Raw genomic sequence first — 108039 nt, forward strand, 5'->3', positions numbered from 1 at the left:
AAAGAATTTCAAAAATAATACTCTTAAGATAGGTTATTTAAAAACTGGACGTATAAAAAGTTTTTCATGATTGAACATCGAGTTTATAATTTTCTTTTATTTTATTTTTTTACTTTTATTGTAAATTTATTATATTCATTTACATTGATAGAGATCTTATTTACTTTTTTTTAATTAAAGTTTTAATACATTATCATATTTATTATATAAAAAGAAATTAAAATGTATTAACAAAGAAAAGGCAAGCTTCGAATCTGATTTGCAGATTAATCTTCCAATTCCTTTGTCTCTAGCTATCTTCAAACCATGATAGATGGCGCCAATTCCCAAGATTATCCCTTATGATTCCGCCAAATCCTGCTTGTCCCGGGTTTCCAAAAGCTTCCCAAGACTAATGGTATAGTTTAACAAGACCTGTATCCTTTACATATTTACTAATGTTTTTGGGTAAAATATTGAATGCTAGTATTATTTTTAAATAATAATAAATTATGTGATAACCTAATCATTAATTAAAGTTAAAATATCAAACTGTTTAAAAAGAAACACAATTTTATGCGCACATGCAATACTTGTTCTGTTGAGAAAGACACTGTCTCGTTTACACAAATATTAGAGTGTCATAAATACAAGTGAAAATATGTCAGACTCCTGTATGAGCGTAAGTGCGTAACTCTTCAATAAAAATGTTAAGAATTTTCAAAACTAAATTATTTAATTGGATAAGTCAAATTTAAGTTTCTAAAGATTTTATAGGAATTTGATGAAATAACTTTCTAGTGAATTACTCTGTCTATAAGTAATTTTATACATTTAATTAAATTTTAACGAAATAATTTTGTAAGTTAAGAAGTTATATTAGACTTTTAAAAAGATTAAAGCATAGGTTTACAGTTTTTTTACCAAATAATAAATAAAATTCTAACTTTATGTTTGAAAATTAAAGTAACTCTATTTAAAACAAACTGACCTCTTGCAATATGACTTTGTGGCAGTAAATTTGGAATTGAAAGTTTGCTTAATTGTTAGTTTGATTTAAAGTTAGAAACTAATTATTTTTAATAAAGAATAATATTTAATAAAATTATGTGTATCATATTAATTTAATTTTTTAAAAATAATTAAAATTAATTTTATCAAAATTAATTATACCAAATTTTAAACTAAACAAGTACTAAAACTTGAAAACTAGTACTATATTTATACATGTACGACTATTTGTATTTTTTTAAAAGAAAAGAAAAAATAAATATAAGGACATCTTTTTCAATTCATTTTAAAAAAATAAAATAAAAAAATTGCTCCCTAATTTTCAGATAGGGGCACATGTTAGTTAATTAGGTTCGCGTTGTCTTTATCACTGCTCGCTTCTATATTCTTAAATTAGATGTAATGACTAACTGCTAAAGCCTAAAGGTATGACGTGCCATTCCATTTCTAAAGGTGGGTGATATGGAAATAGCCAAATAGGTGTTGAAATTTCAAGCTATAATAAAGTTAATATTAATAAAGAATGGACTAAGGATTTGTTTAGTGTTAAAAATAAAATTAATGAAGTTTAATCTTACTTTTGTGATTTTCAACTATAACTTAAAAAATTGTTTTTATTTAGTTATTATTTTAAAAGTTTAAGATATATTATTGTTATTTTTTAATTGGGCACAGACACATGTGATAATAATTTTAAAATAAAATTTATTAAAAAGAAAGTATTATATAAAAATACAAAAAAAAATGTTCAACATTTTTTTAAAAAATATTCAACATTATTTATGTTGAAGTAATTTAAATAATTTAACAAGATAAATTTAAATCTCTTTAATTATAAAATCTTTGTTAGTTAATATCATAACCAGCCTAACCTCTATAGAGGCCTTGCTTATATTTTGAGCGTGGGTTTTTCTGGTGTAAATATATTTGTCAATAAATAAATAAATAGTTCTTAATAGAAATCACACATTAAGTATATATTAAAAATCATATTAGGAGCATATTAATAATATTTTTTTAATGATTTTTCTTATTTTTAATTCTTTAACCAAGATTCTATTAGAACTTCCTGAACTACAAATTGATTTACTTTTCTATAAATGTATACTTTAATTTTATTTCTTACACTGTTTAGATGAGGAGTTTTGTCCTGACATTGTGTAATAATTAATAAGTCTTTATCCTTTAAAAAAAACTAATAAGCCTTTATAAACAATATATTTTTTCTTATAGATTCATCGAATGGAATCTCACATATGTATTGAATCACCTAACTAATCCTTTTATTATGATCCACAAGCATAGTCCAAAAATGCTCGAAAATCACTCTTAATTAACAATTGTGAAGCACTGAACATGACTCGATGACATCTTAATAATTGTTGTGAATGTGATACAATGATAATTATTCAAGTCTTTTCTCAAACGGATCACATACCTTTGATTCATTCGTTATAAAGTACATTCTATTCAAAACTTCAAATAGTAACAATTGCCTTATTTGATGATATACTAAGAGAAAAATGATCTTGTATTTATAAACTAAAAGCATTGCTTCCAATTTTGTATGCAAATTACCAAATCAAGGTTCTATGTGGTGTTATAATCTAAATTAATAGTTTTATATGTGGTCACTATATTTAATTATACAGGAACAATCTATTGGCCTTGACATTTGATTTTTTGTTTTATTTGTATTATTTTTATAATTGGACACATCTTGTGATCCATCTATATTTTGTTAATAATATTGTGTTTGTTCCGTAAAAAAAATAAGTTTGAAGGAGATGTCAAGTAAAAAAAATGATAAATTTGTTTTTTTTTTTAACCATCTCAATTGCTTTATTAAAAAAATTAATTGGATGATTTCAAATGGAATGTAAATTATATGTGTGTAAGTTTCAATTTCTCAAAAATATGATTGATCACTTTTTTATTTTGGTATGTTAAAATTTAGGTGAATTACATTTTGAGAATTTATTAAGATGAAATCATGTCATACTCAAGATTGAATGAATATTCATATATTAATCACCAATAAAAATTTTACATCAGTGGTGAGAGATTGAGAGTCAAATTCATTATAATAAATTTAATAATATTTAAAATAAGACTCGATACTCTCTCCTCTTCCTTGTAACAAGACTTCTATGACACTTTGAAATAGAAAATAACAAATTTGTATATAATGAATTTTTAATGGTAAGTTTCTAAAATAAAATAAAAAGTAATAATTCATGTTATAGACAAGACATTGCATTGGGCCCAAAATATTGATAGCCCTTCATATGAAAACCAAAGTGCCTGGCTTTTATTTTTTTTATTTTATTTTTGGTGTGAACGGTGAACCGCAATGATTGGTCTACCAATAAGAAGAGATGTCCTTTTATTTGACAGTTATAGTGGAGAATGTTGTTCAGCAATAAAAAAAAAGGGGTCCCTTAATTGTTCCTCGATAGTCCAGAATAAAGTTAGTGATTGTGCTGTTTAAAAACATTATATATTATAGACTTTGAATCACACTAGAAAACAACCAACAGAAGCATTATAATAAGAGGTACTCATGTAAGAATTTAATCTAAATTCATTATTATAGACTAAAATACTTAACGCGTTAAAGTATCACTTGAAGCTTAGAGTTTAAGGTGAAGTAATTATTGATTTGAAAAAAATTGTATATAATTATTTAGACTAAATATTTTGACATTTTTTTTATAACTTTAAAAATTTAACTTTTCGTACATTTATATTTGTTTAAAAAGTAAGCCTGTTGTTTATTCTCTCTGGTTACCCAAAAAGAGCAAGCACGGACCTACTACATGTTAGCTGAGGGGAAAAGTGAAGAATACCCTCCCTCCTATTCTTCTTTTGATCATTATTGACGAGGAAATTTATTTCATCAAAAAGACAAAATCTAAGTATACTAATATAAATAATATTGAGAGTGTTTTTTAATTAAAGTAAAAATTTATTTTAATAAGATATATTAACCTCTAATAGTATTTTTTATTAGAGAAAATAAGTGATACAATTATAGTGTAAATCAATTTTATACTTCTATTTAATTACAAATTATCATGTATAATAAATTTATTAATTTTTACAATAATTATTTTTAAAGTCACATCAACAATAATTTATGATTAATTAACAAAAACGTATGATCATTAAATTCTTTTTATTACATAATTTGCTAAGTAAAACTTTTTTATGAGTATTCACGTGAAACTTTAATTTTGATATCATAAAACCTTATGCTTGAATTTTGTATTTTGATAAATCTAAAAGATGTGATAATATATCTATTTTTTATAATCATATTATTGATACGAAGTATTATTAACTTTATTAATGATTAATTTTTATTAAAAAATCTGACTGATTATTTTTAGTAGATCTTTTCTTTTAATCATATTTTTTTTTATCTATAAGCTCGAATCCAAAATTTTATTTAAGAAGATCGAATCTAATACCACTTTGACCCTAATATATATGGTAATAACATATTTAATCTGCAGATAAAAAGTACTCAAAATATCATGTATTTATTATATCATTTTATTAAAGACAAAAAAAATATAATATTGTTCATCATTACTCTTATAGAAGTATTCCGAATTCAAACAAACTCACTCGAATAACTAATTATTTGATTAATTTGTTCTACCAAGATGTTGATCCTTAAATTAGTTGTCAGTTGACATTCAATTCCTGAAATTGTACAACAATCATTATCACAAACATAAGCGCCGTGCATGAATCATACTCAATATAATTTGAAGATTGTCATCTAAATATACATGACAAAGTGATAAAAGAGTAATAAAATAGATTACCTAATTATCATAAATATTCATTGTAGCCTCATAATTCTCATAAATACTTAACTTAATCAAATGACTTTTTGGTAACAACATATTTAATCTATAGATAACAACTTAACAGGTACTCAAAGTATCATTTATTTATTTATCATATCATATTACCAAAGACAAAAAAAGATGACACTATGGATCATTCTTCTTATAGAAGTATTATAAATCCAAACAATTTCACTCAATAACCAAACACTTGATCAATTTATTCTACCAATATGTTGATCTTTAAATTAGTTGTCGTTTGACATTTAATTATTGAAATCGTACAACAACCATTACGACAAACATAAATGTCATGCATGAATTCAGGGACCGTTCCAAAAGACTATCAAAGTGAGGTTGGATTTTTTTGTTCATTAATTATTTAAATATTTAACTTATAACAAATAAATGTTTAATAAATAATATTTTATAAAATTATTTATTAGCTTTACACTTAAAACTAAAATAGTTTTATTTTAAATGATACAAGAAGAAAACACATGTATTAATTTGTTTCAAAAGATTGTTACTAAATATTTTATATATTATAACCCATATGCATCAATTTTTTGTTTCAAGTTTTTGAAAGATTTTTAAGTCTCACAAACACAATAATATCAAATAAGACTTACAATAATAGTATGACAATCAAGAAGAGGATTAAACTCACAAGGTATAATTATAATAACTAAAGTTATCAAATGTGTTAAAATAATTATATATAATATATACAAGAGTAAATTACACAGATCTCTCTTGAGGTTTACCCTTATTGCATTTGATATATTTTTTATTTATTTTTTTGCATTATTTGTAGCCCCTTACACAAATACTGTTAATTTTCTGTTAAAAAAATAAACGAAAAAAAAAATCAAATTTTTATGTTAGACCCGTTTTGTCCCTTTCTTCAACCTCCTATCTTCTTCAACAAAAACAAACTTAGAAAATCTCTACTCTCTTGTTGTCAAAGTTCAAATGCCCCAACCGCACTCGTCGAGGTCTACCGTCCGTCGCTCTACCAAGAATCACCACAACCAAGAACCGAAACCCAAAGATCTGAAATCACATTCAAGAATCACGACCTCCACCGCACTCATATCTAAAACCAGATCTCAAAAACTCATATCTGGTTTCAACTAGCGTTGCAACACTTACCGCTTCACCTCTGCCAACAACACCACCACATCATCGTCGTTGTGTGACACCTCTTCATTTTTCAATACCTCCGCCATACAATGACACTGCACAGAACGGGTACGTCTTTAGTGTGTTAGTGAAATTGAAACTTTATCCCCTGAACAACTTGCACATTCAAGTTGAAATTGAAACTTTTTATTTGTAAAATTATTATAATTGAGGATGATGAACAATTTCGATGTCTTAGACCGTGAACAACTTCCTAGCTTTTTGTTTTCTTTACACTAATATTTTAGTTTTTTTCTTTGTTTTTCATAAATTTGCATGCATTTGTTCATAATTGTTCAAATAAAATTTTAAGAATTTCTTAATTTAATTTTGATCTGTATGATTCTGGAATTTTTTTTCCTGCAAAGTTCATTTTTTCTACCAAGGAATCAAAGGATTGTTGAAGGAAGACAATTTTGTTAAAAAAAGGATATGAGGGCAGTTTTGTTAATTAAAACTCATGTGACCTTACTATGTTGACAAGTCTGACATCCAAAATGTCAAAGGGATTAGTGTAACCAACAAAAAAAAACAGAGGGTTTATGGTAGGGATTCAAAATGGAGGGATAATGGATGTAATAAAAGGGATCTAATTTACTCTTTATATAAATATGTTTATAATATAATGCTAATAATTATATATATGAATTGATAAATGAAGACATACAATAATACACAAACAGTTAGTTTAGGTAATAACAATTAATGAAAATTCATAGAGATTTTATTTTTATTAAATAATATTAATAATTAATTAGTATGTATATAGATAAATGAGGAGGATTAAATTAGACTAATGTAACTTAATCAATTATTACACTATCTTATAAAGCACAAAACAATACATTGAGCACTTAATGTAACTCCATGTAGAGCTTGCAGGCCTTCAATCTTCTTCATTAATGAAGTCATTTGCTTCTTGAAGATTAATGACAATAGAATGAAAAAAGAGAAAAGGTGATTAGAGACGGCACTCTAAGAAGAAGATGAGTCAAGAACAAACTCATCGCCATAAAAAGTCATGGATAAGAGTTTGAAAGTAGGAGAAGATGAGCGAAGCAAGAGAGAGGAATACAAAATTTTGAGAGAGAATAAGAAAAATAAGGTCTAAACTTTGATGTTTTCTCACTCTAGTTACTAACTTTCACGCCAAAATCCTAGCAATAAATCGATAGTAACATAAAAGTATTATAAGAAGTCTGATGGAAGGGGGCGCTAATGAAAGAGTTGTTGTCTAATTCTCTTAAATATCAATGTAAAACTGGATTATGTTTAGGTATTTAGGGGCATAAAGCCAATTTTTTTAATAATAAAATAAAATAATATTAATTATCAATTTTATATTAATTTTCTAAATTTTTAAGTTATAAAATTATTTATTAATATTTTATAATCATATTGTTCTAATATGTGCATATATGTGCGTGTGTCTTCATGTGTGTTTATTACAATCTATAATCCTACACCTTCTAATTTTACTTTTAATTACTCATTTCTTACAATAATTAATTATTAAAATATTAAAACATAACACAACTATTTTATTGGGACATACATTTATATTTACATTCTCAATAGGCCTAAAGCAAATGCCTTGATGACCTTGCTATATACATGCGCATGTTATAACCTCCATTAGGAGACACAATTCTTGTCTATCATAGTGTTATTTTGTCAAATATTAACTTAAATGTTAGAATTTCTTAAATATATTTTCTATATTCACACAGGAAAGATTTTATGTGTCGCAAAAGAAGATACTTATATTAGTTCATAATATTAACACTATGAAAAAAATTACATTATCATTTGCTATTACATTTCTTAAAAAAAATACCCAAAACATTATTATTTTTATTCAATTTCCTAATAAAGAGATACACACCCTAAACTAAAATCAGGAAAAAAAAAATATCTAGATCATTTTTAGTAAACTACCACTACTAATAATACTCCTATTATTACCACTGATGCAAAGAGCACATACATTGATGTTATGATGGAGTGAGTGAGATTCTACTCTACTGAGGTACTTTTTAAGTGGGAAGATTCCACAATCCAAATCCAATCCTAAACCGAAGGCCATTAATTCAATGTTGAGCAATACTAGCCACACAGAATCCCCACAAATGTTACCACTAGCATTTATAATTAGCAATGCAAAGTTGATTTAAAAAATATTAAAAGAAAAGAGAGTGAGTTGAGAGGTTACTGTAAGAATGATGCAAGGAGAGAAGGACGTGCAAACGGCAAGTCCCAGAGGACAAGGCAAACGACAAAGAGATCGCTGTGTCACATATTCGCAATTGGACAATCTGAGCTGAATCGAAACTCCAAAACTACTACTCGATTTCAGAGCCCACACCGTGGAATCATAATCAATTCATTCATTTCGGATGCTCACACTCACGGTCAGGTCCTGGGGATTTTGATTTTACCATTCTGCCCCTGCCGGACCGAACCACCTCGTTCTGTGGGGGAGCGCTGTTGTTGTTGTCCGCGAAGGCTATCTATCTATGCTTAGCAAGATTACGACGCTGTGGATCCTGTGTTCGGGGCTGGTCCTGGGTGCGGGATAAGGTGAGTGAGAGAGATGCTGGTGCCGGGGATTTTAGGGTTTCATGGTCTAGTGTATGTGGTGTTGGCGTTGGGTTTCGCGGTGATTCGGCACGTGTGGAGGAATGTGGAGGCCAAGAGGGAGGAGGAGGGGATGATGATGATGATGAGGATGGTGGCGGATGCTGACGTGACGGAGACGGAGGTTGCTGAGACGGCGGAGGTGACGGTGGCGTCGGAGGTGGAGTATTCTTCTCCGGTTCCGGTGGATGGTTCTCGGTGGTTCCAATGTGCGGTGTGTTGTGCGCCTACCACCATGCGGTGTTCTCGGTGCAAGGCCGTTAGATATTGGTCTGTGCTCTTTCTCCCTGTTTATGTGTTTGAATTGCTATGCTGTGTTATTAATATTAATTAAGGTTAGAGGTAGAAGAAAAGGGTAGGAAGTAGGAACAATGGAGAGGGATTATAGGGTTGTTAGAAATGAGAAAGCTTTTTTTTTTGTTGCTCTTAGTTAGAAGTAGCCTTTGTTTGAAAGGGATTGGTGGTGGAAGGGTGATGAATTTAGTAATTGGGTGATTTGGTTTCAATTTTAGTGTGTTTCATGTTCAAGGGGCCTTGGGATTTCGTTTGGGGAGTTGAGTCCAATAGTCATGTTGGTTCACCTTGTATATTTTCTATTTATTTTGGCCTGTTTTCTCGCTTCTTCTGTTGAAGTGTGTGTTTGGATACCTGTTTAGAAGAGAGAAACCACCCCAATTCTACTTAAAGGTGTGAAAGCTATCTGCGTGTTTGGTAGCACGTTACTCAGCCATCGACTTGCATGAAGCTATTGTGAGCAATTTGACGTGAATTTATAAGAGAACACGGATCATCAAAACAGATCCAAACATGCACTAAAACTAATTGCTTATGACTTAATGTGGCAAACGAAATCCCCATTATGGGACCAAATATGCTATAAGGTGTTTGCATTGCCTCTATAGTTAGGAGATTTTGTTCTTTTCCTTTTGCTTGACGACAAAAAATAATGAATGTATTGAGGGGGATTCTTTTTAATGTTTTTCTCGTGTTTGAAATATGAATGTGTTTGTTTATTTAGAGCTTGATTTGTCATCTTTATAGTGTGTAGTTTTACTAATGATTTGGCGTAGCTTCATTTATGATTATCTGTAGTTTCTTTTGCCTGTCTTTTCTCTGTTCAGTGACATGTCTATCAAGCAATCATTTCAGCCTCTTATAATGTTACAATGGTTATTCATTCTCACAATTTCTTGTAGTTCGGGTAAGTGTCAAATTAGTCACTGGAGACTAGGTCACAAGGATGAATGTTGTCCTCCAACTACCACCATGGAGCTCAAAGACAAAAACCTTTCTAGCAGGGCATCGGTATCCAAAACTGAGTCTGGTCTTCATGGTAATGGTTTTGGTTACAAGTCACGTTATATTATTTCGTGCATATATGGTTTATAATTTACCTAGATTCGCTGCAGAAATTAATGGAACACATGCTGGTATTTCATCTTCGAATGACTCATATTCCAGCCCTGATCCTTTGGTTGCTGCAAGAAAATCATTTGATGATAACCATCACAGCAGATTTGCAAAACCTGTCTGCAATGATACTACTGATTATACAAGTGCTGCTTCTGCTCATAACAAAGAAACAGTTAACATGAAATGTTCCGAGAATATTGAAGTTAAGGATTCTAGTGCAAGTAAAAGAAGCAAGCCAAATCCTAGTAATGCTACTGATGAGACTCGATTTAAATCAAAATTTCCCAAAACTAAATCTGATGCATCTCATGATGAGGCAGCAAATTTGGGTAGCCATGAACGCAGAAGAAAAGCCGCAATAGTTGAAAAATCAGCAACAGATACTTCTAAATGCAAAACTGTGTCTCACTTGAGTGGTTCAAGTAAATATGCTGTAATTGATGATGTAGAAGAAGAATCTCATTTGCCCAAATACAGAGAAGCACGAAGATCATCATCTAGTTCTCGTGATCGACTATCCTCAGCTACTAAGGGGGATTTTTCTTCACAGTCCAAGTGTATGACAACTGACAATAATCACACCTTACCCACAAAAGTTAGTGCTATTCCAAATCTGCCACAAAATGTTCGTAGTGGTTTGAAAACATCAATGCAGAAAGTTGTCCAGCAGTTTAGAAGCTCAAAAGAGTCAAGATCCAATTCAATATCTGCCGAAAATGAGGTTGGAAATATATTTGACTTATTTCTTTAGAAAATAACTTATATTGTTAAACATAATGATTTTGTCTCTGTTGATTTTCAAATTGTATATTTTTGGCAGATGGGCTTTCCATATGAACTCTTTGTGGAACTTTACTGTTATGACAAGATGAAGCTATTCCCCTTTGGCCTTACAAACTGTGGGAACAGGTATTGTTGAGTCTATTGTGTTTCTTTTTTGCTTCCCATTGATCAGTATAATATGTTCTAGGCCATGTAACTGCTCTAGTGAGAGGAAGGGAGGAGGAAGGAAATAGTTAGGAGTCTGTTATTTTGTTTTGGAGCTTTATGTTTCTTCATTTTTTCTTTGAATACTCTTGTGGTCCTATAATTATGAGAATAGGGTGGGGTAATTGTGATTAAAGAAACTTTTGAGAGAACATCTGGCAAACATTCTAGTTGCTGGTTGGCTACTTTCATACTGGTATTCATTGCTTTTTTCTTTGTTGTGTTTCATGTCGTTCAAGGGAGACACATCCAGTGCTTGCTTGTGTAGCTTTTCTTTATTCAACATTATTTACCTTACTAATAAAATGCCTCTTCTGCAGCTGTTATGCTAATGCAGTTCTCCAGTGCTTGGCTTATACCCGGCCTCTGACTTCATATCTTTTTCAAGGGTTCCATTCAAAACGATGCAAGTTCCTCTTAATAATATCATCATGATTTAAGTTGTCCAACTATCAGGACCTTGCAATTAATTAAATCTTCACAATGTTTTCACTAGGTCAGAAAAAGGGATGGTGTTTTACATGTGAGTTTGAATATCTAATTCAGAAGGCGAAAGAAGGGATTTCTCCACTTTCACCAATTGGGATATTATCTAAGATACACAAGATTGGAAGCCATCTAGGGCGTGGGAGGGAAGAAGATGCTCATGAATTTTTGAGGTGAGGCAAATAGTTGCTTGAGTTGTGAAGCCATCTTGAATTTATATGTCAAGTGGTCTACATAATAAATTGCTCAACTGGCAGGTGCGTGGTTGATACAATGCAATCTATTTGCCTCAAGGAAGTTGGTGTTTCAAGTCCTTTGGCAGAAGAAACAACTCTAGTTAGTTACACCTTTGGAGGTTATCTTCGATCTAAGGTTCTTTCCCAGTCGAACAGTCTATTTTTTGTTAAGGTTCACATTTTCAACTTTTACAGAGTGGTAAGAAGATAGTTTCCTTATATATTGAAATTTATTTGGTGCAAATTGCAGATAAAGTGCTTAAGATGCCTGGGGAAATCTGAGAGGTACGAGAGAATGATGGATCTTACTGTTGAAATTGATGGGGATATTGGGACTTTGGAGGAAGCTCTTGGACAATTTACAGCACCTGAAATCTTGGATAAAGATAACAAGTATAATTGCAGCAGGTTTGTTATTTCCATTTCCATGTTTATTCCTATTCCAGTCTAGCCTATTATTTTTAACTTCTAATGCTCCCATATGCTTGGTTTTCTTTTTTTTCCTTTTCCCTAGCAAATATAATATATTGCTTGTATTATAGCCAAGATATGTGGCAATTTAATGTTGTTTCATTTTTTTTTAATGCTACATATCATTAATAATAAAATTTACTATGATTAAATAATTTGTTTTGCACTTAAAATCGCACACCTATACAGCTTCTCGTCAACTTAACCTTCCAACAGGTTTAGGACCTTTCCTTTATTACTTTTCAAGCTTCAAATTCTGAGTTTTTAACTAATGAGTTAAATTCCTAAACTGAATGAGCAATATCGAATTTGGTCCCTCTTGGTTGAAACTATAGTTCTAATGTACAATTCATTCATTGTGTACGAAGTGATAAACAAAGCTGTGTAGAGCTTCAAAAGTAATAAAGGAAAGGTCCTAAACCTGTTGGAAGGTTAAGTTGACGAGAAGCTGTAGAGGTGTGCGATTGTTTTTCTGACGTGAATCTATACAGTATTTTTAATCGCACCACATAATGGCCAGCCCCAAAAATGTTATAGGAAAGCCGCTATTCTGAGAAAACAGGGGCAGAGAGAAGCCAGATGCCGGAGAAGAGAAAACAGGCAGAGAAAGTGCTTCCATTTAGGAACATAGTAGGATTTATGTTCAGCTAATGTGATATCATTAAACTAAAGATGTAATCAGTCATAGTCAATGTTGTTAAACTCGAGATTCTACCTAGGATTGGGAGCGGTGAATGCTCATAACTCGAATCATAAGATCCTACTACCTAAAATGCAAAACTATACTAATATATACATATGCATAAAAAACTATGTAAACAAAATAACCTCTAAATCACAACATTAAACAAACTTAAGTTGAAAAAGCATAATCATAAGTCATAAGATCCATATATAATAAACTAATCTAAAATTATTAAGACAAAAAGAGAGCAGAAACTGAGAGTGAGCACTTTGTACAGCCAAAGGGCGACGCAGGATGGTGGTGGATGTGGGGCAGTTACGGTTGGTACCAGCAGAGAGAAGTTTGAGGGTTGCAGGTTGCAGATGAAGTGAGAACGGGAGAGTCCAAGAGTGAGTCGCAAACACAGAGAAAATGGAAATTAGGGATTTTAAAAACCGGGTCAAAGGATCTGACCCAGAATTTGGTTCTGCTTTGCCTCACTGGGGATCGATGATCCCATGAGTTCACAATGAAGATTGTGGTCCCACTCTGGTCCTGCTTGCCAATGATCCCTTGAACGATTCAATACTTCAGGGATTCATCAACCTCAACTTGTGAGATTGTACGATAAGAACTTATTAGATATTCAAAACTTTAGGTACTGATCACAATGCATAGTCTGTCATCTGGATTTTTGTGATTTTATATGGACATTTTTTATTCCGGTTTTATGCAATTGTAGTTCCACAAATGTCATGCGGTTTAGAGGGGAAAAATGGTATTATGAGGGTTACTTTTCCTTTCCTTTGTGGGACACAAACACAATATTAAATCATTGTATTTGTTTCTTTCTTGTTATCCAGATGTAAAACATATGTGAAAGCCAGGAAGAAGTTGACAGTGTTGGAGGCACCAAATATTCTTACAATTGTATTAAAACGATTTCAGGTACATCTCCAATATTAATTTTGAAGTTTTACTTGTTATCACTTTTTTCTATGACTTATTTTAGTTTTATATTATGTATCTCATGCATATTCTGCTGTCTACTTTGGCAGTCTGGTAACTTTGAGAAGTTGAATAAGTCAGTTCAGTTCCCTGAGGTTCTGAATATGGCTCCATATATGAGTGGAACAAAAGATAAATCTCCGTTATACAGCCTCTATGCAGTGGTTGTCCATTTGGATTTGGATATCATGAATGCTGCATTTTCAGGCCATTATGTCTGTTATGTGAAGAACATCCAAGGAGAATGGTTCAGGACTGATGACAGCAGGGTGAATTTTTTTTATCCTGATATACCTTTTCTGTGTCTGAATGTCTCCTCCCCTCACCCACATCCCCCCCAAAATTAATTATACAAATGATGCTGTCATTTCATACAAATACTTCTTTAAAAGCTTTTGTTGCCTTTTGTTTCTCAAATTTAAAGAAATACTAAAACCTTGAAAAATTGCTATGAAATACCATTGGAAGTTTATTTCTTAGACTTGTGTCATTAATTTTTAGGATACTCATTTTGTAAAAGTGATGACAATATCAATCTGCATAATTCATTTATGAAGTGAATTTCTGTATGTAAACTGAGGATGGAATTTATGCCTCTATTTAGGTAGAACCTGTTGAATTGTCGAGAGTCTTGTCAGAAAGGGCATACATGCTTCTTTATGCAAGGTAGTGGACCTGTGGATGTTGATGTATACTTTCTGGTTTGATATGTTTATTATTTCTGCAGAATGTCTCAGCACTAATAATAGCATTGTCTAATGCTAATTTTAAAAATCTTCAGGCACTCTCCAAAGCCACTGGGTTTAGTAAGTAGCAATGTAATCTCTTCTGCTGGAAAGTTCAAGAGGAGAAACCTGGAAGCCATTCCTGCTACTTCTAAGACAAGATCAAATTCCATGGCCACAAGCGGCTATTCTCCCTCTCCACAGCAGAAGCATGGCAAGTACCCTAACTGGAATGATGCCGATGATTCCTTAAGCAATGATTTTGCATATCCAGAAGAATGGAGATTCCAGTATGGGGTAAGAAATACAATGGTGGATTCTTCCAGTGAAAGTTCACTTTTCAGCTCTTCAGATGCAAGTTCTTGCAGTACTGCAAGTATCAAGGACTCTGCCAGTTCTGCTGATTTCTCGGATTACATATTTGGTGAGGTGGGACCCAATTGGTATAGCCACTATGGGCTTTCATCTAACATGGGGGCATCTTCCTCCTATGATAACTTGGATACAGATTTCTTAGTGGATAGTAATGGTGGTGCAAGTAGAAGGCTCCAGCAGGACTCAGAAGATAAAGCAGTTTTGTATGCTAACAAAAGCAAAAATCACAGTGGCAGTAGGGGAATTGACCTTAAAAGATATATCACTGCTAATCATTATGACAAAAAATCTGGTGTACATGTGAGAAGAACAAGCGGAGATGCATCAGCTCAAACGTTTTATTGAGTTTGAGTTGAGATATAAGCAATCATCTTGGATATTTTTTTGTGTAGTGAAGAAAATCAGTGTCTCGCTAATCCAAATAGAATGAGGATTCCTGTTCAACGTTCACCCTCTGTACTCGAATGATTTTATTTATTCAATAGTATATATAGAACAACTATCAACAAAATGAGAAAACGAATAAAGAAGAATAAATTGAGTGATAACTCACCTGTTATAATCAAGTTTGTGCAGTTAATATATATCATTTCATAAGAACCTTCCGTCGAGATTTGATTTAATTTTACGGAGCTATGTCTGTTGGTATGTAATCTTTTGTGATCTTTAGATCCACATTTCTCAGAGGATTTCTTTCCCTATTTTACAAATTACAACTCAGGTTATGGCAGCTAGTGATTATAGCATGGGGCTACTTACGGTTTACCAAACTAGTCTCATGGACAAACTACAAAAGTGATTACATGTTAATCTGTCACATTATTATGTACTCTAGTCGTAAAGTGATTACCATTTATCATTGTGTTTGGAAATCCCTCCTGCATTCAGTAAATCACATCCATTGAGAGAATACATTAATAACTGGAAGCTTCCATATCCATAATCAAACACACATTACATGTTAACCCGTCAAGTCATTATATTCTTTATATGTAGAGTCGAACATGATATTCATATACAAACTATAAAGTAAAAGCTAAATTTTGCTTGCAAAAGGAGATACAGTAATCCTAGAATGTGAGAAAGCCATGGGCTCTACAAAGCTCCTAAAGTCATCATTATTCTATAATCCTCAAAACTAGAAAAATCTTCTTGTCATTAGCCCTTATCGTTATAGCTCCTAACTGTGTCAACATTCCTCCATCATTAGAAGTCAGAATCAAGAACACTAAACAGTTACTGAAAAGAACGCGGCTTGTGCAATGCAGTCCTCAAATGGCTCTTGAGCATCCCCATACCATCATTTCCAAGACCTTGCACCCACAACACACTTCTGGTTCTCCCTCCCACACTCACTATCTCAGCCTTTACCAATTTTGTGTTGGCTGACCCTACTGCCTTTGATATTAATTGCATCAATTCTGGACGATCCTCACAACTCAATGTGGCCTTCACTAGGCCCTCCTCAATGTTACATCTTTCCAAACGCAACTTTTCTGCCCCACTAGGAAACTTAACAACATCCTTTGATGGATTAGTAGAACTATCTTGTTCCAGTTTTGACACCTTTTTCTTCAGCTCCTTCACTTGCTTTATAGTCTCTGCCAATACTGATGCCTTGTCCTTCTGTTAGTGGATAACAAAATCTAAATTCAGCTTGCTTGTCAAGAAAAATCAAAGGATTAGACATGTTTTTGGTCTGCCAAAATATTTCGAACCCTTTAAAATTTAATGTTTTAGACCCTTTATTCAAAACACATGTTTTTAGTCACAAATGAAAGACTAAAACCATGTGACTTTTGGTAAATGTAAGGTCTGAAAACCTATTAAAATTTTATAGGGACTAAAACTAATATTTTGATCTCTTTTTTAGGAATGATGAACATGTTTTACCCAAAAAATAAATGTAGGAATTTTCACTTTCACATGGTTTGTTTCATTTTTAGGAATGAACCCCAATAGAAATCCAAGGCATAATAAACTGTTTGATACTTGTGTCGGGCACTTACTTTGATTATGTTGGGGAGGATATTTCGGAGGGTTTCATATTGACCATTGATTCTCATTCTACGTCTCTTTTCTGCTTCACTGTGTTTCTTAGCAGCCAATACTTTGATCTCTGCCTTTGATTTTGGCTTCAAGAAACTGGTTTTGTATGTTCTAGAGATGAATGGCTGAGAAAAGCTACTTCTCATCATTTGAGCCTCCGAGTTGTAGTAATTTCGAACATGTTGCATGCCCTGTACTAACCGTTTTAGTAAAACACAAGAAAGAATACAGGTTTTAATTTAACTATAAACAGTTGAACTTGTAGTAACCTTATTACCTGTCGAAGCATAACCATGGAATTGAATTGATTTGCCTCCTATGGAAGATTGTATGCTAAAATAGGTAAGTAAAATGTAACCAACGCCGAAAAGGGGAAGATTGCTATTTGTTTTGCCTTTGGTCACAACTTTCTTTATAAGAAGAGAGTGGATCGATCTTCTCTAATGAATATAAATGAAGGGTGTAATGGCAAGTCTATAAACATATTTTTGCAATTTAATAAGATAAGGAAAATATTTCTTTCTAATAATGACAAATTAGAAGATAATCAAAACATTATCAGAATTTAAAAGAGGCTTGCTGTAGAATTTAATTTTAAGATCCTCATTATAAAGTCCTTGATTTGCTCTCATGTCATCTCCCACCAGAGAATCTACATATCTTTTTTAGATGTTTTTTTTACCACATATGTAATTTTTTCTTCTTCAAATGGTTGTAGAGCCCTATGGGCCCATGAGGCCTGGCAATGACACTGGTTTTGGGGGTTGCTATTGCAACTATCAATTTTGCTATTAGCACTACCAACTTTGCAAAATTCCTCTTTTGTTCACTCAATGGGTAGTGTCAATAGTCTTCCCTTCCCCTCATATTCCTCCCTTGTGCCACCCTGCCCTCTCCCCTTCCCTTACGACTTCCCCATCTCCTTCGTGTTGCACCACGACCAGCCACCCCAAGTCCCTAACCAAATCCAAGTTGTGGCCACCCACCCCCACCAAATCCAAGTTGTGATGCACTGCCTTGTTGAAATCGAACTAGCGCCGCGTAGCGCTGAGAGCATCATCAATGATGATCCAACCCCTCCTCCTCGACCCCTTCACTCCTTCCTCCCTCATTGACAACAATGTTCCTTTAATCCTATTTTTTGTTGTAGGTCTTGTTGAGGGGTTTTTAGGTTTGGGGTGATGTCAAATTTGTGTTATTGTTGTCAATATATTTGGAATGGTGGGTTTGGGATGTCACGGATGGTGAGCCAACAATAGAAATACGGTTTAGTTGTTGTGTAGTGTACAACAAAATCATGTTTTCATTGCACACATGGGGTGCAAAAAAAAATATGATAAAAGAAATACAATTTTGTTGTACAATTATACAACACGATTTTATTTCCGTTATTTTTTTTTGCACCCTAGTTCAACAATGGAAACATGATTTCGTCACCTATATGGGGAATAAAAAAAATTACAACAGAAATACCATTTTGTTGCACACTTGTACAACAGAATCATGTTCCATTACATTTTGCCTTTTTTTTTAATTCCATTTAGGTAATAAAAACACGTTTTCATTATGTTTCTGTCCAGGAACAATTTTAAAATATGTCTAAAAGACACTTACATGGATAGTATTGTTAACAAAAGAGGTAATACCAATAGCAACTCCCAATGGTCCCATGTGTGGGCCCATGAGCCCTATAATTATTATATTAATCTTTTATTTGGGGTATTAATTTGGTATATAGGGATTAGGATTTACTTCTACTGTATTGTTTTACGACAGAAGAAGTGAAGAACCTTATGATTGTAATTTTTTTTATATTGTTGATTGGGTTTCTTTTATGAAAAAAATTTATATATTTATTCAATGGCAACTTATTATATATAATAAATTTATTAATTTTTTAAAATAATTTATAAGATAATTTATGATTAAATGAGAACATGAAATTATTTTGTATTATCTTTAACGCGTGGTGTGAGTTGAAATACACCATGGTGCAACTTGACTATGATTCCTGCATGCAGTTGGGTCAGCAAGTCTTCTCTTGTTGTCTTTCCTTCTTTAAGTTTCTAATAGTGTTAACATCTGAAATCCCCAAATAACTCCTATAAGTTAAGTCAAATAAGCCAGAGTCTCCATTGTCTCTCGCTCTCTCTAATGGTTCACGCGCCAGTGCGCCACCATGGCCACTCCTCCAAATTCAGCGCCTCCGGTGACGCTGTCTCGCAGTTCCAGCCTCTGATCTGACACTGGTGTTCCGCGCCCCTTCATGTCGTGCATCTCCTCGTCCCTCCGCCACGTCTTTGCGCAGTGCCGCCCATGGTCGGAGCTCATCGACCTGAGCTCCATGTCCGGACCTGACGCACCACCCCACCAAATCCAAACACCGCCTAACGATGCTGCCATGAAATCCGACCAGATCTGACCTCGATTGTTGTTACTGAACATTGGTTGTGGTAGTCGGAGAGCAAGCGTGGCGGATCACTGCCACAATGGAGACAACGCGCCGCCGCACAGACCGCGACTCGCATACGCGCGACCCAAGCATGTCGCCATGGAGTTAGTGGCTTCAGATGAATCTTCTAGAAACTTCCCTGGAACAACAATAACCATAGAGGAAAAGCAAAACTGGGAGTATGTTTGGATTTTGATTCTCTGGTTTGATTCACTTGATAATTTTGGCAATTGATTTTTGACCAATAGGATTTTATTTGTGAGTAGATTGCTGGTGCTTAGATGGGTGACATTAGTTCTAAGCTTCATGGGTTGCGGTTGGACTTAAGAATGTTGAGGATTTTTTTTAATGGCTGGAATGTTTATATTTTTCTTTTTAGTGTGGGTGGTTAATAATCAAATGGTGTAATTGTTTTTTTTTTTTTTTATGACCATTTGTATTCGGTTATGGGTTTTTGTTGTAGTGAATTTATTTGGGATTCATGTTGAAGTGAGTTGTTGGTTATTGATTTATGGTGGCTGAATGGGAAATTAGGGCCTGTATTTGGAATTTTTCATCATTTCTATCGAAAATTGTTTATCTACCTATGTTGGTGTAGCTACATTCAGCGTCTGTTTCCTTGGATTTTGGTTCAGGTGGGTGTTAGATGGTGGCAGGCAGTGATTGATGCAGTGTGGTGATCCTGGAATTTGGGTGTATTCCTGGGTTTTGGGGTTTTAGTAATGTTCAGATGCACTTGTACGTTGAGGAAGACAAGAGCAATGAGGAAAAAGAAGACAATTTGGGTTTTTTTTTTTTTTTCATTAAACAGCATGTGCAACATGACTGTTTCAGGTTAACAGAAAAGAAGACTGTGACGGTGTAAGGGTGCGTGTGTAATGGAATAAAGAGGAGTTTTGAATGTAATAAATTCTAAACAAAGGGAGACCAGCATAATTTATTCTTTCTTTTTCATTTCAGAATCTTAGAAATCTTAAAATATTAGGAGAAACAGTATTAAAAATAAATAAATAAAAATTTTGAGATTTAAGTTTTTTATCCCATTAAGATTTAAGTTAAATCAATGACTAGGATGAATTGTTCATTAATCATTTAACAGCAAATTAATAAAGTGATTCGTCTGTTGTATCATTTTGGATTTAATATAATTTACATTTTTTTAAAAAAAAAATAAAGTGACCTATTTGAATAACACCCATAGTTTAAGAATCAATTAGGACCAACTCACTATTGTCTTCTTCTTCTTTTCCCTCTTGTTATTTCAAAATCATTTCTCATGTAAAAGGAGAATTGTCTCCTGTGAACAAATGCTGCAGGAGATAGTAGCAGTTGAGAAATGCTGGAATAAGACAAAATGTGCAAAAGCAGCAAGGTGGAGGAAAGGCTGTTTTTGTTCGGATTTGAAGTGGTGTGGTGCAGGAAACACCAGGAAAGTTGCCTTAGATGCATTCTGGAATTGGAGCCTTCATTTGCACGTCTATCTTTTCTTTTCTATCATATATTTTTTTTGTTGGTAGACAAGATAATATAAAAAAAATTACACTGAGTGTATATGTTAATTAAACTCATTTATATGAACTAAAAGAGGTTGTGTAACTTCCCCAAATAAAAATGAAACTAAACAACCCCAAGATAAATGATTGGTGCAATCAACCATCTTAAAAGTACACGAGAATTACACCAATAATCTATGATTAGATTGTTTAACCCTTAACCCATTATTACTGAGGATAAATTTTTTTTTTTTTTTTAACCAAGCAGTTAGACAACCTAAAATAAATACATATTTTACTCTATCTTATATTAGCATTATTTAATTTTGAAATACTTAAAGAAGAAGGTAAGTGTGTGAGGGTGTCCGGGTCGAAATTGAGTAAAAAATGAAGTATTAAGGTTATATTCGATAATACTAGTTAAATAGTTAATAAAAAATTGAAAAGTTAACGAGTAATAGAAAATTAAAAAACTAATTTATTAAATTAAAAATGTTCGATAAAATTAGTTATTGAAATAATTAAGAAATATAAAATGATAAGAAAATAATAAAATCATGATTTATTTTAAAAAGATAAAAAAAAAATGAATAAAATATATTGAAAATAAAAATGTAAGAAAATTAAAAAAAAACTAAACATTAGAAACTAACGTTTTAAAAAATATTATTTCAAATAACATTTTAAAAAATATTAGAAGTTGCAAAAAAAAAAAAAAAGGTTTGCTTAACAACCAAATGAACTTTAACTAAAATGTCTTGTCAAATAACCTAAAACTAATTCTTACACTTTTCCTAGACCACACTCATAACAATATAAAATACTAGTAATAACTAAAATTAGTTTACACACGTATCTTAATTCTATCTTCACAATTGGACAGAGCCTAATACAATGATGACCAGGCAGCATATCCATCCTACTTCATCTGGTTATTGTCAAGGGATAGCTGGAAAAATGAGCTGACGCACAATTCTACTAATGTACCAAAGTAAGAGGTTAAACAAGTAATGAGGTAATTCAAACAGGTTTTTTGTGAAGAAAATTAACAGTTTTTTTTAGTTATGTCATTGCCCATATGACTAAGTTGTTTCTTACCTATACTCTACTATCTAGATCATCAAACAGGTTTTGGCAAAGATCAAGAACTAATCTTTATTGGAAGAAGGCCAGCCAGTAATGACTAGCTATTTATTTAATCAACCTCAGACTCGTAAAATCCAAATAGCAAATGTTGGTAAAGTCATACCATGCCATAAATACTCAAAACAAAGCAAAATGCAGAGGTGAATTTGCAATGAGTTGAAAGGCACAAGAAGGGTGCATGGTATAAAACGACTGAAAAGAAACAACCATGAGAGTCAAATGCTGTACAGCAGAAATATTCATAAAAGATGGTGAAAAACACCATTCCTACATTTTTGTTGTCTTTGTGCAGTGTCTTGATGACAGGGTTTCTTATGAAAACTGAAGCAAATCCGTTGAGCTAAACCAAACCATAACAATTTTTGGCTTCAAAAATTCAAGTCACTTACTTTGAAGGAAAAAGAATCCCTATAATTCCATCATTTCTTAGGCGACTTCAACATGGTAAACTTGTTCACCCTGGTGACCCCTAGACCCTAGTAATACATGCAAGACCAACTGATAAACAATGTTCCTAGAAAACCTAAGAGAAGCTAAACCGTATAGATAATAGACCTCATTACCAACCAAAACGGACAAAAGGAAACTCAAGTAGTCTTGCATCCACAAAATTAACAAACAGACAAAAAAACCCAACTCATTTAGAGAAAGGAAATGCAGATTAAACAAGGTGAGGCACACAATCCAGAAGTAGACCAAATATTTTCTTTTCAATTTCCGAAGGTCATCAAATCAAAAGGGGCATTACAAAAATGGTAAAATATGAACAAGGCAATGCCTCTTTACCAAAATGACAAAACCCCAAATCAACACCTATACTTTGTTTTCAGTTGTTTCTCCACAAATAATCTGTGCAAAAAACACTATCCAAAAACACTACTCTACCACCCTATATGCTGCTACTCCTCCTAGAATTAGCAACAAAAAAAAAAGCAGTAAAATTTCCATCACCCATTGCTGCTGCATCATCATCACTAGTCAAACTTCAAACCAACAAAGGCATCATCATCCCCTTCCGTGAACTCCAACTCCCCATCTTCCACATCCAAATCGAAATCCGAGTCGCCGCCATCGATCGGCCTCCTCCTCCTGTTTCCAGCAACCTTGTTCGCCACAGTCTTCACCCTCATCCTCCTCTTCTCACGAATGCCTTGTTGCAACCCTTCATTTTTCACAAACCCTCCATCATCATTATCATCATCAGAAATGTAAACAAATTGTGCAATATTTTGTCCACCCAAACCATTGTTACCCTTAACCTCGTAATACATCAATGGCACACTCGCTTCACACGAGTAGTACTGCCGGAGCTCCTCACCCTCCACGACGGCGTCGCCCGTCTTGGTTGGCGGCTTCACAGGCACGCCCTGGAAGGCCTTCCCGCAGACTTGGCACAACAGCGCGCAATCCTCGTACCTTTTCTCGTACTCGAAGAGGTTCCAGCAGTAGGGGCACGCGGTCCAAAACGACGTCGTCGTCCTCCTAGGGTTTGCGTTTGCGTTTTGCTCGCGGTCGTGGCGGGTGCGGCGTTCGGGGTGGGAGAGCACGTGCCAGGCCTCCTGAACACGTGCGAGGGCCTCGTCGGAGAACGGGAGCTTATCGGGGTTCGTTGGGTCGAGGAGGAGTGCGAGTTTTGCGTACTGCCGCCGCGCGAGGTCGCGGTTGCCGCCGTCAGAAGGGCGGAGCTGGAGGACGGAGTAGAAGTCGGAGGCGGAGAGGACGTCGGCTACGGCGAGGACGCGGGCGACGAAGTCGGAGGGAGGGAGGCGACGGGCGAAGTCACGGCACGCGGAGAAGCGGCGGAGGGAGAGCATGGAGAGACACGTGGCGGTAGGGTTTTCGGGTTCGGATCCCCTGAGCGGATCCATTTGCGTGAGTGTGGTGTTTGTTGTTGCAACGTGAGAGTGTAGTAAGTATTGTGAGTGAGAAGACAATTTATATTGATTTGTTTGCTCCGAATGAATCAATGCCTTAGCATAGGTAGAAAGGGTGGTTTGGTCAATTTATATTGATATGTTTGCTCCGACCACGATTTTTTTATTTATTTCATTTTGTTACTATTTTTATTCCATAACAATTATTATCAATTATATTGTTACGGATGGTACGGGTGGTCAACATGAGTCTTAGAATGGAATGCTCATTGGGATTGCACCGGACACTTATATCTATATATTGTGTGAAATAGGATATTTGTCGATAGAAAATTAATGATTAATATTTCCAGTACTAAAATTTATTTAAGGAAACCATATTTTTCAACCGATCAAGTTTTTATATCTTATGAATTCAAAAGCTACTCACATAAGTAAATAATTCTGAATTTCTATTAGCAACAAGTCCTATTACTTTTTTTTACTCAACAAGATTATGTCATTTCATAAATAAATGACATACAAGTGGCACCTCTATAAAAAATACAAAATACAAGTGAGAGTATTATAAAAAATTTGTGAACTAACATAAAATTTAGACATCCTTGCTAAAGAATCGAGAACTTGATTTGCTTGCTTACAAACAAAAGTCACTGAGGAGTTGCTTAGTGAAACAAGTTTTTCTTTACATAATGATAAAATAAAGCAAATTCAGAATTGATAGGATGATGGGAGTTGATGCCATCTGTTACTTGTTTACAATCTAATTCAAATGAAACGCCCTGAAGATGCATATTTGCAATCCAAGACAGAGCTGTGTGAAGACCTTTTGCCCCAGCTTCATGAACCGGTAGAACATCATCATGATGTTAAAAGAGCCACAAAATGGCAAGAATGATTTCAAAGACATATGCGTATGTCGTAAGCACCAGAATCAGTATCATCAACAACTGCATCAATGTTACATTTGAGACACCCTAAGGGAGCTTTTCTCCAATGATGTTATGCTTGCATGTGACCCATAGTGAATTCATTTTTATTATGAGATCTCACTTTATGCCAAGAAATGATGTAGTCACGAGCAATGGATACGGAATATGAACAAGTTTTTCTAAGGACTCCCAAACTTTCTCATTGCGTTTCTCCCACGTACACCATAAGGTAGATACAAATGAAATAAGTTGTCTATTCTAGATTTTAAGGAAGTGAAATAGACGATGTACTGGATTCCCATGGGAATGGAGATTATTTTCTACAACAACTACCTATTCCCACTTCAATATCCCGCACTTCCTTCTTTTTTTTTTTTACTTTTATATTTTAATTAAATAAATGTTAATTTTTTTTTTCTGAAATTACTATATGCAAACAAACATGTTCATGAGAATAATATTCCTTGGAATGTGATTCCCAGGAATAAAATTGCATACCATGAAACAAACACTGAAGGTTTATCTATTACAATTCAAGAACCTACAAAATTCTTGAGTGACAGCAAGTCAGCCATCAGCATAGTTCACGATCCAATTCAACATGATAGGATGAAGCAAGTAAGGATTGACAACTTCATCAAATCAGAATTTGAAAATGGGACATTTACCCTACACTTATACATTCCAACATTACAGGAAGGAGATGTGCATACAAAGGCTTGGTTGAAATCTGGCTAATGTAGGCAAGCTGGGAATAACTAACATTTATTCCCCAGCATGGGGTGGGTAAGGGGGTGTCAGAAATCAATCCCTAAATTTAGGAGAATCGCAGCATATCATATCATCAATTGGAAGGATTGCAATAAATTATTCTATATTTATTTCATTCGTTTAATTTTGGGATTCCTAGTTAACTCTGGGAATATCCTATTTATTCTTTCCTTTTTCAGTTTCTTCCTTTTTTCTATATAATGTATCTCAGCCCACACAAAACAATACAGAGATGAAATATTTTTCTTCATACTCTGCCCATATAATCATGGTCATATTAAAGTCTAGAAATGCCTGCAACACAATAAACAAGTCATGAATTCTGTAGTACACAATTTGAGAAAGCAACAAAAGGGTAGTTACAAACCAGAAGTGTCTTCCCTTGATCATTTTCTAGATTTTGCAAAGTATTTATATGAATCATCTTCACCACTTCATCCATTTCAAAAAGTTTTGGAGCCATTAACACATTGAAACAGTAGATGTCCAAGTTAAGCTTGGAGAACAGAATGAAATTACATGTATAGAGTGAACCGATAATGATGATACCTGTTGCGCCCACCAATATGTCCAACATGATCCAAGCCTAGATAATGAAGTATCTAAAATAAATTTAGTGAAATGAACATAATTGAAATTAAATCTTCATTATAAAGCATAATGTAATTTATAACTAGACAAAAATACACCTTTGGTACATGGTGAAACTAGTTAACATACAATTGAGAATCCTTATACTAAAATGAATCTTAAGTCTTGACTTTCACTGAAAACTTAAAGCCAACAATTTATTGTAGGAGTAGATTGATATCTTCCTTTAAAAGTCAAGAGTTGAAAGAAATTTGTTGATAAGAGAGATAAAACAAAGTATGAAATATTTAGCAATCAGTAAACTGATGCTGTGTATGGAATAAATATTAACAAGTAGAACCAAAACAAAGATTTATTTTTCATTTTCCTATTTCGTGTAATCATATAAGCAGAGCCAAACCAACTCTTACATTATAGCTGATAAAAGCATGAATGTTTGTTAGGTATAAATAGAACCAATCAACCAAACCAACTTATCAAATTTAATTAAAGGTAATAGTAATTGTAGTAAGCTTTTCACTTGGCAGTTGACATTTATTATTATAGTAAGAAAATGGTTAACTTGATAGGGTTACCAAAGATCACATGATCCCTGAAGTGCATTTATTAAACAGGCCTAGTGATATATTGTTAGAATTGAAGGAAATGAAGGGAAAATGTCTCAATTAAGTCAAATTGTTAAAGTTCCAAACAGAACGACAAGGACAACAGTCTGACAGTCTTCTTATTTAATCTTCAAAAACTTACCAACAACACATTTCAATAAATTCATATTGAAGTCTCTTCAAGAAATATATTTGTATGGCAAAAGTTATTTTTCCAATAAAAAAGCAGGGGACATAAACAAGTTTTGAAATGCATGAAAAAACTCAAACATGCCAAAGCACGCTTGGAAAGCTAGACAACATGCACACTAGAAAATGATGCTTATATCCAAATCCAATACTCAGAAATACACCAAAGCATACATGAAACCATTGTTCATTAGTAATATGATATCAATAAAACAACAGCTAAGTCTTTGGCCAGAAAAAGAACGTGCAAATGTGAGGAGGAGGGGGGGTTAAAGCCTACACGTTCTATATTATTGACTGAAAAAAAAAGCATTAGTTGCAGAGAGAATATGTACAAGTTTGATAATTGAAAAGTATCAAAAGATGGGAATTCAAAAAATATTAGTTAGGGACCAAACAAATTATGAAGTGATCATAATTACCTACCAGAAAATTCCAATCATCTCTGCTAAGTTCATAACCAATATCTCGAGACGCATTTTGATCTACTTGTACAGTATCTTTAACCTGTAGTAACAAGAAGATTAAGAAAAACAATGTAAAATTATAAAACAACCATACTATTTAATATATCAACTTAAAACCATTGAAACATATTGCCGTGTCCTCATCTGAGACATAAGAAATTATTGATGAGAAATGTTCATGAATTGAGAGGTCAAATAGAATCTTTTTATTTTATATTGTAAAAAGGAACTTACAAAAAAACTGCTCACTCCATCATGTCCTTCAAATAAACCAGGAAATAAACCATTGAAACATATCACCATGCATAACCATTTTCCACCCAATCTGTGCTGCAAGAAGCAAGTAAGATGACATCAACACCAGTTCACACTTCACAGGAAAAGAAAATGATATGGTCAATTTTTCCAACATTGGTTGCTACAACTAACCAACAAGATTGTCATCTAAATAAGCCTGTGTTAAAGTTGAAAGCAACATCGATACAAGAACCTGAGGCGATCTGGAGAAAGAGACGCGTCGCTGTGATTCGCAGCGCCATCGTTATCGCAGGTTGGTCGTCGGAAATTCTCAGAGCCACTAACGGTAAAATAAATAAATAAGTGAATGAATGGAAAAAAGTTGGTTAAGGAGTGTTAGCTGTGACCGGAGAGAAGTGGTTTGACGGGGAAGAAACCGAAAACGGAGAGAAGTGGTTTGACGGGGAAGAAACCGAAAACGAAGACGGAAAGACCGATGAACTTGATCTTAATCAAGGGAAGCAAGCTAACAGAAAACTACCTTTCCAGCCAAATACATTTTGAACTCTAACAGATTTGTAACAAACTTTGTAACTGCTTTTGTGTTAGTTTATACATCTATTCTCAATCTGTATATAAGTTCCTTTTGCTCAATGAATAAGACAGAAGCTTGTTTTGATCATCTTGCTCAATTTCTTTGCTTTCTTGTTCATAAGCTTTTCCTTATCTTACTGAATTTCTTTGCTCAATGAATAAGAGGGTAGGTGCAGAATGAAAATACTTTCTTCACCTGTCATTTTAAATAGAAAACCACGGGCTATTTTGTCATTTTAAGTAAAAAATTTAAGATTTCTTGTTTCTTTGTTCTTTCTTTTTTTTAAGATTTCTTTGTCTAAACTTTTTTTTTACATGATTTCTTGTCTAAAGTAAATATACTTAAAAAACACTCTTTCTTTCTCTAATGAAAAAAGTTTAGAACAAGGAAGGTATATTATTTAGGAATGAATTTTCTATCCTGATTCTGATTGAATTACTGTATGATATCTTAATCTTTCAATAAATTTTAAGTTAAATTTTTTGTGATATTAATTAATTTGTTATATTGTTTTAGGAGTATACCTTTAATAAATTACAGGTATAAAAAATAGTTTTATATTGTAATAAATTAATAATTAATAAGAGACATGAATAAGAAGACACATGACACATATAATAACATAATTATTTAAGTAATTATAACAACAAAGCAAATTAATTAAAAATATAATAACATATTATATATAGAGAGGATATATCTTGAGAGGAAATGTGAGAGTGAAACATGGAGAATTGAAATTTAATGAAAAAAAAGTCACACTTTTTAAGAGGTAATGTGATATTAAATCTTGATTTATCATATTTGATTATATCATTTAAATTTAATCATCTCACTCATATTTGAAATAGTTTTCTCTCTCTCATATATATATAGAAAGCAGTCTCCACAAGTTAAGTTTTATCCAATAAACAAAAGGATGCAATGGTAATTTTGATTATGAACAATAATATATATATAGAAAGTATATTTAAATGTTTGACTATTATAAATAAATCATTTATATTTTATTATATAAAGTAGTATTTTCCCCTTTAAAAGTTAAAGGATACAATGATAATTTTGAATGTGACCATCAAAATATCTAGAACATATATTTAAAAATGTTTGACCATTATAAATAAATCAATCATTTATGTGTTAGCATATAAAGTATTAATCCTTCCAAAAGGTTAAAAGACACAATAATAAGTTTGATCCCAAACATCAAAATATTTTAAAAATATATTTAATACTTGAATGTTATAAAAAAAAATCATTTATTGCTTTTAATTTGTGTTTTCCATTGCCATTTAATTTATCCCGAACATCAAACTCAAGTTTTCCCCTCCAAAAAAGTTAAAGGACGTTATGGTAATTTCAATTGTGAAAATAAAAAATCTAGAAAATATATCTATTTGACTATTATAAGTAAATCATTTATTACTTTTAAATTATGCTTTAATTGTCATTTAAAATTTAATGTGCATTTATCATAATTATGTATAAAAGGCATTCAAAATTTTTTAAATCTCCCAAAAAAAAGTTAAAGGATAAAATGGTAGTTTTGACTGCGAACATCAAAATACCTCGAAAATATATTTAATGTTTGATTGTTATGAATAAATCATTTATTATTTTTAATTCATGCTTTAATCATCATTTAATTTTTAAATTAAAATTTATTGCACATTTATAATAATTATGTATAAAAAACAATCACAAAAATTTAAATCTTTTATTATATAAAATAATAAACACAAACTTAAGTTTTTTCCCTCAAAAAAGTTAAAAGACATAATAGTAATTTTAATTGTGAACATAAAAAATACCTAAACAATATATATTTAATGTTTGATTGTTATAAATAAATCTTTAGTTACTTTAATTCATGCTTTAATCGTCATTTAATTCATCAATTAAAATTTAATTTGTATTTATGATAATTATGCATAAAAAAGACTAAATTGTAATTTTGATCTCCTCATTTTCCAAACCCATGACCCTCTTAAATTTAATTCTAACATTTAATGCCCTTAATTTTATAAATTAGTGATTTTGGTCCCCCTCCTAGATTATTAATTAATGATTGTTATTATTAGAGATATTAAATTAATTAGAAATTAAATAAAAAAAATATTAATCATTAATTTTTTTTAATAAATGACTATTAACTCTAATGTGGTATTGCATGTAATTTAGCCTATAAAAAATAGTCACAAAATTTTAAATTACATTTAATTGTAATTATGTATAAGTAATTCACTATCTTGTGTTGAGTTGCTCTCTCAAACTCCTCCTAAAACTTTTTGAAAGTGAAATTTGTAAAAACATCCTAAGCATCTTTTAAAAAACTATTTTTTTTACAGACCAAGCAATAATTTTTTTAGCTAATAAATAATGTTAGAAGTTAGCTGAAAAGACTTATCAAACATAATCATTATATTATATTTATGTTAAAATTATTCATCCCATCATTGTAAGAAAAATAAATGTTTCACTTGTAATAATCTAAGACTTGGATCTTTTAAATATAGTCTTGGATTCAATTACCATGGATTAAAAATATATAGTTGGAATAAAAGACTCTACTAAAGGTGAACAATTAAATTATTTTAAAAAAATTAATTATAACTAAAGTCAATGGATACTTCTAACTAATAGCATGGTGATCCATATGTAACACTAACATTTGACCTTTTATTGTGAATTTGGAAATATATTATACAGTTGGACAATAGTTTTTTCGGTAACATGGCATGGTGTGGTCTTGTCACGGTGTGCAGAGATGTGCTGTGTACAAGAGTTTTTGTTTGATAGTATGTTTCTGAGATGGTGGCTTGCAAGAGCTACGCACGAAGATAGTAATTGAGAAGTCAGTTTTTTTATTGATCGTCTTGGTTTATCATGGTGGTTTGGACTTGGAGGCAATATTGTGGTCTATCTCGAAGTTCATGAGGTTGAGTTTAGGTTATAAAAAACCCGGAGTTGGCGAGTTTTAAACTAACTTCAATTATCAAATGAAAACCAAGTAAAAAATAAGCCTTTGGACTCAAATTCTTTGGATTGATTACACCTGATAAACAAAACTGCAATACGAAAAAATACTGAGATAATTACAACTAAATGCAATAATGAGCACACAAAATAACAATTGTACATAATGCACACGATGGTTCCCCACCACTCAATGAACCCCCCAAAAAGCCGATGCCTCAAATGCAAGCTACTCGAGGCATATAGTGTAAATTTCATGAACATCTTTCCATTTGAAAGGTCATGTTCTCACATCTTTCAGTGCACCCCCTTTTTCAAGCTCACTGACCATATCTTTAAGTGATGTAACCTTCATAGCCAAGGTCCTATATAATCTAGAATACCGTGCTCGAGTTCCATCGGCAGTCCTTGCCAGGGCAAGCAAGCTTAAAGCCTCAGGTAGTTCAGCAAATACTTGCTTCATTTCCTCCAAGCTCATATTTTCCAAAATAGACGGCCTTGGGGCAACCCTCACAATCTCGCCACCTTTAGGTTCCTTAACTCGAGCCTCAGCTTTAATGATTAGTTCTGAATTTGAGTTTGCTCCACATTTGATTATAAATGGTGAGGTATTACCCGTATTGAATTGAAGGACGTTCCACTGTGCCACATCAGTTCCAGATCCCGAGTCTGTATCAGTTGATGGCTTGCGAGAATGTGATAGATTTTGAATGCGGTCATCTTCTTCAGGAATTGACTGCATCATAAAACAGGGTTTAGGAATCCCAAAACTCAATTAAGGTCAGGCTCAGACACAGAATCAGATGCCTGAAATGCTAAGACAGAAGAGCTTTTCAAATTGTTTTCATCCGTTCATTCCTTAGTTTTCTTTCCTTTTTCCTTTGGGGTACAACATTTATTAAGTATTTACATGGGTTATAATCCCAGTTGGCTGAGCAAAAAATTTAGTTAACAATAATTTTAATAAGTAATAAAGGAAATAGACAAATACACTAATACAGGGAAAACAGATAAATTTTGGACAAGCATAGAGATGCTTTTAAAAAAAATACAACAGAGTAAATAAATGGAAATGTTTTAGCCCTTAAAAAAATGGTAATGTTTAAAAAGATGTTAACAGCCCCCACTCTCTCTCTCTCTCTCCTAAATGACATTATCCTGCCATTATGATGAGAGATATGTTTTTTTCCCCGAGCAATTGTAATGAATTTTAGTTAACACTGAGTATGCCAACAAAGTTCAAAGCATATTCAGATTCCTTCACAACTCAGGATACAATCTAGCCATACAGAGCATCAATTTGCTTACCTCAACCATTCTGCGGGCATCTGCAATGTACCTCCGAGCACATGGATGATCAATTTCAAGAAGTGAAGACATTTGTTCTGTCAATTTATCAAGAGAACCGAGCACTGTTCTTTTCTTACTTTTCTCAATGGTGTTCACAGTAGAAAGTCTAGATATATCCTGTTCAAATTATACCTTGAATTATTAAGTATTTCCTATTAGAACACTAAAGTTTTAAAAAACAGATTTCAATAAGAAAAAAGAAACCTTGACTTGCTTCAATATTCTATCAAGTGAAATGAGAGATGCTAATCGTGCATCCTCAGCAGCAGTAGAAGGATTTTGAATAGGCAAACCACCATTTTCCAATGTCAGCAAAGCTACATCACTTCTCATTTGTTGTAAAATCTGAAAATAATAAGAAATCAATGTCAGGACATGATAAATAGACATTCATCTCAGAAAAAAATAAACCATCTGCTTCCTTCTTTAATGGCTATTCAAAAGTTAATCTACCATTAACATTGCAAAGGTACAAGTCTGACAAATTGCCAGAACATTCATTTAACACTGAAGGCTAATGTTACTGGAAAATTGTCCCTCCTTTAGTTGCCTATTTTGTTGCTCAGTATGAACTATAGTAATCAATTTTAACAAATTGAAGCCCAAGACTACATGACTGCACTTTAAATCCTTTGAGTTCAGCAGTCATAACTGGTGTTGTATAGTATATACAACAAATGAGGAGTAGATGTTCCATTTATATCTTCTTCCTAATTACACAAAGATGGTTCTCTAGGAGTGCTGAATAAGATGGGGCAAACAGAAGTAGAATCAACAAAATTATAAAAAGCAATTTTACAATATTTATATGGTACTTTAACTTCCTCTTATCAAAGCAATTTCCAAGTATCATGAGAAAATATTTCAAAAAATAAAAAAAAAGCATAACAATAACACGTTAAAATGTTAAATCAAAAATTCCCATGCAATCTTTGTATAAACTAGTGCAATGACAAAACCATCTACTCATGACAGAACTCTAGACATGCAAATACAAGTTTATAGTTTACAGTTACACTATTACATGCATGCTTAAGATATGTGGGAAAGTATCTCCAATTTAGGTAAAATATCTCTGTTTAGGGGCTGTATAAATAATTAGGTTTTGACTTCGTATCATTTTCCTAATTTCCTAGTTTCCAAATATCAGTATATATAATTAATCACGCTGTGGATTACCAGCAGCGATTCAGAAATCTTTTGATCCATCTCAAGTGAAACAAAAAATACCTTTCTTCTTTTGTGATCAACAGATTCTAGAGCTGAACGCAACTTGGCAACTTGTGCTGCATCTTCAGCCTCTTCTGTTGCCAAGGTACCAGAAATATCCTGATAAGCCAATATCAGGAAAACAAGGATCAAGTAAACCACACAAATGTAACTAGCCATAGATGGTAATGAACAACTCAAATATGTAGCAAAGCAATTAGGTTATTTGAATAGAAGATTTGAAAATGTAAGGAGTATTTTGGTTACATTCCTAGCCGATGTGGGGCATCATAGCACACCCCACTCACAGCAAGGATTGCACATTTGAGGCATTAAGTTTCTATAAGACTAAGCATTGTGGGTGGCCGGACATCAATACAGGATACGGTTTGACACCTTATTTGAAATGAAGTAATGAAATGAGCCCGACACAACACCAACGGCTAGCTCAAGGTAAAATGATTGCTCAAGCCTTAATAAGGAGTTTGTTAAAAAATAAGCCTTACAAGGAGTACTTTGGCAATATTTCTAGCCAATGTAGGACACCTTAACAAGATTATTGCAGTAGTTTTTAGCTAGCACTAAGTTTAGAATGAAAGTTAAGTCTGAGATGAGATAGTTAAAGAAAATAACTGCCTAGAAGAAAATACTTCATCCAATTAAAGCTTCCCAATTGGCAATCTCTTTGTGCATCCAATAAAAACACTCCTTTGGAGTAAACATTAGCTAAATATGAAAACTAGGTTAAGAAAAGTACATTATCCAATATTGATGCCAATGTAAGTGGGCAACGCCTAGCATGCTCATGAATGTGTCAAACACAATGAGCATAACTAGTAAGAGCACAATCTCTATCAACACAGTCCCAAATTGAACACGGTTTCTTCCAATAATCAAGAACATTGAATAGCATTCATTTAGAATAATTATTCAAGACAAACAGATTTAAGATGAAGTGTACCTTCAAGTGCTGCACTTGAGAAGTATAGACACGTTTTGAATATTCAAATAAAAGTTGGCCAAGGGCATCAGTTTGGGGAGGCAGAGCACTGCCAAGTCCAGCCATCCAACCATCCATAATTGCAGTTGAAATAAGTTCCAACTGACCAGTTGTCCCCCCTGGTGCATCATTTCCCATAACAGATAGAAAATCAAACTTCTCTGCAAGCCAGAATCTAATTTGGCGCTGCAGCTCTCCTGCTGGAGTATGTACAAATAGTGCCGCAAGAGCCTTGTTTCCAATTGCAAAATTTTTTGCTTCCTCACTAATTTCCCTAAGCTTTCCCCCTGTTACTTGCTGTCTCCAGGTTTCCTACACAGTTTATTTAAAATTATAAAAACAAGGTGACACACATACATACTCCATCCCGCAAATAGGTACAAAGATAATAATGAGACAGGATCACCAGGAAATACCAAATTTTTTTATGATATTCAAAGTTCAAAAGAAAGAAATGAGAAACAAAAATTCTGCTCAATAGTTTTCTACCACATCTAACCAGAAATATTAAAGGGTAATATCATTACTTCATCAATTCCACGTATCTTCAACACAACAGATGAAAATTTGGATTTCTTTTCTGGCTTTAGATTCACTTTAAATCCCTGGATCTGCTCATCAACATATTGCATGGAAGATCTTCCAGGACTGCTTGCTCGGCTGGAACTTCTACTGGGTCCAGTGTTGGCCTTTTCAAGAAAGCACTCAACTGGCAATACCTTTTAGTCCAATGTGCAAGATTTACTAAATTAGGAAGGGTATTCCCGCCAGATTCAATAGAACATCACTATATACACAGTAACACAGGAAAAAGAAGAAGAAAGATACTCTACCTTAATGGATTGCAACTCTGGTGATCTAGCAAGCAAAGATCTTATATACAAGATTCTAACACGGGAAACAAGCATGGTATCCATTACTCGCCTAGGTTCCATTTTACGAATAAATGAAAAAACAGCATCTCTAATTTCAGCAAGTATTTCATGTTCTCTGGAGGCACCAGCTTTGATGACAGCAGCCAGAACCTGCAACAATTAAGAACAATGATTGTAAAATTCTATCCTGCAAGCTGAAGCTATTAGGGTGGCTTGTATTTAAATTGTCTGGTTATTGCTGTTGTTGGAGTCTAGAGTAAACACTGACTTGAAAGGGGCTTTGCCTCTTATTTTCTCTTGTACCGGTGCCTTATTTCAGAATTACAAATACAATTTCAGATTTCTCTTAGCAAGTTCATGTCACTAATCAACATCAAACATATATTTTTCAAGGGTGTCTATGCTCTTACATTTTTGTAGGTGAAACAATTAATAGGGATTTAGAGGTCAATAGTTTGTGTATAGACATGAATAACAGCAAACCTTTATGGCATTATTTGATTCCATGTGCAAACCTCACTTAGTGAGAAAAGACTAGATTGTTGTTGTCTAAGCTCTTACATTTGATATGGGTTCAAAGGAATTTGTACTACCAATATGCAAAGAAATTGAACAGCTTTTTAGCATTTTTGAGCAACTTTATCTCGCAGTTTTCATTTATTTTCTTTTCTAGGATGATATTTAATGTCCCACAAGATACACTTTTCCTCCTCTCTCTTTAGTAATATGTTGTCACAAATTGACTGATAACCATCAGAAAACTATAACTAATCAAGCTTCTATACATTTTCAAACTGAATAAAGAGCAAACATTGTCTAAGGCCCACATTTTGGCAACCAAAGCAGAATTCACAATTTGAACGAGGAAAGAACAACCCAAAAGACTTGATATAAAATCAAAAGAACAATGTAGCACATAAACTACAATTTATCTACTTTCAATAAACTGAACCCAAAACACTCAAGATCCATACCAGCATCAGAAGCTTGTCTGCACCATCAGAAATGGCAGCAAGTCCTTCATATTGATCAGGATTAAAGTCATTCAGGGCAGCAGTAAGATATTCCCCAGCAGGGGTAGTCTTAACTTTCTCGGAACCAGATTTAACTAAAGCAACAGTGCCATCATTCTTATCTATCATCAAAGATGAAGGAAGAACATCCACAGAACGAGCTCTAGCAGTGGTGCTAGTGTCATTCCTGTTTGAATACAACGAGAATAAAGCCAATATCCATAAGCTTAAAAACAAAATATAACTGTAAAACATATAGGATATAAAGTAAAATTATACCTTCCAATATTTTGAGGCTGAACATTAACTGATCCCCTAGATAATGGACTTGACTGCTGAAAATAAATTGAAAATCTTAAAACAACATAAACACCACATTGACAGCCTAGAAGCATGCAATACAAATAATAGTCACAGTACTTTAGATTCTTCCATCTATCCCTTCTATATGTTAGCATATATTGCTGATAGCCTGATTGAAGAAAAGAAAGCATATATGATGAAACAATATTTAAGAATCCCTGTACTTAGAGCCACACAGACAGAAGCTAGTTTATTTTATTAAGTAAAAAATTCTTTGCAATAAAAGTTATATTTGGGCGAGAGTAAACATTTCCAACTACTTTGTTGAACAGTTCTTTTAATGTATACACAATCCATCAAAAGAATGCAAAAGAATTATGATTTAGGAATCACACAAACACACAAGTGTAAGTTTATCTTAAGTTTAGCATGCATGGTCATTATCATGATATGACAATATTCAACAGTTGAATTAGTAAAATTAGTATCCTATATAAATTTACTCAACAACACAAGTGTGCAAGACTCAACTATTAGAGTATATGGAGCCAACCTATACATAAATATTTAATCTAATATTTGACATTTACACACATTTCAAAAGGTAAAGTAGTTGAATGAAGTACCAATTAATTTTAAAATTCTATGAAAATTTATAAGCTTGATCTACCTTCTGAGCATAGTTCAGTAATTGATTGATAAAACTCAATATTTATACATAATTGTGAACTGGAGTGAGTCAAAACTTATTCTCAATGTAAATGGACCCCCACCATTACACACACAACATAATGAATGGTAACTTGTGAACAGTAACTCCAGTAAAAAATAAAATTTGCCTACCTGAGGTGATCCAGCCAGAGATGCTTTCTCAGTCAATTTATCAAATAATTTCTCATTTTCTACATGCAACCTCTGCAAAACGAATTGAGTTCCTCACCAGAATAAAATGAAACTAATAAGCATGTAAGAATTCAACACATTAGAAGAATTCAACAAAATAAATATTCAGAACTTATGTCATGGCACATTTTGATACACAGGAACCATATTCAGGGATTACTTATTTAATCTTTTACAATCTAGAAAGTTCACAAGACTTGAAAACCAGAATTTATGTATTCACCAAAAGAAAAAAGAATTGTACATTGAGATTTCTTGGTTGCAGTTTTAGAATTTCCCCTTTTTCACCACATATATTAAGATGGTTGGCGAGGATTTCAACATGAGCAACCCAAGAATAGGGAGTCGCTCTTCTCACTTGACCAATGAGCCATTGGTTTGCTAAATCTATCCTCAATTAAATAAATTACTACGGAAAAATTAACAACAAAATTGCAGAAAGAAGTGAAAATCAATAACCGCAATCCAATGGGAAACAACAATTGGAAGAATACTAAAATCAGACACAAAATTGACAAGTATATTAGACCTCAATCAGAGCATCGCGTCTCTTGAGTTCCTCTTCCAGTTTCTTGGTTACTGCAGATGAATCCATCCCTTCCCCTGTTGTCCTGGAATTTGATAGAGCTGCAGACACAGTTTCAGGGCCAACATTTGACCCAGTGTTAATGGATCCCAGAGCTTTATTGAGTTGTATTTCAAGGCTTCCAATTTTAGCCTGTATCAGAGGATAAAAAGAGATTACATACATTATCAAGCAAGCCATGGTGGCATGCCATGGCTTCCAATTCAACAAAGTTGCTCACATGCATCTAAGATCACAGTTACTATAGAGCAAAGCTAAGGTGGCATGCCATGGTCGGCAGTGCCATGCCTCAGACTAGGGCACGCGATAGATGGATAGTACACTTGTAGTTGTAGTGCTACCGCCAGCAATATGACAGACTTAGCATTAGCAAGTAGCAACCACTATATGTACTAACTGAAAACATGCAATATGGCCAATGTTGTTAATGGCGGATGGCGGTTCATGGCGGAAAGTCAAAAATCCGCCATAAAAATATGGCGGATGGCGTAGCAGAAAATGGCGGATGTCATGGCGGACAAAAAAAAAAAAAAACATATATATAAACTCATTGAAATTGAAAAAAACAAAGGATTGCATTCAAATAAACTAAAAAAGTTTCATGAGTTCATACAATAATCAAGTATCCACACCAAATAAACTCATTAAAGAGTTCAAAATAAGAAAATGATAAAAACATTTAAAAGAGGACTGAACAGAAAAAAAAAATTGTGGTGTCAAATAGAAAAAAATAAAAAATGGGACTGTTAACAGTAAAAAGGGGTGCCAAATGGCAAAAGGAAAAAAAAAGCTATAGACAGAAAAATGGGGTGTCAAACAGCAAAAAGCCAAAAACAAAATTAAAAAAAAAAAAAGATCAGGCTGACCCGCGAGACCTTCGTCTTCTTCGTGCCGGTGCGTCGCCGGAGCTCGTCGCCGCCGTTCGTGCGTTGCCGGGGCTCGTCGCGATGTCGACCTTCGTCTTCGTGTAAGGGGTGTCACGGGCTCGCGGCTGCGTGCGCGTGCGGACTGCGGGTGTCGCGGCGGCGGCTGGGTGCGGCGGGGTGCGGGGGAGGGTCGCTTTTAGTTGGAGGCTGTTCTGAATCACAGCTGCGTGGGAGGGTCGCTTTTAGTTTAATGAATAACCGGGTAGGGTTGGGTCGGGTCGGCCCAACTCCTACCGCGGACAAAAACCAAACAAAATTCCGCCATTTCCGCCACCCCGCCATAACCGCCACGACCGCCATGGCGCCGCCATCCCAAACCCGCCACGCCACCGCTATTCGGTGGCGTTTTTTCAAAAATCCGCCACGAAAATTCGCCATGGCGCCGCCATGGCCGCCATTTAACAACACTGAATATGGCAACTTGGCAAGAGCATTAGTTAATATGGCTTTGCTGAATTGCATACAAAGGATGATCCTGCTGTATTAATTAGAACATTGCACACAAAACCTTATTTTTTTTTATAACTTAAATTGTTATCAGGAAACAGCAGCACAATATAAATTTGTGAGAAAATGAGAAAGGAAAAAATTCTGAATGTGCTCAAGTGTTTTTTCCACCAAGCAGAATGGGCTTTCTTTATATTCAACAGTATTACAAAATTAATTAATGCCAAACAATTTACAAGAGAACAATTAAGATACCACTACTTCCTAAGATGCATTGAACCTACCTATACCAAGTATCTTGGCTATTCAAAAAAATAAACATTAAAGAAGCTCTTATCTCCAACAAAATTATTAAAGAAAATGAACTTGATAAACCAGTCATGAATTACCTATTGAACATTGTACATAAACTACAAAATGTTAACCTGCAAATTTTGGATGGTTGAATTGCGCTGTTGTATCTGCAAATTTTGCTCTTGTTCTAACTGTAACATATGAGCGACTTGATTTCTAAGCTGAGCATTTTGTTCTTTCTCTACCTTATAATTATCGGCCAGCAAAATATGCTCTGACTGCAGAAAATAAAGCAATGATGTTGCTCACTGGCAAACCTTCTGTTCAAAGCTAACAACCAAGTGTTGTAGCACAGTGTGAATGTTCAGAAAAAGTGGACATCAGACATATCTTCATCATGTACAACATGTTTACATCTCTCCAAAAAAGGCACATACGACATCAACTCTTTCATACAAGAGACAGAATAGGAAAAAAGTGAAAGAACAGCATCAAATTGAGAAAATAAGCAGTCAAATAGTATGTATCTCTAAAATTTAAAGGAACATCACTTGACACAAAAATTTCACTCTTCACAATGTAGGAACACAGGGACAATAGCAAGAAAATATAGCAAATTTGATAATCTTGCACACTGATGAGAGGACAAAAACACTGCTGATTAGCTGCAGTTTGATTCCTATCAGATCCATGCAAACAACTGGACATTTGACTGAACATTTGCCTCAAATCCAAGCTAAAATTTGATATCAGAAAATGCTAGAAGAGACATTATAGAAAATTAGATTGAATTTAACCACTTAAGAAAATTACTTAAATGCTGTATAAACTTTCTCCTTCTGCTCACTGCAAGAAAAGATCACAAAACTACCTTATGGATTAACAATATTAAAGCATGTCATGTAGATAAACAGAATCGTCAAGCCACTAAGTAACATATCACTACATATGACAGTAAAATTAAGCCCAACTCAATAAACAGCCAAACCTTTAAATCTGTCTGCAATGCAGAAGAAACTTTCCATGCCTTCTGTACTTCATTGAAGAGCAGAACACACTGATCATTTGCAACTTTAAGTGCTTGCTTAAGTCTCAGATCGTCTTGTTTCAGATATTGGATTTCTTTTTCCTTCTCATATAACTCCTTACGTGCATCATTTGCCTATAAAAACCATCACAACTTAAATCTGAAAGATATGTAGTAAATTTGTAATCTTTAAGTCAGTTGAAATTACCACCTTTTTTTAAGGAGACAGAAAACTGAGTAAAATTGAACTTCCAATGAACACAGAGAGATTATATATGAAAAAATTTAACAAAGTCAGAGCAATTTCTCAGTTAGACCACAAAAGAATCAATCTTACATATACAAGTAACTTTGTATAAAACTAGAAAACACTGTTTGAAATTTGAATTGAGTAAAAGGAGCGGCTCAATGCCAAAATCAACATTATATCCATATAATATTTATCATACATAATATGCATGAGCAATATTTTTAACTGCTTCCCATAATATCCACAGTTGGAAATGAAAAGCAAATCAAAAGTAGAAGACTATCTTTTGAAAAGGGGGGATGGGGTTATGGAAGAACTTACAGCATCTCTCCACTTCTTGATTGTATCTCGGTTTCCAAGGCTTAATACAGAATTTCGAGCTCTGGCAGAGAAATTGAGTGACAGTAATGACTCTGATAAATTTGAAGAATTTGGACACACATTTACAATCATCAGAGTTTTTGAACTCCCACCTAAAACATTAAAGAAAAATTACAAAAAAATGTTACCATATATTTAAGACCAAGCAGAAATAATTGAATTAATAGTCATATATATAAAAAATTACATTTGAGTCAATTTTCAGGACGAAGGAAAAAGAGCAAGAATGACCACAAAGGCAAATTATTTTCTTTTTTATATAAGAAATGCAGGAAAATGTTCATAGTGTCACCTCAAATTTGTACCTGTGTTTTCTATCCCACATAGGATAAAAAGTAATCCTTTGTTAAATATTCAAAGGTTAAATTAAATTTTGGTCCCTATAGTTTCCTTTCACTTTCAACCCCATAGTTTTTTTCTTTTCAAATCAGTCCTTAGCCTTAAACTTCCAAGTGTTCTCAAAATAACCCACATTATTATAACACAGTTTCTTAACTTAGTGTTTCTTTATGTGCCATTTTTATTCTATAAAACAACCTCTACAGATGCTCCGTCATTCTAGGAGCTCCTGCAGATACTCTCAACTCTTCTGAGCATGTGCTCTTAAGTTCAACAGGTATACATTTACATGCTTCTTCTTTTTTAAGGTTAATATGTCCAGTAGGGACCAAATTGGTGTTATTATAATCGAAAATGGCTGAAGGGACTATTTTGAAAATGTTTATAAGTGTGAGGAAAAGTAAAAAAAATGAATGTATTAAGTTGAAAATGGATGATACTTTAGGGGCTAAAGTTTTAATTTAACCTAATTTATAACTGACAAACAGAGATAACAAAAAATGGAAACACCAAGAGAATATGTATGCTTCAATACACTTCCAAAATAAACTAGAAAACTAATAGACAATGAAATGAAATCAAAACAAGACAAACACCACTTGATATGGAGCAGGTTTGGATTAATTGTAACAACAATCCAATTAGAAAATGAGGAACTACAGCAAAAACTAGGCAGAGTATCTAAATATTAATTAAATAATATAATAGAATGCAAAAGTCACACCAAACATGTAAAAACTTGCTACCATTTTAAGAGGCACTTGCAATTTTCTGTTATTATTGTTTACAAATACACGTGACCATAAGCTTATTAAAAAAAAGATGGAATAAAAAATAATACCAAGTGAATCTGCAAATAGTTTCGTTAGCATCGAGTTTTCATAAGGAATAACATCCTTTTTTGATGTCAAAGAAGACAAAACATCTCCCAACCTGTAAAGACATTTTCAAATGCAGCAAGAAGTAAGACAGAAAATTCCAACAAATAAATGCTTCTCATTCCTCAGACTCAATTGGTTAAAAACTTCAATATGAATGAAAAAAATGAAGTTCATGAATTTAACGAGAAATAAGATCAGATAATATTACAATCTTGTGGATTTAAACCAGTACTAACTAATTTTGTGATTCAAAACAGAATGCCAAACAGGTCTAGATACGTAGTACAGGTATGACACTATGTATAATTCACAATCTAAGGGGTTAGGCTCAGTCATCTGCTTTTTGGGATCCAGTGTTATCAATGGTGGATGGCAAAATATGGCAGAAGGCCATAATTTCACCATATAAACACACCATTGGGGCCTATGGCGTTTGGCAAAAAAATCCACCATGGCGCCACCATTTAACAACAATGTTGACATCACTGTACATTTAAAAGCTCTAATTGGTTTGCTATGTCTATGGTTTATTTTTATTTACATACATTTAAAATCATCTATCACTACTTGATTGCATTTGTGCGGTGGTTGTTCAGAATTAATTCCCCAACTGTTTCCAGATTGTTCAGCTGTTATCTCCTTATGCAATAGAGTTTTAGCTTTTTTGGTTAATGCTGAGTGTGTCCTAGACTCAGGTCCTTGGACCAATTTTTGTTGACTAGCCTTAGTGGCTCTTAGAATGTGTGCTTAGGGCCTAACTCAACCCCACAAAACCAGCTTGTAAGGGACAACCCAAGCTTTATAACATCTATGTCATATATCCAATTGATGTGGGACTAAATCACCGTCCTTGAGGCTACAATAGAGGCAGCCCCCAAAGAGGCATCAACTAAGGCAAGCTAGGAGTGACCACAGTTAAATTAGCTTTTCAACAGTGGCCATGGTAGTAGAAGTAAATAGGCTAAATTTTTATGGTAATCTGCAATTTACACTACTATAGTACTATTTGGTGCATTTGATTGGAACTTAATGCTCACAAACAGGGTGTTTTATTCATACACCGGTAAATTTGGGATGACTGATGAGGTTAGATGAATGGCTTCTATTTGCTTTGAAGGACATGGTCTTATAAGAATTTATTATTAAGACAGAAAAGAGGGGTACAAAAGCACATTATTTTTTAAGGGCTTTTTCTTTATTTTCTTAATAGATAAAAAAGGAAATTGTATATATATATAAAGAGAGAGAGAGAGTGAGAGAGAATATAAAGCTTTAGCTACGGCTACGCAAGTGACTCCAGTCATGTAATATTTTATCTCTTTTATGTTCATTGCACTCTAAGTCTCTAACCCTCCCAGAGAGCTGGATAAATTGAAGACCCTAGCCTACTTGAGACCAACATTTTTATGGATCTAGATTGTGATTTTTGAACACGATGAATTAGAAATCAAGCAAATTCAATTTGTTATTTATAAGGAAATAAAAAAAATCAGGTGACAACAGTGTAAATTGAATGCACTATTTACAAGTGTTGCCTAACAGCCATAGTCCCATAGGAAACAGAAAGCAGAGCTAGCCATAGGAGCCCCAACTATCTCCTTATTTATTCCCCAAGCAAATAAGAGATAACAAGAAACCAGTTTCCTAAACTAGTACCATTTACACCTGGGAATGAAAACAGACAAACCACCAAAAATCAAGAACAGAGAGAATACTGAAAGAGCATTGACATTTGACATTAACTCACATGGGTGGACAAAGAACACCTGATGACTACTAATCTAATAAAACTTAAAAGTTGACAGTGAAGAAAAATTTAAAGAATTAAAAAATAAATAAATAAATAAACATACGCTGAAAGTGACTTCATAACATGAAGCATATCTGTGACACGCTCACCACTATCATCTTCTGTTATCAAACCTTCACTTCCGGCCAAATCAACCAAAGAGAGCTTGCTATATGAGTTTTCACCGGTGATCAAATTGTTATAAAATATGTGTATTGTAACAACCCTGACAATACAAGGCATGAAACAAAATTCACTTATCTGAATTAGTGTACACAGTACATCATGCAGAAAACATCTACTTACACAAAACAGATGAGCACAAATATCAAAACAGTAACAACCTTGATAATCTTTCTGAGAGAAAAATATCATGGCAGTGATAAATTTGAAGAAACATCAAGACATAATCAAATTAATAATATTGCTGCTTAATAAGCCCACATTTCTTTCATTTTTCAGTCTTCAATATTTTCTGCCTCCTTTTGTTACTTATTAATAAAAAAATACAACATGTAAAAAGAAAAATAAAAGTTGAAAAAAAAAATCTTTAGCATATTATATATTGTATCCTATAATGCAAACTATAGGAGTATATTACTCAATAGACTGCTTTTCCTTTCTTAACTTCTATGTATAGGATTAACTACAGTTTATTGTACGGCTGTAGTTAACTGACTAGAGTCAGTTGACAGTTACCTCTGCGTAACTGCCTATATAAACTGAGGTGTAACCTTTTCTCATTGGGTTGAATAATATTTCACTTCACCTCAATTCTGTTAGTGATATTTTCTCTCTCTGAGATTTCTATACAAATGCTGATCTGTGCATTGACATCACCAGCTCCATTGCAGAAAGTATGATATCAATAGAAATCTACCATGCAACATCAAACAGCAAATATAAAGCCAATTCACAATATAACCATGCACAATATAGGCAGCGACCATACAAATGAGAAACATTAATCTTTAATGGATTATTTCCTCGACCCTGGAATGCGGCTTTCAAAACCCTAGAAAAGTCCAGAGGGTTATCAACTTTTTCCTGCATTAGTTCTATGAAGTATTCAGGTGATCCAAAACACAATTTAGGCAAGCTTTTCCCTGACTCCAAAAGCAGATCCCTTATCTGTAAGCACATAAAAAGAGACAATGAAAACCTTTATAATCCTAAATCAACCTAAACCAGGAAGCAAATTATAAACCCACCAAAAAGGGTCACAAAGTGAAAAGAAAAGGAGACCTGTTCGTTATACAGCTCAAAAACAGTAATGCAGAATGTATATTGAGAAGTAGCAGTTGTGTCCGAGTTGGACAAATCAAACAGCTCCTCAAAACAGCGAGCATATAAACCCCTATCATAGCTTGATCCTTCCTGAGAACAATGAATGAACATTGCAGATGCAAATTATCAGGCATTACTGACTCAAGAAGTTAAAGAAAATGTACAAATAATAGAGTTCATCCACAGGATAGGCATTTCAATTTCAAATCAACACTAAATTCGAGAGCCTCATCCAAATATTTATTTCTTTTGAAAGAGTGGGATAACAATCAGCACACACAGTGAAAGACGGAAAGAACAACCATAGTGTGCGTCTTTCCAGAATGCGTTTGTCCATATGCAAATAAGGAAATATTATATCCATCCAAAGCTGATTGCACCATTGGCTGAACATCACTGAACAACTCAGCTGCAAACATAAAATAAGAGGTAAGATATTAAAGAGCAAATCAGACAATTAGCAGGGTTTGAAGTTGGAACCCCCTCCCTAGTCGCTCCCCCCGCCACCCAAACAAATAGTAACATAAAAGAGAACCATGTTACCCTGTCCAACATGAGGTCCATAAACTCTGTCAAATTCAAATTCTTTCTTCGAGTTAGACAAGGATTCATCTCCAGTATTTACACGGATGGTATAATCATCTGGAAATTCAACAACTGAGGAACCTTCATCTTCAAATAATGGCCTAGTACGGCAGAATACCCGTATGTTTCCTGCAAATAATAGAACCATATCTAACAGCTAGATAGATCTTTCCAGCTCAGCAAAACATGCATTTGAATATGCTTAAGGATAGGCAGGTCATGTAGTTAACAAGATTAAGTTCCAGCTAACGTATGTTATGTATTACATTATATATTATACAAACAACACCATTGAGGAAAAAAGTCAATCAAAGAAGCTAACAATAGTAAAAGAACTACATTGAGCAATCACCTTTAGATGTCAATAAGTCATTGAACAATTTCTTCTTCTCCTTGATCACAGAAGACATTCTTGCCTCAGTTTCAAGGGCAACTTGATCTGGCATTCACAGATGCAGCACAAAATTCAAAATTTAAAAATAGAAAACCATCAGCATAATGGCTTAACAATAAAAGATATGTTTGTGTAGGTATATTCAAATTTCACATAACTGCAAGTACTTCAAGAAATTAATGCATCTGGATATACACTCGCTACATTTATTGTTGTTGCCCAGAACATCAGATTTATAAACGAATAATCTCATGCCTACATGAAGTGATGGAACAAAACACATCTCAGATAAAACTGCTACAAGCCATGTTTTGTATGATTTGAACATCTCAGAAAAAGTGTTTTTTTTCATTTAATTTTCCGCTCCTCTGACATCTCAGAAAATTCAATTAGTTAAGGGGGAAAAAAGGGTAAGCAGAGAGAGAAAGGAGGCAAGAAAAGGAGGGGATAGTCCAGGCCTCCTGAATGCCTATGTTATCTGCATTTTCAAATTGCCATGTTTTTCTGAGGAAATCTGTATACGCAGGCTTACACTATTAATATCACATTATCATGCTGATCTCATCAGTAGAGCTATAACAAATAACGCTATCTAGCTAACAGTTCTGGTTCCAGTTCTTATACATTTATGACAATAGAGCTTATTTAAATGAACTCTGCTTAAATAAACACTTATTTAAGTTTTTTATCCAAATATAGTCTCAAGTTACCCAATCAACCAAAAGAATAAACAATAAAAATGACAAATATCAAAACGAGCATATCTAAAGAACCTCAAGTCAAGACAAATTAGTGTTACCTAACTTGTGTGTTTTCTCTGCAAGTACACCAAGATATCGTGTAACTCGGTCAAGTTTTGCATTTGAATATTCTTGAAGTTCACTTGCTTCTTGTCTTAACTGCAGGTAGTCAATTCTAGCAAGCTGTGCAAAATACCTGATGTAATTGTTAAAACATGTCTAAAACAAAATTTGCATGATCCATAAAAATTAGCTAGGACACCACACCACAAAAACATAAATTCCAACCAACTTAACTAGCTTGTACTTGTAAGAATATAAAATAGCTTTAAATAGTATAAAAGATACTCCAGAAAAGCACATCTTCTAATCATCCTTTTCTTTGGTACATGGCAGCATGGAGTTCTGAATCTAATACCTAACAGGCTACCACAAGTGGATCAAACTCCCCATCAATCAAATCCTACTAAAAGTATTTAAAAAATGTAAATAATTTACCCTCTCCAACCATATTTTATATACTACAATCATAGATTGTGCAAGAATCATCACTTATATTTGCTTGACACCATATCTGTGGAAAAAAAATTCTCTTAAATATGTAATCCAAAACTAGACTTTTCTAAATGAAACTTTTTCAGAAGAGGATAACGTATACCCTGTTTTACATAACAATAATTCTTTTTCTCTGTTTGCACATAAAATCTTCAAATCCCCAAAATTAGCTGTGAGTTTGATCCTATATCTTACCTTCCAGAGTTCTTGCTATTAGTCAGTCAAACAGCCTCTCCCAACATGCCTACCATCTAAATTCATAATATTGAAACTGAAAGACCACACTCATTTCTTCCTTCTTCATAAAAGAACCACCAAGCACTAATTCACCAAAATCATGAAAAGTTGCAACATCCCAGTTAAGTAAAGTTCACTCGAGAATCATAGAAAATTTATGCCCACATACAATGGTGTTTTCAGAAAGGAGAAATGCCAAAACTTCAATCAATCAAACTGATCATCGTGACTGCTCGACTAGGTATTCTGAATTGCTCCGATTGCCACTTATTAGTCAGCAAATTGTATGGCTAAAAGTTAGAAAAATAATCCATAGACTATGATTACATGCTATTGCTAGCTAGTGAGAGAAATAATTACTCATTTTTCTACAATTGTTAAGGGAACAAAAAAAAACATTAATCTAACCATTTGGTTTTGTCTTATGTGCATAGTAACAAATAAACAAATTGTGCATAATTCAAATAAAGAGTGTTTATAGCATTGTTCTTAGGAAAAATGTTACTAATATATATATGCATGTTTAGAAAATAAACATTTATTTAACAATTTCCTATGAGAGTGTATTAAAAAATACCAATTATTTTTCCAGAAGAAATCCCAACAAAACATGCAAGGATGTGAACCGTTAAAAAATAATTTAAACTAGAAGCAGGTAAGTTTGATTCAAGTTTTACAAAAATGCAGGGGAATTTGGGCACTACTGGATATAAGTAGCAAAAAGTTATGTATATATACTTTTGGATAAATAACATTCTTTTTTACTATTTGAAAATACTCTAAATTGTTTTTATGTATTGTATTGCATTTGGTTTGGTACAAATTTTAAGGAGAAAAAGTTTGCTTTTGTCTTTGCTTAAAAATGCACAAACTAGCTTGAAACTAATTTTATGAACTTATTTTTTTTACACTGTCTATCACTTACATTTATATTAGACAAGTAATTGTTTTGAATAAAAACTTAAATATATTTTCAAGGGTCTCTGTTCGCCACAGATTGAGAAGATATTTTAACCTCCTGACTCTAAGAAATTCATTGCAGATTTTTTAAGACATACGGCACATAGAAGCCAAGTGTGCGCCTTAGTTCAAAACCATGCAATAAACCTAGCACAAAATGAAAGCAATTGTCATTTCCAAATCTGGAATTTCAATTAATGCTGATTGAACCTAATTGATATATTCAACAAACTGCTGTGAGAAATTACCACCTATGACTATGTTCTAAACACACTGATACGCCATTTCAATAAGGACAGTGAATCCCTTCTTTCCTCACATTCCTCACTGTATACTCTATCTTAATTAATGCTGACGGAACCTGGAATCTTCAAAGCCAGAATCTTAATTAAGCAATTGACATTTTGAAATCAGGAATCTTAGTTAATGCTGATTAAACCTAATTGATATAGTATTCAAGCAACCGCTGTGAGAAACTACCACCTAGGACTATGTTCTAAACACTCTGATTCACCAGTTTCTACAAGGACAGTGAATCCCTTCTTAACTCACATTCCCCTATCTTGGTGCCCAACACAACACTAACAGCTTTCAGCTGGAAGAAAAAACCGTTAAGGCAACAATAAAAAAAGTACAGCTGGCATCTCTTCTTCCAAAGGCATTAAACACGATGAGAAATTTTTTGGAAAACGAAACATTATTATGCAGGTAACTCTTCTTTCTTTCATGAACACAGCATTTATTTTTGTTTTGTTTTAACTTTCTGAAACATGGAAGGAACAAAAAATTGCTCAACGTGTCTAACATGGCAAACAATTTCCTCAACTGCAAGTTAAATTCTCTTCAGATTCCAAAATCTAATTCACAGTCAAATCCTCGCCACTAACAGTCACTGAAATCCTCTACACACAAAAAAAATCCGAAAATACAACAAGCACGTAGAATCGATGCGGAAGCAGAAACAACTAGAAGTACTCTCCTCGAGATAGCTCAAAACCGAAAATTCTGTTTCAGCTAGCGAATTCGAAGAAGAAGAAGAACGAGATACACGTGGAAATGAAAACGCATTACCTTAACCTTTTCTCTTAACCCTTCAACTTTGGAAGCCACGGAGTGTGGAGGAACCGAGGAGGTGGTGGAGTTTCTCCTCGCCAACGGCGCGGTAGGTTTCTGATCGTTTTGCTCCGGCGACGGCGACTTCCAAGGCTCGAAGCCGGCGACGTCCCAGCTCCAGCGGTTACCCTGCTCCGCCATTGCCGTTGCCGCGAAACCCTCTCAGATTTCCACTCCCTCTCCTTCGAAATCGAAACGGAAGAATGCAACGGAATATAATTATAATTATAATTACTGTTAATATTAATATAAAATATAATTAATAAGAATTTAAAGTAAAAAAAAAAAAGGATAAGAAAACACTGACTGAAAGGAAACAGCTTTTTGGTTTGTATCACCATCATTAAAGTACCGTACTGGCTGTGCCTGTAATAATAACAGAGGGAGGAAGCGGGGTGTTTATTTGGTTTTTTGAGCGCCCACATAGGGCGTTGTTTTAGGAAAAAAATTGTGTTGTGGGACACTGTTATTGGGCTCTTTCGGCCCAGCAAATAGTTTCTCCATGGTTCGTGGATTGGACTTGTTGGGTTCTAACGGTAAGGCTTGCACGTGGCAAGACAATAAATAATAAAAAAAATTACTAACATAGATTTACATTTTTTTAATAATGTACTATGTAACTATATGATAATGTACTACCATATTACCATAAATCACGGATAGAAAGTAATGAAGAAATATATAGTAGTAAAAAACACGTTATGTTTTTTCAAATTAGTTCAATTACTCAAATCATGACTAATATGATATAACATGACTAATAAATACTTGGATAGTCATAAATAACTTGGATTAATTCTTTTAATAAATTTCACTATCTTAAGGATTAGTTATTAACTTTTAGTCATGAGATAGTTTGATTCACAATAAAAAAAAAATTGCTCAGATAGGAGTTGTAAATGTGAAATTAATTTCTTAACATGTGTTTCATTTTTCTTTTTCATTTGTTATCCCTCAAATCTCTTCTTTCTAAAACTTGTTTACGAGTCCTACGAAGAACGCCTTTAACACACTATAAGCTGTGTCGTGATTATTATATTTGGTTGTGTGCAACCCACTGATGAGACAAAGTCATCTAACTTAACTTTGCCAAAAATACATCCCATAATAATATCATATCATACCTTCATGGCTTCTTCCCGACATGACATGTTTAATTTTAAGACCGGTAATAGTTTTAATGTCATAAAAATATTTGAGAATAGTAATATTTGCGATAGTATTCACTATATGAAAGAATCGTAATAAAAGTCTATCATAGCAAATTAGTAATATATGAGAATAAGAGGCCATTTTTATGACTAAATAACAAGTTTTTTTTCCGGTATATTTATGACTAACTAGTTAAACATTGTTTGTCATCAAAAGAATAATTACGTTAATTAATTTCATTACAAAAAAAATTATAAATTACTTAGGAAGTTATAACCGTTTGAAATTTGAATTTCACATGAGTTTTCTTTTAAACAATTAAATAACTAGTTTAATGTATATACATCTAAGTTTATTATTATGTGGCATCATTTTACCACCAAAACATAAGCTTATATAATAAGTTTCTTCTTTCATAATTTTTCTATTTTTTGACCTTTAAAGAATTATTTGAAAAATACTCATTTTGATTCGCTATTTAGCTGGTAGGACCAATATAAAAATAATTTATTGCACTAAGTAATACAAAATTTTAATTTTTTAATGGTTTTAAAATAAAAATAATTTACATCATGCAAATCATGTCTAATATATTTCATTTTTTTCAAATTAAGTTATGTGGTTATTATTGATCTTTTTATAGAAGTTTCATGTTTGTTATTTTCTCTTCATCTTATGTTGTTAAGGCAGGCTCAATTATTTTTAGTATTAATTGTCGTTGACATGTTGCCTTTTAAATTTGTTTGCTATTCTCTTCCAAAAAAATTTGTTTGTTATTTTACATACGTAGGTTTTTTTTTATCCCTAAGCATAAAAAAGACAAGTAGTAAAGAATTTATAGTAATTTACGCTTCATGTTCAAATCAACTAGACCCCTACATGTGTAGTTTGTTTAATAACGCTAAATTAATGCAATTAAGAAAGACTTAAAAAGGAACCAAACAAAAAGAAATATAAAAAGATTTTAACTTTTATGCAAAGTTTGTTAAAAGTTTTATACTTTTTAATTAATCATGTGATAAGTATGATTTTTAAGAAATTATTATAAAAGTAAAAAAAAACTATAAAAAAATTTGTTTGTGATTATGACAATGTGAAATATTTCTACACCGTCACTAAATGAACTTGAAAACACAAATTCACAGAGGCTCGTGGACTATTATTTGTGTCATTGTATGAATATTTGCTAGGTGAATTCTATTTCTCATAAGAATTTTGATATGCATGTTGAGTTATTGGCAAAAGAGGAGTTATTTGCGCATAAAGCTTATTTTTGTCACTTTTGTCTCTTGATAAAAAATATATTTAAATATTAATATTTTCAAAATTAAATTCCCTTAGTAGAAGTAATAATCCCAATGTTTATTAAAATATATTAAGGCAATGCCCCCTGTAATAGATTTTTTCCAATGGATGAACAGATAATACTTAGAAGCACAAGACATATTTTTAGCAAATTTGGGAAAATGAGTGCCTCCTCCTCACAATTCGGGGGTATTAAATAGAGGTAACGGTTTACCAAAATATAAGTATCTACAAAGTCATATATAGGGGCTGGGCTAACACTTGATGTCGAAAGGTAAAATAAATTAGTGAGTTGATAACAATGGAGCACATAATTCAAGCTCCGTCAACAGCTACTATAAATTTAAATGACATGATATAGCAAATTTCCTCACCAAATATCAACTCGCACAAAAATCATAACGATTTAGGCATTATCTTGAAGAATGACTTGGTGAAATAAGCATGTCGGTGAAAATGCAGATTCACTTGGAAAAAAAAAATACTCTATGAAGCTTCATTGTTTTCTATTATTGGCTTTAGGCTTTTCATGGGTAGCTTAGTTGGAGGACAAAGAAGGACTCTTTTTGAGGGGTTAAAGCCATCAATGAGATACACATAGGAAGGGTTAGAATTTTAACTTTATGTCGAGCAGCGGGCCAAGGGACAATCTTAGTAAGCAACTTCTATTGGGCATAGACCTCCCCAGATGTAATGAAGGTGTTCAAAGGCTTCCTCCAGCCAAACAAAGATTGGTCCTCAAGTATCTTAATTACGATATCCACCCATTAAGTAGGGTTGAAAATCAACCTTAGTGATCTCGTGTTGTCGAGTGGAAAAATCAACACTTAGTGGGTAAAAGTTGCTTTAGGAATAAAAAGTTGATATTTCTTTATAGCTCACATCAACATAAATTGTTTGACACATCAATGGCCACTCTTTGCCAAATGAGGGATTGTAGTATTTTCAAGGGATACCATATTCGCCCATTATAGCAATACATAAGTTGGATTTTGAATGTCGTGAGATAATTCAAACTATACTTGGTGTAAGTATAGACATGACAATTGGGTGAGTGAAGGCCAAGTTTAACTCTCCCTATGTTGTCCTTAGAACAGACAAGGCGAGTTCATGTAAAAGAGGTGAGTTTGAAATTTTAATAGTCAATCTCATCTACATCAATTTTTATCAAGTTTGAAAAAAATTATTAGGAGGAAATTTAATAGACGGATAAATAATATCCTATGATAAGGATATGGTATATTGAAATTACTATGACTATAAGTCAAACTGGATTCTTTCTTGTTCATACGTTAATATTCCTCTGAACAAGGAAAATATTTTAATATCTAAACTTGCACTTATATATATATATTAACTCTTTACGACTAATTCCCAAATTCGGACCTAAAAGTCTTATTTATGATAATAATGACTAATGAATTTGTGCAAGTTATTTATTAATAAACATACACATTCTTATATATTACTTATTTTTTCTCTACTTTCAGTTTTATAATAACTTCATACTTTAAATTTCTTCTACTATTTTTTTTATCAAGCTTACTATTTTCTTTTTTATGTTCAAATTATTATAAAAATCTTTGAACTTAATTTGTAAACACGTAAAGTTTTTTTTTTCATCTTTTCATCTAATTAGAAATTACCCACTTTTAAAATAATGGTTAAAAATTTGATAATTTTATTACACATGACAATTTATAACTAAATTATTGTATATGTAAAAATTCTTTACATGATGATTGTATTGTAATTAAATTAAAAATATTTTCAAAATTAACATTAATAGTTACGAAAGATAAATTTCAGTCGAACCATGCAGTGTATGTTTAAATTTAAGTTTATAAACTAAGTTTGAGTTAAATTTAAATTTGTTGGTTAAGTTTCTAAAAATAATCTAAATTTTATTTTAAAAAATTAAATTTTCAGATAAAATTTTAACATATAAATATATATAAAGATAGCCAAATATATCACAAAACTAAATTTTTTTTCTTAAAGAAGGAGGTTTCATAATTCAAAGGACTGCATTAGAATGAGTTATGTGTTGATGGTAATAGCAAACCAGGAGTTAGGTCAAGTATTGCTCCTCTGACACCTTTCACTCTGTAGAAGCAACCCAATCCATTGTTCACCTCTGATCTAGCAGAATAAGATGCATCTTATCAATCTGAGTAACTAAAAAAAATACAGTCATCATCTCATTATAAAAAGTTTTTTTATGAAGTAGATTTAGATGAGTTGAGTTTTGTGACACATTTGGAGGCTAAAAAAATACTTGTAAAATATTTTTAGAGAATATTAAAATATTTATGTATTATTTATTAATAAAATCTTATTATTATTGAAATTTAAACTTACATTCTTATTCTTATGAATTTTGGAATATTAATCCAATCCTTGTCGACTACATCTTGACACAATGACACTATCTCATGATTTCCACTTTCGAATCTCACGTTATTATAGTGACAATAACAAGACCAATAATCCAATAGGCAATATCTCTTCTCTGACATCGCTTTGTTCAAACTATACCAATGTCATTTGACCTATATTAATAACTTCACTTCTTATCCATAGGTCAGTGCTAGTGTCGGGTACAGTGATTTTTGGTACATGTGTGCTTTTTATTTTATTGTTGTGAATTAGAATTTTATTAGAAATTCAAAATAAGATAGATTTATAAATTATATAAGTACCAAACTATACAATTAAATGATTTAAAAAAATTAGTCTTTTATTTAAGAATTTCTTAATTAAATGTATATCGTACCAAGGAATGTTACACACGTGTAAGATAATTTATACATATATTTAACTATGTAATATGAAAAAAACATATATTTTATTTTCTCTTGGAGTCGTGAGCACTTCTTACATGTCTAGGCACATCAAAAACTGCATCTATAAAGACGCGGCTATGCATGTGTACTTTCTCCCTTTTATCACATGCTGGATCTTCTAGTTACCAGTAGCAGTGCCTTCGTAGTTGAAGTACAGTAATGATGTTAAAAATACAGTGCTACTTTATTATTTTACCATACTGAGTTATTATTATTATTACTCCGAAGATCTTTAAAATATTTGATAATTTTTAATTAATTAGGTTTCTGAACTATTTTCTTTTTTAATTCAGTCTATTTGTTTTCTTTTCAATTAAGTCTTTTATTTAATTATTGTTAAAAAAATTAATCACAAATACCTAATTATTTCCTCAATTTGATATTATTGTCTTTGCATGCTTGCACTTATCATTCTTACATTTTTCATGTCAATATTGTTACCTTTTTTTGGCTAATATTCTTATATTTTTATGCATGGAATTCACTCATTATTCTCATATAGGTTTTTTAATCTATATTATCACTTATGCAAGTTCACTCAATTCAAATAATTTTTTTATAAGTCTCTCTTTGGACTCTATCCAAAATTAATTTGTCACAAATTCACGTAATTAACTAAGATAAATATTTTTTTTATTGACAATGGACGGAAGAATCCAATAAAAAAGTAAATACGAGTCTAAGATTTAATTAAAATAATAATAATTCAAACATCTAATTAAAAGATTTCAAATAATTCAAAGGCCTACAAATTAATTTAATAACCTTAAAATTAATTTGATTATGTATTATAATGAAGTTTAAGGGTGCGCTTAAATACGTGTTGAAATCATGTTCACTTCAACGTAAAAATATCAAATTTTTATAATCTGACTTGGTGCTTGAGAATGTGAACTCCCTTCGACGAAAGTTAAAACGTTTGTACAGACACACACTAGAGTCTATTTATATTCCAGACAAGAATTTCATTCATCAAAAAGTGAGATTTTTCTAGAAACAATAGAAAAATGAGTTTTCTCCCTCTAATAAACCACATTGAAGGAATCTTTAAAATCGTCAATTGAGTGTGTTTAGCAAGGAATGAAATAATTGAAAATAGAGTAGATAAAAAAAATTAAAGTGAAAAAAATAGGTAAGACTTATATAGAATAAAAACAAGAGTGTTTATTAGTTTAAGAGAAATAAAAAAAGAAAAGAGAAATAAAAGTTAAAATTCATTTCTTTTCATTTTTAGAAAGAAAAAAAAATATGAAACTCACTTTTATTTTTTATTTTTCTTTACTGATTTCTCTTCTGTCGAACAGATATCATTTCTTATCTTTCATCTATTTCACCCGCTTAAAGGTCTAAAACAGATACAAATTTAAATAAAAAAACACGTAAGTAATGGTGAAATTTTTAAGGTTCAATTGTAAATTTCTATTTTTTAATTTTTTAAATTCATGATTTTTGGTTCTCTTAATTTTTAATTAAAATATTTATTCTCCTTAATTTTATAAATTTATAATTTTGATCTTCTAATATATTAATAATTAATAATTATAATTATTATAGATATTAAATTAATTATAAATTAAATAATAAAAAATTAATTATTAAAAACTTTAATAAAAAACAGAAGATAAAAGAAATGTTTGGAGATAAAAAGAGAAATACAAAAATTAGAACTAATATTTTTTTATTTAATTTTTAATAATTAATATTTTTGATTAATTTATAATTAACTTAATAATTTAATTAATAAGAATTATTTGTTGATAATATTTTAGGAAGATCAAAATCACTTATTTATAAGATTAAGATGACTAAATATTTCAATTAAAATTCAGAAAAATAAAGTTATGGATTTAAAAACTAAAACACTAAAATTATAATTTAACAATTTTTAAAGGAAAAATGATCGACCTGCCAATATATTAGTCACCATCAAATACTAGAATAAACTGACTTAAAATATATAATTGTGTTAAATTTTTAAAATAAATTTTCTTTTATACATAATAATTTTATCATTCGAATAAAACTACCTCTAATAAAAATACTTATTTTCGATAAAAAAGAATATGGTGGGGTCATGGTTGTTGTTAACTTGCCCACTTGTCTTTCATCATTCGAATAAAACTACTCTATAAAAATACTTATTTTCGATAAAAAAGAATATGGTGGGGTCATGGTTGTTGTTAACTTGCCCACTTGTCTTTCATCATGTGACCCAAGATGGCCCCTAAAACCCTGTTGCTATTCCATTATGCCAATAGTCTTTCATGTACGGAAAGCCATTTTTCCCGTTAAAAAGTAATATATTATTATGAATGATTTGCCTGAGCCCTGTGCCTCACGATTCTTTGCCTTTTTCCTCAATACAGAAAAGTTATACATTTTACTCACCAATGTAAAATTTTATCACTTTTATCAATGTGAAATGAAAATTGGAGGGTCTCTTAATGGTAACTTTATCTTTCTTACTTGTAACTTGTTGTCAAATGTCAATGTTAAATAACGTCTTTCATATTTTCGTGTCTCCTCTATTTTCTTTCATCTTTTCTCATGCTCCTATATTTTTTAGTGAAGAGCCATCAACCCAACCAAGAAAGAACAAAAAAGTCATGTTTTTGGAAGTGGAAATTCAAGATTAGATGGTACTAACTTAATTATGATTTTGCTATAATGGAAGAAGGGTTGTGATTTGAATCTACCGAAATATAGAGAAACACAAAGGAGGTTATTTTATCCATGTCCTTTGCCACACGTCAGTCTCAGTGTCTATATCTCCAACTTACCATTGTCATTTTTGACAAACCTTCAAGGTTCAACAGAAGTGTGATTCGTCACACCATATGGGCACATTGCGAAAATAAAAAACAAATGTGTAAAAAAATGCAAACACAAGAACACCATAAGAATTAATGGTATAACAACACCCACAAGACCTAATAAGGGTCTCATAATAACACCCACAAGACCTAATAAGGGTCTCATACCCCTCAAAATATGAAAAAACACATACAAAAATCATACGAAAATGAAACACATAACGAATTCAACTCACCCTTCACTTCGCACGAAAAATTGCCTTTTTCCTCATAAAAAAAGCTTCAAGAAATTACTTGAGAATAAAATGAATGCTTTAGTGGCAAGAAAGAATGAATAATAATGATTGACGAGCTCATATATGAAGGGTCACGGGTTAACTAATTAAGGCTTAAAGGGAAGATCATTAACAATTTGTCTTTTACTTATCATTTAGTTCATTGTCATTTTGGGCCCAAATTTTGACATTTAAGTCCCTGATGATGTGTCCTTTATTGTGCCTCCAGATGACATGATATATTACTGTTAAATAGCAACTAAGGTGTTACATTACTACACCTTTAGCAATAAAGTTAGGGTTTGACTAATTAACTTGATTAACAAAATATAAAATCGGGAATTTTTATTTGATTTTTAAAAAAATATTAGAGACTATTATAACAATGCTCATAATTTTAGAACAAATGGCAGATTTTACTCAAATAATATTTATTCTTACATTTGTAAAAATTAAAATTAATTTTATATAAATAATTTTTTCTTTTATTTCTAAAATATACTTTCAAAATGATGATCATTTTTTACTTTGGAACATAATTTTTTTTATTGAATTGAAACGTAAAACTTATTCTATTCAATTTAATCATTTTCATGAAAATTATAAAATTTATTTTATTATTGAACCAAAAATTGTCATATAGTAGTATGTGATAAAAATGATGTGAAAAATAAATCTAATGAACAACCAAAAAAGAATATGATATTTAGTTTTTTTTTTCTCGTTGAGTTCATTTAAGTAATTAATTAAATCTTTATTAATTTACGTTAACCATTATACTATACTTATTATATTTTATTTGATACTTATTAATATTACCTCCATTCTTTTTATAAGTCCAAACTTTCTAAACTTGTCTGTTTTTAATATAAGATAAAATTATATATTACCTCATGTAATAATTATTTTCAAACTAAAAAACCCCTAATTAAATAAGAGAGATTATAGTAATATGTATTTAGAAAAAAAACATTAATAACATATTATTTTTAATTTTTTTTATAAATTTAAGATAAATTTATTATTATCAAATAAGTTAATTATTTTTTAATCTTAATGAATTAAATAATAAGGATTATAAATAAGAGGTAGTATATTATTTTATAAAAGAATTGTAATAAACTAAAAATATCTTAAAAAATAATACTTGACTCATTCCATTATTGATGTAATTTATTAGTGACACCCTTATCACCTTTGGGAGATGAGCAGGGAACAGTGTTTCGCCATAAAAGGGTATACTTTTTCCACTTTTGCCACACTTCCACACGCTCATCCTCTCTCTCTTTCCTTCATTGGTGGCTTTCAACCCAAAGCTGAAATCATCTAAACATGGCAAACCAAACCGAACCAAAAACCAACATTCCTAATATCAACGCCTTCCCCCAATAAGGAAAGTAAAAATCAACAAGTACATCCTTACTCAGCTCTCTCTTTCAACAACATCCCACCACACACTAACACCAACTCCAACTCCAACTCCAAGTCTTCCCCTAACTAACACCACTAACAACAATCACTAAAAAAAGAAAGAAAATTTACCCTGATCGCAGGATCTCCGAACAAAGCTTTGATTTCACAAAAGCTAAATTTAGATAAACACCTGCATATTAAATTTTTCTGCTCTATACATGCATCACATGTCCCTCACACTAAACAAAAGAAAAACACCACCACCCTTTGCTTTTGCTTTTCTATAAGTAGTCAACGGCTCAGCCTTAATTTCTTTGCTTTTTTTAGGTGGGTTTCTTCAATTTGTATGCTGGTTCGTTCTACATATCAGAGATATAAGATATAAGTATAACTCACTTGTCCCAGTAATTAAAGAGGATAAAGCTGTTTACTTTCTTTTTTCTGTTTTTCCTGTTTATCCAAATAAGGATAGGTTAAGGTACATGGTGAGGGAGAAGATTCAGATTAAGAAGATCGACAACGCCACGGCGAGGCAGGTCACGTTCTCCAAGCGTCGCAGAGGGCTCTTCAAGAAAGCTGAGGAGCTTTCGGTTATGTGTGATGCTGATGTTGCCCTCATAATCTTCTCTTCCACTGGGAAGCTCTTTGAGTACTCAAGCTCAAGGTATTTTTCTGTAACTTCTCTTTCTTTTCTTTTTTTCCCACACTATTTATGCCTCAAAAGGGTTGATGGGGTTTCAGTGTTTCTGTTTTTTTGGGGGTAGGGGTTAAGTTAAGATCTATATCTTTATGGTTTGCATAATGAGAATTTTTAGGACAACTTTGCTACGTTAAGTCATTGTAGCGGAAATATAAGGTTGACCAAAAGAGATGTTTTCATTTTTATAGATAAGTGAGTTTTCATTTTTATCTGGTCAACCAAAAAAAGAAAGAAAGAACATAACAATGTTTTGAAAGCTGAGTTAATGAGAGTTCTGACTACTGAGATGGTTCATGCGTTCATGGTTGGTTAACTTGCAATGTGGTTATATAATTGCTTCTAAGTTCTAAAACATTTATGTGTGCGTTTTGCTTAAAACACGGTTATCAACTCACCACTTTTGTTGTCTGTTTCTGTTTTCTGTTTGGAATTTCTCCTTTGCTTCCTTGTTCTAGTAGTTTATTGCTTCATTTGGCACTGTTTGCAACGATTCGCGAGTTCTCGGAGGTAGATGAAAAAAGAAAATGATCACAACATCTATGAAAAAGCATGAACATATAGAACATGTGTAGATGAAGTTATAAGATTGACTTGGTGGTTTAAATGAAAAATGAAAGAAGAAAGTTTTTAGGTTCTCTTCCTAAGATTCTAACAAAACTAATAACTAATATTTTTTGATAAAAAAAGAAAATATAACAAGTGTAGCTAATTGCTATTTATGCTTTTGCGACCTTTTTAGTGTGTGTTTAGTTTAAGTATTTATCACATTCCAATACATCTTGAACATAATTTTACTTAGAGGAAGCTTTGGCCTTCAACGTGCTAAAAGTAAATACAAATACAGCCTAAATGTATGGTTTTGCATGTTTGTTACTGATTCCAAATTATATTATCCTGCTATGTAGCTTCTTTGATGCACTAATTTGTTTGATACTTTACTGGTGGTTTGAGTTTTAGTGGTGTTCAGACAGTAAAAGAAAAATTAGTTTATCCTATATAACCCCACACCATTAGTCTGAAAAAGGCATGGAATCAAACGTCATAATTTGTGAAAGAAGAGATAAAACGAGTCACTAGATCAATTTTATAAAGAAGAATTATATAGTTTGGACAGACCTAGCTCTATCTCTGATCAGAAAACTAGTATATATAAATCTGTTGTATAACCCCAACATAAAATTGCAATGTACAAAATCATCTGAACCTTTTCAGTTTCACATCTTTTGTTAACTATATATATATATATATATCAAGCTATATATATAATTTAATAGCATATATATAGTGAGAGTCAGTTCTAGATCTATCTATTTCTTGTGTTGTTTTTCTCTTTGGATAGACAAAAAGCAGCTAAGTATAAAACTAAGTATGTTATACACTATTCCTCCTCCCCCTCGGTTTTCTATCGTCCTATATTTGTGGTCTTAAGGAGTTAACTTTTAGGAGAATAAATCCACCATCATTAACAATCCAGGAGGTTACTGGTAACCATGAAAGAACGAAGCCACAAATGCCATGGAAACTTGATGAAGTAGTACATGTCACTATCAACCTTGGTTTATGACATTTATTGTCTTCATTTCATTTCGCCATGTTGACACTTAAATTATCTTCATTCATGATTTAGAGAGGCTTCTTGCTTTCAAAAGTTGTAACTATGTGTTAGGCTTCAAGTAACTGGATTTGTTTATTTACATTTTAAGAGACTTCAAGTAACTGGATTTGTCTATTTCATTTTTAGACAATCTGAAAAACAACCTTAATCAATGTTTACGTGGATCGTTTGAGAGAACATACATCAACTACTATACATACATTCCATATTATACTTTGGACTCACTTAAAAACCCAAAGTGGATTGCTTAAGTGAGTAACATTGGAAATGCCTTAAAGATAGTATTATAGGTTGTGGAAAGTGGGAAGAATAGATGTATAAAGTTATTTATAATGTCGCTAGATGTTAAATGAATTGGTTAGATATATTAAGACTACGTTTATTTAGATTTTTTTCCTGCTTAACAGTTGTTCTTTCAAGTCTTCCATTCCAGGGATGCTTAGTTCCAATTCCAATTCCAAGAGAATCCCTTAGTCAATATGATTTTTTTATCGGCAAATGTTAATTGTTAGAATTATTAATGGGTAGATTTGAACTTGTGACCTCCTCATCCCTTCTTTCACTACTACATCAATTTTATATTTTTCCCCTTAGTCAAGATGTAAGAAGATGCCCTAGTTTTACACTAGTGATCTATAAGTGTTATGGAGGGGGGAGTCACTCCGATGTTGAGTTTATTTCAATGGGTTTTGGAATGATCCAATCAAGCCATAGTGTGGGTGGGTACAAAAGCAATTTTAAAATTTAAACTTCAAATTAGAGTTTTTTTAACAATTTTTTAAAATTTTAAAATTTTAAAGTTGTTTGACAATTTTTTTCAATTTCTTTTTAACTTAATAAATATTAGTGATGTCCCGAGAAAGAGGAAATGGGAGGAGAGAATGGAGAGACAAGAAGAAAAGAAAGAGTGGGATCAGGGAGGGAGAGAAGTCAGCTATTTTTTAAGTTCCTTCACTTAATTTTTTTCCAAAATTTGCTTTTCTTTTTATATATATATTAAGCTTCTTATTTTTTAATTCTTTTTCAAATCCTTAGCTTTTTTTAAAAAAATAATAATCAAACAATAATTTAGTGCTACAAAAAAGGTAAGCAACCCATATTTGGTTTGTTCTTGTACATGTCACATGGCCATTTAGATTTTGAGGCCTACTTGGGAATATTAGCAACCCATAATAGGTTGGGTAGAGTAGGGACGTGAAAAGAAAACTTTTTTTCCTTAGGAAATTCTTTGAACGTCCTATATTGGTCAACACAGCTCATCTTTTCTCTATCTTTTCCCCCGTAATTCACGAAATCAGGACACACAAATTAATTAACGGCATATATGTGTCGGGGTGAATACATCATGATGTCTAGCCTCCTCCACATTTGATGATTTGATTAATTATTAATTTTGGTTTTGCTCATGTTTATTTCATCTAATTAACTCCACTTTAATCATATTTTTGTTGAAATCAAGTGGGACATATAGAACACCTTTGTGCAGTTAAGTTGGGTAAACTAAGTGGGACATATTAAAAGCATTAGAGTTTTTCCTTAATCAGCAAAGGCAACATGAAGTGGGACATATCTGAAAATTCTAGCCACATTCCATTATTCACTCTTTGTAAATGAAAATGATAGATATGAGCAAACTTCAGTGAAGTCCAAGACATGAGCGAAATCAAAATTCTCCTACTTATAGATACATGATGTTGTTTTGTTAACTTTTAACTTCAAAGTTATATATATATATATATATATATTATGTACTTTTATTTTTCTTGTGGGTTTTCTGCGTAATTGATGTGATTCTGATATTGTCTTGTTATGAAGCATGAAGGAAATACTTGAAAGGCATCATTTGCACTCAAAGAACCTAGCAAGGATGGAACAACCATCTCTCGAGTTGCAGGTTGGTATAGTACTTGCATTCGGTACTATTGAATTGTTTTTCGTTACATCAGAGTTTTTTTATTAATAAATAAATTTATAATTGTACAATAGATCTATAAAAACAATATTAAAATAAATTTATTAAAAACTAAAGTCATACTTTTTTTAGTATATAAACTAATAGTAAAGGTGTAACTTGAGCTGTGGCTTTTGTAAATGAAATGAAGTTACTATACTCCATATTGCAATCTGCGTTCAAAAATAGTAAGAAGTAAAATTCAAATTTAATGTCAATCATTAATTTCTTAAATGTTTACTGCAGCTAGTTGAAAACAGCAATTGCTCTAGATTGAGCAAGGAAGTGGCTGAAAAGAGCCATCAACTAAGGTACAAGTCTCACGAATTTCATATAACTGATTTAGTTTGTTTGTTGAAATGTAAAGTGTCATAACAATGAAAAAAAATACAGGCAGCTGAGAGGAGAGGATCTTCAAGGCTTAAACATAGAAGAATTGCAACAATTGGAGAGGTCTCTTGAAACTGGATTGGGCCGTGTAATAGAAAAGAAGGTCTTCAATAATTGTATTTTCTGTAGTGTCCGCCATAGCATAATTTACCTCATGACTTTCTATGATGAAAATCTTTTTGCTTTTCAGGGTGAGAAGATTATGAGTGAGATCACTGATCTCCAAAGAAAGGTTAGAAACTAGACATTCTGTTATCATTAATTTGAAGATTCACCAATTAATGGTGATACGTTAGTACTATATATTAATTCTTCCATTGGTCCTGGATTCCTGAATGACTTGAAACACCTATCTCGTATTTTATGAAAGCAATTCATGAAATCATTAGATTGTCAATTAATCAATTATTATCGATCTCTCTATATATGCATGTCTTGTTAAGTTTTATTTTCTTTCCTATAAACTAACAAGCTCGAACTGAACCTGCAGGGGATGCTATTGATGGAAGAGAACGAGCGACTTAAACGTCACGTATGATATACTTTTTATTTTCCACTCTTAATTTTTTTTTTGGGTGTGTACATATTTTTTTCTTCAAGCAAATTTGTCCCTGAATATGATTTATCTATTATGCAATTAATTATGAGAGCATATAATATAAAATTAAGCTGTATATATAATATGTATGTGTTGCACGTACGAAAGGTGGCGGGCATAATTAATGGCCAAAGGCATGGTGGTGCCGAATCTGAGAACTTTGTTATGGATGAAGGTCAGTCTTCAGAGTCTGTTACGTACGTTTGCAATTCCACTGGACCCCCCCAAGACTTTGAAAGCTCAGATACTTCCCTCAAATTGGGGTGAGTCTTCATTCACTTTACCACAAAATAAACTATAGTCGAATTTGTTCTACATTCTGGCATATCAGTGCAGTGCACTAAAGATATTAATAATGTAGTGTATGTTCTGTTATTTACCCAAAAAAAAAGTGTATGTTTTGTTAGCAAACACGTGAACTTCTCTCTTGTTTTATTTTTATTTTTTGTAAAAGAGGAGAATGATTTAAGCACCAACGTTTATAATGTTAATCAATCATAGAATTATCATGCATGTATGATTATGTTGTTGATTTTTATAATTAATTATTTTTGACAAGATTTATGATTAGTTGATGATATATAAAATTATTTTATGTATACTGACAATAAATTTTAAAGTCTTGTTAAAACGAGTTGAAAAACTTCTTTTTGTGAACTCAATGAAATTGCCAGTGACAAATCTGTTTTGTCGGTTACTTGCAGGCTACCTTATTACATATGCTTATTTATCTTAACTTTACTTAATTTATGTTTTGATTACTTGTAGGCTACCATACTCCGGCTGATGAGAAAGTGTGTGGGGCGATAAAATTAACCCAGGCAAAAATTCACAAGATTATGATATAATTTTCATTAATGATTATGTCTCTGGTATGTCCCCTTGGTGTGTAGAGTTAGTATTATATATTAGTAAATTGTAAGGACTTATGTTATGGGGTACTCTAATGTCATTCGGAATTAATTGTTTTTAAAATTAAAAGAAACAAATTCCTAGTAATGTTTTTAATAATTGGATTTTTTTGGCTAGTGTAATCCTTGCATCTCTGGCTTACACGAGTAAAAGTATTTTAGGCTTTAGATGATTTTATATTAGTATTTATAGAAAATAAAATATAACATAATGAACTAGATTCTTTTCACAAATTAAAATTAATGTATGTATTTCAGTTTTTAGAGATGAATAAAATTCTTTATAAATGTTAAAATGAATAAGTTTATTTTAATTTTAAAAATATTAATTTATTTATCTTTTAAGTATTTATATAGAAAATTTATATAAATAAGATGTTCACCAAATTGTGGGTGAAGTGCATAAATTAATGTGTTAAAAGTGAACGAACTCGAGCTCCCTTGATCCTCTAGAAACATGACTTGAATCAATGATCTTCAATAAAATGTCTTTCTTTATGGTCTTCTCTATCAAGCCAACGAAGTTGAATGCTCTCTTTTGATTCATTAAGTACTAGTAAATGATATAAGCTTTAAAATCTTCCCTTATGAAGCTGTTTGAGAGGTGACATGGTTGAAAATTTTCATTCATATACAAGACAATGGCGAAAGTGATCCAAAATCTCATGAGGATTGGACCATAACCAAGTTACACCATATATATCAACAAATGGCGAAAGTGATCCAAAATTTCTTGTGTGTATGTGAGTAATTTCAACAAATGGTCAACTATTTCCTTGGTATCGATGCTTCTCTCAGTTTTATTCATGGTGAACAACTTTTTTTTATTGAATCTAAAACTGATAGTGACTTCTCATATATATCAGGATGATAAGCAGCATATATCAGAGCTTTTTTTATTATTATTAAAATTTACACACTTGTTTCATTTCCTATCACATTGTCTTCTCAGTATGAAAACAACAGTTTATTTCTAATTAGAAAATGAGTACACAATTAACTTCATTGGCCATGCATTGGCCAATTTTACGTCCCTTTATTCAATCAATAGCTATAGTTGGAGGGCCTAAAAGGCTAGAACCATTGAAGTCTTGAATCCCATACTTTTTTTATGTGGACTCAAATATCTTATCTTGCAATTAGATCTTAACAGTGAAATTGCATTAAAGGCTGAAAATTAACACTTTTGTTTCTTTTAAGATAAAAAATGTTTATAAATCTAATCCTTTTAATATAAATTTAGTTTTTTATAAAGAATTAAATTGATCGATATTTTTATTCTTAAATAAAAAATAAATAAAATGGTTTTATCGAATTTTTTTGGCACAAATAGATCAACATTTAAGTCTTCTAACCAAAGTTTAGATTTGATCTCAGTTTGCGCATAAAGTTTAGATATACATTTTATTTCAAAATGGACGATTTAGTGGAAAATAATTAACAGATTAATGGTTATTTTCTCTTGAATGTGTAGAGCGTTCCCAAAAGATGAAAATTTAAATTTTAGTCCCTGAAAGTGAAAAAATATATCAAATTCATTCATCCATTACCTTTAATGAAAGAGCCTACATGCATGGAGGGATAAAATGTCACAAATGATTGTAAACATGATTGGTGAATAGATTGGACCAATGTCACTAAGTTATCATTAGATCAAGATGTCAGTAATTTTCCATTGGATCAAAATATCAGTATTTTTTTTTTATCAAAATGTTAATAAGTTTTCATTAGATCAAAATGTTAGTACATTTTCATTAAACTAATCTCTCGGACCCCAAATTTTGTTTCATTTAAGGATAAAATATAATTTAATCTTCATCTTTTCCTTTTTTTTTATCATTGCAATCATAACATTATAATAAATACTTAAAAAATAGAGAAGCAAACATAAGTTAGAAGAAATCTAATAATAAGCATAATATTGATTAATAAGTATAACTTGTCTCTTGTTATGAATTTTCTAATGTCATAGTACTTTATCCAAAATATGAAATTTAAACAAAAATGCACAACCATTAACTTAATCCTTACAAAAAAATGAGAGTCAACCTGATTTTGTCACTACTTAATAGTGTCACAATAGAAATTTTTTAAAATAAACATTCTACCGAAGTGCAAAAATAAACACTGTAACAGTGTACCAATCATCACAAATTTATCCAAATTATAATAATTAGTCATAATCTACTATAAACAAAAGACAAACATATCTCATATTTCACTTATTCGAATCTTGGCGAATGGCGACGGGGCAACCCTGGTGTGGGTATAAAACTCATGAAATTGGTTCGTCCTATGAGATGGTACATCTGCGAATATAATTCGAATTGGTGCTGAATGCCTAACTGAATGTGGTCTAAACATAGTTGACAATGGCGGAGGTATGAATCTTATTTCCTACAACTATTATAAATAGTGACCAGTTATGCATAACACAATTTAACAATAATTAATCAGTTATATGTAAAAGTCACGTACAACACCAAAAGTTGGAACACTTCGAATGGTAGTTGGAATTGGAGCTCGACCACTTTCAACATTAGGAGTTTGAGTACTTTCAAAATTAACTAGAGGTTGTTCAACATGTGAAACAGATTGAAAGTAGTTAATTTCATCTTACAAATATGTAACATCTAACAAAAATAACTTGTAAGCAACAATAAAGATAATTAATCAAATTTTAAAAAATATGTTATTGGTGTTGTTATGATTGCATTTGAGTTACAATGTTTGTTAAAGTAATTACGCGTATTATTATGTTTGTTCTAACTTAAGTTAGTTTCTCTATTTTTTTTAAGTGTTTATTGTAATGTTATGTTTATAACGTTAAAAAAGAAAAAAAATAAAGATCAAATTATATTTTACCCTTAAATGAAACAAAATTTGAGGTCTGACAAACTAATCCAGTGAAAATGTTTTTAAATTTTGGTTCAATGAAAAATTATTAACATTTTAGTCAAATGGTAATTTAATGATATTTTTGTCAAATGAAAACGTACTAATATTTTGGTAAAAAAAAAATTACTGATATTTTGGTTCAATGATAATTTACTAATATTTTGTATTTTGGTCCAATCTATTCAATAGTCATGTTGACATATAAATGAATTTGTTACACTTTTTTTCGATCGGATATTGAAATTTGAATTTTTATATTTTAGTGACAAATTTGTTAAAGTTGTATATATTTAAAGATAAAAATAATTATTTATCCATAATTAATTGGATGTGAATACATCTGGTAAAAGAAACAAATAAATTGGTATTTATGGGCTGGGCTGCTATGATCTTTTTAGGACTAGCATTTGCACCAAATGTGAGTCACGCAGCTCTTCACTTTGAAGACTGAAGACGGTGGCGTTTAGGGTTTCGGAAGAGCATGCAATTGAACCCAAATGGCGACGGCTGAAGATGCTCCAGTGCTCCCTGAGGACCTCATAGTGGAAATTCTGTCATGGGTTGAAGTGAAGAATCTCATGCGATTCAGGTGCGTTTCCAAGTCCTGGAATTCCCTCATCTTCAATCCCACATTCATTAAATTGCACCTTCAAAGGTCCTCCCAAAACATCCACATCCTGTTAACATTTGACCAAGATTCATCGAACCCCTACCCGTACCATGATGATAACTACATCTCCGTCGTTGCCGCACCCTGCTCTATACAGCGTTTACTTGAGAACCCATCATCCACTATTTATAATATAGTTCATTTTCTCGAGGCTCAGTCAACATCATCATCGTCCACTATTTATTTTGATGTTTGTTACCGATTTAAGCACACTTATTTGTTCTTGGGTGTATGCAATGGGTTGGTTTGCTTGCTTGATTGTTTGTATGAGGATGAATTTGAGGAATACTGGGTCCGATTTTGGAACCCGGCCACTAGGGCCATGTCCGCAGATTCGCCCCACTTGCGTGTCCATTCGAGCAATTATAAACTTGGAGACATTGCTGTGAAGCATGCGTTTGGGTACGATGATTCGAGTGACACTTACAAGGTGTTGGCGATCCTTTTTAACGTTAAATCACAAGATTGGGAGCTGAGAGTTCACTGCATGGGTGATGACACTGGTTGGAGAAATGTTTTGACTTGTTCTGCTTTTCCCATTTTGCAACAAGTTTATGGGCAGTTTGTGAGTGGCACTCTTAACTGGCTAGCACTTGACAATTCGTCGGGTTCTGATCATTATCAATGGGAAACTGTCACTGTCGATCAGTTAGTCATTTTTTCCTATGATCTGAAGAACGAGACATACAGTTATTTGTCGATGCCTGATGGTCTTTCTGAAATCTCTCTTGACGAGCCTTATCTTGGGGTTTTGAATGGCTGCCTTTGTCTTTCTCATGATCACAGGCGAACCAATCTTGTTGTTTGGCTAATGAGAGAGTTTGGAGCTGAAAAGTCTTGGACTCAGTTGCTGAATGTAAGCTATCATCATCTTCAAGTTCTAGATTTTCCACCTTGTCCAGTGGTACCTTTGTGCAAGTCTGAAAATGACGACGTCCTGTTGCTGGAAGACTATGGAGGTGGTGCAGAATTTGTTCTGGTTGATAAGAGAGATAATAGTATAGACCGCATGGAAGGTTTCAACAATGGATTATCGTCTTTCTCTGCATTTGTCTCTCATGATTATGTTCAAAGTTTGGTTTTGCCATATCGAAATTAAGCTACCTGCATTTGCTTATATTATGTAAGTGGTTTCAGAACCGTGGCATTTAACATTTGGACAGGAGAGATAGCTTGAATAATTTTGGTGGTTCCTTAGTTTAATTATTTTGTTGAATGATTCTATATTGGCTATTGCTTATGGTTGAATTTCTTTTGACTGAATAATTTATATTTATAATTGTTAGCTACTGCAATATCTTCCAAAAAGGAAGTTGATTCTCTCCGTAGTATTTTATTCTTGGGTTGGTTTTAAAATGTTTTAAACAAAATACAGAAAATGGGTAGGTATTTTAAATTTTCACTAAATATTAATGTCATTTGTTCTGTTATTTCCTTGTATATATGTAATACCCGAGTGTTATTATTTTTTTGTTCTTATGTTTTATATGTGAAAATCTCATTTTGATTGTATTGCACCTGTTGAAGATCTAAGAAGCATTAAAATTGGCATCATTCTAACATCTATGGGTGCTTGCAGACTAATAAAATTCATTGATGACAAACAATAGGTTCATTAAGCCCTTCCTAATAGCAACATCATATGATACGTAATTGTAATAAGATATTGCAGCTCAAATTGAAGTGTAGATGATCGGTTTTTCCTCCATATAACGACTGAAGAAAATACAGTGTAAAGTACAGTAATAAACTCCGGCATGGTTCTTTTGCATATTATTTATGCACCCACAAAGTTGGTTGCAATGTCTCATAAGTCCTTATACGAGTCACTCAACTTACAATGTGCATAACTTGAACTAGAAAGAATCGTTTTTAATGAAACTAGAGTGGTTTCAAAGCTAATATAAGATGGTTTGTAACTGTTAAATTTCATAATTTTGGAGCATACGGTTTTTTCACAATGCATCGAAAACTATATCTGATCTATTTTGTGTTTTAATTTGGAATCAGTCCACTTTCTTTGACTGATCATGTTTTTGGCTAGGAATTTCAGATTTGTTCAATCTGAATCTTGTTAGAAAGCTTATGCTGTCTAGTATAACGTGGAAAATTCTAATCCCTAGGAGATTTAAGAGTCATTCCCAGTCGTAGATTGATATTGAAATAGCTTTATTCAATGCATTTTTATGCTTTTATGGAGAAACTTGACATCTACATTACTTGAGTTATATACTAACCTAAACAGGGAAGTTCCATTGTCTACAGAATGTAGTTTCTTGAGTCGAAAATTTAGGTCCTAATTCCAAACGAGTTTAGTGTGTGGTGCATTTTCTAGTTTGGGACATTGTATTACACATTAGGAGTTGTGACTTTGGCCAAGTATCTATGCTCACGATTTTGTAATGGTTTATGGTATGTTGAAATAAGGTGCTTGAGGAGAACATGCATGCAATCTTTGACTAAATACCTTTGGTTGTTGATAAATTCTGTATCAATTGTGTTTCCATTTTCAATTCCAAACTGAATTCTTCTTACGTGCAATAATTCATGAACTGTTAAAGGTATGGGGCTGAGCAATCTGCCCTGTTCAAGGTATAAGATAGTCTGAGGTAGGGGGAAATTTCCTTTATTCTCATAAATTTTCAAGGGCCTATGATTGTGTATATGATTCATATATCTTATAAAAACCGGCGATTGTTTGTGATTGAAGAGGGTGAATGATTTGGATTGAAACGGGGTCAGAATAGAAAAAAAGATGTTGCATGTTATTGTTCTATTTACACCTAGCAAAATCGTTCTTGCATGTGGGATTAAAGGGGTCAGTCAATGTCCAAAGTTAAAAAAAAGTTGATTGATGTGTATTCTTATGCCTTGATATGTTTTTTTAAGGTTAAACATCTTTTTCGGATAATACATTTTTTGATGTGTATTCTCATGCCTTGATCTGTTGGGTTTTTGAGAAAAATTGTCTTTTATGGTTTAGTTTGAATTTCCACTTGGAGATATAAGGTTGGTTAGATTGTTAAGAAATAAGAAATAAGGGAATGAAAGAAAAAGCATGGTTTGATTTCTTGTGTTAAAAAAATTAATAAATTAATAATTAATATTTACCGATAAAAAAAAGGTGTTGTATCTTTTTAAATGTTGTAAAATTTTAAAAAAGGAACATTGAACCAGTTTGAAGAGCTAGTGTTATTTACCTTTTATGACAATCTTAAATTTTGTTAGCACCTTCATAGGTCTTCCGAAAACACCCATGTCCTATTAACGTACTCGAAGATAGTCAAGGTTGTAGATTAGGGTGATGTCTATAGAGTCGCCACACTTACGCGTCCATTCATGCAATTATAAACCGGAATACAAAGTCGTCAAGTGTGGGTTTGGTTACGACGATGAGAGAGTGACACTTACAAGGTGGTGGTGGTCCTTTTCGATATTAAATCACAGTATCGGGAGCTGAGAGTTCACTGTTTGGAACAACAAGTTTATGGACAGTTTGTGAGTGACACTCTTAACTGGTTAGCACTTCCCACCCCGTCGAGTTATGATTATCAATAGAAAACTTTTAGTGTCAATCAGTTGGTAGCTTTTCGTATGACCTGAAGAGAGAGAGACATACAGATACTTGTCAATGCCTGATGGTCTCTCTAAAGTTTCTTTTGAGGAGCCTTGTCTTGGGGTTTTGAATGGTTGTCTGTGTCTTTCTCATGATTACAAGAGAACCTATTTTGTTATTTGGCTAATGAGGGAGTTTGGAGCTGAAAAATCTTGGACTCGGTTGCTGAATGTAAGCTTCCACCATCTTCAAGTTCCAAACTATTAGGTACCTTGTCCAGTGATATGTTAGTGCAAAACTGAAAATGATGATGCTCTGTTGCCGCCAAGCTATGAAGCACAAATTCTGACATTGACATTGCGACATAGTTAAATTCTAAAACATGAAACACGGGAACACAACATATAATAATAATAATAGACATAAAAAAATTATAATAAGTAGCATCATTATTATTCAAAAAAAAATTTCACAAGACAAAAATTTTGTTTCTTTAAAAAATAATCTAAAAACAAACTTGTTAATATATTTAATAAAGAGTCTCACCTAAAAAAATATTAAAATAAATCATCATAGTTGAAAAGATAAATTAAAAATTGTTAATCTTAATCTATCTAAGTTCTTCCTCTTCTTGATCATCATCATTGAAAAATACAACTTCTAATTATAGTTAATCAAGGGATAAATTAGCAACTTTGAGAATTTCATTCCCATCAAGTGATCCAAACTCATCTTCTGCAATGTTCTACATTTTAGTTTCTTTTTGATGATATTGTGTGAAATTTCTTGAAAGAAAACGAAGATTACTATGAAAAAAAATACTAGATCCTCTATCCGATGAGGTGTCATCTTATTTCTTTTGATTGAATGAATGAAAAAGCACTCTAGTTTTTTTCACAACATGACGATGAACAAGTTAAGAACAATCTTTTAAAGTGTTGGTGCATGAACACCTTGAATTAGTCACTAAGACTTTGCCTCCATTAGACCTCTATTCCTTAAAGAGTCAATATCATCAAAGCCTTCTCTTTCACTAGAAAGTTTGCAAACTCTACATTCACTTACCTTCTTTCATTATCATCATCAAAATACCTTTTGAAGCATTTCAATCTTTCACGAACAAGTTCTCCATCTTGGTGTGGAGGAATACTATTCGAATCTTCACTTAACCATTCATGACTATAATATCTATAGTAAAAAAATGATTATAAATTAATATAACACATAAAAAGTATGGAAAAAATAGACTTTATAAATGAAAGAATATAATGTCTCACCTTGGGTTTAAAGAATGGGCTAAACAATGAAGAGGTTAGCTACTCTTAATCCAACAGTCAATTAATATTTCATGCATTACCTTATAAAAGGTAGATTCTTCACCTTCTCCCTTTTTTTCATGTCGATATATGATCTTTTTCACATTTTCAATCATTGAGTCCTACATTTCATACACCAAATGAAGACAAGTTGCATCTGTATCCGTTTTTCTAAGAACATCATAGATAGGAGTAGTGAAAGAAAGTATATAATCAATCTTGTCCTACCAAATGCCATCCAACAATGTCTCTTTCACAAATTTTGTCTTGTTAATATCATCTGCCTTATAAGAAGATCATTGCTCACTAATAACCATCTCTTGAAGTCCTTTTTTCAAATGTTTAAACCTCTTTAGTATCACTATGGTGGAAGCAAATCTTCTGAGAGCAAGAGCTAACAACTTCAATGTGTTGAATGAATTGAACATTGATAGTCTTATAGAATGACCCATGATAAAATTTTTAACATATATGACATCGTCAACAATCAGTGTGATCCAACAACATTCTTCATAAACCTCATTATTTTTTTTTTGTTCTTGGCTACACATATATTTTTCAATGCAAGATTTAAGGTGTGCACAACACAAGGAGTCCAATAGATGGAAGGAAACTTAGCCTCGATGATCAAACCTACTGCCTTACATACAAGTGCATTATCAGTAACAATTTGTACTACATTCGAGTGACCAACCTCCATAATTACATCCCTCATTTGTTTAGCTATGAAATTCCTATCTTTTACCTTATCAGAACAATCCAAGGCTTTTAAAAACATCGGTCCACTCTCGATCACAACCCTGAAATTGATAAGAGGTCTTCTTTAAGGATTACTCCATCCATCACTTACAATGCTCACACCTTTTTCTTTTCATGTATTTTTTATTGGTTGTAATAGGTTCTCCACATGTCTTTTTTCATTTGCAAGTAAGGTTGTTCTCAACTTATTGTAACTTGGAGGTTGATACCCAGATATACAATTATTGTTGACAGTAAAAGAGAATGCTTTCCTATAGTGAGGATTCCTTGCTAAATGAAATGATAGTTCTGAAAAATGAAACATTTTGGCAATTTCATAATCAAGGGTCTCTCTAGCTTGCATATTAAAAGAACCTTCAAGAGTCTTTCTCTTTTTTGGATCAACATTGGTTGTCTCTTGGTTAGACACCAGAAGTAAAGAGACAAATTTTTTCTTTGACAACTTCTAACTCTTTTTCCTTATATGTTTAACAAGTGTGTCCTTACTCTAATGTAAGACCTATTAAAAACTATTTCACAAAAATTGCATCTAACTTCAAAATTTCCAGCACCTCCACTTAGACCTTTAATCTTTGAAACATAATTCGATAAAGGCTTGGTGTCATCACCTTGTTCTTTAACATGATTAGAAGTACTCATCTCTATAATTAATCAATATAATAAAATAAAAAATAAGAACACAATGATCAATTTAAAAATAAAAAAAACTATGAATAGTTAACTGTTATATTTAAAAACTATTATCAAAATAGGATGTAAAATTAAAAATCAGAAAGTATTAAATGTATTAGTAGGTAAGAAAGTAAAGAAAAAAATATTAAACTAAAATTTCTTACGAGCTTACAAAAGATGAATAATAAATTATAAAAATTGAAAAGTAAAGAAAAAGTTTTAAAGATGCAAATCTTACAAAGTTACAATGCACCCAGCTAGAATCAAAACAGTAAGTCAAAGGTCAACAATCACAAACACAACAAATATCAAGTTAGAGTCAACAACTGTAAACGCTATGAAGGTCATAAGCTGAACAAACGACGGTAACAACAAACTCAAACTAGTAACGAATAGGCATGAATAAGGGAACCAATGAAGATGTACTTGAATGAAAGAGTGACATGAAGACGAAGCGTTGTTATTCTATTTTGATTTAATCTGAGTTATAATATGTTATTATAATTTAAAATATGTTTAATCTTTAAAATTAAATAAAAAAGGAAACGTAAACCACGTGAAGATGAAATAATAAAAAATCCAATCTTTTATAATTTAAAATCTAATATTTTATCTTTTAAGATTAAAAAAAATGATTTTGAAAAGAAAAAATAAAAACCGTGTCATATCTTTTGACTTCTTGTGTCCAGAAGAACCGTGCCGAAGGTTTAAAAAAACAGTTAGACACGACGAATGCTTGTCCGACATGAGTCTGGTGCGTGTTCGTGTTGTTGGCGTATCAAAAACAGGAAGACCGCTATTTGGGGCCGTGTAAGTGCTTCAGAGCTGCCAAGATATGGGGCTGAACATTTTCTTCTTCTTCTTCTTGACAAGAGAGATAATAGAATAGACCGCATTGAAGGTTTTGGCAACGAATTTACGTGTTTTGTTTCGTTTTTCTCTTATTATTATGTTCAAAGCTTGGTTTTGACATATCAAAATTAAGCTACCATGTATTTTCTTTTATTAAATTATATAAGTTGTTTCAAAACATTGCTATTTAATGTATGAACGGGTTAGATAGCGTGAATAGTTTCGGTGGTTCCTTAGTTTGTTTGAGTTGTTGAATATTTTCCAAAAAGGAAATTTATTTCCTCTCATATTTTATTCTTGGGTTGAGGTTTCTTTATTCTCTTTTTACAATGAACTTTCCTTTCCTTTTTTTTTCTTTTTCTTTTTTTATGGTGAGATGCTGAACTTTTATTAATGAGAAAACAAGAGTACATCATTATTATTGATGAACTTTCCTCTTAAACATTAGCCAAATCCACTTTTTTTCATATTGAATGTGCATCTTTTTAAACTTTTTTTTTTTTTAACTTTCAATTAGCCAAATCCACTTCTTTTTAATCTGATCTATCCTGTGTTCTATTTTGGAACCTGTCCACTTTGACTGATCATATTTTTGGCTAGGAATTTCAGATTCTATCAATCTTGTTTGCAATCTTATGCTGTCTAATTTAACATGGAAAATTCTCATCCCTAGGAGATTTAAGAATCAGTCCCAGTTTTAGATTGACATTTAAATAACTTTATTCAATGTAATTTTCTGCTTTTATGGAGAAACTTGACATCTGCATAACTTGAGCTTTACTAACCTTAGCAGGGTAGTTCCAGTGGCTATAGAATGTTTATGGAATGTAGTTTCCTGAGTCAAAATTTTGTGCCCTAATTCAAAACAAGTTGAGTGTGGCGCCTTTGTTAGGTTGGGACTTTGAATTACAAATCTGGAGTTGTGATTTTGGCCAAGTACCACTGCTCAGTTTTATAATGGTTTATGTATGTTGGATTAAGGTGCTTGACTGAATATCTTTGGTTGTTGATAAGTTTTGTATAAATTATGTTTCCGTTTACAATTCCAAACTGAACTTTTCTTCCAATGATTCATGAACTTTCCAAGGTATGGGGGGGAAGAATGTCCTTTATGGGCTGAGGAATCTTCCCTGTTCTTATTCTCTTTAACCGGATAGTCTGAAGTACGGGAAGAGTCCTTTATTCTCTTAAGAGTTCGTTTAAGACTTGGTTTTAAAAACGGTGATTGCTTGTGTGATTGAAGAAGGTCAATAATTTGGATTAAAAGGGGTTAGAATAGAAAAAGTTGTTGCATGTTCTTACACCTTTTATTGCAAAATCAGCCTTGCTTGTGGGATTAATGGGGGGGTCGATGTCCAGAGTTTTGAAAAAAAAATAATTTTGAGTGATGCCTTGAAGAATTCTATGAAGGTTGAATATCTTTTGCGGATAATACATTTCCTAATGTGTTTTCTTATATCTTGATGGTGTGGGAAAATGTCTTTTATGGTTAAGTTTGAATTTCCAGGGATGGTGTTGTATCATTTTAGATTAGTTGTCTTGATATTTAAAAAGGAACTATTGAACCAGTTTGAAGAACTAATCTTATTTAGTTGCTGTTTTGATGACCTTCGAGCTAGTAAACGTCTCAAAATACAGGGATAATTGACTAATTATGGAAATATACGTTGACATAAATTATATAAAAAGATACAACAGGTATTGAGAATCCTTAAAAAAATAAAATAAAAGGCATTGAGAATGAAAGCCAATTATCAATGAGAATTTAATAAACAAGGCTAATAATTATTGCAATTAATTTTGTATAACATTTTTTAAATTAATAATGAAATACATTAATGATATATAAATAATTTAGTTAATATATGTAAAATAATTTTTTAAATTCTATTTAAAAATTATATTTTACTCTATTTGGATTTTGGATTGAAAATTTATTTATGAAATTATCATAATAAATTTTGTTGATATTTCATTTTCAAATGATAATAGAATAAACTAATCTAACTATATTAAGTAATATATGATCATGATAAGATGAATTTATTTAGAAGAAAATAATTTATTCCTAATACTATACATTCACTAACTATTAATTTTTTTATAAAAAAAATACTTTTGTTACGGTGAGAAAATAATATTAGTAATCTTTTTCTGGTCAAGGTCAAAGATAGTCTATTCATAACAGTTGCTCCTCTTTAAATACCAGCTTACCAAGTGTCGCGTCGCTGCTCTAAGCCAATAAACAAATTATAGATACATTATTAATTGATAATTTGATATTACAATTTCACATATTCAATAATATAAAAATAACCGTAAAAAAATCATAGAAAAATATTTTATCAAAGTTTGTATTATAATTTGTCTCTATCGATTTCCTGAAAAGGAGAAAGGGAAATTACAGAAGCTTGTTTCGTGTACAAAAATTGTTAATGAGTCATTTCTCTGTCAAATTGTTTAAAGAATAAAATCATTTAATTTTCTTTCTCTCTAGTGTTTTGAATTTAAGGATACACAAGCAAGAATAATGATTAAAAAAAAAGCAAAAATTTCTCGGATTAGATATATGAATCCAAACCAAGACATGTTCGTATCCTATGTTTGGAATAAAATCAACAAAAGTAAACACTGCAGATGTGATAGGAGCGAGAGGAATGGAAAGAGAAATGCCTTGAATTGGAGGCCAAGGAACCTCCTGTGCTAAACTATACTATTCGGGAATATTCTTTCTATGCTTTATTCATGCCTCAGGATATACTTTTATACACTGAGTTATGGCTTTAACCAATAATAGCTTTTGCAATAACAACTAACAACTTCTTATGTCGTTATAACAAACAACGGACTCTCTCACTAACTATGGACATGCATGCAATACATCACGTGATCCTAGTTTACACGTAGTCTTCTAAATTCTTTGGACGTGCGATATCCCTTCGTGGGCGTGGACCTATGTCATCTTCTGCTACTTTGCTGGTGCTAACAAGATGCTACTCTACTCTTTGATTTTGATAGAGCTTTCTTCCTCTGTGCAAGCATGTAACTATACATGTGAGGGCTACCTGCATAGAATTATGCCATCTAATGGGAAACAAGGTTAATTAAGAAAAGGAAAATTAGGCAAAGTGCATTAGTGGTGAGAATTGAGTTCAAGCCTGGAACATAGATTCCCAATACAACATTAGCAGCACAAAAGTAATCAAATGAGAAGTTCCATTTGTTAGGCATCCTTATGCAGTACTTCTCAGATGCCTGAAACAAAAAGAGGGTCGGTCATTAACCTTAGTAATGAGAAAACACCATATCAAATAGTTTCACTTTCACAGTCAATCATGAGTGACAAACTATCAAGTCTCTTCCCATTTCTCTATTATCACTTCAGGAATCCCAAGAAACAGCAGGTGAGGTGGTCAAGGTTTCAAAAGACCAAGTAACATGAATGAAACTAAAAGCACCGTGGACATTTGCTGTTTTAATTCTTTACCTTAATGAATGGAAAGGCAATGTATATTAGACCAACTTCGCTGCTGATTCCTGTTGGATATAGCACTAAAAAGGTGCTATATCTGCTAGAAAAAAAAGTTGCAGTCAATATAACAGGAAGTCAGGAATATAAGAATTAACGATTACCATATTATATACAGAAGGCTCAACATTCAAACTTTATACCTGAGCCACAAAAGCCATGATGGGGCAGATCCAAATGCCTCTTTCAAGCCAAAGAAAAAAGAGCAAATGATCTGCAATTGCAACAACAATGATGATCTTTCCCTTCCCTTTTCAATCAATAATTACTTTGCCATCGAATACAAAGAGATATGTTTATCATGAGCAAAAGAAGAATTGTAGGGGGGGCAGGGAACCAGGCCTGAAAGCTTTGCTTGCAGTCACCCAGCTCATTGTCTTACATTGCAAACTGAAGGTTCTTATAACCATTAAATCACTATATTAACATTCTATGTAAATGTTTCTAATTGATGCCACCATGAGTCTCTATTTCACTATTTTTGTTTGTTTCACATCAATGACATCTCAGGACTATGATAGATCCCTTGTCCACTACACATCAATGACATATTTGACAAGGTCCAGGCCAAAGCACGCAGATACAAAGCATGCAGAAGCAGAGGTAGCGACAATTTAGATACTTATGTAATATAATTAGATAGGATTTGGTTCAGCTATTTAGTTTCCCTATTTTTCTAGATAGGATTTTTTTCCAATGGATGGTTAAACAGGAAAGGTGGGGCATATTGATTGAGTTGGCCAGCTTACTATTGTCGACAATTAATAATTGGGACGAGCTGAGTTCTAATATCCAAGACATTCAATTTTGGGACATATTTAAGGAACCCTCTTAGTTACTACTGCCTAAGAGTCAGGATCATTTGATATAATGTTAGGCCATAACGATATTTGTTCACACAGAAAAACACGATTAAGGAGCTTGTGCAAGAAATGTTAAAGGTTGGGGCCATCTGACCAAGTACTAACCTATTCTCAAGCCCATATTGTTAGTGCAAAAGTATCGCGGATGGTGGTTTTGCGTGAGCCGTGAAATACTGTGCTTTGAGAGCGAGTGACCATTTTGGACCAATTTCCAATACCAACTATAGACAAGGTATTGGATGAATTGGACAGTGTCACTATTATTTCCAAGTTGGAACTCAAATTTTGGTACACTAAATCCAAGTCAAACAGGAGGATGTGGAGAAGACAACTTTTCACAATTACAAGGGCCACTACAAGTTTCTCGTCATGCCCTTCAATCTCTCTAATGTGTCACTACCTTCCAATCCATTATGAATGACATTATTGTCCATTTTGGTTTATAATGATAACGAGGTTGAGCACAAGAAGCCCTGTGGAGGACATTTTGTCATATAGACGAGATATTGTAGGTTGTAGCGCAAGGTATTCTAGTTGGAAAGGAAGAAGGACATTACATGTTATGTGGCATTTTTTATCTCCTCATTTGAATCATAACTGAAACCCTACTTTCTCAATCACTTGTGCACACTATGTTATGAAGTTGGATCCACTGTTCTCCTTTCCAACGAACACCACCCTTCTCTGGCAGTTTCGTTTAATACAAAGCAATAAATTTACTGTAGTTTTTGCAGTTTCATTTTCCATTATGATAGTTAAAATTAAATTACATAAACAGACAAGTGGAAATGAAAAATGACATGACAAAATACAAACACAATAACAAGCAAGCAATCATGAAAAACTTGCCTCGGTGATAGATCATCTGATAAATAGAGAGCACATGAGTCTGAGTCTGTCATTAACAGATATAGGTAACTTCTCAATAAAAGAGTATGGTCGAAAGTTTAACTAATTTACTGAAGGAAGCAAAATAAAGAAAAAAAGTTCAAGTTTGTCTTAACCACAGGGAAACTCCACAAGATTCCCCAAGCCAGCAACAACCTCGAACCTATCTGTGGCAAGGTTGCTGTTACTGGAGACCGCACCAGCCCTTTGCTCATAGGGGTAAGAAAAAGGAGAGAAAGTCCATAAACAAACAGATATGAACATTAATTCGTTTGTAAACAAAGATCAAGTTCCTTATACTGTTTCCATCAAGTTCTGACATATGAATCTTTTTCTGCATTGAATAGACTCTATTAAGAATACCTTGCGAAATTTTTACAAAAAAATAATAATACTCAATTGTTATTATTTGATTCAAGAAATTCAAATCATAACGACGATATAAGGAAATCGATATAAGCTTCTTTTTTTTTGAGCCAAGAAATCGATATAAGCTTGGTCTATACTTAATTCCCATTTTTATCAACCCTAAGTAATGACAATGAGCAAAGGCTTACTCACCTACTATACCATGAAGAATCTAGCACGCCACGCAATCCAACGCCACACCAAAAACCACATGAAATAAAAGTTGAAACTTAAGCTAATTCCCACAAGAAAACTTGGACTTTTTCCAATCAAACAAACAAAAGTGTATCTCCACAGCTAATAAAAATCAAGTTTTTTTTTTTAAAAAAAAAAAAAAACCAAAATAGAACCTCTAGCACAGCCGCGGTTTGGGCAAAAAGCAAAGGCTTTTCGGCTGCATGGTATATGCTTTCATGGCCCGATTCCTTCAACGTCTTCAAAACGATATACAGAACCTGAAACCTGTGCTACTCGACAGACAAACTTGAGCAGTTACATTCAGAAACGAGGTTGATGATGAAAAGAGAAAATTCTGAAATGTGTTGTTGGTTGATAAGAGAATTTGAGAGTGAGTGTATTATATATGACCATCCAACGAAAAGGGTGAAGTTGTAGGCGGTGAGGTAGAGGCGCCTGAGAAGGGAGAAGAAGCCCGCCATTGAGAGATGTGAATGTGAAGAGAATAAATCAAAGAATGGAAGAGATGAATGTTAAATGATAATAGAGATGTTGAAGTTGAACCGTGTTGATTATTAAGCAGGGGGACAATCCGATATAAGGGGTGATCGACTATCATAGCGAAGTATTGAGCATCATATATCACAATTTATCATGCAGAAGGTGTTGTTGCTTTAATCTTTATTATTACTGGGAGAGAAAGATTGTTGACACTTATTATTACAAGATAACACACATCACAATAGTATTCTAGTTTAAATCTATCAAACTGAAAAACCATAATTAATTAAGTGTCTCTATTTAACTTTTCTTCTAGTGACATTTTGATCAATTTCATGTGTGTCCTTTTGATCCATTTCATGTGTGTGAGTGTGTAACTGTTGCAAAATTTTAAGGTATATTAAATTAATTTTGTAAAGGCACAAGGGGAGTTTAATTCTGATTTCACTACTAGAAAACGCGTATTCTACATCGGTCGAAATCGCGATTCAACAACGGTGCTTGACCGTTTTTTATTATAATAATGATGTTGAAACTTAAAAATTTCAACAACGATTCATAAACAAACGTTGTAGTAAGCTTTTTTTTTTCTAAATCGGTGCTATATTATTGACTGATGTAGAAACCTTAGTTAGAAATACGGTGCCAAGTTAACAAGCTTAGTTTCTACATCGTTTTTTAATTAAGAAACGTTGTAGTAAGACTAGTTTCTACATCCTTTTTTAATTAAGAAATGTTGTAGTAAGACTAGTTTCTAAGTCAACAAACTTAGTTTCTACATCGTTTTTTAATTAAGAAACGTTGTAGTAAGACTACTTTCTACATCCTTTTTTAATTAAGAAATGTTGTAGTAAGACTAGTTTCTACATCGTTTTTTAAATAAGAAACATTGTTGATCCCCTATTTTCTACATCGGTGCTAACATAGGCACCGATGTAGTAAGACTAGTTTCTACATCATTTTTTAATTAAGAAACGTTGTTGATCCCTTATTGTATACATCGGTGCTGACGTATGCACCGATGTAGTAAGCTGCGTTTTCTAAGTCATTTTTTAATAAAGCAACGACGTGGATCTCCTATTTTCTACATCGTTTAGAAGAAAGAAACGATGTTGAAAAATGATATTTCTACATCGGTGGTGACGTCAGCACCGATGTAAAATCATGTTTAACCTGCAGAATAATTTGAGGTTATTTAAAATCAATAATTTATAATATGATAAAATTATCTATAAATAAAATTATATAAGATATTAAAAAAAAACTTGAGTAGAGAAATTTACTAGCTAGTGAATACGCGATAGAGATGAAGAGGGCCATGAAAATGATAGTGGCATAGTTACTTATCTGTGAAGAAAAGAAAACAAAAAAAAAAGCATTGGTTTAAAGCACCATAAAGTGCATCACATTCTATGTTTATTGTTTAGAGAAATTCTTGAATTTTGTCTAAGCACAGTACCTAAAGCCACCGGTACTACTAATCAAAAGTTAAAGATAACTATATCTATATTATGATTTTAATACATCTTTAGCTTTTTGAGTGGTGGTGCCTAGAGGCTCTGTACTTATGCAAGAATTGCTCCTGTGTTTATGTATTCCTAGGATGTAACTTGAACTCAGTTTGAGGATTGTACTTATGCAAGAATTGCTCCTGTGTTTCAACAATTTTCTAAACCTTTTTCATAAACAACATACAATCATCTGTAATGGCTTTGATAAAATAGATAATAACAAATTTTAATAAAAGAACTAGATCAGATGATGATATCAGATTTTGCAACTGAAACATGTTTTCAAAAATAAAATCAAATTCAAACTCTAGGTTAGTTTAAGGCACAAGAAATACAAAAGACATATAAGACACAGAGAATTATATTTATTCGTCTCTAATGTTGTGTTTATGTCCAGTTCTGGGTAAACAACCAAGTTTCACTAACTTTTCAAAATTATAAGTATTAATCATTGTCACTTCTAACTCTATAAACCAAACTTAACATCAAGCTTAAAAAACCAATACTTTTTTTCTTCCTACTAAACCAGTGTTGATTCTAATATAAATCAAAATATTTTTTATTGGTTGACTCACTAACTAGTTCTTAATCATCTTACAAATAGATATACAATCTAAACACTTTGCCTTTTCACTCAAGATATCCAAAGTGTTTTGAGAGCTATAAACTTTACAAGTATAAACATAAAGCTTTTTACAAAAACATTTTGAATGTTAGCGTGTAGGTTCATAAATCATTTCTTCATAGTTTCTTTTATTTATAGGTCTTCATCTTCACGTGTTTGTTGTCTTTAAACAAATAGAAATAGTCACTTAAGGTCGCGTATGAAGCTTGTGGTTGTTGAAACATTTAATATTTGCATTAAATGCACATCCTTCTTCATGTTGAAAAATCACTCTTGTTTTCTTTCATGTTGAATATTTCAGCAAAAAATCACTTCCTTTGAGTCAGAACAAGTCTGTCACAACAAAACACATCTTTTGATAATGTTTAGTAATTTCACAAAACTTGAACTTCATTTGTTCTTTGTGGGATTTGAAAGATCATGGGAGACAAAGCAAATCTCAAATACATAATATTAAATGAAGTCTTAAATGTTTTCTTTAATGTTGTATCAGATCATACATTAAACTTGCTTCCGTTTGAAACTTCAAATGTAGGATCATGAAACATAATTTGATATCACATAAGACACAACTTTTAACTTTTGTATTTATTTTTATATAATCAGAATAATTAAAGGTTCGATCCATCAAGACACAAATGTATTTTCTCAACGTATTTCATATTAATTATATTTTGCATTAAATAAATAAGTTAATGTGTAAAATAATTGTAAATTTAAATTGAATTGAACTAACAAGTTCAATAGTATTATTCAGAACCTTAAAGCAAGTCAAGAATCAAGCTAAGTCAATTCTCATTAAATCGAGCTCAACTCATTTTCAACGCTAACATAATGTTTGGTTTGAGAGAAATGGTGGGGAGGAGAGAGGAGGGATTTTTTTAAAAAAAATTACGATTGTTTGGTTTAATTTTTAGGAGAAGATGAGAATGAAATTTCTCTTTATCTAATATTTACTCCCCTTCAATATTGGGAAACTAGGAAAGAGAGGAGAACAAGGTTTAAAAAAAATTGAATTAAAATGACTAGAATACCTCAATTTATATTTTGAAATTTAAATACAAAAATAAATTTATTTTTAAAACCCCTTTCTCCTCTTGTAAACCAAACAAAAAATGATTAACTCTCCTCCCTTCCTTTAAAATTCCTCCCCATCTCTCCTCCTTTGAACCAAACAGTCCATAAGGCTAATTAATTTGACTTTATACTTTGAGAACAAAGTATATGCACACTAATATTATTTCCAAAATGTCACCATCTTTTCATATTGCCAACTTTTCACATAAACAACCAAGCTTTCTTTGGAAGAAAAATGTCATATAAATATAGTTCCCTCATTCTCAAAAGTTTTGGTCCCAACCAATACCATATAATTCATTTTAAGATCAAATATGATTTTGATCCCTCATTCTCAAAAGTTTTGGTCCCAACCAATACCCTATAATTCATTTTAAGATTAAATATGATTTTGATCCTTCAAAAATAATTTCATTATATTTGATCTCCTTCTAAATCTTTTATTTAGTTCTGTTAATTGTTTCTAATAAATTTAAGTTACCTCCACCTATTGCAAACAATGTGACTAAGACTTCAGCTGTTACATTTTCTAATTTGTTCCCACAAATCATGCTCCACCAACAACTATGGTAATGAGTTCAATTATGTACTTTGAAAATAATAAAGCGGTAATCTGATATATTTCCCCTATTCTTGCAAAAAACACTAAATGCTAATGCTGTAAATGAAAACGCTAATGTTGGATTATACCAGAAAAAAATAATATTATTATAAATGAATGACTTAAAAGAATAATTTTAAAAAATTTAGGGACCAAATGCAATAAAATTGGAAGACTAAAACCAATATGAATCAATATTCGAAAGACCAAAATCATATTTAACACTTTATTTTATGTATGATTGCCTTAAGAAAAGAAAGGAAAATTTTGCATTTACTAATGGCCGTTGTACTTTTTTTTTGAATGAATGGAAAAAAATTATGGATGTAACATTAAGCTAACTTGGAGATCAAACTTTAGACAAACTTGTGTGTAAACGATTTTGAACAGATTTGCTCGAAATAACATGACCAAAGTCGAAGTTAAATCACTCAATACGGTAGTTCACATCACATTCTACCATTTTATATTTAACAAATAGTCTCATGTCCCTTCCCACATGCCAAATCAGTAATTATGGAGTTATTAAGCATTAATAATACAAACAAAAAAGCACAAAAATCAATTCATTTGAAATATTTAAGATCTGCTGCGTCTAAAACTAGTTTCAATTTAAGTATGTACATGAAGAAAAGTGGACCATTAGAAGAAACAATCACAGTCCAATGTATATAACCTACACCATTTCAGCTCTGACCACTATAATTTGGACAGATTTCTGATTTTATTTAATATTCAACAAGGCACTTGAACACCACTGATTTCATAGTGACCAACCGTGGAAATCGACAGAAGAGAACTTGCCAACATTGTCCGCTACTGACCAGAGTTCCCCAATAGCCGTTCAACTGCGGCATGAACATTACCTGAAGTGGCAATAAGGGCTCTAATGTTCTCTTGTGAATCAAAGAATCCCATCTCTTGAAGCTGTGAAAGTTGGGAGGCATACAGCTGCTCCGGTGGCTCTGACAAGACAACAAAACCAGTGAGAGGCTGAGCAGAGTATAAAATTTAGGTAAATAATACCCAGGTCCCTACGTTTTGGGGGGCATTTTTAGTACATCCCTATATTTTGAATGTTTATAATGCGATTGAGTTTCAAAATTTTCAAATTGGGTTCCTACTATTAAAGCACTGTTAAATTGGACCAAATAACAATCTGAGACTCCTTAGTTCAAAATATTTGAATAGTGTCCCGGAGTTCAGCTAACTGTTAGAAGCTTAAACTGCTCCTCTGAGGCAGGAACTTAATTGGAAATTGGAACTTTTTTAAAATTAGGGACCCAGTTATGAGCTTATAAAATATAGTGATGATCAAATTAAAAATCACCTAACAGTATAGGGAGCTACAGATTAAAATAATCTAGCCCATGTTTGGGAACAATTTTTCTCTGGGAAATAATTATTTTGTTTATCCAAGGTTCTCAGGAAGCTGAACAAAAAAAATTCTCCAAAACAAGTGAACCAAAGACTATTTAGAAAAAATAGAAGACAACAATGCTAACCATTTGATCTATTTGGAACAGCTAGGCTACCAGCTCCAAGTCCACCAAACATGCTCGATAACATCTCCAATCCCAAGTTGTTCATTGGTCCTACCAATAAAAATCATTCCATAGCAATTTCAATGAACTATTAAAATTCCATGCTTTAGTCAAATGGCAGTGGCATCATCCAAAACAGTCACCACCAAACTTGAACCCCCCTTCCCCCCCCCTCCCCCCTCCCCTTCATTAATAGGGATACAATCAGGCCAAAAGATTTTTTAATGCATCTGGTCCTTCTAATGGTAGCCCATGAATTAATGGGTCATAGCCTCAGGATTTGATAAGAAAAGGCTTAAATTTTATTTGGTTTTGAAAGGATTTTAGGAAGTGTCCTCTGCCACCCACACCCAGTTTTGTTATGAACCACCCAAAAATGAGCAAAGGAAGTAACTGAAGATCAAATTTCCATTCTCATTTTAAACAAAACAGGAATAAAAAAAAACCCTGCTAACCTAAATATGATCTACATTACATTCTTAGATGTTCAACAGATTTATAAAAATTATAATTCATATAACTCAAGTATGATGATTAAGCAAAACTGTAGCAACATCATAACAGTAAATAGTTTATATTAACAGAAACCAAGTGCATATAGGGATGTCTTGCATACCAGTGCCTCCGCCAGTTTGACCAGATTCCCTGCAGAAGCTTAGCAGGTTAATAGAAAATTAAGCAAGCAAAAAATGATGGGAAGATAAAGTCAATAAGGACAAACATGCATGTTTTATTTTAACAGATTATGCCAGCAAAAACATAAATCACCACCAAACTAATCTAAGCAATGACATTAACCATCCCAAACATTAACTGTGCCATCCACCACATCAAGTACTATTTTAAGTTACTGGGAAAAATCTCATTCAAGTGGCACAATGTTGAATGCAGATTTTTTTATATGCTTGTATTACAAGTACATATGCTTTAGTAAGAAGAATATCTAAATTTCAAGATCAAAAAGCAGCTTCACCTTTTAATAACATGTAATAGAATTAAAAACTTTCATATTTTTTACTTCCAAATACCTATGACATGATGCATAACAATGGACATCATCTATTACGGATCTTAAAATGATATCACACACATTAATCAAGCTATCTCTATTTCTGAAATTTCTTAAAACAATGGAAAGTAGAAACAGCCTCTTTGCATATGCAAGGGTAAAGCTGCATACAATGACCCTCCATCATACCTCTGCATAATGAGGAGCCTTCTAGCACCAGGGTCCGTTACTTTTTTACTCTTGGAAAGACAGATTCTTTCAATTAGTTTTACTGAGAAGATGTTAAAAAATCTTGGTTTTCAAGCATAGTATGTTATAAGCATGACCAGAAAAAAGAAGTTATAAATGAATAGCTTTTAGCAAAGTAATCATGAAAAAAAAAGAAGCAAAAATGCTAATACAACCACTTATTTATGGAATGTCAAATGGGGCATCTAGGTCTAAAAGGTCAGCTGTGATGGGTGTGCTAGTCACTGGGTCTTAGCAAATAACTACATCATTGAGCTAAAGGATAGACTTCAACAAATTCAAAGTTTATTTCTTTTCATGGATGAGCATGGAAAGGTCAGGATAGCAGCACTACTTACCATGTTGATTGTTGCTGGCCAAGCTGAGACATAAGAGTTTGCTGGAAAGACAAGAGTTGCTGAAATTATGCAATAAGGCAGAACTGTAAGAATATTAATGGAAATCAAGGAAGTATATAGTTACATAGCAGGCAAATGGGCAATATAGCCTCTTTATCATAATCATAATAGATCACAATTTATAGAATAAAATATTCTGCTGCGAGCCTGCAAATTTGTTTTTTAAAAAAGCCAATTTCCCCCAAAAATGCTTAGGTCCAAGGGTGTTTTCAACCATTTGAACTATGCTTCCCTTGGTCTAATTAGGTCCGGATGCTGATTATTTATTTCATACTAAGAACCACTAGAATTCATCAAAAAGAAACTATAGGCAAACATCTGTGGCAAACGATATTTCATTGAAATTCATCAACAGATATAGAACTTTAAATATGTCTACCTGCAATGTCTCAGGTGAAGAAAACAAACGAAGGAATTCTGGATTTTGCATTACTTCTCTAAGAGAATTTAAATCAGGCATGCCACGCTGCTCAGTATTAGCACCAAGAATCTAAGATGTAAATTAGATATTAGAAGGATCAGTTCAACACATGCACATAGCATGTTATACTTGTACTAGGTATGGTATATAAATACCTGATTCAATGTTTGTGGGTTGGAAAGCATACTTTGCATCATTTGTGAGATAGCTGGATTTTGCATTAGCTGGGTCAATAAAGCAGGATCTGGCATAGCACTACCACCCAGCATGCTTTCAAGGTCTGGCAGACCATGCCCTCCTAAGCCAGTAGGTCCTTGCTGTCTGGCATCCACACCAGTAGTCAACGACCTTCTGCTGTTATTTTGAGCCCCTCCGGCTACAAATAAAAATGTTCACCATCAATAATGACAATATGAATCATATTAGTCACAAGCTATGTTACACAGGTATGATACGTTTATCAGATTAGATACAATAAATATCCGATATGACAATACGATTTTTCTAAAAATATGTAGGATATAATACATGTAATATATCTATTCTAGATATCTAGATATGTATATAAAATATGAAGCATAATGAAATATATAATTGCAACTCTGCAAATCCAAATCAAGTTCATACTTAGAATTACTAAACAGAACGAAATATAAATTCTGATCATAAAATTACTTCCTATTATTTACAAATAAGAACAGTGCTATCAAACTCATTCCTATCTTGAAATCATCCATAAAGAAGATAATTTACATTTTTGGTTCATCAGGAGACAATGCTATTATACTTCTATATTATTCATGCTCATGTAGCAGTATTGGATTTTCATAAAAAAAATTAAAAGGCTTGGATACTTCACCAATACGTATCAATGAAGTATACTTTACCAATATGCATCAATGAAGTATCTAAGAGTATTGGTATCAAATATGGATAAATAAAGCAAATCAAGTATCAGTGCTTCATAGGTCACAAGCAACAAAAATTTGTAGCCAGTATCCTTAAAAGTGACAAAAATGTCAGCATAAGGAAAAATGCTTTTGAAAACAACTGGCGAAAAGATTCACTAAGTCATAGGATTCTGAGAAGAAAAATTTAGTATCAGAACTTACTTCCCGTAGAGGACCAAGGATTTGGAAGCGGGTTAGTATTGGGTAAAGGAGAACCAGCAGTTGCTTCAGAACTAGTGGTGGAGGGATTAGTTGAGGGGTCCCTTGCATGGCCACCATGAGTCCCTGAAACTGCTGCATTATTATTTCCTGTATTACCAGCCATTGTAGTGGCATTCAAAAATGGTTCTTGAATATTTTCATACATGCGCCTCAGCATGTTGAATCCCTCAGGAGAAGATTCAATGTTGCTCATTGCTCTGTCTGTATTTCTCATCATTTCACGCATGATCTCAGGGTTCCTTGTAGCTTCAAGGGTCTGGCGAAGAGTGCTGGGATCATTAAGTATGTGTGCTAGCTCCGGGTTTCGATCCATGAGCTCTTGCATTTGCGGATTATTCATTATAAGATTCCGCACTATTTCAGGATTATTTATTAGATTCTGCATGGTGGGTGAATTCATTATTTCTCTCACTAAATTGGGATTTGAAATAAATGGTTGCTGCATCTGTTCAAGATCAGGAAATCCCTCGCCAAATAAACCATTGCCCCCAGTCCCATTGACACCTAGTCCAGGGAATAGTGAAGCTCCAAAACCAAGCCCTCCCAAACCCTCACCTTCATTCGCACCAGCAACTCTAGCATTATCTGTTGGGATATTGGTATTGGTATTGGTATCGGTGCTACTAGTATTAGTCCCACCAGTTGGATTGGCAAGAGCAGAGCCACGAACCAAATGGACAGTGTGATCTGCCTCCAAACCTATAAAGATAAATAGAAATTTGAGTTATGTTCACTCATTTGAGGAATAGTTTCTCAATAACCTTAGAGTTCAGGGTGAACAGATGTAGGCTGCCTTTGAAGAACACAAAATAAAAATTACCTTTCTTCCTAATACAAGCTACGCCGGCAAAACATTATGTGGATTGTCAAAAAAGTTATCCTACATTATTACTAAGCCACACAGAAGCAAAGAAGAGAGTTGTTGCAGTCTAATGAATCTGTGTGTGTGTGTGACATGTTTGAAAAAATAATTACAATATAAAAACTACCTTAGTTAAAGACAAAATCTTTAGAAATGTGAGGTTGCTGCACGGATAGCACAATGCCATTTAGCTTAGTTAAAGACAAAATCTTTAGAAATGTTATTTATTAACAAATTCCTCCACTGTCCTTTGTCTCCCTCTCCCCCTTGGTTTCTCTCTCCCCTTTTTTATAAGACTAAAAATCATGCAATCTACTCTCCTCAATGTTGCTTCCAATGGCCTTTCCAAACCACCTTAACTGATTTTCTGTCATCTTATCAGTGCCATGCCAATAACTTGTTAGGATCTAATTCCAAAGTATAGTACTTGAGTTCTACATTGTTAGTATGAAATTCTGGTTTGGGGTTTATAAGGCTTTCGGCTCTCCAACTATAACAACTAGCTTTTGTGGTGTGGTTCTCCCAAGGTTCTTATCACAACTCTGCCTATGGTTTCATTTTCATAGTTAGTCCCAATCCAAAATAAAGGAAGAGTGCTGTATTAGGCCCTGGGCAGCTAATGTAAAACTCGTTGATATGTCGTCAAACATGGATCACTTGGAACAGATTTTTTTAAGGAAAAAGGAAACTCAAAAAAAGCTGGACCAAACACTATGTTAACTGAAACTCGAGACTAATCTCCCTCAGGGCGAGAAAATAGGTTAAAGAAACTGATACCATATTCCCTTTAAATCCTAACCCGTCATAACCCATACTCCAATTCAACTGGAGCCATTTTATTCATAAATTTAAATACAATCAGAATCGCATGAACACATTCATGAACTCAACAGAATCTATGGCATCTAACTTAACATCATTCAATTCATAAAAAAAATCATTTGTATTAAAAAAATAAATAACGCTGGCGATGTGGGATTATGGAAATACCGTAGCTTCGGAGGGTTTGATCATCCTTCAAGATGCGACCCTTGTATATGAGGCGTTGTTGCTCGGCAGGGATGTCGCAGCTGCAAGCGGCGGCATCTTTGAAGGAACTGACGGTGGAATCGACGGCAATCTGAACGGAAAACTTGGAACCGTTGGAGCAGCGAACGTTGATGTTGACGTTGACCCCTTCGGATTCCTCAACGGCACTGTCACCTCCCATGGCGTCTCTCGGGAGGAGCGTCTCTTGCAGAAATTGAAGCGAATTGAATAGGGACCTAACCCTAACCCTAGAACGATCGACACGAGGGTGAGGAAACCAGGAATGGGAAACTCTGCGACTGCGAGCTGCCGACTTGAGACACGGATCAACGGAGGAGAAGAAATAATAACAATGAATAACGGAATTAAATTACCCAATAAAATATATAAGAAGATAAAATGTAGTAACTTTCATATCATATTTTAAAAGATTCATTTTAATTTTCAGAAAATACACGGTTCAAAACAATTTTATATTATCAACTGCTTATAACCTTACAAACCTTACATATTTGAAAAAATATTATTTTCTCTGATAATTACTTTAAAGATCATACCGATAATCATAGTGATTTGATAACAATTAAAACTATTTTATACTATATTATTAGATGATTATTAAACTTTTTAATCTTTTATTTCTTAAATTTGACACATGTTTTATGTTTTGAATAAATGAAAACACACTTTACCAATAAAAAAACCCCAATTTAAAATTGAGAGCGATTGTTGTTTCACAAAGATAATATTGACTCAAATTTGATAAATAAAAGACCAAAACTGAATTTTTTGTAAAAAAAAAAGGAACTATATAAAAGTCTTACGGAAGAATATCTCACTCGGCTCTTTAGTGTATTCTCTCAAGATGAACAAAGTGTTTTGAGAGCTTTTTGATCTATATAAGAATTTATAGAAAACTTTACACAAGAAAGAATGAACGAATTTTGCAAGTAAGATTGGTTCATGTCTTGTTCTTCAAAGTTTCTTCTATTTATAGTCTTCATCTTTAAGTGTTTGTTGTCTCTTATCAGATTAATTCTTCACGAAAATTCTTCATCTAATGAATTCTGGTCATTGGGGCATTTAATTCTAGTCACTTCTTCTATCATAGTAGGTTTGCATAGCAAAGCACACCTTTTGATAAAGATGAGCAATTTCAAATCTTAGACTTCATTTATTCTTCATATGATTTCGATAGATTCTAGGATAATGTTTTTTGCAAAATAGGATTTTAAACACAGAGTATTAAATGAAGATCTTAAATGCAACACTTAAATGTAGAGTTTGTGGATGACATGCTTAGAAGACTTCAAGTTCTTTTGAACAATCTGAAAGCCCTTGGATAGACATATTTCAAGACTCAAATAAACTTGAAGGTGTCGAACAACTTTCATAAGATGTGGGAACCAAAGACCACAACCATCCAAGAAGCAAGAGACCTAAAAAATCTTACATAAGGTGAGTTGCTTGGTATTTTAAGAGTTCATGAAGTTCATCTGAACATGGATCATTTTCAAAAGAATAATTTCACTACTCTGAAGTCTGAAGAATCAAACTTCAGAAGAGAAGAAAAGAAGAGCCTATCCAAAGCTTTTAAAGTGCAAATGTATTAATCTGATGGATCAAATGACTCTGATAGTTCCACAGATGATGAGGTAGCCCTTACAAATGACTTTGAAGAATGTTCTAAAGAAATCTAGAGTAGTTAGATCGAAATTTGTATGTATGCTTTCCAATGGCTTTTTAGCTCTTGAGTTAGACTCCTTTGAAAAGCTTTTATTGAATTGCTTTCCAAGTGAATATCCTTCACATACTTAATCAGGGTGACTAGTGTAAGACAATCCTTTCACCATTTTCTTCTTGGAGAGCAACTCTAATCCTCCAAAATTGAGATGCTCAAATCGAAGATGCTAAAGCCAATACGCATCTTTGTAGCACATATTGAGACATTTTGCAACATCATTTTGAAAGTTGAGCACAAACATTCTATTTTTGACATTGGCACCTTAGTAATCAAGTTACTTGCATTGTCTCTTATAGAAAAGCTATTGCCTTTTAAGCGGATATCATAACCTTTCTCTAGGAACTGCCATAGGCTTAAGATATTACTTTTCATATTTGGCACATAATAAGCATTTGGGATTAATTGACGATCACCATTCTTCAAACGGATAAGAATGTTACCTTTTCCTTTCACTTCTACCTTGGATTCATCTCCAAAGGCCACATTGCTGCTCATCGATTCATCAAGCTCCACAAACATGTTTTTTTTCCCGCACATATGATTGCTTGCACCTGTGTGTAGGTATCATCTATTGTCTTCGTTTCTTTCATTACCCTTTCAAGCCATCAATAAATTGTCACCTTCTTTAATTCTTTCTTTCACGTAGTTTGCCTTCTCTTCAACCTTATTGTTGCTAGAAACTCTACATTTGAAAGCATAATGACTAAACTTCTCACAATTGCAACATTTCACATTTGACTTATCATACCTTGTCCACGACCTCTTGCTGAACTTCCTCCTCTTTGAAAGTTGTTGTTGTTGTTGTCATATAGCCTCCAACTTTGTCATCTTCCTCGATCTCCACCACAACCTTGTCCTCGTTGGCTCCTATTATTGTGACTACTTTCTTCATTGGTTGAATTAACTTGTGTCTTGAGTAGTTGCTCCATGATCCCTTTCTTCTTTTTCTTTTCTTCATAAACTTGTAACGAGCCCAAAAGTTGCTCAATGGTCATAGCCTCCAAGTCTTTTGTTTTTTCAATGATGACGACAATATTAATTCCCTTGACAATTGTTTTTTGTGTGGAAATTTCAATCAGTATGAAAGTATATAATAACTTTTTTGTTTTTATTTTCAGGGAACTGATAGGGTAGAGGCGATGCAAATAGATGTTTCTCGAATTCCAGATTTACCTTTAAAAGTAGACACTCTTAAAAAGATGTCTCGACTAAGATTTCTCAAATTTTATCTCCCATTGCATGTTGAGCTTACTGTGGCACCAAACGATCTCAACTTTCAGTCTCCAGGAAAACTAGATGTGTTGCTTTCATCTGCTTGGTGCAAAGAACTCTTGAGAGTTGCAAGCGAGATTCACATAAAATGTCATCACTACCTTCTAGTTTATAGTTGTTCAAATCCTTCACTAATGAGCAATGTTTCAACAACAAATAATGAAATAAACATGCAAATCATAACATAATACTATGAAGTGGAAACAATATTGAACTCATCCATTGGGTACCTCAGCAATCTTGAAAGCACAGATGTGGTTGATCAACAATTTATGAATCTGCCCAACGATGTACTTTGCTTGAGATCTATGTGTTACCTTAAGTTTTCTAAGGACACAGGACAAGACACGGCCAGGAAATCCAAGCTACACATTCTATTTGATGGCTCAAGGTATTATCAACGAATATCTGTCAGGGAGTTGTATAACTCAGGTTTCCAAGTTGCTGCTCGGGACTTATCATTATTAACTCAGTATTTTATTTCATCTCTCTTCCTTCACTAACTCATTATTTTTTCCGTTTTGCTTTTACTCTCGTATTCTTGCTCCTTTTCTTACTGGTTATCTCGTCTACCTACTACCACTATCCGATCCACCCCAATATTTTAGTTTAACATCACCTTTAGCAATATCTTTCCAGATTTTCTGTGTCTCTCTTTCTTTATCTCTTTATAGTATTTTTCTCTTCTATCAATCCTGTGCACAGGGCGAGCGATATTCCCCCAAATTCTTTACACTTTTTATTAACCGGACCAGACAACGGTGGAAAAATCTCTCATCATGTTCAGATATTTTACAATGATTAGATATAGGAGAGTTTAATTCATCGGTTAGGCATACTTTTGTGTACTTTACACTTCTTATTTGTTTCTTTTCACTTTTTTTATCTTCTCTTTTCTGAGTTACCTCTCTATCTGTTTTTCACTTCCTCCTTTTCTTTTTGTTCGGTTGTTCAGTTTTCTGTATGTCGAGGATATAAGGATGCTCTTCTTCCTCCTCATCCATTCTTCTTCTTTGCCCTTTCAAACCTTAGGACTGTCTGCAGAATTTACTCAAAATAATGTGTAACCGGGCTTCTCAGTTTGTATCTGAATATCTTATAATGAAAATAAGTTTGTTAAACTCTTATTTGAACAAAATTAGACATTTGTAAATAAATACAACAAGTGTTGGACGAGGATGAGACATGGAAAATTACTTTCATGAGAGGGATCCATCTTCGTAGATTGGCTTCAAACAAATGTGTTACAAGGAAAGAAAGAAAGAAAGCAAGCATGCAATAATAACACATTATTATGCCAGTATCTAGTATGGTTTTAAATTGCGGTCGTGGTCCGGTGAGCCAGAAAATCTTTACATTACAGGAAAATGCGACTGCAATTGCAGTCATGATGTGATTACGGCGTGTCAAAATATCATGAAGTTGCGATTGCAATTATGGTGGCGGACCGCAATTTAAAACCATGGTAGCTAGGTATATTCACCCTCCTCAATGGACTTGAGCAATTGATGTCCTCGATCAGTTTCAGTTTTGAGTTTGCAATTTTTAAAAACATGTTGCAAATTAAAAATAGATAGTACCCTTTAAGCTAAATAATAACAAATCAAGTGGAATCCTCTACTCCTGGAAACCAGAGAGAGATGTCTGTATAGCAATTGCTAAAGGTGAATGGAAGTGGTGTTTGACATGATGTGTGAAAAATATGGCTTGGTGCTTTCTTTTTAGTTTTTACGCTGCAAATATATACGTTGAAGGCTTCTATTACATAATAGAATTTCCCTGTTAATGTAATATGTTCATAGCACATGTTAGAAGTTGTGTCCAATTTTCAAATCGGAGAGACCAAGCTGAATGGACTTTGCATTGGGAGGTGATCATAACCATTAACAATATCGCAAACAGAATCCAAGGCACCCTCCTGTTCAATTTGTGAAAGCCACCATGACATAAAGTGAAAACCATTTCAAAACCATATGGAAAAACAACTCAACCCAATTTTATCTAAACAGGTTTAGGATTTAGGTTTTTTTTTTTTTTTAAAGAACAGGTTTTGTTTTTAAAAGTGTATTTTAAAACAAAAAAATTAAAAACTTCCCCCCCCCCCCTAAGGGCCCTATTTTTTTAAAAAATTTTTTTTCCTTTTTTGAAAAAGGGAAAGCCGGGCCCCCCCCCCCCCCCCCCCCCCCCTCCCTCTTCTATTAAAAAAACGGTGACAAACTCTTAAAGAAAATAAAGCTCAAAATTTTATTTTTCAGTAATTTGTTAAATAAAAAATGGTGTTTTAAAGATTAATTTTTCTACAAAACTATAATAATTATTTATAAATATAAATCCTTTTTCAATTTTTATACTATTAATTTTAAGTTTTTTCCCCTATAAATGTGTTCGGTACAATTTATTTGAAGTGAATGGGTTCACAATCACATGATAGGAACGACAGAATAACTTTTGCGCGTAAACCTTCAGAGAATCCAATTCCATTTACTTTACTTTTCCTCAGTCCAGTTCATATTTAAATAATACAAATTACCACAAACATTCAAGCATAGGAAATAAAGCTTTCCACATTTCTCAAGTATCCATTGCTATATATACAGATTACAGAGATCCTTTCTTTCAATTATTTGGTGGCTTGACCGGTTTGTGTTGATCGTTAACTTTCTAGCAGAGGTATTGATCATTTTTGTAAGATTTTGTTAACTTTAACAACCAGGACAACTCCTTCAAATGTCTTTCTCCAAATCAGTATGCAAATACTTTCCTCTGGATCTAATTTTCACTTTGTGATGGGTTGTTTGCTCCTTCAATAATTTTTTTTTCAGGTTGCGGATAAAATAGAACATTTTTTTATCCGTTGGAATCATAGACATGTATCGGACTTTACAATAACTCACATATTCTGATCAACCAACTGAGTTAAAGTCCCTCAATAACAAAACATACTTATTTGTGTTGAGGGGGGATCAGCACCATTAAGACAGTTTTTGCTCTTGTTTCAGTCCAATTGATGGCATCCTCATCTTCTTGTCATGTTACTGAAATAAAACATGATGTCTTTATCAGCTTTAGAGGTACAGACGTCCGCAAAGGTCTGCTTAGCCATTTGAAAACCGAATTGCGCCGCAGACAGATTGATGCCTATGTGGATGAGAGACTTGACAGAGGAGATGAAATATCATCCTCACTTCTCAGAGCAATTGAAGAATCACAAATTTCATTGGTCATATTCTCAAAAGACTATGCTTCATCACAGTGGTGCTTGGAAGAGCTTGCCAAAATGATTGAATCCATGGAAATAAATAAACAGATTGTACTACCTGTTTTCTTCAATGTAGATCCATCACATGTGCGGCACCAATGTGGAGATTATGGAGATGCTTTAGCTAAACATGAAGAAAAACTCAAGGAAAACATGCTCAAGGTAAAGACCTGGAGATCTGCTATGAAAAAAGCGGCTGATTTATCAGGGTTTCATTACCCAACCAATTTTGAGTAAGTTTTTCTTTTAGTTTGTTTCTTCCGAATACACTTTTAATTAATGTATCTTTTTTACCAATTACTAAAATATGAAAAGAAAAGTGTTGGGAAAATATATTGCATGAATAAGATATATAATTCTTCCTTTTATAACTGCATTTCTAGCTAATCGTTTGGATTTTAACAAAAAATTTAGCCTCTGTTTTATATATGATTTTCTTTCATACACTTTTAATTAATGTATGTTTTCTTTTCTTTTTTCCTTTTCCAAATACACTTTACCATCATTTTTTTTTTCTACTTTTATCCATTATCTTTATATAATTTCTTTACTACTTCAATATGCAAGGGATGAATCAGATCTTGTCCATGGAATCGTCGAAGACATTTGGGAAAAATTGAGCAAGTTTTGCCCACGTGAATCAAATGGTCTTGTTGGAATTGATCAAAACATTGCACGGATTCAGTCCTTATTGTTAATGGAATCAAGTGAAGTTCTTTTTGTTGGAATTTGGGGCATGGGTGGCATAGGTAAGACAACCATTGCCCGTGCTGTTTTTGATAAATTTTCTTCTCAATACGATGGTTTATGCTTCTTGAATGTAAAAGAAGAGTTGGAACAACATGGATTGAGTCTTTTACGAGAGAAACTTATATCTGAACTATTTGAGGGAGAAGGACTCCATACAAGTGGCACAAGCAAAGCAAGATTCTTGAATTCTTCTATCAGAAGGATGGGTCGGAAAAAAGTTCTGGTTGTGCTCGATGATGTAAATACTTCTGAACAAATAAAAGATCTTGTTGGCGAACCAACTTGCTTTGGTGCAGGGAGTAGAGTGATCATAACAAGTAGAGATCAGAATGTGCTTACGAGTGGGGGTGTTCACCAAATTCATGAGGTCAAGGAAATGGACTCGCGAGATTCCCTCAAACTCTTTTGCTTAAATGCCTTCAATGAAAGCCAACCTAAAATGGGATATGAAAAACTAACTGAAGAGGTAGTTAAAATAGCCCAGGGCATTCCTTTAGCTTTAAGAGTTTTAGGTGCAGATTTCCGTTCCAGAAGCACTATAGACATGTGGGAGTCTGCATTAAGCAAAATCAAGAAGTATCCCAACAAGAAAATTCAGAGTGTGTTACGATTCAGTTTTGATGGACTGGAAGAATTAGAGAAAAAGGCATTTCTAGATATTGCATTCTTTTTCGAAGAAGACAGCAAAGACTACGTTATTACGCAACTGGATGCTTGGGGATTTTATGGTGCTGTAGGGATAGAGGTTCTCCAACGAAAAGCTCTGATAACAATTTCAAAAGACAACAGAATACAAATGCATGACTTGACACGACAAATGGGTTGCGAAATAGTTCGTCAAGAATCTATTACCAATCCAGGAAGACGCAGCCGATTGCGGGATAGTGAGGAAGTATACAATGTATTGAGACATGAGCAGGTAAAAGTGTGAAAATTTGAATCAATATGAAAATATTTGAGTAATGTTATTTTGAATTTTTCAGGGAACTGATGAGGTGGAAGCCATGCAAATAGATGTGTCTCAAGCTATAGATTTACGCCTGGAATTAAGCACTTTTAAGAAGTTCTCAAACTTTAAAAAGATGCCTCGTCTAAGATTTCTCAAATTTTATCTCCCACTGGATCCTGAGACTGAGCGTTCATTGATGCCGCCAAGCCACGATGGAAACTTTTGGTATTTAGGATGTCAAGTTCCGTTGCTATTATCTGTAGGATGCAAAGAACTCATGACAGTTGCAAGCGAGATTCACGTAAAATGTGTCTACTACCATTTTATTGATGGCTGCTCAGATCCTTCACGACTGAACGAACTTTTAGAAACATCAACAAACTTTGGATGCTATGCAGTGGAAACATTATTGAGGTTATCCATGACGTTGAACGCATCCACTGGGCACCTCAGGAATCTTGAAAGCACAGATATGCTTGATCAACAATTTTTGACGATGCCTGATGAGCTAATTTGCTTGAGATCTACGTATTATGTTAAGCTTTACGAGAAGACCACGGGACAAGACACCAAGTTACACATTCTATTTGATGGATTTAGGTTTTATGAACGAGTATCTGCCAGGGAGTTGGATAAGGCAGCTGGTGTCCGGGGTGGTATGATGCTGATTCTTTACTGTACAGCTGCTCTCTTTCTATTCCAACTCTTAGAGAGACCCAGGTTTCAATTTCTCTCTTCCTTTTCTGGTCAATTCTTTTTTTTTTCTTCCTGTTTTTCTCTATGAAGCACGGACACTCTAGTCCCTTGCCGTGTTCGACACGCGTCCGTATCAATGTCCGACACCGACACGAGACCCGTACTACGTTCTATATTTTGAACATTACAGGTGTCCACATATCCGTGTCTGTGTCGTGTCCGGTGTCGTGTCGATGCTTCATAGGTTTTTCTTCTATGCTCCCCTTGCATTTTCCTTATCATGGATAGATGCTTTCTTTCTATTCATTTTCTTTTTTCTTTGTAAGTAAAATACATTCTTGGCGTTTCAAAAAGTTTTAAAATGTTACTTTTAGTTTCTGATAATGTTTTTCCTTAAATATAAGCACTAATTGTGCAGGCAGGGTTGGGGGACATTGAGAAAAGGATTGCTCTGGATAGGGATTGTAGCTTTGATCACATATCTGTTGATGAGGACATGACCAAGAGCAAGGGCAAGGATCCACTTGAAGGACTTGGAGGACCTATGACAAGGGCTAGAGAAAGGAAATCCAAGGAAGCTCTTCAACAAGTGTTGTCCATACTATTTGAATACAAGCCCAAGTTTCAAGGAGAAAAGTCCAAGGTTGTGAGTTGTATCATGGCCCAAATGGAGGAGGACTGAATGACACCACTTTGTCTCAATTTTAAAGTGTTTAGTTTGTCTAAATAATGGCCCAATCCTTGTAAAGTTGGCTGACCAAAATATGTTTTGGGTTAATCAACTAAAAGGGCTTTAGTTAGGTTTAGTTCAAGTTGTAATAAGGGCCCAATTGGCAACCTAGGCATCAGCCTTTTGGGAGACCAAATGGTGGCTGAAGTTGGCTGTTGGGGGTGACTTTTGGTTGCCACAATTTCAGTTACACTCAGCCATTAAGTTTTTTTTAATTCCCTAGGTTAATGGCATTAAATTATTTTAATTCTAGGTTAGTGGGTCATTACTAAAATCTGCTGTAAAGCTTCTATATAAGCTGAACCATTTTATCAATAAACACAAGTTGAGTTTTATTCAGAAAATTAGAGTTTATCTCTTTTATCTTAGTGAGAGTGATTCTCCTAAATTCTTGAGTGATTCAAGAACACATTGGCTGTATCAAAGGACTTTCACAACCTTTGTGTGTTGCCCTCGCTGGAAAGAGTGATTCTTTCCTTCCTTTCATCATCACCCTTGTTCTTTCAAACCACAATTCCAGAAAATCCACCTCTGCCCAGAATTATCTCGTGGCCATAACTCCCATTTTACGCACTCAAATTAAGTGATTCTTGAGCCTAAATTGAATTTCAAAACGAGACCTTTCACCTCGTTTTGGAATCACCTCATTTGGAGCCCTGTAGCTTCAGTTATTGCCATTTCTATATTTCTGTTCAGCCACCACTTAACCTACGTTTTACCATCCCATTCATCCATTTTATGCCAAGAACCACCTTATTAAGACCCACGAAATTAGCCACCTTATTTTCCATCCTTTCCTTAATCAATTTCCGCATTTTCCATCAAGGTTTAATCCTAGACGATCCTAAGTCAGCCCTTGTGCCATGAGGGTTCATATCATTTGGTATCAGAGCTCCGGTTCTAGGATCAACACTTCCTTTGCTGGAAATATTGGGTAGCATCCTTCTTTATTCTCTTTGCCATTTATATTACCTTCTTATTCATATATTTTTTTTTTAGGCTGAACCATTGCAAAAGTTAAGCCTTTTGATCTCTTTGATATAAAAAAAAAAAGAAGCAGAATTTCGTATAAGCAAAATTTAAAAAAAAAATTGGGCTGAATGGTTCATGCTTGAAGAACTTTTAAAAAAAAATCTCTTTAAGGTAATATATTGGTTGCATGAAGGATTGTTACTTGAATTCCTAAATTTTGAATTTTATTTCCTTCATTTGTGCCTAAAAACATTGTTAGCCTTTTTCTTGGTTAACCTTTTCCTTGTCTCTAGCCTTACCTTACACATATTGGTGAATTGTTCTTTGTTGTGGCCATAATCTCTTGAATTGCCTAAGAACTCAAGGGGAATTAGAGTGGTAAAAGGCAAGAGTGTTTCATTAGAGAAAAGCCATAATTGTGTGATACACTTGAGTGGGTGAGGTATTCAAACAGAAACTATAATTGTCTTGTTACGTTTGATTTGTTTATTTGAGATGTCAGGTACTAATCCTAATGATGAAGTGGGGCTTTCGCAATTCCAAATGCAAGCTTTGATGCAACATTTGGAGAGGTTAATGAAACAACGAGATGATGCGCTCCATGAGAGGTTGGATCAAATGGAGAATAGAGATCATAATGAAGAAGAAAGGAGGAGAAGAGGGAATGATGGTGTTCCTAGACAAAACCGAATTGATGGTATTAAACTCAACATTCCTCCATTTAAAGGAAAGAATGATCCGGAGGCCTACGTGGAGTGGGAGATGAAAATAGAGCATGTTTTCTCATGCAACAACTATGAGGAGGACCAGAAGGTGAAGCTTGCCGCCACGGAGTTTTCCGACTATGCTCTTGTGTGGTGGAACAAGCTACAAAAGGAGAGAGCAAGAAATGAAGAGCCAATGGTTGATACATGGACGGAGATGAAAAAGATCATGAGGAAGCGGTATGTGCCGGCTAGTTACTCAAGGGACTTGAAATTCAAGCTCCAAAAACTAACCCAAGGCAACAAGGGGGTTGAGGAGTATTTCAAGGAAATGGATGTGCTCATGATTCAAGCAAATATTGAAGAAGATGAGGAGGTAACTATGGCTCGATTTCTTAATGGTTTGACTAATGATATCCGTGATATTGTTGAGCTGCAGGAGTTTGTTGAAATGGATGATTTGCTTCACAAAGCAATCCAAGTGGAGCAACAATTAAAAAGGAAGGGAGTGGCTAAGAGGAGTTTTACCAACTTTGATTCTTCTGGTTGGAAACACAAAGGTAAGAAAGATGGGGCTGCTACTTCTAGTAGTTCCACACCTATCCCATCAAAAACTCGCTCAAATTCCCAAGAGGAACCCTCTAAAAGGAGTAGAGATGTGAAGTGTTTCAAGTGCCAAGGCCTAGGACACTATGCTTATGAGTGCCCTAACAAAAGGTCCATGGTTCTTAGAGATGGAGAATATATAAGTGAATCTGATGTTGAAGAGGAAGAGGAGAGTGAGTACGTAGAGGAAGAGGAGACTCCGGAGGGAGATTTGTTGATGATTAGGCGGTTACTTGGTGGTCAATTGAAGCATGAGGAGGAGAGCCAAAGAGAAAACATCTTTCACACTAGATGTTTAATCAATGGCAAGGTGTGCATGGTGATCATTGATGGAGGTAGTTGCACCAATGTGGCTAGTGCTAGATTAGTGTCAAAGCTAAATTTAGCTACTAAACCACATCCTAGGCCATACAAACTTCAATGGCTTAGTAAGGATGGGAAGGTGCAAGTGAGGCAGCAAGTGGAAGTGGACGTTTCCATTGGGAAATACAATGATAAGGTACTTTGTGATGTTGTTCCTATGGAGGCCAGTCACTTACTTTTGGGGAGACCATGGCAATTTGATAAAAGAGCCAATCATGACGGTTACACCAACAAGATCTCTTTCATGCACCAAGACAAAAAGATTGTGCTCAAGCCATTGAGTCCACAAGAAGTGTGTGAGGATCAAAAGAAAATGAGAGAAAAACTTCTTCAAGAGAAAAAAGAAAAAGAAAAAGTGAGCAAAACACTTGAGAGTGAGAAAAAGAGGGAAACACTTGAGAGGAAAAAGAGTGAACAAAAGAAGAGTGAAACACTTGAAGTGAGGGAGAGCTATTTAGCCACCAAAAGTGAGGTCAAGAGGTTGTTTCGTGCTAAACAGTCACTATATATCTTGTTTTGCAAAAATCAGATTTTGACCACTAACACTTTTGATGATTTTGAAGTTGTTTATGGTTTTAACCCACTAACTCCTCTTGATCTTTTGCCTATGCCTAATGTTTCTGTTTTTAAGCATAAAGAAGGTCAAGCAAAGGCGGACTATGTGAAGAAGCTTCATGGGAGAGTCAAAGATCAAATTGAGAGGAAAAATAAAAGCTATGCTAAACAAGCCAACAAAGGAAGAAAGAAGGTTGTCTTCGAACCCGGAGATTGGGTTTGGGTGCACATGAGAAAAGAAAGGCTTCCGGAACAGAGGAAATCAAAGCTTCAACCAAGGGGAGATGGACCATTTCAAGTGCTTGAAAGAATCAATGACAATGCTTACAAAGTTGAGCTGCCCGGTGAGTATAATGTTAGTTCCACCTTCAATGTCTCTGATTTACCTCTTTTTGATGCAGATGGAGAATCCGATTTGAGGACAAATCCTTCTCAAGAGGGAGAGAATGATGAGGACATGACCAAGAGCAAGGGCAAGGATCCACTTGAAGGACTTGGAGGACCTATGACAAGGGCTAGAGAAAGGAAATCCAAGGAAGCTCTTCAACAAGTGCTGTCCATACTATTTGAATACAAGCCCAAGTTTCAAGGAGAAAAGTCCAAGGTTGTGAGTTGTATCATGGCCCAAATGGAGGAGGACTGAATGACACCACTTTGTCTCAATTTTAGAGTGTTTAGTTTGTCTAAATAATGGCCCAATCCTTGTAAAGTTGGCTGACCAAAATATGTTTTGGGTTAATCAACTAAAAGGGTTTTAGTTAGGTTTAGTTCAAGTTGTAATAAGGGCCCAATTGGCAACCTAGGCATCAGCCTTTTGGGAGACCAAATGGTGGCTGAAGTTGGCTGTTGGGGGTGACTTTTGGTGCACAATTTCAGTTACACTCAGCCATTAAGTTTTTTTATCCCTAGTAATGCATAAATTATTTAATCTAGTAGTGGTCATTACTAAATCTGCTGTAAAGCTTCTATATAAAGCTGAACCATTTTATCAATAAACACAAGTTGAGTTTTATTCAGAAAATTAG

At 33.0% G+C, this 108039-nt stretch overlaps 8 protein-coding genes, 1 long non-coding RNA gene and 2 pseudogenes across 32 annotated transcripts; 5 read left to right on the forward strand and 6 right to left on the reverse strand.

The window, feature by feature from the left end:
• Positions 1-8075: 8075 nt before the first annotated feature.
• On the forward strand, positions 8076-15599 carry LOC100811058 (ubiquitin carboxyl-terminal hydrolase 17). 2 transcript variants are annotated; one of them, XM_014764853.2, is made up of 12 exons: positions 8076-8942; positions 9869-10005; positions 10082-10806; positions 10906-10994; positions 11393-11478; positions 11569-11731; positions 11816-11966; positions 12045-12202; positions 13793-13877; positions 13988-14206; positions 14542-14603; positions 14719-15599. In XM_014764853.2, the coding sequence occupies exons 1-12, from the start codon at positions 8629-8631 to the stop codon at positions 15380-15382; spliced, it is 2853 nt and encodes a 950-aa protein (XP_014620339.1). In that variant the 5' UTR covers positions 8076-8628; the 3' UTR covers positions 15383-15599. The 2 variants fall into 2 exon arrangements, with proteins under 2 accessions (XP_014620339.1, XP_003519843.1); XM_003519795.4 differs by having other exon boundaries at positions 8083-8942; positions 11816-11930.
• Positions 15600-16009: 410 nt separating this feature from the next.
• LOC102662951 (transcription factor bHLH131) lies at positions 16010-17485 on the reverse strand. The gene is made up of 3 exons (XM_006574580.4): positions 17364-17485; positions 17047-17277; positions 16010-16663 (listed from the first exon to the last, which is right to left on the reverse strand). Exons 1-3 carry the CDS (start codon positions 17379-17381, stop codon positions 16274-16276), a joined length of 639 nt encoding a protein of 212 aa, XP_006574643.1. The 5' UTR covers positions 17382-17485; the 3' UTR covers positions 16010-16273.
• Positions 17486-19057: 1572 nt separating this feature from the next.
• Positions 19058-20444, forward strand: LOC106795398 (uncharacterized). The gene is made up of 2 exons (XR_001383836.3): positions 19058-19717; positions 20174-20444. It is a non-coding gene; the product is annotated as an uncharacterized lncRNA (long non-coding RNA).
• A 4116-nt stretch (positions 20445-24560) lies between these two features.
• Positions 24561-28599, reverse strand: LOC102663319 (GPI ethanolamine phosphate transferase 2). 5 transcript variants are annotated; one of them, XM_041010819.1, is made up of 5 exons: positions 28036-28599; positions 27841-27936; positions 27566-27646; positions 26304-26340; positions 24562-26186 (listed from the first exon to the last, which is right to left on the reverse strand). In XM_041010819.1, the coding sequence occupies exons 1-5, from the start codon at positions 28048-28050 to the stop codon at positions 26068-26070; spliced, it is 348 nt and encodes a 115-aa protein (XP_040866753.1). In that variant the 5' UTR covers positions 28051-28599; the 3' UTR covers positions 24562-26067. The 5 variants fall into 5 exon arrangements, 3 of the variants coding, with proteins under 3 accessions (XP_040866753.1, XP_040866755.1, XP_040866748.1); XM_041010821.1 differs by having other exon boundaries at positions 26304-26356; XR_005889143.1 differs by having other exon boundaries at positions 24563-26356; positions 28097-28599.
• Positions 28600-31462: 2863 nt separating this feature from the next.
• LOC100810330 (kinesin-like protein KIN-14B) lies at positions 31463-51272 on the reverse strand. Of its 5 annotated transcripts, none has more exons than XM_041010827.1 (24): positions 51166-51272; positions 50817-51040; positions 48053-48176; positions 47212-47298; positions 46818-46988; positions 46577-46683; positions 46233-46364; positions 45940-46118; positions 45052-45213; positions 43159-43250; positions 41919-42070; positions 41309-41482; positions 40452-40598; positions 38597-38785; positions 38008-38079; positions 37141-37193; positions 36823-37048; positions 35807-35998; positions 35501-35692; positions 34935-35285; positions 33995-34093; positions 32969-33109; positions 32723-32881; positions 31463-32150 (listed from the first exon to the last, which is right to left on the reverse strand). In XM_041010827.1, exons 2-24 carry the CDS (start codon positions 50997-50999, stop codon positions 31695-31697), a joined length of 3840 nt encoding a protein of 1279 aa, XP_040866761.1. In that variant the 5' UTR covers positions 51000-51040; positions 51166-51272; the 3' UTR covers positions 31463-31694. The 5 variants fall into 5 exon arrangements, with proteins under 5 accessions (XP_040866761.1, XP_006574646.1, XP_040866766.1 ...); XM_006574583.3 differs by having other exon boundaries at positions 37141-37196; XM_041010832.1 differs by lacking the exon at positions 33995-34093 and having other exon boundaries at positions 37141-37196.
• Positions 51273-60487: 9215 nt separating this feature from the next.
• SVPL (MADS-box protein SVP-like) lies at positions 60488-66924 on the forward strand. Of its 11 annotated transcripts, none has more exons than XM_006574347.4 (9): positions 60489-61014; positions 61130-61326; positions 64793-64871; positions 65175-65239; positions 65322-65421; positions 65509-65550; positions 65809-65850; positions 66097-66179; positions 66685-66924. In XM_006574347.4, the coding sequence occupies exons 1-9, from the start codon at positions 61009-61011 to the stop codon at positions 66701-66703; spliced, it is 633 nt and encodes a 210-aa protein (XP_006574410.1). In that variant the 5' UTR covers positions 60489-61008; the 3' UTR covers positions 66704-66924. The 11 variants fall into 11 exon arrangements, with proteins under 11 accessions (XP_040862063.1, XP_006574410.1, XP_040862080.1 ...); XM_041006146.1 differs by having other exon boundaries at positions 61135-61326; XM_041006137.1 differs by having other exon boundaries at positions 60491-60989; positions 61135-61326.
• A 3194-nt stretch (positions 66925-70118) lies between these two features.
• Positions 70119-71598, forward strand: LOC102663749 (F-box/kelch-repeat protein At3g23880). The gene has a single exon (XM_006574586.4). The coding sequence runs from the start codon at positions 70223-70225 to the stop codon at positions 71492-71494; it is 1272 nt and encodes a 423-aa protein (XP_006574649.1). The 5' UTR covers positions 70119-70222; the 3' UTR covers positions 71495-71598.
• A 3965-nt stretch (positions 71599-75563) lies between these two features.
• On the reverse strand, positions 75564-75982 carry LOC121173186 (uncharacterized; annotated as a pseudogene).
• A 4550-nt stretch (positions 75983-80532) lies between these two features.
• LOC100811597 (very-long-chain (3R)-3-hydroxyacyl-CoA dehydratase PASTICCINO 2A-like) lies at positions 80533-83897 on the reverse strand (annotated as a pseudogene).
• A 4384-nt stretch (positions 83898-88281) lies between these two features.
• On the reverse strand, positions 88282-94781 carry LOC100806776 (ubiquitin domain-containing protein DSK2a). The gene is made up of 8 exons (XM_003519638.5): positions 94376-94781; positions 92464-93222; positions 91507-91727; positions 91310-91420; positions 90871-90929; positions 89891-89919; positions 89236-89325; positions 88282-88695 (listed from the first exon to the last, which is right to left on the reverse strand). Exons 1-8 carry the CDS (start codon positions 94593-94595, stop codon positions 88547-88549), a joined length of 1638 nt encoding a protein of 545 aa, XP_003519686.1. The 5' UTR covers positions 94596-94781; the 3' UTR covers positions 88282-88546.
• A 5080-nt stretch (positions 94782-99861) lies between these two features.
• LOC100812128 (disease resistance protein RUN1) lies at positions 99862-104158 on the forward strand. 5 transcript variants are annotated; one of them, XM_041010840.1, is made up of 6 exons: positions 99865-100100; positions 100253-100341; positions 100430-100922; positions 101257-102358; positions 102423-103108; positions 103503-103696. In XM_041010840.1, the coding sequence occupies exons 3-6, from the start codon at positions 100438-100440 to the stop codon at positions 103582-103584; spliced, it is 2355 nt and encodes a 784-aa protein (XP_040866774.1). In that variant the 5' UTR covers positions 99865-100100; positions 100253-100341; positions 100430-100437; the 3' UTR covers positions 103585-103696. The 5 variants fall into 5 exon arrangements, with proteins under 5 accessions (XP_006574652.1, XP_040866774.1, XP_006574651.1 ...); XM_006574589.4 differs by having other exon boundaries at positions 99862-100100; positions 100253-100922; positions 103489-103665; XM_006574588.4 differs by having other exon boundaries at positions 100253-100922; positions 101257-102340; positions 103503-104158.
• Positions 104159-108039: the final 3881 nt, after the last annotated feature.

This window comes from Glycine max, chromosome 2, assembly GCF_000004515.6.
Source record: "Glycine max cultivar Williams 82 chromosome 2, Glycine_max_v4.0, whole genome shotgun sequence".
Classification (NCBI taxonomy): Eukaryota; Viridiplantae; Streptophyta; class Magnoliopsida; order Fabales; family Fabaceae; genus Glycine; species Glycine max.

What these genes read in the sequence shown, in the direction of transcription:
- LOC100811058 (XM_014764853.2), top strand. Translation starts at nt 8,629, where the DNA reads ATGCTGGTGCCGGGGATTTTAGGGTTTCATGGTCTAGTGTATGTGGTG. An exon ending in GATGCTCATGAATTTTTGAG is followed by an intron (nt 11,732 to 11,815) that starts GTGAGGCAAATA and finishes CTCAACTGGCAG; the next exon opens with GTGCGTGGTTGATACAATGC. An exon ending in AACAAGTATAATTGCAGCAG is followed by an intron (nt 12,203 to 13,792) that starts GTTTGTTATTTC and finishes CTTGTTATCCAG; the next exon opens with ATGTAAAACATATGTGAAAG.
- LOC102662951 (XM_006574580.4), bottom strand. An exon ending in TCCTCCCCAACATAATCAAA is followed by an intron (nt 16,664 to 17,046) that starts GTAAGTGCCCGA and finishes ATCCACTAACAG; the next exon opens with AAGGACAAGGCATCAGTATT.
- LOC102663319 (XM_041010814.1), bottom strand. An exon ending in ATGGAGTGAGCAGTTTTTTT is followed by an intron (nt 27,647 to 27,840) that starts GTAAGTTCCTTT and finishes TTGTTACTACAG; the next exon opens with GTTAAAGATACTGTACAAGT. An exon ending in GAGATGATTGGAATTTTCTG is followed by an intron (nt 26,341 to 27,565) that starts GTAGGTAATTAT and finishes TTCATTATCTAG; the next exon opens with GCTTGGATCATGTTGGACAT.
- LOC100810330 (XM_006574583.3), bottom strand. Translation starts at nt 50,999, where the DNA reads ATGGCGGAGCAGGGTAACCGCTGGAGCTGGGACGTCGCCGGCTTCGAG. An exon ending in CTCAAGTGCAGCACTTGAAG is followed by an intron (nt 34,094 to 34,934) that starts GTACACTTCATC and finishes TTGGCTTATCAG; the next exon opens with GATATTTCTGGTACCTTGGC. An exon ending in ATGCCCGCAGAATGGTTGAG is followed by an intron (nt 32,151 to 32,722) that starts GTAAGCAAATTG and finishes TTTATGATGCAG; the next exon opens with TCAATTCCTGAAGAAGATGA.
- SVPL (XM_041006117.1), top strand. An exon ending in GAAAAGAGCCATCAACTAAG is followed by an intron (nt 65,240 to 65,321) that starts GTACAAGTCTCA and finishes AAAAAAATACAG; the next exon opens with GCAGCTGAGAGGAGAGGATC. An exon ending in ACGAGCGACTTAAACGTCAC is followed by an intron (nt 65,851 to 66,024) that starts GTATGATATACT and finishes CACGTACGAAAG; the next exon opens with GTGGCGGGCATAATTAATGG.
- LOC102663749 (XM_006574586.4), top strand. Translation starts at nt 70,223, where the DNA reads ATGGCGACGGCTGAAGATGCTCCAGTGCTCCCTGAGGACCTCATAGTG.
- LOC100806776 (XM_003519638.5), bottom strand. Translation starts at nt 94,595, where the DNA reads ATGGGAGGTGACAGTGCCGTTGAGGAATCCGAAGGGGTCAACGTCAAC. An exon ending in TCCTTGGTCCTCTACGGGAA is followed by an intron (nt 91,728 to 92,463) that starts GTAAGTTCTGAT and finishes TTTTATTTGTAG; the next exon opens with CCGGAGGGGCTCAAAATAAC. An exon ending in CTTCACCTGAGACATTGCAG is followed by an intron (nt 90,930 to 91,309) that starts GTAGACATATTT and finishes GCATAATTTCAG; the next exon opens with CAACTCTTGTCTTTCCAGCA.
- LOC100812128 (XM_041010840.1), top strand. Translation starts at nt 100,438, where the DNA reads ATGGCATCCTCATCTTCTTGTCATGTTACTGAAATAAAACATGATGTC. An exon ending in CATTACCCAACCAATTTTGA is followed by an intron (nt 100,923 to 101,256) that starts GTAAGTTTTTCT and finishes TCAATATGCAAG; the next exon opens with GGATGAATCAGATCTTGTCC. An exon ending in CAACTCTTAGAGAGACCCAG is followed by an intron (nt 103,109 to 103,502) that starts GTTTCAATTTCT and finishes CTAATTGTGCAG; the next exon opens with GCAGGGTTGGGGGACATTGA.